The following is a 143,314-nucleotide window of genomic DNA, read 5'->3' as shown; positions in this document are numbered from 1 at the left end:
ATCTTCATTTGCATAAAATGGTAGTGATATGCAGGCAATACAGTCATGTAGTAAAAATGTTGAACTAAACTACTGTGGAAGGACTTTATGCATAATTGCAAAACTCCACATTTAAGATTTTTTTCCTGCTTTAATAATTTAATATCAAATTTTTTATGTCACCATTTAAACCTTAGCATAAATTATTTTCCAACAAATTTTTTTTTTTGGATAAAAAAAATTTCTTACTTGTAATTTTTAAATTGTTTTCTTATAGAATTTGTAGGTTGCAATGTGGTTTAATTCGAATCATCTATGTCAACAGATTAACTGCTTGATAGTTTTCTCAGCTTAGGGTTTGATGTATTAAGATTTATATTTTAATTTATACTTTTTAAGATTATAATTATGTATTTTTCATATAATCTTAAATAACTTTTTAAATATTTTATCTCTTTTAATTCATTTTTAATACTTTATATAGGAATATCTCTGTGTCAGATATTACTTCTTGCCACGGCTACAAAAAAGTAATGCCCTTATATTATACGCAAAGTAATTATTCTAATATTTAGCATTTTAAAAATAGGAAAGGATATTGTAACAATCAAGTTGTGTTATTACCATGTTACTATCAATTAATCTCATCATTATATCGATTATGTTGATCCAATCGTTATACTTATTTCAATCTTTGTATGATTATGATTTTCCAAATTTAAAGTGAAAGCATTAAATATGAGAAATCATAACCATACAAAGTATTAAATTTGAGAAATTATGACCATACAAAGATAGAAATAAATATAACCGTTGGATCAACATAATCGATCTAACGGTGAAATTGATTGGTAGTAACATGGTACTAACACAACTTGGTTGTTACAATATACTTCCCCTTTAATAATTAGATTAATTTACCAAAAAAAAAAAAAATTTAGATCAACTAAAATTTAAGCCGAACCGGTGAAGATAGGAAATGCCCTCAAGCCGGTTTACAAAAAAAAAAACCGGGTCTAAACATAGAGGAATTTTTCCCTTGTGATGTGTTTTGAGATGAATTTTGTGACTTTTTGACCCTTCTAGCTAGAAAGAGAGAGAGAAGGAAGAAGGAAGAAGAAGCATAAACGATGTTGTTTACGAGAGGAGATTTGCTTTCTCGAACCAGAAAGCTCGTTAAGGGTTTGGCAAAGTCCGAACCAGTGTGGCTCAAAGCCATGGAACAGTTTGTCTCCTAATCTTTCATCTTTGCACCCACTTTCAGATCCAATCACTGCCTTTTCCTTTTGATTTTAGTTTTTTTCTTGTGCCCTTTGGTAATTCCCATCTGGGTTTTTATTAGTGACGCCTCTTTTCCTCCAAAATGGTATCTTTTATACAATGTTTGTTTTATTTCATTTTTTAATCACCCTAATGATTATGGTGCTTGTGGTGTTTATTTTTCCAGTCTTGGTCTACACTGCACTTTCTGAGTTTGATGATTTTAGGAATTTTTGGGATGCCATGTGTTTGCCACTGAATTTTTATTCTGAACATTTATTTAAGCATAGTGTTTAATCTTTTTGTGGCCTTTGATTTTTTTCAGAAGGGTGAAAATGTTCCTAATATTTTCTTTTGACTGTGTTTACCAGAGCGCCTCCTGCAACATTTCCTCGAGCTGAGGCAAAAATTCAGACTATCACTCTTCCTGAGGATGTTTATGTGAAGAAGTTTTATAAAAAATACCCGGATTCCAAATACCATGATGCCATCAAGTATGAACCTTTTTCCTTTCTTTGTAGTTTTTCCATTTGCAGTGTTCAGGCATCTAATCCTTATTTTTGTATTGCTGTATGATGTGCTATCTTCTTATGAGTTTCGTTTCTATATGTTGATATGATGTGGTCACGAGGGAAATTTGTAGTTGATATTTTAATTTTTTATTCATGAATGGGGAAATGTTAGCTTTCAAGTTCCAATTTGATTCCTGGTACAATAGTGATAAATAACTTCTGTGCGTCTTTTCTAACTATAGTGCTTTTGGATGGGATTTTTTAGATTGAGTCCTGCTGTTTAGCTCGATTGTTTGTCTGAATTTCTAAGTAAGCACATAAACTGCTTAGTTAACGTCCAAAACATTTGTTTGAAAATTTGAGTTCTAATGTGATTGTACCCCTTGTTCTCAATACTGATCATTTCATGATCACGACCAATGTTTATTTTGTTGATTGAGAGGTTATGTTAGCCTTTTGAGTTACACAAATATGTTTATGCAACAGACCCATCACATTGTTTTTTAAGAGCATTTGGAATTTGGTTATGTTCTCTAGTAATAATGAAGATTTCTCATCTGGAGCTACTTTTTGAGTGGATTCAAGTGTATAGTCTGAGTTCTTTTCCGTCAAAACAGTGGAAAATAGCGTAGTTTTCTCTCATTCTCTTTCTTCAATTTGGTTGACTTGCCCTTTCAGGGGGTGGACTGAGTTCCTAAATATGGAACTACTCATGTCATGAGCTGTCAACCAATAACCATTTTTTCAACTTCTCACTTGGACTGTGAAAGAGCGTATGTCTGCATCCCTGTTTCTGTTATCTGATGATAATTCTTTGCTTTCTTATATGTTTTTTTAATTGTTGTGAGGCTCTAAAATGTTCTTTTCCAACAAAGGGTATGATTCACTTGGTTTCTTAAAATTCATTTTGAGTTTTATGTTTGTATTATATATGCTGCTCGATAAAAAAATATATTAATATATACTGGTTCTATCAATTTGCTAAGAGTTCTTCAATGGAATAGTTGTTTCTAATTGTAATTGATGTCAGATACATATTAGATGCAAAGAGTAAGGTAAGTTTTTCTAAGTTGCCTCCATTTGTGTAAGGAGAACTCTTAAATAAGCGCTAACTCCATTTGAAGCATCAAATGCATTAGTCACTTATTCATACCTTTGTTTAATGTTTTAACAGGATTTGTGCTTTTGATCCCCCTCCATCTCGTATATATGGCTTGAGAGTTCTTGAATTGAAAGAGCAGGGCGTCAGTGAGGAACAAGCAATGGCCGTTGCCGATGTAAGTAACCTGAATTGGTTTCATTTCTGATATTTGTTTTCTCTCTTGTCCTCTAATAATCACTTGGATTTTTTTGTTTCCTAGATGGAATATGTGGCAGAGAAGAAGGCAAAGAAGAAAGCATATGCCCGTTTGAAGCAAATTGCACGTCTTCAAGGAAAGAGACTTCCTCCAAACCCATATCCTAGTCCTATCAAGGAGATACAAGCTGAGGAGAGGAAATACGTTCGTGATCGTTTCTTCAATCCGAAGATACTTGAACTTGTGAAACAAAGAAAAGCCGAGTCAATGGAGAGATTCAGAGGGGGTGATTGGTGACATTTATAGGGGCAAAGTTACAATAAATGGAAACTTTGGCTCTTGAACAAATGGGATTTGACAATAATATGTGCCAGTCAGCCACTGAAAAGTGCGTACTTCTGCTCTGATATTAGATGAAGTTTTTATTTGTCGTATTAGATCAAATGCACTTGAAAGTTTTACCAAAATTTCATGGCAGTGTCGTTTGTTCCAGGCTACTATGTAGGTTTGTTTGTTAGTTGCTAGTGCTTGCGTTTAGCTGATATCTTGTGTTTAGCTCTCTATTTTGTTGTCAATTTGTTCATTAACCGGTCTTTTATGGAGTCTCTTTGCATATGCCATTATGAAAATGTTCCCTGATAACATACATACAGATAGGTATTACTTGCTGCAAAGGGTTTGATAGTATGTGTAGCCCCAATTTTGATAACAAATTTTGCCACCACTTTTGGAGTTTGAAAAACCTTAAACTATTAACAATGGATTTCTTATTGTAAATCTGCTATAATTTTGTTGTCGCCGTCTTTATATGTTATCCTACTTGCAACAAAGTGAGGATAGATCCTCCCAAATATTTAGAAGCACGGCTTCTTCCAGTGGACGAAATTTGCATTGTTTGATTAGTTAAGGTTTTTTGAAGAATTTTCTTTCTGTAGTTGCTTTAATTGTTTATTGATCTGTCGATACAATTCGTGGAGAATATCTTTAGCGCTATGGATGCACCGAGTTTTCGGTGTATCTTCTGCTCAGGATGTGATAAGTGTCTTACTTTTGTTAAATCATTAATAAATAATTTATTTTAAAATTAGGTGAGAAAGTAATTTAATAAAAAGTAAGACATGTGAATGATTTGATAAAACCGAAAATTCTATACATTCATAGTACCATATTAAACAGGTCAGAGTTTTAAATTAGCATGATTTTTGAAATAATGAATATTACTGTGTGCGTGAAAACTTATAAAGGATGATTTAAGTAGTAGCCAAACTTGAGGTCAGTGATTGAATAACTCATACAATATTAGAATTTCTAGCATGTACAAAAACACTTAAGACAGAGATATTCTTAATAATGGTAAAGTACAATCTGAGGAAAGATAGAACAGCAGAAGGGAATGAATGATACTAACTTAAGATTGGTTAGCTTTAATGTTCCAGATACATTCCTTTCTTCGAACGACAGCAATACAATTTTTTTTATCTTCTTCGAACCTGTGATGCTTACGCTGTTAAAAAGAAATATTATATTACGAAAAGATTATAAAAGAATTACTATAATATGTAAAGATTATTCTTTAGTGGTCACTTTCACTGTACTGGTTTCAAAAAGGTTTAGACTTTAGACTTGAGCAAAATCAAACGAAAAGAAGCTAACGGAAATTATTGGATTTATATATATATGTCAGTCTCTTTCTTCAAACTTATTAATTATTATCCTTTCTGATCCGATTAATATTAGGTGAATACTTAGATCCTTGTGTGTTTCGAAGTTTTCTTTTTTAATGAAAATATAACACGATTATATTCCAACAATGAAAACTTTCAAGGAAAAGATAAAATGGTTAAAAAATGATAAACATGTTATATTTTTATCAAAAAATAATACTACAATCATTTAATAAACTTCATTTAAGTTTTTAGACTTAATATATTTACTGATAGCATAAATTACGGCACGCAAATTTGTATCCTAAAATCAACAATAAAGCCATTTAAACATGATTTGAATTCGTGTGCAAAATTGGATCATCTTTGAGAGTGACATTTTCCTTGCAAGTTAGTTATAATCTCTTGCGTGGAAAGTGGAAGGAAACCCATCTTCTGATCCAACAGAAAAGAAATAAAAAAAATCCTTCTTTCATAGGGTAAATAGGCCACCACCATGCTTTGACAGCAGCACCGGCCACACCCAATTTTTTTTTCAGAGATTACAATCTGCAAAGGTTAAAAAAGACAAACAGAGACTCCTCTAATCACATTTCTTTTCCACCCTTTTAGTGAAATTTGCACCACAAAAACACCCACACACATCTCTTTGGTCTCATTCGAATTCCCATCTTCTAATTCATTTTTTTTTTCTGCTGTCACCGTTCATTCAATTGGTCCTCAAACACGTATGCATCATCAGCATTAAGCAGCCCCACATCGCCGAGTCACTACTCATTCCACAGCCATGGATGCAGCATCATCATCATCAATGGCACTTCCACCATTGAAACCCAACATTGCCCGTTCAAAAGTTTCCAATTTCCGACGTTTGACCACCCCAACAAACTTAATTCGACCGTGGGTATCTTCCCCCAAACCCAACACCCTCACTCTGGTGTCCACAAACTCTGCCCTCACCACAAAGTTCCCATCTTTCTTGCGTTGCTCCACAAAACCAGACACCAGCGCCAACAGTGAGACACACAGCACGCCAAACGATGAACCCGATTCCGTTTCCAAGTGCCACAAGGCATCGGAATCAGATGCGGCATGTGAAGGAGCGTTTTCTTCTCCACCACCTTCACAGCCATCTTCTTCTTCTTCTTCTTCTTTGAGAGGGTTGGTGTTTGATTTGGGTCCTTCAAACTCGTGGGACAGTGCGGATATTGGATCGCCAGTGGTGAAGAGGTTTCTCAGTGATGAAGAAGAGAGATGGTATATGTGGTATCATGGAAGGCCTAATGGGAAACCATCTTCTGATTTGATAGGGTTAGCTATTTCGAGCAATGGGGTTCATTGGGAGCGTGGGGGAGGGCCTGCTGGGTCGAGTTCTGATGTGGGTTTTGTGATGAATTGTGGTAAGGATTGGTGGGCTTTTGATACTGATGGCATTAGGCCTTCTGAGATGGTAATCATGTCTAGTTATAGGGTTAGAGCTTCCACTGCTGTTTACTGGCTTTACTACACTGGCTACAGCTCTGAGAAGGTAGAGTTTTCTGATCATTCTTTGGAGTTCAGTTTGGAGAATCCAGATAGGTGTTTCATCAAAGATGGTGTGAATCATGAGAATTGTGGTAATGGGAAAGTTTTCAAGTCCTTGCCTGGTTTGGCTATTAGTCAAGATGGGAGGCATTGGGCTAGGATTGAAGGAGAGCATCACAGTGGAGCATTGTTTGATGTTGGTTCTGAGAAGGAGTGGGATTCTTTGTTTATTTCTTCTCCACATGTTGTTTACCATGAGAATGGTGACCTCAGGATGTATTATCATTCATTTGATGTGGAAAAAGGGCACTTTGCTATTGGGATTGCTAGGTCGAGGGATGGAATCAAGTGGGTCAAGTTGGGAAAAATAATGGGGGGAGGAAAAGCTGGTTCTTTTGATGAGTTTGGAGCAGTAAACCCATGTGTGAGGAGGAACCGGAGTGATGGGAACTATATGATGGCATATGAAGGTGTTGCCGCAGATGGGAGGAGGAGCATTGGTATGGCTATTTCTCCTGATGGACTGAAGGAATGGGTGAGGCTTCAAGATGAGGGGATTTTGAAGCTATCAGACAAAGGTTGCTGGGATGATAAGGATGTTGGATCCCCATGTCTGGTTCATATGGATACAGAAGAAAATGAGTGGAGGTTGTATTATAGAGGTGTTGGAAATGGAGGAAGAGTTGGAATAGGTATGGCAGTTTCTGAAGGGAGGGATGTTGGAAGTTTTAGAAGATGGATAGGTTTTCATGTATGAGCTAGGTGTATGCCATGTTCTGTTATCAATTATTTAAAATTTTAAACAAAGACTAGATACAATGTCTACATTCTTTATGAATTGATTTTTTTTGCTGTTTGAGTTAAGTAGTTTTGTATTTATCCTAATGGCCAAGTAATACACTTTCTTGTACAGTGAGGTTTTGAACTTGTCCCGATTTTTATTTCCCATTTTAGCTGCTTTTGTGTGTATGTTGAGTGCTATGTACATATTTCTTTTACATTCAATGAATTTTTTTCTAAGGCTACTAAATAGAAATATAATACCAAGTATGGAGCTCGTTGAGTTCCATAAAGATTCATGTCATGCATGCTTAATGTTTGGTTGTTCCTTTTAATGGCCCTTCCAATCCCCCTGTAATATTGTTTCTGTTAATTCCCCTTTTAATGGCCCTCCTTTCGTTAATACTAATTTATGGCCTTCTTCACCTTTTCAATTATTGATTCCCACATTTCACACACTAAGTGGAGAGATGAAGCTTCCGTATTGGATTTTCTTAGAATATCATATAGATGGGGCTAGTGAAAGAAAGTATGAAATCAACCTTGTTCCACCAAAGACAGCGTGTTCAACACTCCGTCACCTCACCTCAGCAATAAGCAGAGTTCATGCTTCATTGATCTAAATCAGTTTTGACTAATGTCATTGTTGGAAATTTTGAATTTTGCATGATTTTACTGTTGTTCTCAACAGTGATCATTGATAATATTCTTTATTGTATTCTTGTTCTCAATAGAGAACTAAACTTTTTCCCATTAAGAAGATGAAAGAAGTTTCATTCTCTCTCTTTCTCTGTTTCCTTTTTCATGAACTCGAGCTTTTTGGGGGTGGATTGAGTTCTTCAACGTGGAGCTAATTCTGTTACAAGTTCTCATTTCCACTGTGAAAAAGTATATGTCTGTATCTTTTTTCTGCTCTCTGATGATTATGTACGTATATGTTTCTCTGATGGTTGTGATGTTCGCAAGTGGTCTTTTTCCAACAAATAGGTAATAAGTTACTTAATTGGTTTCTTAAAATTCCTTTCGAGTTATATGTTAATATTAAAACATGCTGCTGTTATCAATTTGCTATGAATTCCTCAAGGGATTAGTTGGCACTAATTTATGGGAGTTATTTATTGCTTGCAAAGAGGTGAAGTTAAATTTTTAGTTCCTTCCATTTGTGTAATGAGAACTTCTAACTAAAGCCCAGCCCTCTCTGCAAGTTCAGGGTAATTAAGAAACTAAAATATGAAATGCATTAGTCACATACATGCACTACAAAAAAGTATATCATTTGTGGAGGTTATTTATTGGAGGTCATTAGAACCTCCAAAAAAATAGACAAATTGTGGCATTTTTTGGGATCGCCACATTGTACTTTTATTTTAGTCAAATTATATAACTGTGACAAGTTTTGACCCCAAAACATTTATGAAATATTTTCATAATTTTGAATATTTTCTAAAAGTTATTTAACGACCGCTACAACTTTACCACTACAAAAAAAAAATGCGCGCCAAGATGTTTGCCAATGTTTAGGGAGATGATGCAGCAATGGTGAGTCTCTCATTTCATTTCCTTCTCCTTTGTTCAATTTCTCATTGTCGATGAACTTAACCTTCAATCTTTGTCTTCTTTCTTTCTTCCACCAAGAAGCTCGTCATCGACCCCAATGGTGAGTCTCTCATTTCCTTCTCCTCTCTCTCTGCTTTGTTCAATTTCTCATTGTCGATGAACTTAACCTGTAGTTTGTGGATTAGGGTTTTGCATTTTACAATTTTCAATTTTTATTTTATTTTTTTCCTTTGCTACAGCGGTTGAAGGATAGATTATTATGGTCACTGATGTGCATGAGGAAGTGCAAGAGGATGATAAACCTACATTTGAACCTCGATCGTCGCATTGGTTATGTCAAAGTAAGTGATAAACCCTTTTTCCATTCCTAATAATTGTATTATTACTATTATATTTATCCCAGTTATAAGAGGTTTATTGCATAATGCTTCTGGCTCTACACTTATAGGTAGCCATTGCTTACTACATTGTCACAAACTGATAATTTGATAATTAGTTGAAGTCAGGAATTAATCGCAATGCCTGTAATTGTAAAATGGCTTAAACTTTTCACTCTTCCTATTCAAAAAGCACCAGAGTCCCCCCCGCACCCTAATTTTATACCTTGACAAATAAATATATGATTGAACTACATGGTGCTCCTTCTCAAATTGGCTGATGAGAATGTCTGACTTACATGGTGCTACTTTTTTCTTTTTTTAAAAAAGAAAATCTGGAATTGTATTGTTGATGTCTTGTATTGCTGACTCACTTTGATGATTCCATTTTTTCTGTTGTGATTTCATTTCATGTTGGGCTTTATGTTGCTTGTCATGACTCACGGCATGAATTTTGTTTCACTGCATGGTTAATTATTGGCTCAAAACTGATACTTTCGGGGAACAAATGGTTGTTAATTTGTTTCTCATTGATGGAAAAGGATTTGGCTGCACTCTATCAATTTTTTTCCAAATTGATGGTGCTGTAATTATAAATCAATACTGTCTTGATTTTGAAAGGATGTAAAGGAAGAAAGATAGAATTCTTCCTAACCATGTGTAGGTTATTGTCGTTCCTTTTCTGTTTTTGTTTAGGATGGTATCTTTTACTCCTGTTTTCCCCTGTTATTTCTTTCATCTCATCTTATTTTATTAAAAATTGATAAGTCTCTTTTTTATAAACACAACTTTTTTATAAACACAACATCGATTGATGTTTTAATATCAGTTTCAGGAATGGCAAATTTGCTTTCAAAGATATTACATCACATTAGTCCTTCCTTTATCAGAGACATCAAATTGATTATATTCTAGACATCAAATTTTCTAAACCCAACGTAGGACTTTGAAGGATTATATTCTTTTTCTTGTTTCTTTCAGCATGTGAAACTCATAATTGGATTCTTGCTATGAACTTTATATTTGGTTATCTTTAACCTTAACTGTTCTTGGTTTGGTGTAAAGAGAAAGCACTTCTTATCCTCTCTCACCTTTACAATCCAAGCTCAGTTTGTTGTTCGCAGCCTGAGTTGCCTCGAATTTGTGATTATATTATGTTAATATTGAGAAAATTGAATACAATATTAATTTTATTTTAATTGGTTTATTGAGATTTATTGAAGGTCTTTATGTTTTGTTTTTTCACCACCCTTACTTGATAAGAAAATAATAGGATAAATTTGAAAGAGATGTTTTAAAAGGGATGGATATTGTCTATTAAAGTTTGATCACATGTCTAATTGAAGGATGAAGCTAGAGAAGCAATTTCTAACAAGACTGTGTGCTTTTGCTTCAGCATTTTGAACTATTCATATGTGTCTAACTTTATTGGGTTGAATATAGTGATTTGAATCTTGAGTTTAAGAGGACTTTAGCAAAACTGATGCGAGACAAAGTATTGTTTGGGTAAAGTGGTATGATAAGGGTGAGAAAGAATTATATTGCATTTTTTTTTTTTTTTCTGGTGAAAAAATTATATTGCTTTGGAACGACAATTGAAGTAGTTATTTGGATGTCTGGAAGATAAGAGAGCTTTGTCGAAATCTTATTTAAACCTTCAAATACAGTGAAGAATAAACAAGTCATATTTTAAGATTGGATTTTTATATCAAATTTCAAAAGAAAAAAAAAAAGATAAAAAAAATTCTTAAGGTAGCTTCAGCTTGATTTTAGATTGTCTATGCTCTTGTTAATGGGCTCAATTTTTTTTAACATAAAGACCAATGGAGCATTTGTCTTAGTATTTAAGCTATAATGTTCAAGTTGAAGGTATCTTTCTTGATGAAATGCAAAACCTAAATGCTCTATCAATGATTTGAAGCCACATTGCTTCAAAGTTTTCATTCATACTTATTTTTCCTTTTCAGTCTTTTTCTCCATTCAGAGGCGTCAGTTTGAGCAAGTAAAAGAAGCCGTTCCTATGATTCTTAATGTATTGAAGGCTGTGTCTTTGGAGTCAGATGAAGCAGACCTTGAGGGTGTATTTGACAGAGCTGTTCAGATTGCAAATTCTATATGTGAAGTTTGCAATAAGTTGGTTTTTCAATTTTAAAACAACTTATCTTTTTCTTTGCAAGGAAAACTTAAATTACTGATTTATTTTCAAGTTTTTGGCTGACATTTTTCTTTCACTTTTACAACAGGAGAGTGTTGCAAAGGAGAAGCTCCGAGATCTTCTTGGTCTATATGTCCTGCAGTGCTTGGTAGATTTCTCTGTATTGCATTAAAATTTTATAATTATTCTTATTTGTAATTCTTTCCCAAACTACTTTTTAGTAAATTCATTACTTATATAATATGATTTTATTTACTTTTTAGTAATTTTTTTTTATTTCTTTTGGTTTTAGGTCATTGAATTAATTATTGGATCAATGTGACTTGAATAAATGATGGGGCCCGCTCCTAAGCCTATATGTGTTAAACTTTCTATTCTCACTTATTGGGGGTCTAAAGCCTCCACAAAATGCAATTATATTGTGGAGGTTAATGAACTCCAAAAAGTGTAACATATTGTGGGGTCTGTAATCTCAAGAAAAATGCTTCAACAAATTGTGGCGTTGCACACAAAAATGACAAAAATTATGTTGCGGCGCATGCGATAGTGACGTTTTCTATGAATGCCACAAATATATATAGTCGGACCCTCACAATTTGCAAATATAACCTCCACAAAATACTTGAATTTTTGTAGTGATGTCTAATCAGTGGCGTAGCCACTTTAGTGCCTGTTGATACCTTGGCACTAGCTTACTTTTAATAAATTGTACTTACTATATATAATTAATTATAATTTAGTTATGGTTAAAATTACAATTTGGCACTACTTAAAAATTAAAATATTTTTTTGATATACAAATAGAAATTAAACACACAACTTAATACAAATTATCCAAATATTTCACCACTTCTTGTGACTTAATTAAAATATATTTACAAATTATCCAAGTCAGATCTCTGCTCTCTGTCTCTACTTTAGTCTAGCTACAAGTTACCCAAACAAACACGCAACTCGACAGGCACGTTGCTCGAAGGTCTTCTCGTTACAGCTAGAGGTGGCAAAGTGGGTGGCCCGCCCCACCCCGCCATCAACCCGCCAAAAAATGAGCCAGCCCGCCCCGCCCCGTCCCGTTTGGCGGGTTAGCCCGCCAGCCCGAACCTATTTTACACTGACCCGCCTCGGCCCGCCTATGCCCGCCATCAACCCGCCAAAAAATGAGCCCACCCCGCCCCGCTTTTGAGATGGGTTGAAAAACTCAACCCGCCCCGCCCCGTTTGACGGGCTTGGTCTGCCGAGCCGAGCCCGTTACAGCACGGAGGGAGATGCAAGAATGGGGGTTCATTTTGAAAGCTTTAAAAAAAAAAAGGTTGTCTGGTAGTGATGCTCAAAGGAAAAATATGAAGTTTGACTACTCGTGATGGTTTGATGGAGTTGCTTCCCCTCATCTCATCCTCTGGTAGTCTGGTAATTTTATTTTTATATTGTTTTTTTATTTTTTTTTATTTCGGTGAGCTACTGAGGATTATCAGATTATCTTTATTTTTTTGCATTTTCTTGATTTATTGTTATGTGGGTTCAAACGTTATGTACTTTTGTTGATGTCTTACTTGGTTTGTTTTATGAGTAAACCTATCATCATGTAACATAATCTAAAGCATTTTTCCTACTCAAACAAAAATCATGTGGGTCCCATACATATAATAAAAACAAAATAAAAAATGCTAGTGTGGAAACCAATGTGTGTGTAGATAAAAAAATTTATATCATGTTACATCATATTAGTTTTCCCCTTGTTTTATTTGTTTTATTGGTTCCAACGTTCCTACATGTTTTACTTGGTTTGTTTTACTTAGTTTACAAATTAGAGATAGTGGATTGTTAATATAAAAATCTGAAAGCTGAAAGCTCGCTTCAAATAACTGTAATTGTTTGTTAATATATATATATATATATATATATATATATATATATGACAAAATGATTTCTGCAGCTGCTGCACCTACAGCAAGCTAGGATACGGCACCGGATCCTGGGTTTTTTTTTTTTTTAAACGCTGTGGGGCCCACTTTTCTGTGTCAGCTGTAGATAACACTCTCTACGGCGACTGCAGAAATGATAAGCCCTATATATATATATATATATATATATATATATATATATATATATATATGTTTTTCCTAAAAAAACATATATATCTAAACATTTCTTAAGTTGATTGAGATAAGTTTATCTCCGGCCACCCCAAAACTACGTCGGTTTGTTTATTTATTTCCTTATATTAATTGATTCACCTTTGAATGGCTATGATTTCCTTTTTCTCTCTCTTCCTTTATCACCATTGATCCATCTTTGTACGGTTATGATTTAGTAGCAAGAGATAACATTGTCTCAAGCAGCTTGAGAAATGATAAGCCCTATATATATATATATATACACTCACCTTATATAGATGCTGCATTTTGTTTACCATGTTATCTTTTCTCTAAAAAGGTCGGCGGACGACAAGGTTGGGATGTATTCACAATCAAAGGTTTTAACAGTTGGCATAGAGTTCACACTGGAAAGTATTGTGCTTTTCTAAGTCACATGGGAGATGATCCTTGTTCACAACATACTAATGCACTCATCTCATGTGTAGACTTAATGAAATGAGTGCAAATTTAGATAAACATGCTAGAATTCATAGTAAATTTTTTTCTGATAAATTTAGATAATTATGATAAATATTTTAATATGTTAAAATTTTTGGCACCACCTAAAATTTATTCTTGGCTCCGCCACTGCGTCTAATGTTTCAACTGAATTTGTGCTTTTGATCCCCTTTCATCTACTGTGTTTGGCTTGAGGATTCTTGGTTTGAAAGACTTAGGGGGTTTATGAGGAACATCCAAACATTTAATAACTGTAGCCAATGTATCTAACCTGAGGTGGATCCTGAATATGTTATCTCTCTTCAATTTGTTTTTCCCTTTTGTACTCTAATAATCACTTGGATTTTTTTTGCTTCCTAGACCTAATATCTTGCAGAGAAAAAGGCAGAGAAGAAAGCGTTTTCCCGTTTGATGCAAATTGCACATTCACAAGGAAAGAGACCTCCCGCAAACTTGTATCCTTGTCTTATCAATGATATACAAACTAAGGAGAGGACACATGTTCTTGATCGTTTCTTCAATCATAAGATCCTCAAAATTCTAAAGCGAAACAAGATTGAAGAAATGAAGAGACTCAGAGGTGGTAAAAGTAAATATATTTTTTTTGTCAATTTTATCCAATAAATTACGGTCACATATTAAACCAAAATCAAATTTACTGTTAGCTAGATAAAATGAATCACTTTGTTTAGTTTATAAAATTTAGGAATCAATGATAACATACATTAAAAATTAGAGTTGAACTTGAGACTTTTTGGCTCTCTGCAAAGATCTCCGTCACAATTGTCCTTGAAGAAAAGGAACAAGTTTTTCAAAAAGATAGGAATATATATGTGGGGTGTGAGAAGCACCCCTTTAAGTGGGCTATACTGAAGTTTGAGGTCAGGAAGGATACATCTGAAGGGAAAGAATGGAACTAAAGATTGGTTCATGTTCCATATTTCCTTTCCTTGAGGGACAAGGATACCATTTCTTTATCTTCTTTCGGCTCTCTGCTATTTATGTGGTTAAAAATAAGGAAGGGAGGGGGTGGGGGATCTCATGTTGTTGCAGGAGGGTTGTTTTTTTCTACCAATATTTTTTTTAATAAATGTGGGCCTCACACAAAGTGTGTCTATAGCATGAAATACCTATCTTCAATGAGAAAATTGAAATCCTAAAAAGAATTATTATATTATGAAAAGATGATTCTTCAGTTAACACTGTCAGTCTCATAGTTTCTAAAAGGTTTGCATAAGAAAAACAGAAGCATATTGGGTTGAAAAAATTGTATATGGTTTTATGCACAGCGTCTTTGTACTAGGTTATAAATTACTTATGAGTGGATAAGTGGTAGAGTTTGAATTATTTAAAAATGGTTATAATTTTAAACTTATGTCTCGATAAATACAACCAAAAAATTAAAAAATAAATATGTAATTTAAAAATTATGTAATTAATAATAATATTATAATTAAGTAATAAAAAATACTGTATATGTCCACTTGAACAAAATCAAAGGGCAATAATAACAAACGAACATCAGATAAATAATGCAACGGTTTTGAAATTATTAGTGTCTTGGTACATAAATTTGTAAATGGTTTTAAGACAAGAAGTTTATTTTAGATTGTATAAAAGATTTACTTTTACGTTGGATTATAAATGGGTCAGACGGTCTAATATAAGTTATGGCTCAGCCTATATTAGGGAAATTTTTAATGTGTTTCAGGACCACCGTGATTCTTCCACTTAAAAATTGACATCTGTATTAAATTTTTTTTTATTCTCTCTCCTCTCTTCTCAACTTTTTCTTTCTTCCTCTCACCTCAGTCCCACCAAATATTTTTTGGTCCGGGACCATCGTAAGTTCGCTCCTATATTAGGTCAGACTCGACTTATCATATATAGTTAAATAGAAAAGGCTTAGACTTTTAAAAAAGCCTATTTAGAAAGCGAGTTACAGACTTATTTTATATGTTGGTCCTATAAGTCTACAAGTCGACTTATATCACATTATTTTAAATAAAATTATTATTTAAATAATTTTGAATAATAAAATAATAATATTTTAATTATTAAATGTCTAATAAGCTTAAACATGCTAATAGACATATGTCATGACTTTTTTTTTTTAAATATAGGTCAGACCAGACTTATAATTTGAACCTACACAAAACTAACAGATCAAGTCAAGCCTAAAGTATATTACATAGACATGACCTATTTAAGTTAAAGCCCAACCCAGTTAAGTCCATTTACACCTCTTCAGTTTTACGTATTCAATTATCAAAAGTATGAGCGAAAAAGTTATTTGATTGAGGGTGAAAGAGTATTTATCTCTCAAAGATATCAAAATGATGTAGTCAAAATGCTGAAATTTAGTTTTTAGAGGAAGCAATAAAAAAGTTATTTCAGATTGTATAAGAATAATCACAAATTACATTCATATCCAACCATGTTGCATTTGAATAAAAACAGTTTCTATATATATTATCCAAAATATTCGCCTCTTTGGATGGCTTTTTTTAGAAAGAAAAAAAAAGCACTTTTAAAAAAATATCTATTTGGATGTCTATTTTTTTAAAAAAATAAATGTTATAAAAAAAGTAAAAATCTGCTTTTTTAAAAAATTAAAAATTTAGCTTCAAAAAAAGAAAAGAAATAAAAAGTCAATTTTTTTTAAAAAAATATATTTTTAAAAATCTAAATAGCATTAACTTTTGTAAAAAAACACTTCTAAAATAAGCAAGGCATAAAAAATATTTTTTTGGAAGTCCCTCCAAACGGTAATCATCTTCAAACCCTCACTACTCTAAACATATTGGGAGAATGAAAATGGTATAAGATGCACCAACTCAACTAGAAACTGTTTCTAAAAGTGGCGGAGCCAACAAAAAATATTAGCTCATGACAAAAACCTGCCCTAAAAATTTTCGCCCATCTAATCATTTTATCTGTTTTGTATAGCTGTCAAATTTTAGTCTCTACCATGCCAAATTCTAGAAAGCTTGAAAACTACCTAATGTCAAGGCACTAGCTAATGTAAAACTATTTGTGTCTCATGTGTAACGTGTGTCAATTAGTTTAATTAATAATAAAAGAGGCTTTATGGTAATTGACGTTTCGCATTAATGGTAATTGACGTTTTGACGTTTCGCATTAATGGGAAGTTACAGGGAGTTATTTGAAACTCTGTAACTGGTGACATGGTTCAGTTATATAAAGAGAAAAATGGTGAGTCTCTGATTATGATTATCTCTCAGAATTCTCTCCTTCATGGTCTGCCCATAAAAGTTGTATCAGATCCCTGTCATAGACGATACAAGGAAAGCAGAGGGTAAAGACTCTGAGAAACAATCTTCCATCATTAAAGTTCTTCATCAGAGTTCTTCCGCACTAATGGAGAAAGGTACGCTCTTATGTGAAAATCATGAATTCTAAAGATCATGTATCATGTTCTTGAATGATCATTGTTGAACATGCATTAATGAATTACTGATGAATTGCTTACATGTGGTATCAGAGCCAGTGTTTAAGAATTTGTGTTTTTCCATAAATAATTATGAATGAATTTCTGATTCATGAAAAGTTAGGGTTTTTGAAAATAAAATTCACGATCATCATTTGAATTTTGCGTTCATATTACGGTTTGCATATTGATTTGAAATGCATATGTCAAATACTGCATTTTATGATGTCGCGAGTTCTGAAGAAAACAATTTCGAATTGATTTTGTATTTCACAAAAGGACGAAAACGAAAACATGAAGTCCCTTTACGTTAATATGAATTTGATGGTTTTCGTGTCATTTGCCATTCTCGGAAACGTATGCATTTGGGCGTTGAATGGAATTTCATTTGAGAATTGGTTGAATTAAAGCATTTGCCATTCTCGGTTTTCGAGTTTTGAAGCAAAATTTTGATTTGGTTTTGCAATACAATTACGTCGGTTTTCAATTCAATTCAATGTGAATATTTTTAATGCCATTCAATTCAATTCAATTCGATTCTGTGTCGTTTTCCGTTCCAATTCAATGCCATTCAATTTTTAATGCCATTCGATTTAATGGATAAAGGTACTGTATGTAAATATATATTCTGATATTGAATGTGAAAATTGAATGATTATGTAATATTCACAGTTTTAAATTGAATGATTTTGTGATGTGGTTGGATTAAAATTAAATGTGAAAATTTAATCCTATTATTGTTTATGAAATATCAAAGTTTTGAAATTAATTATGGTAGATTTGTTAGTCACCAAAGTGGCCAAATCTTGAAGAGTTATTTTAATTTCAAATATCATGAATTTTATTTCAATTACCATGACTGTGATGCTATGAAGAGTATGAAATAATTTTCTGGTTGTGGTATATTGAAGTTCATTATTGTAGGACAGTTAGGGATCAACCCAAAGGTTGATTATTTGTTTTATAAAATGAACATGGATGTTGGTATTGTTGGCATATTTTCTCACATTTGGACATCCAAAGATGGCAAATATTTATGATAGGGGTATGCATCATTGCCAAATTATGTGAAATTTATATAGCATCATTATAGTTAATGTTGTATGTTAATGGATCCCCAAAGGTGAACATTGATATGCATTGAAGTTAGTATATTTGAATCTGTGAATTATGTTAGTATGTGACATGTATGACTCAAAGCATTAATGTTTTTAAATGTTATTCCTCGCAGTACCAGTTGCTACACATTCCATGTTCTCAACTGTTGTAGTTTTTAATGGGCTGAACTTCTCTGAATGGAAAGAGCAAATCAATTTTTACCTTGGGGTAATGGATATGGATTTGGCTCTTAGAGAAGAGGAACCTGGTGCTATTACTCCTGAAAGCACTGAGGATGAAAGGGACCATTTTAAGAACTGGGAAAGATCCAACAGATTAAGTCTGATGTACATGAAAATGAGCATAGCAAGCAACATTAAGTCAGCTCTTCCACAAACTGAAAGTACCATCGAAATAATGAACTTGTGGAAGAGCGCTCCCAAACCGCTGATAAGTCTCTTGTTGGGACACTTATGAGTACACTGACCACCATGAAGTTTGATGGTTCGTGTACTATGCATGAGCATGTTATTGAAATGACAAGCATTGCGGCAAAATTAAAATATTGAGCATGTTATTAAAATCATTCTGTCAATTATGTAAAGCATCAAGAAGCTGAAAAGTATAAAGGTAAGATGCATGAGAAGAAAGGAGGAGGAGGAGGACCCCTTAAAGTGAATGAGGCCTCTTCTTCTAAGATCCACAAGGCCAAATGAAAAGTTTGTCTTTATGGGCAATAGAGTGAAAGTTCCGGTGGAAGCTGTTGGGACGTATCGTTTAATTCTCGACAGTGGATATCATTTGGACTTATGTGAAACTTTGTATGTCCCTAGTATATCTAGGAATTGAGTTTCAATTTCCAAACTTGATGTTGCTGGATACTCTTTTAAATTTGGTAGTGGTAGTTTCAGTTTGTACAAACACAATCATTTGATTGGTAATGGTACTTTATGTGATGGATTATATAAATTATGTTTTGATAATCTTTATGCTGAAACACTTATGACTCTGCATCATAATGTTGGTACTAAACGTACCTTAATTAATGAGTGTTCCGCTTACTTGTGGCACAAACGTTTGGGACATATTTCCAAAGAAAGGATGAAAAGATTGGTAAATAATGAAATCCTTCCGGATTTAGACTTTACTGATTTGAATGTTTGTGTGGATTGTATTAAAGGAAAACAAACAAAACACACAAAGAAAGGAGCCACAAGGAGCACTCAGCTTCTTGAAATTATACACACTGATGTATGTGGTCCGTTTGATGTTAATGCCTTCAATAAAGAAAAATATTTTATCACTTTCATTGATGATTATTCACGTTATGGTTATGTCTATTTGTTGCATGATAAGTCTCAAGCTGCAAATGCTTTGGAGATTTATATTAATGAAGTTGAAAGGCAATTAGACATAAAGGTGAAGATTGTCAGGTCTGATAGGGGTGGTGAATATTATGGAAGGTATGATGAAAGTGGACAACATCCGGGCCCAGTTGCTAAATTTCTGGAAAAGCGTGGTATTTGTGCTCAATACACAATGCCCGGTACACCGCAACAGAATGGTGTATCAGAAAGGCGTAATATGACCTTACTGGATATGGTTAGGAGTATGTTAAGTAATTCTTCTTTACCTGTTTCATTGTGGACTTATGCTCTAAAAACTGCCATGTACGTATTGAATAGGGTTCCTAGTAAGTCAGTTCCAAAGACTCCTTTTGAACTTTGGACTGGAAGGAAACCTAGTATAAGACACCTGCATGTTTGGGGTTGTCAGGCAGAGATTAGATATTACAATCCGCAAGAAAAGAAACTAGATGCAAGGACAATCAGTGGTTATTTCATTGGTTATCCAGAAAAATCGAAAGGGTATAGATTTTACTGTCCTTATCATACTACAAGGATTATTGAATCTGGAAATGCAAGGTTCATTGAGAATGGTGAAGTTAGTGGGAGTGAAACACCACGTAAAGTGGATATTCATGAAGTGAGAGTACAAGTTACATTACCTTGTAGCTCTAGTAAAGTTATTGTTCCTTATGCTATTGAACCAATCAATAATAATGAAGGACAAGTTAATGATCCCACTACTTATGAAGAGATCATTGTTGATGAACCGAATGAACCCATAGTAGAAGAACCACAACAAATAGCATTAAGAAGATCTCAAAGAGAAAGGAGACCTGCTATTTCTAATGATTATGTGGTATATCTACAAGAGTCTGAATTTGACATGGGTATTCAGGATGATCCAGTAACATTTTCACAAGCCATGAATGGTGAAAATGGTGATAAGTGGTTAGATGCTATGAAAGATGAGTTGAAATCTATGGAACAGAACAAGGTCTGGGATCTTGTTGAGTTACCAGAAGGGTGCAAGAGAGTTGGTTGTAAATGGGTCTTTAAGACCAAACGTGACTCTCATGGTAACTTGGAACGTCACAAGGCCAGACTTGTTGCAAAAGGATTCACTCAGAAAGATGGCATTGACTATAAAGAAACTTTTTCACCAGTTTCAAAGAAGGATTCTTTAAGAATTATTATGGCATTGGTGGCTCATTATGATCTAGAGTTACACCAAATGGATGTGAAAACCGCCTTTCTAAATGGAAATTTAGATGAAGATGTGTACATGGACCAACCAATGGGGTTCATAGAAAAGGGTAAAGAGCACATGGTGTGCAAACTTAAGAAGTCAATATACGGACTTAAACAAGCTTCACGGCAATGGTACCTTAAGTTCAATGATACCGTTGTTTCTTTGGATTTAAAGAAAACATCGTTGATCGATGTATATATCTGAAGATCAGTGGGAGCAAGTTTATCTTATTGATTCTGTATGTTGATGATATTTTGCTGGCAACTAACGATCTTGGTCTTTTGAATGAGACTAAGAAGTTTCTCTCTAGTAACTTCGAAATGAAAGATATGGGTGAGGCAGCTTATGTGATAGGAATAGAAATATTCCGTGATAGATCACAAGGACTGTTAGGTTTGTCTCAGAAAGCATATATTAATAAAGTTCTAGAGAGATTCAGAATGGAAAACTGCTCATCGTCTCCAGTTCCAATTCAGAAAGGAGATAAGTTTAGTCTCTTACAATGTCCTAAAAGTGAATTGGATCGAAAAGAAATGGAAGCAATTCTGTATGCATCATTAGTTGGGAGCTTAATGTATGCTCAGACTTGTACGAGACCAGATATTAGCTTTGCAGTTGGGATGTTGGGTAGATACCAAAGTAATCCCGGTATGGATCATTGGAAAGCTGCAAGGAAAGTTCTGAGATATTTGCAAGGAACTAAAGGTCACATGCTTACTTATAGAAGGTCTAGCAACCTTGAAGTTATTGGATACACAGATTCGGATTTTGCAGGATGCGTAGACACAAGAAAGTCTACATGTGGTTACCTGTATTTTTTAGCTGAAGGAGCTATATCATGGAAAAGTGCAAAGCAGACTGTAATAGCTGCGTCCACTATGAAAGCTGAATTTGTGGCATGCTTTGAAGCCACAATTCAGGCTAAATGGCTACGAAACTTTATTTCAGGGCTTGGATTGGTCGACAATATTAAAAAGCCGCTGAAAATTTATTGTGATAATTCCGCAGCAGTCTTCTTTTCTAAAAAAACGACAAGTATTCCAAAGGTGCTAAACATATGGAATTAAAGTACTTTGCCGTTAAAGAAGAGGTTCAGAAACATAGAGTGTCTATAGAGCATATTAGCACCAATCTTATGATAGCTGATCCCTTGACGAAGGGATTACCGCCCAAGACATTTACTGGTCATGTATGTAGAATGGGCATTATGTCAGCTAGTGAATGATGAAAATTATAGTTATGCATTAAGTGTTGACACTCTGAGCTCATTGATGAATATATGTTTCTGTTATTGTCTTATTTTCAATTTATGTATGCATGCAAGTATATCTAATGATATTGAAAATAATTATGGTCCATTATGAAGACATTATTGTTGGACATAATGTACACTTCCTATTAAAGTATCATGTTAGGAAGAAGAGTCAATATAGTAGTACATGGAAGGGACTATGCCGACTTGATAGCATACAACCGTCATGACTCATGTTGATTTTATTTCTAATAATGAATTATGATGACGTCAATGTATGGAACCTTTAGCCTAGTAAATGCGCATTATAGTGAATGTTAATTAAATCATGAAGGGACACCTTATGACATGAGCCAAGTGGGAGAATGTAAAACTATTTGTGTCTCATGTGTAACGTGTGTCAATTAGTTTAATTAATAATAAAAGAGGCTTTATGGTAATTGACGTTTCGCATTAATGGTAATTGACGTTTTGACGTTTTGCATTATGGTAACGTTTTGCATTAATGGTAATTGACGTTTTGACGTTTCGCATTAATGGGAAGTTACAGGGAGTTATTTGAAACTCCGTAACTGGTGACATGGTTCAGTTATATAAAGAGAAAAATGGTGAGTCTCTGATTATGATTATCTCTCAGAATTCTCTCCTTCATGGTCTGCCCATAAAAGTTGTATCAGATCCCTGTCATAGACGATACAAGGAAAGCAGAGGGTAAAGACTCTGAGAAACAATCTTCCATCATTAAAGTTCTTCATCAGAGTTCTTCCGCACTAATGGAGAAAGGTACGCTCTTATGTGAAAATCATGAATTCTAAAGATCATGTATCATGTTCTTGAATGATCATTGTTGAACATGCATTAATGAATTACTGATGAATTGCTTACAGCTAGCCCCAGTGTGGCTCCGCGAGTGAATCTAATTCATCTGAGTATGCTTATCAATCAATTAATATTAATTTATTTATTTATTAAGAGAATTCAATATTTTTTTTGATACATTAGTAAGAATTGAACATGTAATCTAATTAAGAGAAACTACCCAACCCCTTTATCACTAGACTAACCTTGATGACTTTTTAAGAAAATTTCTTTAAAGTATGTCATGCACTTTAAAAAATAAAATACGTTATTAATAATCATCAATAAAATAATTTTGATTTTTATTAGCTATAAGTACATTAATCATAAACTTATATAAAATACAAATAAATTATCAATAAAATAACTTCGAACTCATTTTTATTTTCTCGTCAACATTCACCTTTTTCAAAAAAAAAATGTGAAGTACATGTGAAAATATAAATATTGCCACAAGAACTCACACGATCTTAACGCACGTGCTGAAAATTTAGCAGTGTCCGTACTACTAATAATTAAACTATTAAAGAATAGTACATTGGTAGTAAAAGACTCTACCAATCATTTTTTTTTATTTTATGAAAATACACCTACCTACTGACACATAAGATTCTACGAAACTTCATTATTTTTATGAAAATACACCAACCTACTGACACACGTAGAATTATAGATCCTAATTCATGGCTGCTACATGAAAATCAAGAACAACAACATACTAGGCTTTGCATCTAAACATCTGTACGTACCTTAAAATGCTGGATTTGAATCCAACAGACCGAAAATTGGTCATTTATATAAAACTAAGTCCTACGAATGATACTAATTAGAACAATGAATCATTCACCAAGTTAACTATGCTATTCCAGTAATTCTTATTCTCCTCGAAGTTGATGTCACAGTTGCTTCCATCCCCATTAGCGGTTGGCAAGTTATGTTGTGCTAAATTATCGTTGGAATCAAAGACCATATTAATATCATCATTGTTGAAGTACCCTACCATGAAATCGCTAGAGAGAGATGTGAGTGTGACATCATTATTACTATTATTGTCGTAGCCAGCACCTCTAAATGCTTCAACAGCCACCATAATGTCATCGTGGTCTTGCAACAAGCATGACATTGTATCGTTGCACATTCTCTTTTCAGTTTCGCTCATGAGTTCTTCAGTGGCTATAGGGATAGTGGTTGTTGTTGGAATTAAATTCTCATTGATTGAGATAGGGAAGCTCAAAGTGGATGTTGGAGAATCAAGGTCATCATGAGTGGCAAGCATCATGGCATGCATGCTACTATGCATTTTGTTATTGTCGTTTATTGGTGGAAGTGACTTGGGGTTGGACCATGAACTTTGCCATGCTTTGAGAATGTCTATGCATGGTGGTAGTGATAATGGTTGAGGTGGATTAATTTTGTTGAGAACGAGGGTAGAAGGTGTAGAGGGTCGAAGGTGGTTGTGGAGGTGTTGCAACTTGGATTCTCTGACTAATCTGGCTTCAGCTTGGAGCCGAGCACTCTCCCACTGAGCCATGTGGCTGAGATTGGAGCCATTATTGTTGTAATGGCTTAGTGTATCCAATTTTGGCTTGTGGGTAATGGGATCTATGCCCATTCTTATTAGCCTTTTCTTGAGGTGGGTGTTCCAATAGTTCTTGATCTCGTTGTCTGTTCTTTTTGACAGGTGAGTTGCTATGGCTGACCATCTGTGCAATTTCAAGTGGCAATCATTAGCACTATATATATATTAAGATGAATATATAGAAATAGAATTATGTTATTCTTAAACCTCTTATATTGCAATGATGAGTAAATTATTGGTTAACAATATCATTTATTGGCCAACAAAGTAATAATAAATTCTTTTTCTAGAAAAACAAGTTACCAATGTATGAACTAATCGACACATATAATCAATTAATAATTAAACGATCTTGGTCACACGTGTGAAATTTCATGTATAAAAGAATCGATTATAGTAGCTAGAGAGAGATACTATAATTAATTATGTGATTAACCCATTATACCCCACTTTAGTGTATTAGGTAGATGAAATGACCCTTATTTATTAATTGGGAAGTGTTGGTTGTACATAATGTGCAAACACCAAAACAATACAGGAGTTATTATAACCATTGGATCGGGGAAATGTGGGAATAAAAAAAAAATATGCCAGCAACTTATTTTGTTGACATTTTTTATTAATAAGTGAAATTTTATGTAAATCCTAATAATAATATTAATAAAAAATAAATGATTATCATTACTCTTATTAATTTACTTTATACACTCCATGCGGGAGCTCATGCATGATGAGGGCATGAGGCTGACCTGTTTCCTAGAAGGGCATGAAGTTGAATAATTTTTTGCTCTTCCTGCAAGCTGAACTTTCCTCGTTTTATATCAGGTCGGAGGTAATTAGTCCACCTCAATCTGCAACTCTTTCCGCATCTTCTAAGACCTTGCCAAACAAACACTAATCCCTCATTATTTCTTGCTCAAAATGGAATATAAATTAGAAACACACTTGGCAATGGTGTATATATATGTATTAACATTGTCAATATATGCTATCTATGAAAGGGGCTTAACTAATAATGTGTAATAGTTACTAATAAGGAATACAATTACCAGCTTTGGCAGGCAATGCACGCCAGCTTCCATGGCCATGTTCTTCAATGAAAACCATGAGCTTTTGGTCTTCTTCCGGTGTCCATGGCCCTTTCTTCAACCCTGACTTCTCAGAGCATGGTGACTTTCCCATTTTTCAGCCTATATATAAATATTAACCAATCAATGGAATATATGTTGATGTTTGGGTTTTATAGCTTATATATATATATATATATGAGAAATTTGATGTAGAGAACAAGTGAGACAAAAGATCACGAAACAAACTACTCCAGACTTCAAAGGAGGAATGTTGGAGGATGACGCTATATATACAAGAGAAACTATTAAGTAGTAATAATGAAACAGTACGCATATACTTCTGAGTCAGGTTCTGTGCTTAATTTGGCACAACTGTGTATACACGTAGAGTTATTACGACAACGCGTAGAACATATGCTTTTTCCTATTTACTTGTAGTTTTTTTTTTTAATAAAGGAGAACAAATTAAAAAATATAAGATAAAGATGCGTAGCTTACCCTTTTATTTCGAAATTTCATAACAAAAAGAAGGATTTAATTTATATGTAACTTCAGTGTAGAGGAATTTTATATTAACATCCAATAAGATTTTAACTCATAATTATTAATTATTTTTATTTTAATTAATAAAAACATGATATGATAGCAAATTATGATATGCCCAAATATTAACAAATATCAAATCCTTTTATATAGACCATATATACCAATTAAACTATAAAAAATTATGGATCAAGTATAATTTTTTCTAAAAGTATTACCTAATTGTTACTTTTAGCTATTAGTTTTTAACTCTTTTAAGAAGATAAATATCTTATAAATTTTAAAATATTTTTTAAATATAAAATAAATTAATTGAAAGACTTTAGTTTATATACTAAATTTGGTATTATCATGTGATGGTTTACAAATATCAGTAGTCTGAAGTTTATCAAATAATGAAAAAAAAAAAGTATACAGTTATATATGAGAGAAACTAAAGTAATTTTATATTCTGTATTGTAACTCTTGTGGGAAATTATGGTAGCATAAATATGTGAAGAAATTGTGTAGTATTTAAGCTTTTTCATTAGAAACTTAAGATTCAGTTGTTAGAATGGCATCGAAAAAATAAATATGAGGAGTATGAGCAAAAACTAATTTCGTATATCATTAACTAGTTTATTGCTATGTAGCATTAGATTAAACACCTTTTTCAGATTCACCTGATAAATAATCTAAATACACTGAAATAGTGTATAACATAACATAGTAAAACACAAAATTTAATAATATTATTTCTGGGTGTGAACTCGATATGCTATGATGTGCAATTTAATAATAAAATACATTTCTTTTGTGTAAAAGAAAAAATTATATCTCTGTATTAATTGCTTTTTTGTTAATTTATTGTTTAAATTTTTATTGTCTCAATTTTCTTTAGAAAAAGTAAATTTTCAAATTAAATAAATAAATGGCTTCGTAATAAGATTAATTGTTGACCCTTACAAAAGAAAAGTGAGTCCCGGCCATAATAAAGTTTGTATCTTTCCCTCATAAAAATGGAAATAATTATTTGTACAAGAAATTTTCTAAATTTATTAAGTCATTCACTGCCTTGCATACGTTAATTTATAATCCAAAATATTACATACATTAATTTTTTTTCTTCAAATGAAATGATATCTGCTCTTTTTTTAACGTTTTATTATTAAATTAAAAAATAACATTCAAATATTATACATGAGAAAAATTAACCTACTTGTTTTTCTCATTCAGAATATTTCTATCAGTTAGGTAAATTTTAACTCTATTATGTATTAATATTTATTGTTTTAGTTTGGAATGTCGATATTCTATTCCAATTCATTTTACTTTATTTTGATGTCATTCTTCTGTGTACCAAACATAACATCTAGCATTTAATGTTTATAAAGCAAAATGAAAATCCCAATTGCCGTCTCTAAAAAGGGTATTATTTATACTTGGATGACTATCTAATGTATAGGATGATATAAATTGAAGCAGGTATAATATAAAATTATTTGGTGCGATCACATGGGAAAAGTAAATACATCTAGTAAAGATTAGTTTCACACATACAAAATGTAAGAAAGACAAATTAAAGTCGTCCAACCATCTTTTCTCATTTTTATTTATTTTTTTGATTTGTTTTAAGTAGTATAGCTCATTATTAATTAGCTTCATAATTGATGAAATAAATTCTTACAGGAAGCAAAGATATGTGGTTCCAGCATATATCTACTATCGTACTCCAAATTTAATTTATCTTTCAACTATACAGATCTTAATCAATGCACGAGTGAATGCAATGACGCGTCCCAGAAGGTTCATGCATGTGACTTATTACATATGTATCTAATAATACTTTATATAAGCTTCTTATTTTCACTATATTATGTTTTAAATATTTATAAATAAAAAATGTTATACTTACTATTTTTGTTTCATTACTTCTTACTATTAATTCTTTACTGTTAATTTTTATAAATCTAATGATTATAATTTATTAAAAATTAATAATTATATGCCAACCAAACCATCCATCAATTCCTCTGCTTCCCCGGCTCAGCATGATTTTCGATAACATGCCAGTCTCAAATATGCTTTTTATGTACTCTAATCTCGACCATTCATCAGGGACTATGCACACGTGTCTTCCACCTATATGGTGGCTCGCTGTTACGAGTGAAGTAGCTAGAAAGAAGAGTATCAGAATTAGGGGACACCCATCGTGGGCTGTTGATTATGTAAAATAGATACAAACTGTGTTTGATACATATAGCAGTAGTCACACACATATAGCAGTAGTCACACTAGTCACACACGTGTAATGAAAGGCACATGGGTCTTGGTAGTTATGCCAGGTGGCATAACCAACTCTGTCAATAAATACCTCCCAATGAGTATGTGTAATGCATGCAAATTATCAATAAGAATCTGGTGTTTCATTCTTAAGGGTACACGTCCCTTATCAACTGGTGCTTTCATTTGGTGGATTCAAGATACCAACAATGAGGGTTCAAGAAGTGGTTGATGAATTACAACAACACAAAGAGGACTGCAATCGTAGGTTCGAGCAAATGTTGGAGTTGATGGAAAAACGTTTTCAATTGATGGAAACCAATTTTCGTGAGATGTTGACCCATGCTCCGAAATCGGTTTCGGACGCAAATTCTGCAGAAACTTCTTCTCAGCCTCATCATGGTGCTCTTCTTTCTTCATTGCATGTGGACGATTCTCGTGCAGTACTGAAATTTGTGAAAACAGAGATTCCAAAGTTTGAGGGAAAAAAACCGAACACGTGGATTTTCAAAGCGGCCTTGTTTTTTCGGATTCATCATGTTCCTGAAAATTTGAAGATGGAACACGTTGGTCTGCGAATGGAAGGTGCAGCTGCGAATTGGTATAAATGGGTTTTCAATAGTGGTAGGGTTAATTTCTGGGAGGATTTTACAGTGGCGGTTAATCAGAGATTTGGTCTTTCACAGTATAAGGATGTGCGAGGTGTGCTATCCAAATTGGTGCAGACAGGATGTTTGTCCGAGTACATTGCTGATTTTCAGAAATTAATGAATCAGGTATCGAATATCAGTGATGATTTATTGATGACTTTCTTTATTTCTGGTTTATTTCCTGATCTACAAGGGGCAATTCAATTGCGTGAACCTTCTTCACTTCATCAAGCCATGCAATTGGCCATAGCTTGTGATAGTCACCATGGAGAGTTACGCTCTTCAGTCACTCATCACCAGAAAAAGCCATTTTTCCGTTCCAATACAGTAAGCACAATGGACAAGCCAGTACCTGGTCCATCACTTGCCTTACCAGCCCCAAGTTCTTTACCAGTGAGGAAACTATCCCCTGAAGAGATGCAAAAGAAAAGGGAATTGGGTATTTGTTATACATGTGATGCAAAGTGGACCACTAAACATCGTTGTCCAGCCAAAATGCTCATATTGATTGGAGAACCTGATGATTCAGAGGGTGAAGGTGAGGAGGAGATTGTGTGGGGAAAACCATAAACTGAGGGAGTGAGAGTTGATGCTGCTCTGCATTCACTCTCGGGTCATGATGCTAAATCCTTGGTCTTATTAGCAGTTGTCAAGGATAAGAAGGTGCAAGTATTAATCGATTCTGGTAGCTCCCATAATTTCATTAATAAAGTATTAGCAGAAGAATTGCATCTTCCAATGCTGAAAGGTACAAAGATGCGAGTGTTCATGGGCAATGGGGATTTTCTACTTTGTGACAAGAAATGCTCTCAAGTGCCACTGTTCATTCAAGGTCACTATTTTTCCACTGATCTTCATGTTGTTGAATTAACTGATTTGAGCATCATTTTAGGCATGCATTGGCTGGTATCCTTGGGACGTGTCACTCATAATTATAGTGACTTATCCATGGAGTTTTCGTGGAAAAATCAAAAGGTATTTTTGAAGGGTATTCCATCACAAAAAGAGTTAGCTACATCAAGCTCTGGAGCAGCAGTTTGCAATGCCTTATCTTTGCAGGAGACAGCACCAGTAAGCACAGAGGTATCTCCTGACCTTTTGTTGTTGAAAAATACCATATCTGTTGATTTGTGGAATATTTTGGTCCATTGCCAAAAGGTATTTGAGATTCCAAGGTCCCTACCCCCTTTTCGTGATATGGAACATGCTATTCATTTGGTAGATGTTTCCCAAACTGTCAAGGTTAAACCTTACCGATATCCTCACCATCAAAAGTCTGAAATAGAAAGGCAGGTTTCTGAGTTATTTGATTTGGGTTGGATCCAACAAAGCCATAGTGCTTTTTCCTCACCCGTATTATTGGTGAAGAAACATGACAATACATGGCGCATGTGCATCGATTATTGAGCCTTAAATGCACTCACAGTGAAGGATGTTTTCCCAATTCCCACCATTGATGAACTACTTGATGAATTATTTGAGGCTACAGTCTTTAGTAAGCTTGATTTACGTTCGGGCTACCATCAAATCAGGATGCGCACTGAAGACATTCCTAAAACAGCTTTTAGAACACATGAGGGCCATTATGAATTCAAGGTCATGCCCTTTGGGCTAACAAATGCACCGGCTACATTTCAAGCTGCCATGAACCGGATTTTTAGGCCATTTTTGAGAAAGTTTGTAGTTGTTTTCTTTGATGATGTGCTGATTTATAGCTCTTCATTGGAATCTCATCTCCATCATCTGACAACAGCTTTACAATGCTTGTTACAAAATGCTTTTTATGTCAAACTTAGCAAATGTGAGTTTGGGGTTCATGAAATAGCTTATTTAGGCCATGTGGTGACTATTAAAGGAGTCAAGGCTGATAAAAAAAAAAGATAGAGGCTATGGTAGAATGGCCTACACCTCAATCCATGAAACAGTTATGTGCTTTTCTTGGATTAACTGGTTACTATAGGCAATTTGTTAAGGGTTATGCTTCCTTGGCCCATCCCCTCACTAAGTTGCTCAAGCAAGCTAAGTGTTCCTGGAATAATGCAGCTGCTAATGCACTTTTAGCTTTGAAAGAGGCTATGTCTACAACTCATTTCTTACGATTACCTGACTTTCCTCCTCTTTTACGGTTGAATCAGATGCTTCTAAGTTAGGTGTTGGAGCTGTGTTGTTACAAGGTGGAAAACCAGTATCCTTCTTCAGCAAAAAGTTTGGTCCCAGAATGGCAGTCTCTTCTGCTTATGTCAGGGAGTTGTATGCTCTTACTGAGGCCATCAAACGATGGAGGCATTATTTGCTAGGTTCCCACTTTGTGATCAAGACTGATAATCAAAGCTTAAGGGAGCTTCTAAAGCAAACCATCCAAACTGCCGACCAGCAAAGGTACATTTACAAATTGATGGGATATAATTTTACCATTGAATACAAATCTGGTACCTCCAATATTGTAGCTAATGCCCTTTCGAGGCAATTTCCAGATGAAGACACAATGGTTTGTCATGCCTTGGTTTCAGAACCATTACTGGACATTTGGCTAAAAATCAAGGATGATAATCTGACTGATCCAGAACTTTTAGCAATTCACAAAAGTATGGATGAGGGGGCAGTCCTTCATGGTGATTTTTCAAGAAAGGATGGTATGATATTTCACAAAAATCGCTGTTATTTGGGATCGACTTCCAGTTTAAAGGAACTGTTGATGTCTGAGGCTCATGCCACACCATTACGTGGCCATGCTGGAGTTCACAGATCCTTCTCGCGTTTATCTGCATCATTTGTGTGGAGTCATATGCGACAAGATGTCAAGAAGTTTGTCAAAGAATGCATTGTGTGTCAACAGATCAAACATTCTACTCAGGTTCCATTGGGTCTTCTTCAACCCCTGCCTATACCACAAGCTATTTTTGATGATCTCACACTTGATTTTATTACTGCCTTGCCTCCATCTAATGGTTACACCATTATATTGGTAGTTGTGGATAGGTTGTCCAAATATGGCCATTTTGGTCCACTGCCCACATCTTATACAGCAGTCATGGTAGCCAGTCTGTTTTGCGAAATGGTGGTGATCTCTTGTATCAGATCGTGACCGTATTTTCATGAGCAAATTCTGGCGTCAATTGTTTCAATTGAGTGGTACGAAATTGAATGCATCATCTGCTTATCATCCTCAATCGGATGGTCAATCTGAAGTGACAAATAGGTACCTGGAACAATACTTGCGTGCTTTTTGTTCAGAGCAGCATAATCGCTGGTACAAATGTTTATGTTGGGTTGAACTTCATTATAACACAGTCATTCATTCGGCTATCAGCATGTCCCCATTCCAGGCAGTTTATGGGAAGGTTCCTACCTTGATTCCACAATACAGCAAGTCAGCAGTTCCAGTGGAGGCGGTTGACATGATGCTACAGCAACGTGATCAAGTGTTGGTTCAGCTGAAGACTCAATTGCACCGAGCTCAGCACCGTATGAAATTGCAGGCTGATAGACATCGGCAGGAGAGAGTTTTTCAGGTGGGGGATCGCGTTTTAATCAAGCTCCAACCTTATAGACAGGTATCGGTTGTGAGGCGTGCCAGTCACAAGTTATCCAAACGGTATTTTGGTCCTTATTGTATTGAAAGAGTGATTAGCCCAGTTGCTTATCGCGTGACTTTACCACCAAGCAGTTTGATCCATCCCACATTTCATGTCTCTTCCTTGAGGCATTCCATGGTTCAGCAGCAGTTAATCATGAGCCATTACCAATCTCTAGCAAGGATAATAAACCTCTTCAAGAGCCTGTAGTTATACTTTCTTCCAGACATGTGCAGCAACGTGACAAGGAAGTTCTTCAATTTCTAGTGCAGTGGTTAGCAGCTTTTCCAGAGGATGCATCATGGGAAAATGCAGAGGATCTTAAACAAGCATATCCTGCTCTACACCTTAAGGACAAGGTGACTCTTAAAGGTGGGGCAGATGTTACGGGTGAAGTAGCTAGAAAGAAGAGTATCAGAATTAGGGGACACCCATCGTGGGCTGTTGATTATGTAAAATAGATACAAACTGTGTTTGATACTTATAGCAGTAGTCACACTAGTCACACACGTGTAATGAAAGGCACATGGGTCTTGGTAGTTATGCCAGGTGGCATAACCAACTCTGTCAATAAATACCTCACAATGGGTATGTGTAATGCATGCAAATTATCAATAAGAATCTGGTGTTTCATTCTTAAGGGTACGCGTCCCTTATCACTCGCTATGGCTAAATCAACGCTAGTTGGGATTACTATATTTTATGAGTTGTGCGTTCCACCCTGCAGCCATGGAAGAAACCAGTTGACAAGTAAAAGGCTTATTAAGAACGTGTTTGCTCATTGTATAGACGCGCAGTGATGGAGTTGGGGGTGGATACATATGATCTTAGGTTATGATACATTAAAGGTTAAAAAAAAAGTTTTGCGTTTGTCATTTAACATGAGACAACAAACTTTTTACACTAATAATATTTTGTGGGGCCTATATTTTTTGAAGAAAAAAAAACTACGACACGCAAAACGAATCTCTATAACATTACACAATCATTTTTCCTACAATATAACTCTTATAAAACCCAAAAAAAAAAAACAATTTCGTAAAGGGGTCTGGTTGAAAAAGAAAAAGGAAAAAAGAAGAAAGAAAAACTAGTTTCAGTAATGGAAGGGGATGAAACTAGTTGAAAAAAAAAAGTTCTACTAAAGATAGGGACGGTACTCAAACCCGCTAGCCGCTGGATCCCAAGGCAGAACCAAATGTCCCCGGTAATAAAGAATTTCTACCCAATACCAAATAAGTGTATTGAGTGGTCAAAGAGCCCATAGACACCCAAACTACAACGATTTAAAGATACGTAGAATCTAAACTTCCAACCAAACAAAAAAAAAATTGTAATAAAACTTGAATGCTAATATATAACAAAGAAAAATATGCAACAACTATGTGAAAAGGTGAGTAAACATGAAATGATCGGACAAAGGAACAAGCATAACACATAATCTACAAGCTATAGGTGCATATCTTTAGCAGTTTATGCATTTTATCCCATACAACTTTACCTTTATAGTATATTAAGGCTTAACTAATTTGACCACTTATACAATAATTAATACACGTGGTACTTTTTAAAGTACATGAGATACTTTATAAAGTGTTTTTGTCTTTGGATAACGAAAATTTAAAAATATATTTAATTTATTGTTTTTGTCTTACTACTCATCTTAATTGTTGATTTTCGCTCACTACAACAAAACTGGGATACAAAGGCGGTTTCTTAATGGCTGTTTCAAAAATCGACCTTAAATACAGCAATTAATTGCGCCCCTAAGTTACTTATAGCACTACAAAAAATACTATCAATCGCTGAAATATTATTTCCCATTTTCTTTTTCACGCTATTTTTATGTCACCCCCTATTAGAACGAGTAACAATTTCTCCAAATCGCCCCACTGCTTCGTAGTTTTTCAAAATTACTCATATTGATATAAGTAAATGAATACTCTCTCTCTCACAACGAAGGAGATCTTGTAGCAAATCGTGATTCTCAAACCCTAATATTTTTTTTCTCTCCGTATCCAATTTTCTATTTTTATCTCGTTGATTTTCTCCCCGATTTTGAAGTTGATTTTATCTTTCTCACATGTACTCAATTTGAATTTTGAAATCGAATATACCCCTAGTTCCATTCATTAAACCTCTCTTTTCTTTTTCTTCTTTCTCTCCCCCACTTTTTTGGTCTTGTGGTTGTTGTGTTTGCTTCCCGTGAAAATTTCTTTATGGAATTTATTTGGTTTTGTGCTACTTTTGTGTTTATATGATGTTGTGGCTAAAACTTGTATTTTGTTCCCTTTTGTTTGTTTGTGTAGATGGATAGTTACCAGAAGGTGGTGAAGCTGAATCGGTAGAGATGAGATCCATATTACTAACAGGTAGGATGCATGAGCTTGTAGATTCTAGTTATTAATATTTTTAATTTTTGTTTCTACCCTTCTTGTATTGTTTCTACTTCTCTCTCTCTGCACGCATCGCATTGCTTGCGTTTTATTGTTTCTACTTCTTAATTTTTTTTTTAAATTCCTATGAATTTCATTTGTAAGAAAATTAAAAATTAAAATATTGTAATATTATTGATACTTTGAATCCATTTGTAGTATTATTGATACTTTGAATCCATTTATGTTAAATTTGCAAAGCACATTTACTTTGTTTTGTCATGTATTTGGATCTATTAAATTTAATGGCAATAGATTCAGAAATTTAAATGTTCGATCAATCAATAATATGCTTTTTGTAATGATATAAATAATTATAAGATAAAACAGCAGCAAATAATTATTAAAAAAAAAAGCAGCAAATAATTATTAAAAAAAAAGCAGCAATAGCAAAAAAAGCAGCAAATGTTCGCACAAAAAAAGCGGTGGTGCAGATCTGCGGTGGTTCAAAACCGCCGCTAAAATATTAAATTTTATTAAAATATTTTATTTTAACGTCGGTTAAGAATATATAACGTCGGTTTTGTTTTTAACGTCGGTTATTCCGTCGGTTGTGTAAAACCGACGTTGAAATATTTACCGGCGCCAATTTCTACGTCGGTTTTAAAAAGGCCACCAAAAAACTTAGCGGCGGTTCAAACCGCCGCTAAGATTAAAAAAAACCGCCGCTAAAATATGTTTTTGCTGTAGTGGTTCATCCAACTGTTATAGCTTAGGAAATCAAATTAATTAATTATTAATTACACTATAGATGACAACCGTTGATTTCCGTCCATCAACGGCTGAGATGAAGAATAAGACTTAAAAGTCTAGAACTCTCCTATATATATATATATATATATACCCCCAACTTTTACGCTTCTAGTGGTACGACAATATTTATGGAATGGTTGGAGACTATGACTATCTTACTAAAATTAGAAATTGATGAAACTTATAAGCATAGTTGTTAAAATTTTGATTTATCACTATAATTTTATATTTTTACGATTTTTTTCATTAAAATGATTTTATCAATATTCTAAATGTTTTTATATTTTTACGATTTTATGTTTTACGATTTTTTAGTTCTCTTCCAATTTTACTTAAAATCTCGATTGTAACAACATTAGTTATAAGTATTGATATTCAAAAAAAGTAAGTTAAGTCTGAAGGATATACTAAATCTTTAATATTACATGAGTAATTAAAATTTATTTGCAATGAGCAAGGTATTCAACGATAAACAGAGTATTCAGTGTTACACCCACTTAAGAATAATAATGCATAAATTATCTATTTATATCATCTACATAATGTGTTATAATTAATTGTATAACAATAATACAAGAAGAAGAAAAATATTTTCCGTACTCAACACCTTAAATAGGTGTTGAGTTGTCTTTATTCAATCCATAATGAATGCAGGTTGTTTAAGCTTAGCTGACATGTTCGGGGGACAGATGCTTTAAAATTGTCATTGTCTTACATCTTTCATGGATACTTCGGATAGTATATATATATATATATATATAAAAGTGGGTGTAACACTCAATACTCTGTTTATCGTTGAATACCTTGCTCATTGCGAATAAATTTTAATTACTCGTGTAATATTAAAGATTTAGTATATCCTTCAGAAAAATAATTAATTACGTTTACTTAACTTACTTTTTACGAATATCAATACTTATAAGTTTCATCAATATCTAATTTTCGTAAGATAGTCATAGACTCCAACCATTCCATAAATATTGTCGTACCACTAGAAGCGTGAAAGTTGGGGTATCCAGATTATTATTATTATTATTATTATTATTATTATATGATAGAAATATGAATTGAAATATGATAATAATTATAATAATAAATTATATAATGTTAATTTTTACAATCTTAATTTTTCAATTAAAAATCTATACTTTTTTTTTAATTTTTTATATCAAATCATATATAATTGTGTTATATATATTACATTATTTAATGTTAATTTTTAAAGTATTAATTTTTTAATCAAAAATCTATACTTTTGTTTTAATTTTTTTATATTATACCGTAATTGTGTCATCACTACTAGAAAAATCCTGTATAGCGAGGGAATTGCTATGAAAATTCCGTCGCTAATTTCATCCTCGCTACTACTTTCCCTCGCAAAGTAGCGAGGATGAAATTAGCGACAGAATTTTCATAGCAATTCCCTCGCTATACAGGATTTTTCTAGTAGTGCATGTCTTACAATTTTTATAAGGGAAAAGTTCACCAATGCCCTTGTGATTTACTCCAGAATCACCTATATCCCTGTAGTTTTTTTTATCACATATGCTCCCGTGATTTGTAAAAAGGTATGTTTTTATCACATATACCCCTGTGGTTATTTGCTTTTTACAAACCACATAAGCATATGTGATAAAAAAATCACAAGGGCATAGGTAAATTCTAAAGCAAACAACAGTAAGGACATTGGTGAACTTTTCTCTTTTTATAATTTGTCTTATTTTGTATTTCTATTTATTTTATCCGTGTTTAATCTTGAATTCGTGTTTCTAGACTAGCACAATTCCAGCTATACTAGATCAAAAAAGAGTTTTTTATAAAAAAAATATTCACACAAGAGTTTATTGGGTTTGAAGAATAAATAATATATGATCTTAATCCATACTAAGCAGAATGAAGGGTCTAGTCCAATAATAGCACAAGAGACTCAATAATAAAGACTGAAGAAGTAAAGAAGTGTATATATCCTGTATACAGGTAATTATGCATACACACAACATGGATTAATAACAGCACAGAGCTCATAAGCCTCTTATAGAGCCAATGATTGAAGGACATGCTCACATGCACAAGGCTCCAACTATGCTTATACATCATAGCTCACAAATAGACATTATGCAAAGGATAGTTTGACAAAACTAATTCAATCCACAAGAATGTCGCCATACTAAGATGGCACAAGCAGGTCATGCAGCTACTATATGAGAAAGACTCAAACCCAGATATGATCATCTTCTTCAATATTACTTATGTTCATTCATTCAAATATTGATTTGAGCATCAGAGTGTCTTGTAAGTACCTCACTTCATTTGTCCCAGAAAAGCAAAGCTCTACAACACCACTACAATCATCCCATGGAATCATCCCGCAACATAGTCCAATAGATCCCATTGCAACCTCTCTTTCAGCATTACTTGGACCAAATTTAACTGTGTGTGGCAAGCCTAATTACTCTTGGATTGATCAATGCACAAGCGGTTTTTTGACCATTATAGCCTTTTTTAATAATTAATTACCAAATTGACCCTATTTATAAACTATTTCAAAAATTTAACCTCTCCAGAAAACATAACACCAATCTGCCCCTGTTTGACCGTTGACCATGAAGCCTACCCGGGTACACCCCTACCTACCCGGGTATATTTTGAAATTTTTTACCTACCCGGGTATATTTCTTGAATCTGAAAAAATGTTTGAATTATTTACCCGGGTACAGAGGGGTGTACCCGGGTAAATAACAAAATCTCAGAACTTCGTTGCTCAATCCATATAAGTTCGCTATGAGAACACCTTTAGAATTGTTTTGACATGCAGACGGTTGCTTTTACTAAAGCTGTGCTTAATTTTCCTTTCTGTGCAGGTACTCTATCACAAAGGCATTTTGCATTGCATTTGTGATGACTTTCTTTAGTGGGTTTGATGTTCCAGTGTTCTGGCCAATACTTCTCTTCTACTGTGTAGTACTATTCACGCTTACTATGAGGAGACAGATATCACACATGATCAAATACAAATATGAATAATTAATTGCATAGAAGAGTCTTTTTTTTTGTGGTGATGATTGTGGTTTAAATTTAATGTATGGCAGTGGTATGGCCGAGAGGTTTGAGTGAAGAGAGAAAGCATGGGGAGGAGTAAGGTTAGGCAGGGGAGGAGATTGCAGAAGATAATGAAGTGCTTGTGTTCGGGGGAGCAGTTAAGAGCAGTAGATGAAATGGTTCCTTGTTCGGAATCTGTTGCATCGAAGGATTATTATTTGGCAAATTCTGGCTGTGATGGACAAGTTGTGAGGAGGAGTGGTTGTGCTTGAAGTGGCTTGTAAGATATGCTTTTTGGGATCGAGATTTACCCAGGTACACCCCTTCCTACCCGGGTAAATAATTCAAGCAATTTTCCAGATGTCAAGAAATATATCCGGGTACACCCTTCCCTACCCGGGTAGGCATGAATTTTCAAAAAATACCCGGGTAGGGAGGGGTGTACCCGGGTAGGCTTGGTGGTCAACGGTCAAACAGGGGCAGATTGGTTTTATGTTTTGTTGGGAGGTTAAATTTTTGAAATAGTTTATAATGAAGGTCAATTTGGTAATTAATTATTAATAAAGGGTTATAAGGGTCAAAAAGCCATGCACAAGCCCTTCCACATGTATTAGTTAATTTATTAGAATAATGGGAATGATGAGGATTAAACTTTTGATTACTTGATCTTAAGCTTTGATATCATATAATGCCACTAATTTCACAGCTTAAATTAATAAGTGATATTTACAAAAGTATTTACTCTTAAACCTCTTTTTCTATGTGATTTTTTTATAAGTTAACACAACTGTAATTATTTTTTTGATGCGAGTTGGCTCCTCTAGTATTTTCATAAATTTTAATTCTTTGAACCAATTATTGAACTATTTCATAGTACAAAATGAGTCAAGAATGAAGATATTTAAATTTAGGGATCGACTTACTGAACTATCTTGTTACCAAATAAGCTACTATCATTTCGTATTCTATGTGAACTTTGTTAGAGGCTTTTAATGTAATGTTTCGGGCTTTAATCGCATACTATATTCATATACGTTAAGCTCTGGGGAGTAGTCAGAATTGGTTTGCAGGTTTTCAGCCACCAATTCAGGAAACAAATCAGGCCGTTGCATTATACATTTATAATGCAAAATCATAATTGCGAAAATAAGTTTCACCCCATGACAGATTGCAAAGTAGGTGGAACCACAGTTATTAAATTTCTCATCCCTATATGTTTAATTTTTTACTCTGAACTACTGATAACAGGTTAAATGTATAATTGGGTGCTAAGACGCAATCCAATGCTCGTCTACACATACCTACAAGTAGAGCTGGCAAAACAGGCTCCGTTCGGCGGGCCAACCCGCTCCATCGGCTAAACGGAGCGAGGTAGGCTGAGTTTTTCAACCCATCTCAAAAGTAGGGTGGACTCATTTTTTGGCGGGCCGAGACGGGTCAGTGTAAAATAAGTTCGGGTTGACGGGCCAACCCGTCAAACGGAGCGGGACGAGTTGACTCATTTTTTGACGGGCTGATGGCGAGGTGGGGCCCCGGGCCCCCCACTTTGCCACCTCTACCTACAAGGAAAGAAAATCAATGTTTGCCACAAATTATATTTTTCAAAAAGAGGAAGGATGAATTTAATTTATAATGTTGTCTTTCTTTCTTTATTATTCGTTGATTCCATTTAAATTTAATGGGTTTTTTTGTGTAAAAGAATCTAATGTTTTTAATCTATCAGTCATTTGAGTTGTTAAATATTAATAATTGAGATTAAATATAAAATTTATCATTCTTATTCCAATACCTAAGGTAATCATCTCCTTTACAAATAATTATTTTACTTGAGAATGCGTTACAAATTTAGTTGATTGACCAGAGTAATTTAATTATTATTTTTTAAAAATAAAGTAGTACAGCTTAAAAAAATTATTTATTAAATAACATAATTTAATTATTTTTATTATTTTTTTATCACGTAGACCCCATAATATAACATGTGTCATGTTTATGAGATTGACGCGATCAAAAGTGGTTAACTTATATCACTTTGATAAAGACTTTTAAAACTATAATTTTAGTAGTTTTTTTAAACTAAATCACTTTCGTCAATTAGTCCTTGTAATACTCATATTGTTTTGCTTTCACGAATAAAAACTATATTATAACTGTTAAGCAGATCTTGCTTATATAAGGCTGAGAGCCAATAGAAATCTAATTTACGAGAAAATAAGAGTCACCGACATAATGATCTGTAGCACTAGTCCCAAAACTCAAGAGCTTGTTTGACACATCGTTTTTTAGCTAAAAGGTATTTAGTAATTATATAAAATTGTTCTTAGCGTTTTGAAGGGGAGTGATGAAATGATTTGTTATTAGGGATATTAGGATAAAGGAAAAAATTTGTAAATACAAATTTAAAATAAGGGTAAAAATAAAAAATAAATATAAATACTATAAAAAATTAACATACGTCTTAAAAAAAGGTCCTCTTGATAGTTTTCAATATTTTTTATTCATTATAAAAAAAATCTTAATATGATAAAAACTTTTGTAAAATTATATAAAATATAAAGCCCGTGTGCACTCGATACATTACTCCTTACAATTTCATGCACGATGATAATATCGCTAATGCGCGTAAATAATTCCATACAATATTAATTCAACATAGGTTCACAGAATTCGACCACACAATATTCACAATTAACTTTTACTTTTAAGTTGAAGATAAGCATATAAAAAAAATGCTAAAGAAGTACAATGGTTAAAAGGGACAGTAGAATATAAAAAGTCCTTAGTTTCATACTACTTAATTAATTTAATTTTTTTATTTTATTTGTATGACATACAGTCATGGGCACTGGGGTCCATGACCACGAGCCCACTACTTCTAAATTTCCATTTGAAGTATTTGACATAAGAATTATACATAGAAAACGTATGCATGTTTTAGAAATATGGCCTTATTAGTGCAACTCGTCACATGACCCACAACTTTATTGCATGTTCTATTTCATCCCATATGATTTCTGTTATATTAATCTAAAAATAAAATTGAATTTACATCAAATCAATAAAAAATAATTGAAGTTACACCAAGGGGTGTTTGGTATAGGAAAAAAAAAAATTTGTCCGGGAATCTCGATCTTTAAAAATATGATTTTTACATTCAGTTTACGATAATATCTGAAATTTAAAATTTTAAAAATTTTAATTTCCCAAGAATCTGGAAAAAATCCGTGTACCAAACGAACTCTAAAGGTATCATAATTTGTAAAGTTTTTTTTTGTTTTGTTTTTTTCCTTCTCAAAATGCATCTAAATTTGTACCGTGAAACTTAGTACGGCATAAGGGTATCCTTTACTTGGCACCCATAGATCGAGGTAATCAATGATAAAGACTGAAAACAACAGAGATACATCACATGGCTTTCATAAAAATCGATAAGGACTGATTAAGAATAGCAGTACTTTTTTTGCTTTTTCCCTTTACCTTAATTAAATAACTTATTAGCCATAAGGAGGAAGACCGTTATCCAAGTGTGCATGGTAAGCAGTGTTCCACTAATGGAAAGTTTTGGTATTCTTCAAAGGAATCATTAATTGGACCTTCTTCCATAGCAGTGGCACTGTTAACCAGTTCTGGAACACTCTCACGTCTTGTAGCTCTAAATGCTTCCACCGCCAGCATAATGTTATCGTCTTGCAAGTTTGACACATTATAAGTTTCTATGATGTTATTATTACCATCACACTCATTTGAGAGTGAGCTTTCTGTGAATTTCCCAATATTGGTTGAAACAGGAAGCTTCTTACCGGGGAAGCTCAAAGTGGATACTGGCGATTGTAGGTCATCTGTGGCAAGCATGATGGCATACATGTTATTCATTTTGTTGTTGTTGTTGTTATTTGTGGTTGATGGTGACTCTGATGACTGTGAACTTTGCCATGCTTTGATTACATCTAGACATGGTGATGGCGGTGGTGGTGGTAATATTTTGCTTAAGATTAACCGAGTTTGATGGGAGGAGCAGGTTCCAACTTGCAACATGGATTCTCTTGCTTCAGCTTCGAGTCTTACACTCTCCCACTGTGCCATGTGGCTCGTATTGGTGTTGGTTATTGGTTTGTGAGTAATGGGGTCTATGCCCATTCTCATAAGCTTTTTCTTGATATGTGTGTTCCAATAGTTCTTGATTTCATTGTCTGTTCTCTTGGGCAAGTGAGCTGCTATCAATGACCATCTGTGCAATATACATATAAAATATGGCAACTTAATTAGTTATACTAAGAATGAATAATCTCAAGAAATGGAAACAAGTGTTATAATTATAGTACAACCATAAACCAATGTTTTAATAGCAAATTTGTAGATAACAAATATGAAAAATGTTGTCTCGAAATCTATGGCAATGGTTAACCAGTACTTATAAATAAAAAAATATGAAGAATATAGCCAACAACAATTTGTTTAAGGCTCTCGATCGAGTTTGAACATTGAGAACGGAGAAAATAATATTAGAGACCCTCCCTAATATAAATTTGACAGTATTGATTAAACTAGATTGAATATAAAAAAAATGTGAAGAATAATAGCTCCAAGACAAGGAAAGCTCACTTGTTTCCAAGAAGAGCATGGAGTTGTATAATAGTGCGGTTTTCTTCCAAGCTGAAGCTTCCTCGTTTTATGTCAGGTTTGAGATAGTTAATCCATCTCAGTCGGCAACTCTTTGCACATCTTTGAAGATCTATATTAATATATACATAAATGTAAACGGGAAACTCAAGATTCCATGTTTAAAATATATATATAAACTCAAGATTCCATGTTTAATATATATATATATATATATATATATATCATAAGAAAGATGGTTTATGAATATAAAAGAGTCATGAGTATATATATATTACCAGCTTTGGTGGCCAACGAACGCCAGTTTCCATGGCCATGTTCTTGAACATAAGCCATGAGCTTCTTGTCTTCTTCCAGAGTCCATGGTCCTTTTTTCAACCCTACCTTCTCACAGCGTGGCGTCCTACACATTTCCCAAGACAAACTGATACCTGAATCAGACCTCGTGCTTGTTCTTAGGCAGCAACAGTCCAACAGTGACCATATATATAGAGAGAGGATGAATATGAACTCGTAAACTTTCCGTTTCAAATTACCTTATCTTAATGTCAGAAGGGAAAAAAAATCTGAAAAATAAATAAATATATATGCTGTTAAAATTTATCCACCTTATCCCCTAACGGTTAGAATTTTTTCTTTTGGTGGGCTTTATTAATTAATTATATTTTAATATTTGAAAATATTCATGTTAATAATATTTCAATTCAGTTAATTATTTAATTAAGTACATTGTGATCATATTATATTTTGACTGGCATATGATAAGATTGGGCCTCGTTGGAAAATAGTATAGATATTTTAGTGTAATCCTGATTTCCATGGGAGGGATAAATTAAAGTGGAAACAAACTCTTTTGATTAGGGTTTTCTAGTTAGGTTCCCTTTCTAATTCTATTCAGTATGAGATTTGAGTTTGTGTGTCGTTTGTGCTGCCATTGTAAAGGTTGCCACGAACAATAGACAATAGACTCTAGCATCAAGTTTTCTTATTTCCCCCGATTTTGTGATGGTCTACCAAGGTACGCACATTATTAGAGTTTGAGAGAGAGGAAAGAAAGAGAAGAGAGTGAAAGCCATTATAATATGATATTACTAATGTGTACAGTGAAGATATACAATGGAGCTCTGTATAAGAGCGAAAGGCCCACTTAGAGGCTTACACGGCTCTAACTAAACCACTTAACAGAATAACAAACAGCAAAACAAAAAAGGGAGATCAGATACTATACAACCAGAAATATAATATACTAAGTACATCAGACAAAGATAAAACAACCAAGCTGAAGCTTATATACTTTTATATACTCTAATACCCTCCCTCAAATTCAGCAGTGGTGAGAATCCAACACTCTGAGTTTGCTCCTTAACTTTGCAAAACGGACGGGAGACAGAGGCTTGGTAAGAGTGTATACAAGTTGAGTTATAGCTAGAATGTGATAAACAAGAAGTTCTTTGCGAATAACATGCTCACGAACAAAGAAAATGTCAAGCTCCATGTGTTTGGTGCGAGCACGGAGCATTGAATTGTGAGAAAGAGCATCAGTGCTCATGTTACCACAGAACACCCGAGGTGTAGCAAGGGAAATCTGAAGCTCCTGATCGAAGTAAGGATCTTATCCAAAGAATCTCAGCACAAGTAGTGGCCAGGCTCCTATACTCAGCCTCAATGCTTGAACAACCTACCAAAGTTTGTTTCTTTGACCACCAAGACACTAGATTTGGTCCTAGGAATAAGCAAGCTCCAGAAGTTAAACTTCTATCATCAGGATCACTAGCTTAGTCAGCATCACAAAAGAGAGTAAGAGTGAAAGAACTGGACGAGGCTATTGCTTGAAGAAAAAGATCATAGGAGATAGTTCCTTTAAGATACCTAGGGATTTTCTTTACAACCAGCCAGTGTTCCTCAAGCGGTTGGGCCATAAACTGACACACTATATTTACTGCATAGCTTATCTCTGGTCTAGTAATTGTAGCATATTGTAGAGCACCAACTATGGAGCGATAATAATGAGGATTAGCAAAATAAGTGGAACCATACTTGGAAAGTTTGCAACCTAAAGCCATTGGTGAAGATATGCTTTTAGCTTCATGCATTGATGCTCTAATGAGGAGATCTTGGATATACTTAGACTGACAGAAAGTCATACCACCAGACAAATGCTTCTTTCCTTCAACATCAAGAAAATATTCTAATTCTCCCAATTCTTTCAATGCAAATTGAGAATTAAGATGAGATATTAGGTGCTGAATATACCGAGAATCAGTTCCTGTAATGATGATGTCATCTACATACTCAAGTATGTAGATATTTCTAGAAGCAGTCTTCACAATAAACAACGACGGATCATAACTACTGGGATTGAAATGAAAAGAAAGCATTGCACTCTTTAATTTATCAAACCAAACTCTAGGGGCCTGTTTAAGGCCATAAAGAGCTTTATTTAATCTGCAAACAAGGCTTTTATTTGCGTCCTCAAAACCAGGAGGTTGAGCTATGAAAACTTCCTTCTCTAAATCTCCATTGAGAAATGCATTATTTATATCCAATTGTCGCAGTACCCAACCACTGGTTAAGGCCAATGTTAACATAATTCTAACTGTAACAGGCCTGACAACAGGGTTGAAGGCCTCGTTGTAGTCAAAACCAGTTTGTTAGTGAAAATCTTTGGCTACCAACCTTGATTTGTACTTCTTAACAGACCCATATGGATTTTCTTTGATCCGAAAGACCCATTTGTAGCCTATAGCTTTCCTGTTAGGAGGTAAATCAACAAGAGTTCAAGTATTATTAGTCAACAAGGCATTAAACTCTGATTACATAGCTTCAAGCCAAGGAGGGCTTGCTAAGGCTTGTTTGGCAGAAGATGGTTCAACATGAGTGAGAAGAGCTAATTGTAACATCCCTGTCTCGAGCCGGTTCAATTAACATACACATGATATAAACAGAAACAGCGGAAGACTTAATTTACGAAAATACGAGCTAACTTTTTCTTTTTCTTTTTAATTCTCATTCGACGTAAACGAAAATCGGGCAGGGTTTCCTTTATAAATCGGACAACTGGGGATTTTCCAATCCCACACAAAAGCATTTCTTGATAAACAGTTTATACAGCACATCAATCCAGAAGTACCAGTCATGCAGATATAATCAGATACCCATCCATGGGCACATGCATAACTTGGTTCAGTGCCGCTAATCTAACAGCATGCAATCCAATACATAAACATAACTGAATACTACATCATCATATAACGTGCCTGAATACTCAAATGTACATGCATCAAACTGACAGACATGTACAAAACATATACAGGCCATATACAAAATAAAAGATCAATGTCATGATCCATCAAAGGCGGAAATACAAAATGACATGAATATACTTCCAAAAAGTAGTAGCCTACAGCCACTCAAAATCCGATCTGTCAACTGCCTCAGCCACGTGTCGCGTCCCTGCCTAGTAAGGTTTCACCGGGAATCTGGGCACCTGAAAATATGTCCCCAACGAGGGGTGAGATTACAAATCTCAATAAGCTCCAGGTTTATAGAGAATTCTCCATACCCCTGGCTCACTCCTGCACAAAAGTCAGATACAGAGCATACAATGTACATATAACAGATATCATTACTGGACAGAGCATATAACATATATTACAGAGGCGTACGTAGTCATTCCCAAGGGAGGACCCCAAGCGGAAATCAACGCACGTGGGGGGTGGGGGGCACTAAAGTGCTATTGCTATAAATATATGGAAAAATTTTCTTTTGTAATTCTTTCATATTTTGTTGTACACCATCAGTCCCGAGGGAGGACCCCAAAGCGGACATCCGGGTACTATACAATCAATGGCCAGAGATTGTTACAGAAATCATATTATAGAAGTCATATCAGAGCAAAACATATCATGTTATCAAATAACTCTATATGAATGCATCTATACAAAGCATCTAAATAACAGTCATACAGTCCAACCATAGTTCACTAACCATGGTGGAGCACTCAAGTATGAAAAGACTCCTTAAACATAGAGCTTACCTATTGAAGCTTTACCAATACCCTTACTTGTTGCACAAATTATTTATATCACTTCAATAGAATTCCACTCCTTTTCAATCCCTAGGCACACCTAGAGAAGAATTTACAATAAAATCAATAAAATGATACTATGCCATGATCCTTTCACACAACATACATTTTATCGCTTATTTTCATTTCTTTGCATTTTTGCCAATCCTATGCCAATACACAAGTCTAGACCTCTTTATAACTGTTGGTGTTCTTTAATTTAATCAACCATTCCCTTAGGATTTTTCAACATAAATCATGCTATTTTTCTTCAAAACTCATCACTTTTATACAATTTATTATAACACATTTTATTTAAAATAAAATGTACAAAATATATCCCTAAATACCCTATAGGTTGAATCCTATAAGGGGAATTTCCAAAGGTCCTTCTCTTTTACAATACATTTTCTTCACTTACATTACAACTTGCACACACATATGCATGTATCCACAAGGTTCCAATTTAAGTTTAGACATCAAGTCCTTTTCAACCCATCAAGGCCGACATGTAGGGGGTATGACCCTTAGTGCTTTCTTTTTAATAGGCATTCTTACTAACTCATCTATTTTCACTCATTTCCAACACATTACACCTTCACAATACTCAATATAATTTTTTGCACAATAACCCCTACACCCTCCATGAAGGCCGAATGCTAAAGGGTCCACTCCATGGATTTTTTTCAATTTTTATACTTATACAAAAGCTTAGTTAACATGCCTATATCCTAGAACATCCATAATACTTCATAAAATTTCCAATTTTAGCTACTTTATTTCCACTCAATCATAGTCATAATTTTCAAAACATAAACCACAAGACTAAAATCATAAGGTTAGAGTTTTGTTACCTCTAATCAACTACCCAAAGCCTAGAGGACATCCACCAAGCAAAACTCCATTTCTCCCCTTTGATGAATAGTAGCTCGAATTTGGGGGAGAGAATAACTCTTCACACACTCAACAACAGCTCAAATTGATGGGTGGAATGGCTTCATTGGGTGGTTTACAAGCAATTTCATGTGGTGGGTCTTTGAATTTGGAGTGTAGATGATGGAGAATCAAGAAAACAAAATTCAAAACCCTACCCCCCCCCCCCTTCTCCAAAGTGCAGCTCGGTTTTGAGAGTGAGGAGAGGAGAGAGATGCTGATGTGAATAGTGATTACTTAGGTCACTTATGTTTTATAAGCACATGTGGCTTTTACCCGGGTATTTTTCTTTCGCGTATTTTAACTTAAACTAACCCGGAACCAACTTAAAGCTACAAACATATTTTTATTTTTCTAAAATCATTTACATTAATTTTTATTTTCTTAAGGAACAATATTCATAATTCACAGTATGGTTTCTGCACCGTTTTTGACGAAATGCACTGTGAACCACTAACTGTACTTTATTTATTTTTGAAACTTAACACTTATAAACTTATCATTTTCTTGGGCCTATATTGACTTGCTTGGCATATATTGGACTTTCTTATTCTTATTTCATCATTTATTTGCTTCTGGGCTCTACCAGTTGCTTAAACAGCAATACAAAATACCTGGTAGAAACATTATTCACAAGATTTTCACGGAAAGTGCCAGACTATACAATTTTTCGTTCTGAACTCATATTTGACATCAGAATTGTCAAATTATGTCTCTAAAATCATTTTTTAATCATTTAAGCTCTAACGGTTAATTCACAAAATTACAAATTCTTCGGTAGAACGCACTGTTCATAACATAGTCATGATTACAGTCAAAATACTCGAAATCACTCACTGAATCTAATTATGGCATTTAAATCCTTAAATTGAATCTTCAATTAAGATTTACCATTTAGGGTCATTATACTAATGATATAACCAAAATCTTGGAGCGAGTTTGAATAGAAAGAGGAGATTAATACAAGTTAGCATAAGAAGAATGAATATATTTAGAAGATAAGGTAGGAGGAGATGATGAGGATGAGTTCAAACTTGAATGGTTTGGGAAGCTTTGATCACACTGAACTTCAGGCTGAGATGGTGATGAATTGGATGAATTAGCATCTGAATTGACTGCAATGGGACTGAAGGTACTGCTACTGGACTGATCATGTGCAGTATGTGATGAAGGACTAGAAGAATTGCTGCTTGACTGACTATGAGAATTAGACACATAGATGTAGATGCAGTATTTGGTGTAGGACAGATGAGAGGAAGCTTATTGGTTATATGTTGTATGTGTACTGCAAGAGCAACAGAGAAAGGTTGAGATAAAACATTTGTGGCAGAATTGGTAACTAACTTCAAGAAGAAGCATAAGGGAACATATATTCATTGAATACAACATCTTTTGAAACATAAATTACGTCATCTTTATTTTGATAAAGGAAGCCTTTGTGGATGGAAGAAAAGCTAAGAAAGACACATTATTGAGATCTGTACTCAAGCGTGTGCTTGTTATAAGGTCTAAGAAAGGAAAAACAAGCACATCCAAACACTTTTAAAAATTTATAATCAGGGACAAGCTTCTAGAGCTTTGTATAGGGAACATCAAAATTTAAAGAGGCAGTTGGTAATCTATTTATGAGAAAAATGGCTGAAGTGAATGCAAAATCCTAGAACTGCATAGGTAGAGATGCATGAGAGAGAAGAGTGAGACTAGTTTCAACAATATGCCTATGTTTTCTTTCAACAACCTCATTTTGATGATGGGTATGAGGACAAGCTATCTTGTGAATTATGCCATGAAGATTCAGATATTGAGCGAATAATCTAAACTCCCATCCCCAATCAGTTTGAATTGCTTTGATTGAAACTTGAAATTGAGTATTAACCATGACATGAAACTGTTTGAATAAAGGGAAAACATCATATTTTTGTTTGAAAGGATACAACCAAGTGTATCTAGTGTAAGCATCAACAAAGGATATATAATAAGAATTTCCTGAAGTTGATTTTAATGGTGATGGACCCCACAAGTCACTAAAAATTAATTCAAAGGGAGAGTTATAAATTGTTGCAGAAGAATTAGAAGGAAGTCTATGTAATTTTGCAATGCAACATGAAGAACAAAAATCAAGCTTAGTGTTATTATTGAATTGTATCTTACAACTATTGAGTACATTTTTGAGAGCTACATGGTGTGGTTGTCCAAGGCGATAGTGCCACAAAGAATAGGCAGAATTAGAAATGACAATTGCTTGACTGTTTGTACTAGGACTATACATTATTACAATTTGACAAAGACAAAGTGGTTGAGGACTGAGCTACATTACAACTCGATACCAATGAAGAGGCATGAGACTGAACAGAAGCTGAAGGAAATATAATACTTGAAAAATAGAATAGTTCATCTTTGCTAAGAGTTCCTTCTATAAGAGTTTTATGACACACCTGCGATTTGACAAAACATTTAGTAGGGTGAAACTCAAAAAACACATTATTATCTCCAGCAAAGGCACTGACACTTAGTAAATTTTTCATAATTGAAAGAACATGAAGAAGATTTTTAAGAGATAATTTAGTTTTAGTGTATATAGGTGACAGAAAGTTTGAACAACCAATGGCACGAATAAGCAAACTTTTACCATTTCCAATGAGGACTTGGTCAACACTAGATAACTGTTGACTTTGCATTAGGTTCATTGGATTTGTTGTAACGTGATGACTAGCTCCAGAGTCTGGATACCATTCCAAAATTGGTTGCTGTGAAGAAGTGGGAAGAGGAGGTCATTGTGCAGCAACTGTCACTTAAGGAATATATGCCTTCACTGGTTGACGAATATATTGGTAAGACTCGAAATTGATTCTATTGTGGCTGATATTGACTTTGTTGTTGAACATATTGTCGTTGTTGTTGAAAAGTGTCAAAAAACTGAGAATATGTGTTTTCAATAGAAGGAGGCAGTGTGGCAACGAAGTTCTCATCAAACATGTACCAACAAGAATGAACATCATGTCCATATGTGTAGAACAATTGACAATATACATTCGTACGAGCTCCACGACCTCTGCCTCTATTTGAACTTCCTACATATCTTCCACGACCTTTGTTTAAACTAGTGGAGTGACTTAGAACGACAGAATTTGAGGCCTTGTTCATTTGGTTCATACTCTGCTTTTAATTCGAAGGAACAGAGGCGAACAGGGTATCTGGTTCAACACATTTATGAGTTTGAGCAAGATTTTTAGAGACAGGATCAGTCAATAGACTCTCACTTTACTTTAACAGTAGTTGTTTGAAGGCCATCAGATCCACAGCAAGGTCAGCAAGAAAGCAAGTCTTTTCGCGACTTTGCATGTTCAAAACGAACAAGTTATACTCTGAAGGCAAGCCTTCGAGGATATACTCAATATGATCCTCTTCATAAATAGGATTTTGAATCGCTTTTAACGAATTACACATCGATTTGATACGAGAGAGATATTTATAAACATATTTTGCACCTTTCTTTGTCAAACGAAGCTCATATCGGTCTTGCCTTTGATTTCATCTTTCAATGAAACATTTTGTGTATTTGATTCCAAGCCTCATGTGAGTGTTTAATGCGTAGGATTTCATTCACTACAGACTCTGAAATAGTAGAGAGCAACCACATCAATAACATTTGGTCTTGTATAAGCCACTCCTGAAACGCAGGGTTCACAGATTCACTTTCGTGATCCTCATCAGACAAGAACTCTACCGGAACTTTTGGATTTACAAAAAATTTGTGAAGCTGATGCGACATGATGATAGGTTCAACGATTTGATTCCAAAATAAGTAGTTGTCTTCAGTGAGTTTGACTGAGATTTGATAGTTGAAGAGGAGCTGTTATGATATCAATATAAGAGGAGAATTAAAGGCACATCTTGGGTAGCAGTAAAGGTAACAGTTTAATATTTCGTGTTACAATTGCATGTCAATAATTATATAGTTGTATTTCAATATAGCAGTCACATTAGGAGCATTAGGAGTAGCTTATATTTTGATAATTGAAGTGGCAATTGTTAGCCTCTAACGTGTCATTGTATTAGGCAAGAAACCATTTGGTAGTTTGGGGTCAAGGTATTAAAAGCATAGCTGTAACCGATGGGAATTCATTCAAGAAATTAATCAGAAATCGTTCTTTTTTTGTCTTCTTTCGTTCTTCTCTGTTTTTTGCTTCTCTGTTAGGGCTAGTCTCTTAACAGGAGCTTTGTTTTCCATGATTCCACTTCGAACACTTCGATTTTCACAACTCTAATTGTTGTTGTTGTGATTTGCATATGAGGAATTGGTTTGAGGAAGCCATTGATGGAAGAAAATTGCATCAAGCCCTCAGAAAGAAAGCGCTGATACCATATCAGAGTTTGAGAGAGAAAGTCATTCTAATTTGATATTATTAATATGTAGAGTGAAAAGGTAGAAGGGAGCTCTATATAAGAGCGAAAGGCCCACATAGAGGCCTACACAGCTCTAACTAAACCATTTAACAGAATAACAAATAGCAAAACATAAAAGGCATATAAGATACTATACTACCAAAAATATATAATAGACTAAGTACATCGGACAAAGATAAAACAACCAAGCTGAAGTTTATATACTTATATATACTCTAATACACATCTACACTTTTAATTCAATTTTTTTTTAGGTATTTTGCAATCATAAATGTAATTCAGAAATTTTAAATTTATATTCTAAAAAAAAAAGAAATTTTAAATTTATCACTACCATCAATTCGGAAGAAAAACTCCCAAGCGGTTTATTTGATAAACATCTTTTGGCTTGAAATATAATATACGTGTTAATAAGCATGTGATTTTCAGTTAAGCATTTTATTAGGTTTGCTTTTGTACTATTCTATTAGAATTAGAAATAATACTTTGATTTTAAAAAAAAAATTATTACCTACTACATTTTACACATTTGTTTTTCTTTCAGTATTTGTTCTTAAATTTCACTTATTTGGGTTTGATCCTTATAACTAAAGTATCAGTAATTATATTTATTTATTTTACTTATTTGAATTGTAGTTCATATAGTGTCACTATATAAAATGAAAATGGAATTTATCGTATCTCATTTAACGTAGTTATATCATGTGAAATAATGCCAATCACAACATCAATAGTAAACTCTTCTTTGTCCCTCATTTTCGGACCCACACCACTACCCCAAGTGAAATAATCTAGGAACATGACCCCAAAGGGCAAGGGTCATATTGTTCTTCACCAATACAGGTTCCAAGTACTCCAGTATAATGTGTATGTGTATGTGTATGTGGCTTGAGTTTTCATTGCTTCTTAAATTTTCATTGCTTATGTAATGTGTATGTGGGTTGGTGCCGTTGGACCAATATATACAAAATTAAGGAGACATGTATTGTACCTGTATGCATGCTTTAGCAAGTTATACTTGATGCTCCCCCTAAGGAAATATTCCAAAAAATGCATTGCTCCTATATCATTCATTATTCTGAACAGGACTCTGATCGTCTACTGCATTAACTGATGAAATTTAATTGCCAACGTGACAGTTATAATAATTTATTTCATTAATAAATTCAATACAAAAAATTTGAGCCGTGGGATTGGACATCGTACGATTAACTTTGGGATTGCAGAATATCTCTTTCTTTGTGAAAATATGTTTCACGTGACAGACGATGGATTGGATAAGTTTTCACGTACGAAAATTTTAATTCAATATAAAAATTTATTTTAGTCTTAAAAAAAGATATATTTATAATTAGTTTTGAATTATTTTAAAAAAATTATTTTTAAAAATTTTGTAAGCTTACGAAATGAGAGAGCATGAGAATAAAATCATTTAAAAATCGGTGTTCATAATACCGCTTATTAAAAATAATGTCGATTCCTAATAGTTGTAATTATGAGATAATTAGAAAAGGTTTAAACTCAAAATCCGATTAGCCTTATTATGACTTCGGATACCAATTGATATCTATTAAAAAAAATAAGACCAATTCGGGGAGAATAAATCAAACGATATAATTGCTAGTTTAATTTGGCTGGGTTTGATTCTTTATAATGAACCAAGCCATACCTATCGTAATTATCACCATTCATTAAAAAGCTAGGAGAGTAGATTTTAACAATTTTATAGTTTGTTATACATGTGTATATATTTTATTACAATCTCTACCAATAATTTTCTAATTAACGATCATAACTCCACGCATTTTCCACTAAATTGTTTTCTTTTTTTAAAATTAGTTAATTAAATAAAAATTTATAAAAATTTAAACCTAACATTTTTTTCATGTTAAACGAACAGATCAAAGCATGAGCTCCGGACAAGCCATAACGTATCCTAACTCATGCGTACACCTAACACTCTTTTTTCCTTCAAGATTCTGGTTTTTCATCCACCTTAAAGTACCATAGGAATTATTATAAAAACAAAAAAAGTACCATAGGAATCCAACTCATACGTACACCACCTAACACTCTTTTTTCCTTCAAGATTCTGGTTTTTCATCCACCTTACAGTACCATAGGAATCGGGACACCATAGTGTAAAATCATAATTGTGAGAATAACTTCAAACGCGTCAAAGTAGGTTTTTGTGATAAGTGCATAAACTAGAGGAGAATATTCTTACTACCGGAAAAATTTATTATCAACCCACTATCTATCTAATCACCATTGAATCAGAAAAAAAAATGCTAAAAAATTTCCGAAAAGAGAGAAAATGTTGATCCAATGATGATTAAATAGATAGTAGGTTGGTAGTGAAATTTTTTGGTAATAAGAATATCCCCTCCCAAAAAACTAATCCAACAAAGTATTTTATTACAAAATACATCGAGAAGTACATCTCCGTGAACGAAAATGAATACTACTAAATTACTAATTGCAAAAAAAATTATTTTTATTATGGTAACATACTAATTGTAAATTTAATTGGAGACTACTAAGAACAATCAAGTGTATAAACCTAGACGTTCTTGCACTGTATAAGTTTTGTTGTTCCTATTTTTATTATATAAAAGCACATCCATCTCAGAAAAAAGAGCAACCATCTCCCTGGGAGTATTTATTGAGTTAACTACGTGAACAAAAATTAATTAAATTGCTTCGGATTGATTTAGATAATTAAGTCATTTTTTACAATTTTTTAATCTAATAGTTAAAACCCCAACCGAATCACTTAATCGACTTTTTTAAACATTTAAAGTTATGCATTATTTTATTCCTCACCTATTTTATTCAGACCCAACCTCAGCTCAGCTCTCTTCTCTCTATTTTTTCCGAAGTGATATAAATATAGGAAGAAATATGAACATTCGTATATTTGGACAAACAAACAAAAAGTTGAAAACTCATTTAAGCCATCAACTAAAAACACGATCAGGTAACTTGGTCTACATACATATTAGAAAAGCATGACTTTCTCATTGCACACACTGCATAGGAAAAAATGTTCCAGCGTAATTTGGTTCTTTATCAATATCGTAAATAAAAACCAAGAAAAGTTCTCCCCACCCTTACTACAACAAACGAAAGACCACCTGCCCTTTCAACAATCAAACAAAACAAAACTAACAAAAGAGAAACAACACCTGTCCGATTCAAATTAAAAAAGCAACTTCATTCAGCTAGACATGGAACTCAAGTGTTTCATACACCACAAAAATAGAAACTAGGAAGCATCATATTTCGTTCATTCGCACCAGCTTATTATAAAGTATTCGATCGTCCCTCCCGGTGTTGCTCTCCAACAATGCACTTTGTACAAGTTCCTGCTTTTTATAGAGAATATTAGAATGCGGTTCATAGATAAAACCAAGATAGAATCCGGTAGGCGATTAATATGCTAAAAAACAAAAATAAATGTGCAGGCAATAACATAAACAAACTTCAGAGCTTTTCTCACCTTGACATCTCTGTGAGAAAGGAACATCCCCAAACTGTGGATAATTAATCTCATATCTTCAACCTGGAAAGAAACAAATATTTTTCACCATTCCTGAGGATATCATATAAAAAAAGTTAGGTGAAAGACCAAGGTGCTTACCCTGATATACCCAACACGATTCCGGTCAAAAAATCGGAAAGCCTGTCAAAGATAAGAAATCATAGCATTATTTCATTGAGAAAGAAATGTAGACAGATGATGTTGATGATCAAATAGCAGCAATATAAACATGCGTTACAAAGTATACAAGTACCTGCAATAATTCTCTGTCCACGGTAACCTCCTTGACAGCATGGGTTTCTTTCTTACTTCTATCAACTTTTCCTTCCTTTACTTCATCGATAAGAGCATCAGCCTTGGATTCTTTGACCTCCTCTTTAACCTTCATCTCCCCTTTAGAAGTTCCATCCTCTGCTTTTTCATTGCTAGTAATATTTTCAGATTCATTATTTGCATTGGCCTCTTGCTCAGCATTTTTACCATTGGATGAGTCATGTTGGGGACTATCATTTCCCATTTCCTCATATTCTTCAGGATCCTCCTCTGGATCTTCTTCCTCATCTGTTCCATCTTCCATCTTCACATCATCCTCCTTATCACAAGAGTTATCTTTCTCAGCAACAGTTTTTTCATCATCTGCTTGGGTTGGATTTGATGTGTCCATATCTGTGGACTCCCTCTTCACAGAAGAATCATCTCCCTTTGGACGCTTTATAGGCAATTTGTTTACATTATCCTTCTCATGCCCGTCTTCCCGCTGCCTCTTTCGCTGAGTTCTTTTGACCACAAATTTTATGCGCAGATTCTGGGCAAAAAATAAAAACAACTTGTAGTTAGGCTGCCTTTGAAGAATCAAATCAGACACAAACTGACAAACAGATCCTTAACAAACCTGAAGAAAGGTCAAAATTCTACAACCCATTTGAAACTGAAGCATTTCATAGAAAGATTCAGCAAACAGTGAAAGCTGCAAAACCAACAAACCAGAAACAACAAACGTCCATTTGGAATCAGAAACAGTCCCTTGTGTAATTGACACAAAAAACTGTTGCAATGAAAGGTAAATAAAATCATATAAACAGACCTCAAGTGTCGATTCTTCAACATCTTTGTCAGTATAATCCAACAATGAATCCAACGACAGTGACAACGAACGTAGCTGTACCAAAAATGACAAATTAGAATGAATGTAATTAAGGTAGTAAATGTAGCAAATTGAGTATACTTTAGTTACCATACTTTAGAATCCCTAGTCCATTTCGTTTGAAGAATAAAACCCGGGTGTCGAGGAGGTTCATCAGACTTTCTCTTCTCTTTCACTTCTTTACTAGATTTTCTTTTAGGCTCATCTTTTCCATCTCTCTCTTTTCTTACTTTCTCATCTTTTGACTTATCCCCATCTTTGAGCTTCCCCTTGACATTGCGGATGTCTTTGTCAGAGGCTTTCTGCTTGTCTGTCTTGGATCCACTTTTTTCACCAGTTCCTTTTTCATCCTTGTCAGACTTTGTTTCTGTTTTAAGAGAATCAGCTTCATTGCCTTGCTTCTCAGAGGTAGGTGCCTTTGATTTCTTTTTAGGAACTACCTTCCCAGTTTTCTTCACCTCTGACATCACTATGGTATCCACATTAGCAGTCTGCAAATCAGTGCTGTGTGTATCATCTTGTGCATGAACTGCCACAACATTCCCTTCAACCATTTTGTCAGATTTTGTTTCAGTTTTATTGGAATCAGCCGCATCATGTTGCTTCCCAGATGTAGGTGTTTTTAACTTTCTCTTTGGCACTACCTTCCCAGGTTTCTTCACCTCGGTCACTACCGTATCTACATCAGCAGCCTGCTTGCCAGTGCTCTGGGTGCAATCTTGTGCTTCAACTGCAATGACATTCCTTTCACCAATTTTAGGGTCAGAAATTACAGATTTAGATGCCTCACCAACCACCTTCTTCTTAGGTACCCGCTTGATAACTTTCCTCTTTTTAATTGTTTTCACAGTAGCATCACTCGCAACTGCATTCACCATTGCATCTGGCTTGTCTTGAGGTTTATTTTCAGAACTATTTATTTCTTTATCTTTCCCATTTTCCCCATCAGTTTTCCCAATAGAAACATCCTCTACAACCAAGTTTTTTACAGAAGTTTGAACCTCACTAGGATCCACAGAAGATTTGTCTTCCTGATCAGGAACATTTGATGTTGCCATTTTCTCTGCAACATCCTTCTCGCCTGATTTTTCCGTTTGTTTGTTGGCAGTATCATTTGCCCTAATAGCAACTTTCGGTTTCACAACCTTCTTTATAATCTTCTTTTTGACAGACTTCACAGGGGCAGTTTCCCCTTGCTTTTGCTCCGCATTCTTTCCATCTTCACCAATGCCAAAGCCATCATTTTTAGCAATTTTATTGTTGATCGCTCCAGTTTTTTCTTCAGTTTCTTCCTTAACAGTATTACTATCTTTCTCCTTTTTCTTAACATCTGATTGTCCAGAAGCAACAGAATCCTTCTTCTTATCTGATTTATCTAAATTATAATTGAAAAAGAAAATTAATCAAAACCATATATGCATATAATTGGGGTGAGAAGCAAAAATACGATGCTACATGCAGGACAGTGAAGGGAGCAGTCCATTCACCTTTGGGTACTTCCTTGTTATCTTTAGATTTCTGAAACATTACCAAAAAAAATAAAAAATAATTAATAAAGAAAATATGGCAAACAATATGCCTTATTTAAATTCAATCCAACTAAAAAAATCATAAACATAGCAACCTCAACCAATAAAAACAGACCTCTTTTTTCAAAGAAAATTGATGTTCTCTTTCAGCAACAGCTTTCTTGTGGGCAAGCCATTGATCACGCCATTCATCCAATGAAGGGAGGCAGTCAGACAAATTGGGAACGTAAAGAACAGTGATTTCCTTGTGGCTAAAGAAACCATCTTTGCCAACTCTATCATAATGTATCTGAAAAACTTACGCAGCTTTTAATAACTAGAATATTCTAAAAGCAAATACATTAGAAAGCATAAAGAACAGTGATTTCCTTGTGGCTAAATGAGATATTCTAAAAGCAACAAAAAGATATAACCATAATCTTAGATAAAGGATATATTATTAAAAAGAAAGAAGCATTAAAGCTGAGAATTAGAAAGCACATTAAACCAAAAGAATGTCAATAGCACATTACTCTTCAGACATAAAGATATGATAAAAACAAACTATAAAAGTAAATGTGACTTATCTTCATGTAATTATAAAGAAGCATGCATATGCGTAAAATGAACACTTCAGATGACAGTTCAAAAATAATTCCCAGCGTTGTTTAAACAAAAAGAAACCGGTAAAACAATTAAGTTAGCTGAAATATTAAGTAGTAAAAAAAGGTAAACTGGTACCTCGAGAAAACGATTCCAGTGTTGACAATTCTGCAAATCAACTTGAATAACATCCTTGGAATGTCTGTAACAAAGGGAACATGTCAGTAGTCAATCAGTGGAAAACATAACATGTAACACTAATAATCATAACATATACATAAACCTGAGGGCACTTTTGATCAAAGAGTTGTCATCAATAGATGGATCACCCCCATCAGCAGGTTCCCATGGACCACCAACTGCCATGAAAGAATGGTCCTTCTTAAGGACCGCAAACCTCAGGAAATTGCAAATATGAGGAATGCGATCATCAAAACTTTTATCCGATGACAGCTCCTCCAATGCAGTCCTACTAAGTCCACTCATCAAAATTATCTAAACAGAGAAAAAATAAATTATCAAACAGTGCAAACACCAATTAATATTGATTCGGAAAGATTAATCTCCAATATAAAAATTAAAAGACAAACACAACTTACAGACTACCTATAAATTATGCAATCCAACTTGGTTATAATGTACGCAAGTTATATAGCTAAGTGAACATCAATAGGGATGTTTCAATTTCAAAACATAAGCTCACAAGTGTGTCAACAGCATGGGTTAATAAAAAATAAAAACTTTGGGGCAAGATTATTAAATCCATTTAAGTGCAATTAGAACATATATATGTTTAAACAAAATATCCTATAGACATCATCTCATTATCCTAACTTCTCTCTAAATTATAGTATTCATTGCCCAACTTTACATGCATTAAATGGTCAGGACACAAGAAGGTTACAGAGACTGGGCACTACAAGAAGGCAACCCCAACTTATAATCCAACATCTTTAAAGAAATTGTGCAGAGCTGAAATTGATCACCTTTCCCAAATTCTAAGCAGAACTTTAGATCTTCTTAGTTGGCAACAAAAAACAATATTCAGGATGCAAAAACCTATTATTGATATTAAACAACTGCTCTAAAATGAAGTACACAAATAATGAAAAGTAATTATATGGCCGGAAAATACCAAAGCGACAATAAATAGATGACAAACTTTGATATTGAACTTACTTTAGCATTCCAAACTGTACTTCCTTTTTCTGAACTTAGAGGTTGTCCCATCGAAAGCTTGCTGGATGAATCTCTAGGCTCAATGGCACTTTCTTCTTCAACAAAATCATGCTCAAAACTGCTCAAAATCATGTTTAATTTACTTCTTATTTCTCAAATGCTACAAGTCATGACAACCATAAGGCAGGGAAAGCAGAATCGGCTACTGACAAACTTTAAAAGGGAAAAAAAAGTTTAACAAAAATCAATTTAAATCTAGAGCATTTTGCAACTGTCAGGAAAACAAATTCCTTTTTTAAGACCTAATATCACGCAAATTATGTAGGCATTCAAATTATTCTTGAAAGACATCCTACCAAAATATTTGTTCTCTCCAAATCATCAACACCAATTAAATATTACCAAGAAAATTTCAAGATAGTTAAACTACATAAAAAGAGAAACAAATAAAAGTATCAAACGCATAATTTCTCAAACTTACGTGAATAAGGTAGAAAAACAGAGAAAATAAAAAGTCTCAGAAATAATACACCTTTAGAAGCATCAGATACTATTTTGGAATCATATGATTTATCAGACACAGATGAAAAGAGAGGAACCTGATAGGAGTATGGATAGATAGTTTAAGGTTTTCCTTTGGCCACTTCACAACAGCCTAAAGAATTTATGTAAAATAATGTCAAATCAATATCAAGCTCTCAGTATCAAAGAAGCAAATTATATAGTATGAATATACCTTGGAGAATTCAGGAGAAACAAAAAGTCTGGGGTATCGTTTATCTATTAAGAGGTAATCCCTCTCGATATCCACCAAACAGGATGGGTAAACCTGTTCATGCAGTTTTACAAATATTAAATTCAATTGATTTGATTTGGGAAATCATGAAATAATACATCATACACAAACAGCATGAAACCATAAATCAGGTCTCATTTACAAGAAATCGATTCACATTCATTCCTAGAGCTTTAGACTGAGTGTAGCATCAATAGGAATAGGGATATTCTTGAGAACCTATATACTTTTTTCTTCTAGGTTTGAGTTGTCTACTAAGACATCCCAAAATCAAAACCAAAGCTGACAATATAAGGAACAAAAAGGAAGCAAGGAACAGACAGAAAGAAGAACTGAGAAGAAAGCTTGGAAATCTGGAGGAAAGAAACAAGAAAAGATAATAATTATGACCCAAAAGAAAATCAGTACTCTGAGGGTGAACAACAAGTACTACAAAGACAAAAGGAAAAGAAGACAACTGAAATGTCTCATCATCATTGAATCTAATCATGTGACCAAGTTGAGACCAGAGTGAATTGCACAGTAAACTTACAGTCCAAGATAAAAGGAAAGCAAGAAAAGTATAAAGTGTAAAGGACAACGAAAGAGACCAAAGAAATGTGGAGGAAAGGAACAGAAAAAATAGTAATTATGACCCAAAAGAAAATCAGTTCTCTGAGGATGCACAGCAAGGACTACAAAGAAAAAAAGTTACAGAAGACAACTGAAATGTCCCATCATCATTGAACCAAATCATGTGACCAAGTTGAGACCAGAGTGAATTACACAGTAAACTGACAGTCCAAGATAAAGAAAACTGAAAAAAGTATAAAGAGTAAAAACTGTTAGCTTTTACAGGAAATACAAAGTCTATCAAGCCATCATCCACAGATCTCCAAAGGAAAAACAGCAGCACAACTAGCTCCTGGTGAGGAATATTCTCATAATGTGGAGCAACTAAGTCTTATTTCCTTTTACCTTGCAGATATAATCTCTCCGTTTTTCTTTAACAGGTGAATGTTTCCTTCAGCATAACAGAACATTTAGTTAGTGACAAAAGGCTGCAAGATATACAAGCAGCTAGATATTTAGAACCAGAGCAGGACGGAGAAATAGAAAAATCATTAAGATCCACCTATGTAAAGCACCATGATGTGGGGAGTCCCGTCGTGAAGATCTCCCCTCCTTTGTCAAAGAAGACCCACGGGGATCCTTTGAAGTACCACGGGGATCCTTGGACGATCTCACTGGAGTTCGTTCATGCCGAGTTTCAAGTGCACGTTTGCGCTCTCGTTCCCGCTCCTTCTCCCGCCGCTCCAAAATGCGCTCCCTTTCGCGTTCCTTCTCTCGTTCGCGTTCCCGTTCACGCAATCGTTCCCGTTCTTTCTCCCTTTCTCTGTCCCTCTCTCTCTCTCGCAAGCGCTCCCGGCGACGCTCTTCTTCTCTTAGCTCAAATTCTCGCAGATAGCTAGCCCGGTCATCCTTGTGATCATTATGCCCACTATGTGGCAGCACATTTCCTGGGTAATCCAACTCCGTAGCATTTCCATGAAGCCCTTTTCCAGTAGCATAGTCCCTGCCCGGAGGCAGGCTCACTCCATAACCAGGATTTGAAGCATTCTGGGAATACAGTAGATCATCCACATTTCTCCTTGGAGCTGCTCCTAATATTGATGGTGCATGTTGTCCACTATATGAAGGAGCACTTAACATTGATGAAGCATGGGGATCAGAATCCATCCTTCCTCCGTAAGACATAAGATCTTGGGTGGGGTGACGACTAGCAGCAGCTCTTGCTGCAAGATAATCAGCTTGTCTGCCACAAACGTTTTGCTACTTAGTGTAGGGAGAAATATTATTACCATTTAACATAGAGAGGCAATGCCATCAGCTTCTGCCCAGTTTCATCAGGAATTCAAAAGACAACCTAACTGCTTTTGTGTGTATAACCAACAGAATGGACAGATGTACTATATTCATTAATAGCAAAAAATATTATTTTTAAGTGACCAAAAGTAGATTTGGATTGATATTAGCAGCATTGAACAAACATATAATGCACATTATTCCAAAATAAAATAAAATAAAATACCTAGCACCCCCATCAAGTGAGGCAGCTTGTAGAGACTGAGATTTCAGCAATTGCTCTTGTCGAAGCAAAGCTGCCTGATCAATGCGATCATATATTTCTGCTTGCTGAACAAAAACAAATGCAATATGATTACAATCTACCAAAAAAATAAAAAAATAAAGCAGGAAGGAGTGGTAACTTCTTTCTAATGTTTTGTAAATATATACTCGGAGAAACAAAGGAATCAACTACAAACTTTTCTAGGAGTAAGCATGCACCTGATGCTGATGACCATATCCAACAGGATCAGTAGCATATCGTCCAGTTGGATCGCTTGGCAAGTCCCTACCAAGGTAACCACTCTGCCGTTGCCGCCTATCTATTCCAGAATAATCCAAGCCACCCTTGTCACCATATAACTGATCAGATTTGTGACCATATCCATGGCTTGAGGATGAGACATAGTCTCCAGAAGCAAATTTAGGTGAATCCGAAACACCTAAAGAATAACCTCCACGACCATCTAAAGTTGATGATGCAGCTCCCTTAGTACTCAAGGAAGGAACCTATATAAAGGAAAAAATTCATTGATTCTCCACATAAAGCACTATAAAGAGAAAATAAATATATAAAATGAGAAGGCTTTCATATGGAGCATCAAGGACAAGAAGACAGCTTAAAAGAAAAATTTGAAAATGAAGTTAAAACATAAACAGAGTTAGTGTTAACTGTTAAGTAAAGCAGTGCTTACACTTTTCAACATAATTGTAGTTACCTCTCCCTGGATTCAATACCTTGAAAGGGAAATTAATAGTGCATTAATCATATTCCCTAACAATGGAACAAGTTTTCCTTGTGTTGACATTAGTTTTATAATCCTTCCACAATAATTGAAAACCTAAATCCCTATACGTACGACAGATGCTTCACATAACCGATGGTTCAGTTGTAAGTTCTCCACCATTTCTCACGATACACGATAAACACGAGGCTAATCCATGAACACAAGAACTTAAACCCAATCAATTTGACTGTAAAATACTAGCAAATTTCTTGTTTATCAATAAGACCTTTTAATATTTTGGATAAAACGTTCACCAAGAACACATAACACACTGACCTGCTGTGCACTGCTCAAAGCAGCTGACCCATAAACAGAACTATACTGCCCCCCATACTGTGGAGCAGTGGAAGTATGAGCCCTATACCCACCAACATCAACTTCCTGTGAACCACCTAATATTGTCGAATGCCTAGAAGCAACGGAATGCTGGCCCACATCATGTCCTCCAACGGAACCCCCAGAATAATTAGCACCCAACTGCAACAACAAAAATCCAAATGAACACCTCAATATACCAATCTATGAAATCCCATGCTCAAAAATCACACGTGTATTTGTGAAACACATAAAAAAAATCTCATTTTCTTGGGAGAAAATGCAAATAGTGGAATATAAGAGATTGAAAAGCCATCGAAAAAGCCTTGGAAATCCTTCGAGAAAGGAAACACTTACGTTCTGGCCATACGCTGATTGACCCGCATATGATTGGCCGTAAGCGCCGCTCCCCCTCGAAGAATACATGTTCCTCCTTCACATGTAAAGAAAGCGACCAATCCTGAAACCAAGAACAATCGAACGATTCATTTACCATAAGAAGAACAACAACAACAAAATTAGGGGAAAAAATTTCATTTTCCACACACCGATTGAAGAGAAGGGAACTGAAATTCGCAGACTCGTTCGAAAGTGTGAAACCCTAGAAAGAGTCAAGAAGAGTGATGAAAGGAAACAGTGTGTGTTATCTCAATTCCCAAGGCGAGTATCAACACTTACGTATAGCGAGAAGGTTAACGGGTTTTCCTTCATGCTTTCGAGAGGTTAATGGGTTACTGGGCCCTATCGTGGATGCACCTTGGCCCAAACATAGACACAGGGCTTATGAAATATGAACCGGCCCAAATATGATTTTGACTTTTTTCTTTTCTTAAGCTGAAAAAAAAAGAATCACTTAATACCCAAATCACTATGTTACAAAGTGCTTGGAAAATCCAGTGGGTTATCTGCTCAAATTCTAAATTTATTTGAAGTTTTTCGATAACAGTATATATCATTTATCGGAGAATGGAGAAAATATTCTCCCTCCTACTGATTTAAAAAAAAAACTGTTTAATTTTTTTTAAAAAATATGGTGGGTCCCATCATATTTTTCTGAATTACGTGAGAGTAGAGGTGGCAAAGTGGGTGGCCTGCTCCGCCCGATCCCGTCATCAACTTGTCAAAAAATAAGAGAGTCTGTCCCGCTCCGCCATCATCAACCCTCCAAAAGACGAGCCTGCACGCCTCGTCCCGCTTTTGAAAGTGGGCTGAAAAACTCGACACGCTCTGCCCTGCCCCGTTGGCGGGTTGGGCAAGTTGACCTGACAGACCGAGCCTATTTTACATTGACCAGCCTGTGTCTGTCAAAAAATGAGCCCGTCCTGCTCCGTTTTTGAGATGAGTTAAAAAAATTAGCCCACCTCACCCCGTTTAGCAGATGAGTTGGTCTGCCGAGCCGGTCTGTTTTGCCAGACTCAAAACCCAACATTTATATACTCTTTTTTTATGGTAATCCACATTTATATACTTTTATTATCACTTATCTTAATTTTGTTTAGCATTTCATGAATAATTATTAAATGGAAAAAGCTGCAATTATTTTTTAACTTAAGTATTAAGAATAATACATAATTATAATATTTAAATTAAAGAGAAAAAAATAACTTTAATATTTTAACTATTTACTACCTTTAGTATAAAAAAATAATTACATAAATTCTTGCAACATGACAAAAAAAAAGAGCGGTATTAAATATTATTTGATCTAATGTAAAAGTTAAAACTCGTATACTTTTCTTATTTATTATTATCTGTTCCATGTTGTCTCTTGAGTGGAATCAAGTATAAAGGTATACAAAACTTTTCAATAAGGCATAAATATGTTAAAAATATCTTTACGAAAGAAGCAAAACAAGTAATTGTGGATAAGAATTATATTTGGGATACGTAAGCAAAATAGTATACAACATTAATAAAAAGAAAATAATATACAACATAAAATCATACATACGACACATTTTTAACAAGATTAAATAACATCACTTTGCAATTTGCTTTGTGATGGCCAATGTACATTAAGAGTTTGTTTGTTTGGCCTTTTTAAAAAATAATTTTTATGTCTGGCTTATTTTAGAAGCATTTTTATAAAAGTTTTATTTAGATTTTTTTTTAAATATTTAATTTTTTTAGAAGTTAAAATTTTTAGCTTTTAAAAAAGTAGGTTATTATTTTTTTTTTGTAACTTATATTTTTTTTAAAGCAATGTTCAAATAAACTTTTATAAGCACTTTTTTTTCTTTAAAAAAATAGCTTTTGAAAAGAAAAGAAAATCATTCAAGCAGGCCCTAAATATACCAAATAATAGCATGTCAAAGATACAATTTATGTGAATGGCATCACATAATATTAATGCTTACACTAACTCATTTGACAAAAATTTATCTCAGGTGCACCACGACTAGCCTCGATGCACCTCGGTTGACTACTGGTGTACCACGTCTAGCCCCGATGCACCTTCAGGGCCTGGTGCACCTCGGCTAGCGCGGGTAGCCCCGGGTGCACCACGACTAGTCCCGGGTGCACCTTGAGGGCTTGGGTGCACCTTGACAGGCCCCGAATGTGCCACGGTTAATCCAAGATGCACCACGACTAGTCCCGATGCAACTTGATGGCCTGGGTGCATCTCAACAGGCCCTGGGTGCACCACGGCTAGCCTCGATGCACCTTGAGGACTTGGATGCACCACGGCAAGCTCCGAATGTTGTGAGCTCTTTTGTTTTACATAATATATAGTTGGGGAATATAAATATCATTGTCTCAATCTAATCCTGTATATATATTATCAGAATCCTTTTAATAAAACTATTCAACTTTATTTTTTTGTGATTTTAAAATTCAAGTTATGAATTCAACTTTAAATGTCCTAATTTTTCGGGCATATCTATCTTATTTATTTCTTATTAAATTCAAATTTTTAATTTTGTCATAATGACCTTTGTTTAAGTTCTTATTTTCAAAATTATAACTCAAGTTTACGAGGAAGGAAAGCAAAAAATGTAAATAGGGATATAAAAATATTCAGAATAAAATAGCACTGCTACAAATCAATTGTGAATATGAACTACTTTTTTTTTATAAACAAAACTTGTTGCCTCGGATGAAAAATATAAAGGGATTTAAGAGAGATTTTACCCTTTCTTTTTCTTTATACGAGTTTTCTAATTTTAATTGAACTCGTGAATATGAGTATTTTATTTTCAATTAAATTCTTTGATATTGTGAACTCTTATATTTTTGTTAATTTATAATTTAAGCTCATGAGTATGTCAATTTCAGTTAAATTCAAACACAACTACTTATATACATTTCTTGTTAATAAAATAAAGTTTTTAATTTTATTATCATTAATTATGTTTAATTTATTATTTTTTTCACGAAGGTAGCTCAAGCATATGACAACCTCAAATTTTTTAATTGAGCTACTACTTTTACATATTATTTGAGTATATTGTAAGCTTTAGCTTAGCTTTCGTGTATTTTAGTCATTGATGTATCTTGACAATTATATTTCTGGTTGTATAGAATGCATTCTCCTTTATGTTTGTAATTAGTTAGTTTCCCTTTTCTGTTTGTAGTTGGTTAGTCTGTTAGAATATTTGTCTTAGATCTGAGTCGGTCTTAAGCTCTATAAATAGAGTCTTCTTGTATCACTTTTGTTAGAATATTTTCACACATCAAGAGAATGGGTTTTTCATCTTATCTCTCTCCTTAAACTCTGATATGGTATCAGAGCTCTCATCTTGAGGGCCTATCCATTTCCTCATCCATCAATGGCTTTCGCTACATCTTCTTTAATCGAAAATCATAGTAACAACAATCAGAGAGGTGTTGATTGAAGTTTTCAAAGTGGAACAATGGAGAACAAAACACCAACGCTCTTCAACTATCAGATCTCAGTTAAACTTACTGAAGATAACTACTTCTTTGGAATCAAATTGTTGAACCTATCACCATGTCACATCAGCTTCACAAGTTTTTAATAATCATAAAATTCTGCTGAAGTTCTTGATAGAAGAAGATTATAATAGTGATTATGTAAATCCTGCATTTTTGTAATAGCTTATGCAAGATCAAATGTTGTTAACTTGGTTGCTTTTAACTCTCTATGAATCGGTGGTGAATGAGATCTCAGGAGTTAAACACTTGCATGAGGCTTGGGACCAAATTCACAAGATGTTTCATGGAAAAATGAAATCTCAAGTGATACAACTCAGGTTTGAGTTTCGTTTAATCAAGAAAGGTACAAAATCAATCTCTAAATACCTTTCTCGAATAAAAACCTATGTAATTCATTGAAAGTAATTCAAAGTCCTATCTCCGAAGAAGATCACATTGAGTATATTCTTGAAGGTTTGCCTTCAGAGTATTATTCCTTTGTTCTAAATATACATAGTCATGAAAAGGCATGTAGTCTAGCTGATCTCGCTATAGATCTTATGGCTTACGAGTTATGAATAACTGTTATTGAAGCAGAGTGAAAGTTTGATAATTGATAGTCTTTGTAAACGTTGCTCAGACATAAAAACATACTGAACAAAATACTCTGTTTGCCTTTGTTTCTTCAAACGACGAACAAAGCATGAACCAGACTTTTGATTCTCATATTCCAGGTCTTTCCAATAATGCAAACAGAGGTCATGATAGATCTGGAGCATGTCTTAATAACGGAAGAAGTTGTGGAACACATGCATATATGTATATCCAATTGTGCTATAAGTTTGGACACGATGTTCATTCTTGTTGGTATAGATTTGATGAGAATTTTGTTCCAACACTACCACATCCCATAGAAAATGCACATAATGCAATGACTCGATTTTTTAAAGCTCATCAACAACAACAACAACCTCAATAGAATAAGCGGGCAAATCAGTTTGTACGCCAACCAGTGGAGGAACCTATTCCACAAGCAATGGTTGCAGCACAACAACCTGGACTTTTTCCCACATCTGCTACTCCACCTGTTTTAGAATGGTACCTTGATTCTGGAGTAAGTCACCATGTCATACGAAATCCAATGAACCTGTTACAAAGTTCACAATTGTCTGGAATATATCAAGTTCTTATCGGAAATGGTCAAGGTTTGCCCATTCGTGCTATTAGTTGTTCAAAAAATTTTGTCAACTGTAGATACCAAAATTGAATTGTCACTCAAAAATATTCTTCATGTTCCTTCAATTATGAAGAATTTATCACGTATCAGTGCATTTGCTCGTGATAATGATATATTTTTTGAATTACACCCACTAAATGTTTTTGTCAAATCATAGAGGTCTTATAAAGTTCTTCTAGAATGAACACTCGGCAAAGATGGACTTTATTGTTTCTTAAGAATTGTTTTTCCTCAAGCATCCACTCAACATCTTCCTTCCTCTTTGGTGTCAATTTGTAATATAGTTCAGTCAACTAGTTCTTATATAGGCTCTACAAGTCTGACAAAAAAAGAGAGGCAACAAGACATAAATAATGAATTTAGATCTCACAGACATTAGGTTCCCAAGTATAAACTTATACTCAATTAATTAATTAAAACTGCAGCAACTCATAATGAACTTTGGATCCAAATTTGACCATCTTCTTGTCCGAGATAAGAATGGGGTTAATCGGACACTTGTAGCAAGAGTTATGCTCAAAATACCTCAGCAGTGTAAATCTGGATTTAATACGAAATTTAAAATAAACCCAATTAAAAACCCAAAATCTAATTTAACAAATACCATTATTTACACATTAAATAATCCAAAAAATACTAATCAAGAGTAACCAATAAGTGTAATAAATATCAATTATCAACAAGCTTGAATATGGGTCTCAATAGTGTGTTTTTATTAGTTATTCTTCAAGTCATAAGAGATACATTTGTCAAAATAATGATGGCAGGACCTTTGTCTTAAAAAATATGGTATTTAATGAGTCTTTGTTCTCTTATGCATCATCTCGGAATTCAGGTCCTAGTTCTTTCACAAATTCACTTTCACGACCTTCTTCTGTCCCTCTTGTAACATCAAGCATGACACATCAATCCACCAATTATACAAACATATTTTTTGCCATAAATTCTACACAAAATACTACAGTCTTACCTACACTTAATTCGATTAATATTGATCATTTATCCTATAGTAGTAATCAATATAGTCCTTTGTCTTCTGCTTAGCCAGCAAACTCTCACCTGTCTAGCCCTATAAGTTCTTATCTTGAACAATAGGACCGAAGCTCCCCAAACTAATTGGGTTGGAGTTCTTCTTCCTTTTCTCCTTATTCCTCTTCTTTTGGGTTTGTACCTTCTTCTTATGTTAATTTACAGTCACCCACTCATTCAATTCAAACTCGGTCAAAAACCTTGGCTAGATCATTAGCTCTTCTTGCTCATGTTGAACCTTCTTCTATAAAACAAGCCTTAGCCAGCCCTCCATGGCTTAAAAAATGCAATCAGAATTCAATGCTTTGTTGACTAATAATACTTGGACTTTTGTTGATTTGCTTCCTAACAGGAAAGCCATAGGTTGCAAATGGGTATTCAGAATTAAAGAAAATCCAGATGGAAGAATTAACAAGTACAAAGCAAGGTTGGTTGTCAAAGGATTTCACCAACAAGCTGGCTTTGACTATAATGAGATATTTAGTCCTGTTATTTGGCCAATTACAGTCAGAATAACGCTTATGTTGGATAAGTGGCTTCAATACTCAAGAGGGGGGATGAATTGAGTTTTACAAAATCTTTTCGCAAAGTGTCTCCTTTGATATTTTAAAGATTATTTCTCCAATAAAGTGATTTAATAATGAAAAGTCTAAGTGTGAGAGCAAGTGTAGTGATCAATAAAGCAAGCAAGCAAATAGATAAACACAAACTAAAATGCAATTTTAATATTAAAGTAAAGAGTTTAAGGTTAGAGAAATTGCAAACTAGATGTATCCTGGTTCGGTCACCACCACCATGACCTAAGTCCAGACTGAAGCCGCTCGATCAAATCTTTTCACTAACTATCAAGCTTGAGGGTGCTTGACAACCCACTACAACCTTTCAAGACTTAGGGCTCTTGATGCCTTACAATTTTTCAGTCCAATTTCTTTTAGAAATTTGGTGACCTCTCTAGTGTATAGGGTTTACTCCCTTAACTATTCAAGAAATCAAATGGAGGTGTTTAACAATGACTAAGTACTCTCAAAGTATAAATAATACAAGTTGAAGAACTATGGGTGTCGACACTCTCACAAGAATAAAGCTCAAAGATGATTTATGATCAAGATGATTGAAAATAAGCAAATGATGTGACTTAAAGCAAGAATTATGATCAAGAAGAGTTGTCCAATCAATGGAATAGTGGTCACTACTTATAGAGGGCCCCCATGACCCTTTGCACACTCATTTTCGCAAAACTAGCCCTTTATAGCCGTTATTTTCGTCCTCTGGTGCAATAGGAATCGATTCCCAATGAGTGGGAATCGATTCCCAACCTTTCAAATGAGTGGGAATCGATTCCTTGCAGGAATCGATTCCCAACCTTTTAGAAAGGTTGGAAATACATTTAAAATTATTTTAAAACCTTTTCAAACATGTTTTTATAAATGCGTAATGCTATAAGTCCTTTGTGTAATCAAATGATAATTTAATGCATGTATTTTAACAAAAATGCGTTTGAGCTTATTCATGCAAGAAGTCAGTTACCCTCATAATTAATTCTAAGTCCTAAAGTATATTACTTGAGAATTCTTGGACTTAGATTCTTCTCTTGAAGCTTGAATCTTAAAGGACTTCATGAGCGTTAGTTGTTTGTTTCTTTTTTATTGTTGCTACTTGAAGCCTTCCTTCCATGCTTTGTTTGTTATCATTAAAATCCTAGAGTCTTTATGTTCTGCATTGGTTCCACAGTTACACTGACCTTAACTAATGGCTAGGTTCTAAGGCAGTTGGATGTAAACAATGCATTTCTTAATGGATATTTGGAGGGAGATGTTTTCATGGTTCAACCTCATGGTTTTGAGCATGCCAATAAAAGTCTTGTTTGTAAGTTAAATAAAGTTATTTATAACCTTAAGCTGGCTCCTAGAGCTTGGTTTGACAAACTGAAACATTCATTGATTTATTTTGGATTCAAGCCTAGCTATTGTGATGCATCACTATTCATCCTTAAGACTGCCTCCAGAAGTATATACATACATGTGTATGTTGATGATATAATAGTTACAGGGACTAATCATTCATTTATTAATTAGATAATTTTTCAGTTTGCCTTGAAAGATTTGGGAGAATTAGATTACTTTCTTGGTGTTGAAGTCAAGAAACATGTTTCTAGTGGTTTGACCTTATGTCAATCCAAACATATCAGGGATTGTGGCAAATAAGGTGTTGAATTACTATATATATATATATGTGTGTGTGTGTGGGAGCATGATATTCTTACACCGGTGTAAGAGTTAGAAGTCTTACACTCAATCTTGATCATTGATCCATTTGTATCAAATAGCTCACATTACTAAAAAATTTCAGCCCTTAGATATAAGTGCGAGATTAACAGACAAGATTAAGAGTGTAATTTATACTGGTGTAAAATGATATTGTCCCATGTATGTGTATAGTCAAAGATTTAAATGTATATTTTTCACACACAAGAAAAAAGAAGATTTAAATGTAACTTTAAAAAAGAAAACATGAATATCAACTAATATAGACTTCATTCTCATATTTTTCTCAGATTTTAAGATAGCCTCAATAATGCATAAATAAAATTTGGTAAGGAGTTGCCCATGCAAATATCATTTTCATTCTTAAAAGGGAAAATAAAGAATATTCTATGAAAATTCAATGAACATGAGAGGGTTAAGACAAAATCCGCGCATGCTAAGCAGGAGCAGCTGAACCTTCAAACTTGAAAAGATCCGATCAACGTGAAGATTCATTGGATATTCTTTCAAGACGAATGCCATTGGCCAGTTCCTGATTAGTATGAATTTAAAAGACATATTCTCAAGTATCTACTACTTAATTATATCTTCTGTACGTATTTTATTTAATATAAAAAATTATATATTTATATAACTCTTATTTTTATAATTATTTTCTTTCAATTTTTTTTTGCCCTTTTGAAAAAGAGAGTACGGACTCCGCACCTAAAATATGCTGCTTAGCCTAAGAGTTTCATTATTCTTAAATTTGTGTCAAATCCGAATAAAAAGACATTATCGAGTACGACAAATTATGTAAATATTGTTTCATAGCAGAAACAAAAACTTGTTTTCATAAATAACAATTGGAAAAAGTGTATGTCAGATGTAAAATTATGTCATTTTAAGATAGAGAAAAAGGTAGATAAAGAAGTAGAGATAGTTGACAAAAAAATTAAGGTATGGATCCTACTTCTTTGTGAGAGTAAAAGGATATAAGTTGTGTCATTTAAAAGGATAAACATTTTTTTCATAATAATTATATTTTATATTTCATTGAAATAAATTTTGACTCAGGAATTAAAAACATTCATTGAAAAATAAGAAGTGGAAAAGCATGAAATTACTTTTAACAATAATTTCTCGAGAAATATTTGTTTCTAATGTTGGATTAACGTGAAAATATTAGAAGTATTTTTTTAAAAACATAAAATAGATTTCTCCATTAGATTCCAAATAAGACAAAAGCTCATTAACATTTCCACGTGTTAGGCTTTTACTTGTTTTCAAACACATTGGTTCATAATAATCTAGGTAACTAATAGAAGCCTAGAGAAGAAAAAAGAGAATATACTATGACTATCATATAGTATTTTCCCTTATAAAAAGTGGAGATAATATATCAAAATACGATATGCTCTATGGTTAGGTGCAGATAATGACTTGTCCAGTTAATAACCACAATACAAGTACCAACGTTTTTGTTTCTGGCTATTTGATTCCTTTTTTTAAAGATTGTGCTTATCCTTTTAGTTCCAAGTCCTAACCAACCCTTTTGGGAAAGGCCACGCGTCACTTTGGTAAGTGGCACTGAAAGCTACCTTTGTTGACTGCTTCATCAGGAATTTTTGACTAATGTTACCGTGATTATATACACAGAAAATCTGTTATTTTTTTAAAAAAAGTTTAAACTAACAATTATTCTGTATATTTGTTTAGTTTAACTAAAATATAAAATTTTAAATTATTACATATATATATGTAATTCAAGTAAAATATAAAAAGTAGATATTAAAAATATACTTGAAAGCAGTATAAATTAAGAAATTTAACCATTCTCTAAACATTTTCATATAAACAAATATTTTTTCTATATCATTATTTTTCAAAGAAAGAATAATACTAATTTTATTGAAAAAGTATTTATCATTTTAAATAACATAATTTTGTATCATTTTAAATAAAATAATGTTGTTTTTGATGCGAATTTGATAATTTTTTACATTTAAAATTAAGAAGAAAGAAAAAGTAGAGGAGAGAGAAAGTAAAAATTACCAATTATGCACTAAAATGATGTTATTTCATCTAAAATGATATAAAGTTAGGGAAATATAAGAATCATGTTGCAGGAATGACACTGTTCATTCTTGCAACAAGGATCCAACAACGTATCTTGAGAATACGGCGCCGTATCCTGATTTTGGTTTGACTTTTTTTTAAGCGTGAGACCCACACTTGATTTGTGTGTGCAGGAAAATGGTCTTGTCATGTGACATGACAAAAAGCGAACCCATAAAGTTATATCATTTAAAATGACAAATATACTTTCTTAATTTTACGGGGAAGGATATTCTAACAACCAAGTTGTGTTACTACCATGTTACTACCATGTTACTACCAATCAATTTCACCGTTAGATCGCTTATGTTGATCCAACGGTGTAACATCCCGGGCGCTGACGAGGGCAGTGAGTGATCGCCGGTACGAAAGGGCATGGACAAGGAGCGGCTCCTGGCAGGTTTCCAGCGACGGGAGAACATGAATGAATCGAATCAACACCCGAAAGAGAGAGATTCCAGAGACTGTACTGGTATGAGACGGTACAGTTGGGAATAACTTATAAGAATTAATTGGTACTACCTATACTAACAAGATGCATCTACTTTTCTGTAGCCCAGAACGGAAGAACTCCATAGTTAAGCTTGTTTGACTTGGGGCAATTCTGGGATGGGTGACCTCCTGGGAAGTTTTTCCGGAAATTGTGCGAGTGATGACAAAGTTCGCTGAAAAGTCTCGTTTTAGTGTGTGGGGACAGTCGGTGATCCTTGCAAGTTGCCAAGCGTTACAAACGGTTATATTTATTTCCATCTTTATATGATCATGATTTCTCAAATTTAATACTTTATATTTATTTTCACCTTTGTATGGTTATGATTTTTCATATTTAATGTTTTCACTTTAAATATGGAGAATCATAACCATACAAAGATAAAAATAAATATAACCTTTAGATCAACATAAGCGATCTAACAGTGAGATTGATTGGTAGAAACATGGTAGTAACACAACTTGGTTGTTACAATATCCTTCCCCTAATTTTATTACTTTATCTTTACATTATTTCTTTCGAAAATATTGAAATAAGAGAAACATATATTTTACTAAATATTTTTTTTAAACAACTAAAATGTCAGAAATAGTATAAAGAAAGTGGTACGTAAGAAGTATAATTAAAAATCAAAAGTATGTTTACCAAAATAAAAATTAAAAGTATAATATGTACCCAAAAATAATAATTAAAAGTATAAAATTTTGACTTTTTACTTCAAACCTTGTATGGTCCAACCTCTAAAAGCAAAATTTCAAACAGCTAGGTGAGAATTAAGAACATCAATGAAACACGCAACGTGTATGAGTTTTGATGAAACTCAAAACGAGATTTACGAAATGTTGCAAATGTCTTTGTTTTTTTTTCTTAAATTTACATTGTTGATATTTTTTTGTTGTTGTTGTTGTTGATATTTTCATATTTTGGTTTCAAAACACTCAACATTAGAAGACACGTTACTTTCTCCACCACTTTTACTGCCAAACCAACGTAAATAACTCATGTTGTTGAGTTGTTAAAAAAATTATTCTTTCGCTTTGGGGTAAGGTGGTGAACACGTACAAGCCACATGTCCCATCTCCCAAGCATCTTTTGCAAAGGAATTACGTCATGGCTGATTTGATGAATTTCATTTATACATAGATAGAAATTTTGATCATTTGCTTTCACACAAGAGATTGGGTCTTTTACACTAACCAATTCTTAATGCAAACAAAAAATAAATAAACAAATCACTTATAGTCACATGTTTCAAAATTCGACCCAGAAAATCATAAGCAAAAGGAATAATTTAAAAGGAAAAAAAAAAAAGGGTTCATGGTACTTCCACTCCTCTTAATTTGATTCTTTGAAGATTATTCCATATGGGCCAAATAATAATATATTTATATAAATGATCCAAGAATTCAGAAAACTAGATGCTGACTTCACAATTATGTGAAACTCTCTCTACATATTTGCAATATGCCAATAATATTCCTATGGAGCATTGAATGCAACACAATGTGGATAAAGACGTGCCAGTGTTAGCTCAAATAATATAAGGGGAAAAAGTCTGGTAACAGATAGGTGAAGGTGTTATGGCCTCTCATTGGAGCATAGTAGGCTTTGGTGACGCATATACTAAGGTGTAGAAAAGTCATCTTAGGAACCAATCAAAGCCTTGCAACTCCAATAAACGACAAGAAACCTCAACCATAAAAGGGGCATCCATCTCATTGCAAACATTTCAAACACTTGGATTTCTCTTGAAGCCTCTCTTCCAATTTCCTTTACAATCCTTTCCCTTCTTCTGTTATAGCAAAAAGAATCCAAAAGTAGTTTCCATTCAAACTTTTTTATTCTCTTTTTTCTTTGTACTCAATGGAGGGCAGCACAAGCTCTGAACTCCCACCTGGCTTCAGGTTTCACCCAACTGATGAGGAACTAATCGTTTACTACCTTTGTAACCAAGCCACATCAAAGCCATGCCCTGCATCCATCATCCCAGAAGTGGATATCTATAAATTTGATCCATGGGAATTGCCTGGTATATATATATATATATATAGTAACATCACTTTCTAAACCTTTGTTATTATTATGTCTAAATTTGAATGTGTTATAGTCCATAATGTCCCCTGTGCATGCACCACTTATTCATAAAGATTAACTTCTCATGAAATGCAGATAAAACAGACTTTGGAGAAAATGAATGGTATTTCTTTAGCCCAAGAGAGAGGAAGTATCCAAATGGGGTGAGGCCTAATAGAGCAACAGTTTCTGGGTATTGGAAGGCTACTGGCACAGACAAAGCAATCTATAGTGGGTCTGAACATATTGGGGTGAAGAAAGCTTTGGTTTTTTACAAGGGTAGGCCACCAAAGGGTCTAAAGACAGATTGGATCATGCATGAGTATAGATTAATTGGATCAAAAAGACAACCTAGCAGGCAAATTGGGTCCATGAGAGTAAGCCCTTTTAAGTAGTCATTTGCCTAATCTGAATTTTAACTGTTTAAAATTTCTCTTTAGTTTGCTATTTAATGTTTTGCTCTAATTGGCCTTACCCTTGTGCTTGGATGTGTCACCAGCTGGATGACTGGGTCTTGTGTAGGATCTATAAGAAGAAGAACAATGGAAAATCATTGGAGGTGAAAGAGGAGTACACAACAGCACAAATCAATCTGACACCAGCAAATGATGATAGTGAACAGGAAATAATGAAATTTCCAAGGACATGTTCCCTTACTCAACTTTTGGATATGGATTACTTGGGTCCAATATCACAGATATTATCTGATGGATCATATAATTCAACCTTTGATTTTCAAATTAATGCTGCCAATGTTGGAATGGACCCATTTGCAAGACCACCACAGCTGCTTGAAATGACTAACCCTTATGCAGCAGATTCAGGAAAGTACCAAGTGAAACAGAATAGCAACATCAACCAGACGATATTTATGAACCAAGTGTATGATTAGAAAGGGTAACACCAATAAAAAATGAAAATGGATTATTTAGGCATGACGATAAGCGTCACATAAAATAATCCTGAAGATTCTTTGTAGAAATATATATATTACATCACTTAAATGAATTTTCAGTGATCCAATCTAATATAGCTCACGTAGACATTGTTTATACACTTTTTTTTTTTTTTTTTTTTTGTAAAAAAGGACAAGCTGATTGGTTTTTAATTTAAGTTCACAAATCTGGAATTACATTCCTTATTCCGATACAGTTCAAACCAGATGATTATGTCATGCTTTGGTAGCATTTGAAGTCTAATTTGGTTAAGCTTTCCATTGCCTTCGTGCACATTATTACAATGATTGTTTATTTTGACCAAGGATACAATTGGCAAATTCTGAACTGTAAGTCAATAATTGAAGCACACAGGGGTTTCCAAATCAATTGTTATTTTAATTGTGATTGGTTTGTACCTTGTGTTACTTATCCAAAATGGTGACGGCAGTATTGATAAAGATGGTCACTAAACCGTGTGAAAAGCAAGCAAATGACGTGTTGAGAAGGTTGGCATGTGCATGCGCGCCTTATAGTAGATGTGGCTGAGGATCACACATTTCAGACTATAATATAATTAAGGACAAATCCTTATATTTGCTTCGTCAGGAAAGTGTTACTTAATATAAATAAGTTCAAGTTAAACAAATTAATCATTTGACCGAGTCGTATATGTTCATATTAATGTTATATTTTAATTTGGTTGAATGCTAGCATTCTAGGGATGTTTGGTCTATGACACAAAGCAGATGAGATGAAGCATTTCTGTGGACTTACAAATCCACAAGCACTTCAAGATTTTGACTTATTATTACTAATAAATAAATGAACTATACCATTACCCGTTATTGGCATTTCAACAGCCTAATCTCACATGATTAATATAAAAAACGGATTATTCAAGCATTCATTCTCTGACAATGGATTACAAGTATCTTTGAAGTTTCAAGGATCTTGGTAAACCAAAGGAACAAGAAAGAGCCCAAAACAATCTCTTTCTTAGCAGCAATTGAAATACAAGTATTGGCTTGTCTATTGTTAAATGTTGTGGTATTAGTGCCACTATCAATCTATACATGCATTACATTGCTAATTTTGCTAATGGGGAACACACACTTCAGATTAACATTAACAATTATATTAAGGTAACCTACGTCATTATTCTCTTCAAGGTCCCCTACTAATTTCAGACTGCATTTTTTCTTTTTGGGAATCCTGCCTGACACATACGTGAATTACAAGTCATTTGCACTTAACCATGTGGATCATATTTTCAAAGAGAGTAAAGTCCAGACCAACTTTTTTGTTTCATTTTCACACTGTTCGGGTTTTTTATGGAATAGATTGTATTGACTCTAATTGAAGTGCCAGTTGTATTATTCATGTACAAAACTCAAAGGTTCTAGTACTCAAGTATTCAAGGAATTTTTAAGCCGCGGCGAGATAGTGTAAGTCGGCACCAAGACAATTGCAGGCGTCTTCAAACTTCAATAGTACTTTTATGGTTGCAAGTAGAGTTCATGACTGGAGAGACCAACATTAACGTGCTTAGCCAACAACAACATTAGGTGGATTTAATTACCATAATTCAACCTAAAATCTTAAGGAATTAGGTGTATAAATCCTTCCACTTATATCGTGTTTACTCAATTCATTTATAATTAACGTGAGATTTCACTCACTTATATTTAAATTGGGAAAAAGAAGTCTCATATTGTAGAAAATTTAAAATTTCATGTTATAGATATAATAAGTATGAGCCACACCTATTTAAAACAAATAAAAACAAAAAAAGCGTGGCACACCCTTTTATGATATTTGTAGGAAAGATTTGTTTTCTCCCATGAAAAACAAACCCCATTTAGATTTCCTTGTATTCATTTCATCTTTTAAATTAACTGGCGCAAGCTTTTCTTTGCTTAATGAAAGCACAACTTTAAACTTATCCTTTGACGTTGCAAACATCATCGAACTCTGTTTCATAGATCCACCATGCATGGAAAACGAAAAAAGTTCGAAATGTTTTTTAAAATCGCCATTTCACATAAGTATCATAACTAGTGTTTTAAAACCCGACCCAGTTATTGACTCGGTCGAGGTACTGAGATATTGAATCGTTGATTCAACCGGTAGATCACTGATTCAATCAATTTAATTAAATTTATATTAAATTATATAATAAAGATATTAAATTATATAATAAATTATAACTATGTACCACCCGTAATACAGAATTAAATTTCTCAAGAGAGAGAAAAAACATAACTTTAATATTATAATATGTATTACCTATAGGTCATAGTTATACTTTTTTTACCGCACCAAACCTTAGATCCAGTCATATGACAAATCATTTTGCATATATATATATATATATATATATATTGGGGCAGGATCCTTTGACACCGGTGTTAAACTTTGAAATTTGACACCAAATCTTAACAGTTAATTTTTGCTAATTAACGGTTATTATCTATTGGGAATTAATAGTTAATTAATAAGTTTGATTCCCAATAAATATAACCGTTGATTGCAATCAACGGAAATCAACGGTTAAGATTTAATGTCAAATTTCAAAGTTTGACACCAGTGTCAAAGGATCTTATCCCATATATATATGTGTGTGTGCAAAAAAAATTAAATATTTCTTTTTTAATAATTAATGGAAAAAGTGTGTATCATTTTAAAGGATGTAAAGTTATGTCATTTTAAGTAAGAGAAAGAGATAAATAAAGGAAGAGAGAGAGTGGACAAAAAAATATAAAGATGTGGGTTGCACCTCTTTGTGAGAGTGAAAGAATATAAGTTGTGTCATTGAAAAGGACAAATACTTTTCCCATAATTAATTACGAATACACGACTGTTTTACAACTAAATACAAATATATTGCACTCAATCACGCCCAACGTGGGGCGTATTCCATGAGAGAGAGACACTTAGCATGGGGGGTGACCTGCTAAGAAGAGAGACACACCTGGGTTAGGGCGTGACCTAAGAGCTCTATAATTGAATCATTGGTTTGTAATAATTGAATGCCTCACAATACTGTCTGAAAATCCCGAAAATGTGATGAAATACACATTTTCCAAGTACCAGTCGGTTCGCCTCAAAATAATCATTTATTTGGATATTATAAAAAGAACCTAGTGAAAAGTGAAACATATATTCACAAAACATGGGCAAAAATGCATAAGATTCCTCCCAATCACCATACATCATTACAATTGCTTTCTGCTTCGCATACCATACCTTTCTATATGAAACTTTGAATCCATACGAATGAGTGATCCTCTCCTGAATCAGTGCAATTGAGACTGATGATTTCTTCTTTATAATCTCTATCAATGAAATTGTAACGTACACATTAAGACAAACAAAAATATCATTAATTTTTATAATCATCAAATTCTGTAATAACGTACCTACTACGAGTGAAACAATAACATCAGAATCAAATTGTCTGTGATCCTGAGAAATATGGTCATTTAAGCAATTGTGATTTCTACCTCATTTCGTAACCTTTCAATTTTCACCGTACATTGGTTTTATAACCCTAACCCTCCACGGGCAACTCCGCTCATAGACTCAGCATTTCATGCTTAACTTTGTAGGCGTGCTCTTAATCACAATCGCTTCTTGATGCTCCTTCATTAGGTTCCGCTTGATTGTCATCTGGGCCTCTTTTTTGGATGGAAATTCCTGTTTAACAAACAATTTTCCCCTATTTTCCATGTACCCTAGACTGAACCTGAACCCTCGATATAATATTCTTATTCGCTCGGATGATCCCAATCAAGGTATGTGTAATGTGGAATTCCATTCGAAAAAGGATTAACAACATAATCACCTGCATGTACGAATAAATAATAGTAACAAAAATAAATATTACATAAACAAAACCATATATGTATATTTGAGTTGTTTACTAACATACTTTCAGGATATTGTGGTAATTGAGTCGAGCCCATGTCATAATGTTCTAAGACTCGAGACTTCCCCCGATCATCATACCTTGGATTTGAGTCGCAGATCGATCACGATCCTCATCGTTGTTCGAAGAACTATCATCCTCGGCAAGAAGACGTTCTTTCATTTCGATATTTTCATTATCGTCATCATTATAGTCGTCATCCATCACTCAGGTAGGGTCATTTTCATCTTCCTCAGACATGTTAACAACTGGAGTAGCTGATAAATATGCATTATATGGAGAATCGAAAGCAACTGACCTCATGAGTAAAACAACATCCTATGCGCCATCAATATCCACGTATAACTCTAAGAAATCTTTTCTTGATTAGTTGAAGAATTCTTCCATTACCATTTCTACATTCTCATCATCCACAACTTGCAAACTAATGTATTTTGTTCACATTGCCATAATCTTGCACTACAAAAAATGAGGTGATTTGTGGAGGTTATTTACTGGAGGTCAATAAAACCCCCAGAAAATATATGAATTGTGGCATTTTTTTTTGAACGCCAGTTTGCAAATTTTTTTTTTGTTAATTTATATTAAGCGGCAGGTTTTGACCCCCAGATTTCATATAAATTTTTGAATAATTTTTATGACCGCTACAATTGTTTTTTCATCAAACCCCAACACTAACGCCTTTGTCTTCTTCTTATTCTATCTCTGAACTATTTCTTACAGGAAACTAACAACACTAAGGTATTTTCATTGCAAGGCAAAGATAATCCACACTAACGTATTTTCTTCTTCACGCTTTCATTTTCTTCTTCGTCACTTCACATCTTTATCTCTTACAAGGAACTAACCTATTTCTTTGAAATTTGTATTTTAGGAATTTTTCTTTGTTCCAACCACAATGTGACTTTAAAATTGGACGTGGTTTGACGGATCCACCTCTCCAACCAAAGCTCTCATCCCCAAGTCTTTTGCTCTTCTTCTCTACAACTTATACCAGCAGGTTCGTTAACCATTCTTCATTTTTCGATGTGGATTCCTGATTTGCCTTTTTGGTTCGCTTAAATCTTTGAACGTGGAGTTGATATTTTTTTTCCCCTTTGTTTCATCATCTTGTCGGTGATGGCATCATAAACAATTTTGTATTTGCTACTACTTTGTGTGGGTGTGATGTTTCGGTAGATCTGGTTTTTATACGTTTGATTCGTTGATGGGGGAAGGTGGATGTGGAAAGAAAAGTGCACGAGGAGTAGTAATGTTGGTTATTGATATTTTATTGAACTTCTGAACTTGTATTTTTGGTTCCGTGGACTGGGACACTGAAAATTATTTGCATCTCAATTTTTTCCTTTGACTGGATAATAGTGCCAAATAGTGGAATTGTTGCTTGGAAGCTGCAATTATGATTCCGATTTTAAGAGCTGGAAGAAAGGTGGTGATTTAATTCATCTATCAAGTGGCTGCTTATTACATGGGGTATAATAAAAAAATATAAAAAAAGATAAAGTTGGCAGCACAGTATGTGGGAAGACACGCACATACCCACTATAATTTCTGACTTCTTCAAATACCCAAATATATATATATATATATATATATATATATATATATATATATATATATATATATATAAAAAAAAGTATGTTTGGAATTCATTTTTTATGTCAGTACTTAACTACTTGTTTACTGATTCGTTTCTTTCATTTGTGTCTTTCTTTACACAGGGCTGGCCAATCTCTGTGTCTCAGGTTAGAGTTTCTTCAGATGACTTTTCTCAAATGTATATTTTGATATAAGCTTCTTATTAGTATTCTTTATTTATTTCTTATATAATGTGAACTCTGCCCATCTTAGTTTTCATGATAATGATGGCAATTCTACCTGGCAATCTGCCACATCTAGTAGTTACTTATCATCTTATTGACATAAGCTTTTTTTCTGTAGACTCTCAAATCAGACACTGTTCTTTATATAAGCTAATTGTGTGCAATCTTTTCAGAGATACTATGGTTTGACCATATTGGATCAATCTAGGAGTTTTCTCTATTGTTTTAGGTTCACTTGTATTATAATTTGAAGTTATGAAAATTACTTCCTTGAAAGAGAGAAAGAAAGAAAAAATTCAGAAGCAATTTTGCAATTCAACCTTTTCCTTTAATTTTTTTTGTTTTGAGTAGCAGAAATTCAGAAGTCAGAAGTGCAATAAGCTCTCGTCAATAAACTTGCCACTACAGGTCTAGGAAGCATATATGATCCATAGAAGTTCTGAATATTGTAAAAGAAATGTTTCTCCAAGGAACTAGAATAAGCTGTGAATAGTAATAGCTAGGGGAGTGATAGTCTCAGCAAAGGGAGAAAAAAAATAAGAAAAAAAAATTATTGATACTCACCATGCTTGTTTGAGTCCTCTGCTCTTGATTTCTTTTCTGCTGTACCCAAAAAGAAAAAATTGTCCAGGAAATGTGGCCATGAGATGAAATAGAATAGCCTAGCTAGGCAGAGTTGTGTGAATTATTAGTTTGGATCAATTAATACTGTGATGGTGCTTGAAATAAACTATCCTAATTTTAAAGTAGTGATTGTGCACGGAGATAAGTAAATAACACTTAGGGAAGGAAATATTAAAGTACAAATTCTAGAGAAGACAATTGTGGTGGCAGTGACATATAGTTGCGACAGTGCTCAGGTAATGCCCGTTAACTTATTATGATGCTATTATTAAGAGATTGTTAGATGGTTTTCTAAAATTTGATAGATGGAAAATTTATAAATCAAAATTTCATGTAATATTTTTTTTTTAATATGTAAATTTATATATGGTTTTCCCATTTGAAGATTTTTCTCTTAGATTCACTGATTCAGTGAGTAGCTGAATGGAATCTCAAGTTTCTGCAATTCAGAGTGAGGAATATAAGAAACCATAGTTTTCTTAAATTTTCTCGGTACCCAAACAAGAAAAAGCAAGAGTATGCAATTGGGTAATCAAGTTGAAGAATAAAAGTTTGGTCTTGGAATGTGTCATTTACTTATTAAGAGATTGTTTGATGGTTTTCTAAAATTTGATAGATGAAAAATTTATAAATCAAAATTTCATGTAATATTTTTTTTATATGTAAATCTATCCATATGGTTAGATTACCAAGCTCTTGGACTTTCGGAACATGGCTTCAATACTGCTTGCATTACCAAGCTCTTCCCAACACGTTCAGACACTGTTGCAGCTCAAGTATGAGATCTTATAAGAGCTTTCTGCAATAAACCCCCACAAACTATGTTGTGGCGAAGGCAGAACTGGGGGTTTGGGTGAATGCCACAAATGTCTTTTGTGGGGGTCAAAGACCTCCACAATATGAAAATATGACCTCCACAAATCACCTCATTTTTTGTAGTGTTGTCGTACTCAGAGTGATAGATTGGTTACCTTCGAGAGCTAATTTTTGGCGAATTTTATGATGCAGATCGCCAACTGTTGAGTTTCGCTTAATACATGTTGGCCTTTTCTCACCTTCAAAATCTACATCACGTCGACCTTCCACTTTCCTACCATTATAATATAGAATAACACGAACATAATCAAAATTTGAACTCATTCTGAAATAAATTAACGAAAAACACAAAACAAAGTATGAATATTTAGTGATAATGTATGTAAGAGTAGAGTCTATGATGGAGAAAAGTTGTGATGAGAGTGGAGAGGAGAGGGATTTAAATAGGGGAGAACTGGGTTACTCAAACGCAGATGAGGCAAGTTAGGGCCTTGGGTCACGCCTTAGCCCAGGCATGTCTCTCTCCTCTGCAGGTCACGCCCCATGTTGGGCATGCCTCTCTCATGGAACACGCTCTATGCTGGGTGTGAGTGGTCATGCCCAATTTTGGGTGTGACTTAGTACAATACATTCGTATTTAGTTATAAAACAACTGTGTATTCGTAATTCATTATTAAAAAACAATATTTAATTTTTTTTTGCCTATATATATATATATGGGTTATATGAGTGTCAAGTAACTGGATATAAGTTTTTGTCCAGTCACTAAATCATAATCGTACAAAGGTGGATCAATGGTAATAAAGAAAGAGAGAAAAAAAGGGAATCATAATTATACAAAGGTGAATCAATTAATATAAGAAAATAAATAAACAAAACGACGTAGTTTAATCATAACTTGATCATTCACTGACATGACAAACAATAATCCCTATATATATATATATTCAAACCACTAGAATTGGTCTAGTAACGAAGGATTTTGATAATTTATATTAGGTTATGTGTTCAATTCCCATATCTAAAAAAGATCATTCATTCATTTATTGTCACATCAATAAAAGATAGCATTCAAATCTGAGCTGATAGCAGTCTCTGGTTGAAATCCCATTTCAAGCTCATAGCATTCTCTGGTTAAAATCCCATTTCAAACTCATTGCATTTCAAATAATTCATCAATTTCTAGTATTTTCTTTATTTTCAGGTTAGGCTTCCATAGATCAAAATATTGGAGCTGTGATCATAAGGTTTAGTGGTATACTACACCAGCATATGTATTGATCAAATGACAATTTTCTAGAAGTATGTGAGTCTAATTAAGTGAAGTGCTCTCAAAACGTTATTTTGTCCATTGGATATGCAATAGGACCAATGTGCCTCGTTTAAGGTATGCACAGATGAGGATAGCACCAACTACTTTGTTTAGACTATAAAAATTTCATTTAGTGCGTGGCTTACCATACACAGTCTTGATATATCTTCAAAATGTTGCAAGGTTAATCCTACCGGTAAGCTATTGATTTTAACATAATTAGTGTTTATATTTATACACAGGATAAGATCAACTTAGGTGTAAATGTTAATCCAGCTATTGATTTTAACATAATCAGTGTTTATATTTATACACAGGATAAGATCAACTTAGGTGTAAATGTTAATCCTGTTTACATCCAATGTTTATATATATATATATATATATGGGGCAGGATATTCTTACACCAGTGTAAGAGTTAGAAATCTTACACTCAATCTTAATCATTGATCCACTTGTATCCAATGGCTCATATTACTAAAAAATTAGAGCCCTTAGATATAAATAGGATCAACGGATGAGATTAAGAGTGTAACTTACACTGGTGTAAAATGATCCTGACCCTATATATATATATATATATATATATATATATATATATATATATATATATATATATATATATAAAGGAAAATATTTTTCTTATGTTGTTGGAGATGAGTTATCTTATGTTAGTGAAATAAAATTATAAGAGGGATTCACACATAATTGGAGAGAAAAAAAATAAAGGTGGGACCCACCTTTGTTATGTGTATGCAGAAATTTGGTTTATCTCATGTTGAATGAGATAAATATAACCCATATATAAAAGTGTGTGTATTTCACTTGCTTTTAACGGTTCCCATGACTAATAAATTAGAGCCGTTAGATAAAAATAAGATCAATGAATATATATATATATATATATATATATATATATATATATATATATATATATATATATATATATATATTACACCAACGTAAATTACACTCTCAATCTTGGCCATTGATCTTATTTATATCTAACTGCTTTGATTTTTTAAATTAGTGAGCCATTAGATTCAAACAAACCAATGACCAAGATTTGGTTTAAAATTTTTTATTCTTACATCGGTATAAAAATAACCTACCCTATGTATATATATTTCCTATTGATATATATGCTTCATAGTCATAGCCAAGATTGAAAAATTAGGGAAGCCAAAACAGGGAAAAGTAAATTTAAAAGAATTCATGGATTAAAAAGCATCCAAACCATATCAACAAAGAGCAAGTAATAAACAATGTTGATGCTTCTATAAGAAAACATAAATTAGCACAACCATGTATGGTTGTCTTTTTTAGAAAGATGTAAGGCTATTACTAAAGATAATTGTATGAAAACAAATTGTGAAATATCCACTCACATATATGATCATTTATAGTTTTTTATTCTTCATCTGTTCATGGGAGATCAATTAATATCTAGCTTTTAAACATACACGAACCCAAGCAGGAGCTAGGAAATTAGTTTCTGCTTACTTTCTTGCCATTCTTTGATGTCAGCATCAATTTTTGCTTGCACTCTTGAATGAAATCCTGGATACGACTCATAACCAAATAAAGTCTGCAGAGCCTATATAAAACAAATAGCCAGACATAAATGAATAAATTCAAGCAATACACTAATATTAAGAAAGGATAGAAAAACACACAGGAGAACAAACAATATTAGGTGAAATATGAAATTTACAAGTACAATACCTCCAGCAATACAAAGAAAGGAGCCATTACCAAGGCTTGGACGAGGTCATCCAAAAGAGAAGGTGCTCGTTTCTGCAAACAGTGAATCTTAGGCGCATGTAAAAAAGGATAAGTCAGGGATTGAGTTATTATAGCAGCAAGCAACTTACCTCAAATACTCCATGACCAACGAACTGCCCTGTCCAACATACTAGCTGAACCACCAGAACAACCTACGTATGAGATTGTTTGAGAATTGAGATCAAAGAGCAAAAAGCGACAAATGTTATGTTGATGTTTATCCATGCATGAAGCAAATATTATTCCTATATGCATTTGACAATATACATCTTTAGTATGATTTCATCTAGCTAACAAAAAAAAAACAAAAATGCAGCATGGTTATTGAGTGTCAGAGGATGCTGTCCCCAAGCCATGATTCCAAAATATTAGGAAGATCAGGTTTTATTTGGCGGGGTTGAAAGGAGCGAGGATTAGAATTGCAATAATAGCAAAAAGATGGAAAACTTCAAGCCTAATAACAAATAAGATATTATCCCAAAAAAATAAAAAAGTATTACTAAGAATAAAATAACTCTAAAAGTATCAGTAATCATAGTATTCAATGCATTTGTAAGGGTCGCTTTAACTAGCAATGCCAGACACCATTCTCAAACTTAACATGTCAAATTCTTGAAAAACCTCTATACAAGTCTAGGACACAACGATACTCAGCCATTGTAGGATGAGTAAGTTATGTATCAGACATCTGGTATTCTCGCGCTTTCCCTTTAAATACAGAACTTCCAGATAAAATTGCAATTTTGAGGCAGCCTATATGAAAATAGGCTAAATCCATAATGAAGCAAATGATACAACTATGCTGGGCTTTATTTTACCAACAAAGCCCAGCATAGTTGGTAGATAACTGGGTTCCTTAAGCATGCTGACAGGGGTTCGATCTCTGGCCGTGTGCATGGAAAAGGCTTTGTTGGGAGAGGTTTACCCACTTAATGTGATAAGGCATGTTGTTGTTATTGCATCTAGATTAGGCTTTTGCATATGTTCCTTTTTCATCTCTATCTCACACATTAACCTATACACAAACATTATATAGGCTAATGTAGTTTCCATTTCCACAATTTAATTGTTCTGTGGTCAAGTTAGAGAATTAAATAGATACAAAAAAGACAAATAAAGGAAAACAGGTTTCCATCTCCAATATGTGTGAATCATAGATGACAAATAAGCGTGGTTGTCACTAGCAGGCAAAATGGAAATCACAAAAAATAGAAGATACTTAGAATCTCATATCAATAAAACCCAACAACCTGATTTACCTTCCAAGCTAGAGACAACCCAAGTAGGCTTGCAACAAAACTGCTACTCACCCAACAAATAGCACAAAGCAAAGCAGCCAAGGAACCAGCTTTGAAGTCCAAAGTAACATAGAAAATTGCATAGATCAAAGCAACTAAGAACCCAACATTCCAAACCAAGAACACATGGTTCCCCCACAGGGAAAACTCCAAATTTGGAAGGTTGAAGAAAGGAGGGATGAAGTAGAGAATAAGAAGGGTTGAGAAAAAAATTGGCCAAATGAATAACACATGGATTGCTATGTTAACTGGGTTGCTGTGGTAAGCTCCGTAGAAAGCGAAATGGTTTTCAAGATCAAACAGTCCAAACTTTCCCATCGCCAATAAAAGAAAACAGTCCAACCCTTGTTTGTTTGTTTTGGAAAAATGAATGGTTTTCCTGGTCTCGAGAAAATAAATGGGGTTACGTTAAACTAACACGATTTGAGAAAGTGATTGGATTGAAATACGGAAACTCTATCATTCATATGTTGTTGTTGTTGTTGAGGTGTCATGGTTCAGCAGACTGGGAAACAAGGAAGGAATCTATACACACAAAGACTTGGTGAACTGGTTTGTCGTGCTGTCCCGTTGAATACAAAGACCAATAATTTTACAAAGCCCGCCAAATATTTATCTAAGTTTTGGGCCGTGCACGTGGGAACATGTTAAAAAAAAAAAAAACAAACATGAACTCATATATTTTTATGTTTGTATAGAAAATAATTTTATGATCTCATACAATGAGATAAGATATTCTTATTATCTATTTTTATACTATCAACTTATTATTACTCTAATCACAATTGGATCTCATTTTTTAGCCGATAAACTCTGGAAAAAAAAAACTTTTAATGTACTTTCAAGAATACATAATTATATTAGAGTGGTAGTAAATTATTAATAGAAAAATTTAGTAGTAAGAATATATTTACTCCTCATACAATATATGAAAAACACTAAACCCATTATTTATATAAATTTTGGATCAAAGATTTAGTACATATTCACTAATTTGTAGTTTCTTGCTAAATTTATGCAAAGCAACTTTCATATAATTTTTTTAACAATATCTAGTAAATCATAAACATTAATTACTAAAAGTTGTTACATTTATATTTTATCCAGGGGAAAATTACTCTTTAAGACTTGTAATTTGTAAAGATGCAAAAACCCATAAAACTCATACTTTGTGAACAAAAAAAAGTATAAGTAAGATTTTAATTAGGTCAATTGTTTACTAAAATATAATTTCTTCAATGTGTTGTGCTCTTAAAATTATTTGGAAGGGGCTTAGTTTTACGCGAATGCTAGTTGAAAATCTAATCCACATGTAATTAAAGATAAAATAAAAATGTAAGATATAATTTATAATACAAAAAATACAGGATAAATTATAGTTCATGATTAAAATTTAATTTGCCTCTATGATTTTAAAAGTCATTACTCAAGAATATCGCTATTTTTTTTTTTGCAAGAATAATGATATTGAAGGTTCATGCATTCATTACGTGTTAATCATATTTAACGAATTATTAAATATTTATGATAAAATTAGTAATTAACAAATGAATAAATATCCTTTTGGGTCCCTAACAAAAAACACAGTCCCCACTTTAGTCCCTTACAAAAATAAATTACTCACTTAGTCTCTAACAAATTCAAAGTGGATCCATTTTAGTCCTTTTGAGAGACTTATATGGGTCTTTTTTGAATTTGTGAAGGACCACGATTTCAACTAAATGGATCCACTTTAAATTTGTTAGGGACTAACTCACTAATTTATTTTTGTAAGAAACTAAAATGAGGACCGTATTTTTTGTCAGGGACCAAGAAATAATATTTATTCTTAACAAATCGTTAACATCTCTTCTCGAGGAGGATATTCAACGACTTTTAAAAAGTGACACTTTACTAAGTGGTTTTCCTTTATTATTATTATATGGGAAAAATGTGGAATATAAATTTATATTTTTTTAATAGAGAAATAAATACAAAAAAGTATGAGTTCTACTGAAAAAATAAAGATAAAAAAATTAAATGTGTGAATTTTATCCTTTTATGTTTATCTCTCTTTTAAAAGGATATAAGTTTGTGTCCTTTAAAAAGACACATATTTTTCCCTCATCATATAATCATAATGTGGCTTTTTTTTCCTCATATTTTTAGAAATATTCTTATATGGGTTTGAGAGTAAATATTTACGCACAATCTTAACTTTGAATATAAAAAAATGTTAAGCTATAAAAATAACATCTTAAATTAGAAACTTTTATAAAGAACATCAAATATTTAATTGCAAAAAACAAGGAAAAAAATCCAACACAAAAAATGTGATTAACAATTAAGAAAAGGGAAAAATTCATACACTCCATGTGATTTACTTTTTTTATCGTTTATATCTTTATTTTTTTTATCAATTACGCCCCCGTGATTTTTTTCATTCAAGCTCACCTTTAATACTTTAGTAATTAAACCAATTTATCTATTTTACTCTTATTTTATGTTTGGAGTTTTGCTTATCAAAAATAAAAGTTGACCCTAAAAATAAAAATGATAGCAAAATCTACTTGATTATTACTAAAAAACCAACACGTTGGAAGAACACTAGTTGTTGGAAGGGACTGAAAAAATTTCACAGAAGATAATTTATAGTTAGATATGACAAAATAAAAGAAATCTCGTTAACTACAAAAAGAAAAAGCAATCAGAGAACATTAATCACAACATCAATATGCAAATTAAGGTATCTTATCTTTTTATCTTTCTCCTTTTTATTTATACAATTCAATATTAATATTATATTTGAGAAAGGATTCCTATACACCATATTTTTTATATGATTTATCATACTTTTTATATTCAATAATAAAAAAATGTTGATATATATATATATATATATATATATATTATTAATTAAAGAATTAATATAAAATTATAAGAAAATAATATAAATAATACATAAATAATATCGTTATGATAACATTAAAAAGATAAAATAACAATTTATTGTCAAACAATAGAGGATTGGTTCAAGAATAATAAAAGAAAGACCCATTTGTTTAAAAGTGATTATATTCAAATTTTTGAATGTTAACCTTGTTTGTGAAATTATTTTAAGGATGTTCTGTCCATTCTATGAAACCTTTGAAAGGGACAAGACAGATAATTGTTCTTCATGTTTTTATCATGAACCTTAATTTCGCTTATTTACTCTTGGTGGTCAAAATTTTTATATCAAATTAATTTACAAGTAAAATAGGGGTAAATGGGCAAGTTAGTTTAATTATTAACAATGTTAAAGGTAGATTTGGATAAAATAAAATTATAGAAAATAATTATTAAAAAAATACTAGGATTAAGTGATAAAAAAATAAATCACATTGAAGTTTATGAACTTTTCCCTTAAGAAAATTATAAATAAATTTTGAGTTAAACTACGATCCTGTTACAGCAAAATCACAAATTTGTCCGGTTGATAAATAGATCTTTATGCTTTCTTTTTCATATTTTTTTTGAAAAAAAACATGTGGACCCATCGGTTGTTTTGTGTCAACATGAAATGTTTATGTTTTCCAGTAACATGACCCTCGTTTTACCCATAAATTTTCTAAATTATAAAACAACAATACTTCACTTTATTACATTATAATTTGGCTAATGAAAAAAATCGCAACGTAAATAATTATAACTTTACCAAAAATGTAATGCAGATCAAATGACTAACCGGTTCCCCCTCCCCAAAGAAGATAACGATTCCACGTGGCAAAATGTTGAGGTCCAAGTATGTATATACCGGGCAACACGGTCAGCAGAACAGGACCTGCCCGAAAATTCAGAGTCCAAAATCCAAATTATCTTGAACGCTCACCACCTACAGTTTTACATACACACCAATTATCTAGAACCATGTCAAGCTTCACTCATGCCACAACATTGCTTCATGCTCACATCAAAACCAAGCATAGAAACACTTCCACGAACAACCCTTTACCCCTTAACCAAGCACCATTTTCTGGTGAACAAAATGTGACAAACAGAAGGAAGTTAATTTCAACATTTCTTGCCACCACTTCAGTGCTTGGAATGCATGTCACAATGACCACCCCACTAGCACTAGCCCAGAATTGGGGCACACGTTCCTTCCTCTGGGAGCATTTCTTCGAGCCAGGTCTTTCTCCTGAAGATGCAGTGGCAAGGATAAAACAAACTGCTGAGGGACTACATAGTATTAGGGACATGTTGGAAACCATGTCTTGGAGGTATGTCATGTTTTACATACGCTTAAAACAGGCCTATCTTGACCAGGATTTGAAAAATGCTCTCTCTACTTTGCCTGAAAATCGCCGCAAGGAGTATGTCAAAGTTGCTAATGAGTTGGTTGACAACATGGCTGAGGTATGCTTAATTGTGCTTGTTTCATTTTTCTTGTTTGTTTTTAACATTTTCATGGTTGATTATTATTATTATTGTTTATTTATTTATCTGATTACCTATTGTAATTAATATGAACTTAGGGGGCGTTTGGTTGAGGAGAAACTTTTTGAATACTAGGGAAATAGAATTGATAGGGAAAAGATAAGAAAGTTAGATAAAGTGAGATAGATAGAAAAATGTTAAAAAAAGTTGTTTGGTGGGGAAAAACTTTACTAAGGTAGTGTTTGGTTCGGGAGAAATTTTTTTTTACTAGGAAAATGTAATTGATAGGAAAATGGTTGGAAAGTGAGTTTGATAGGAAAATGTAAAAAAAGTTGTTTGGTTGACCCAAATATTACCAGGAAAATTTATTTAAATATGCAAAATCTATGTTCGGGAGAAACTTTGCACCTGTTTTTTCACTTCCCCAGTCATCTCAAAATACCACATCTCAAGTGGTATTCTGTAACAGTGAATTTCATCCAAAAATCAACACAAAAGTCGTTTTCCCATCTATCCTATTTGCCTGGTATTTCTTGAAAAAACCTGAACCAAACGTGGTATTTTCCAATATCCACCTACACTTTCCCATCAATCCTAAAATAAACTTTCAACCAAACACTACCTAAGTGTTTTGCTTCATTTTCCTAGCTATCTTTGAAAAACCACATACAAATTGGCTTTCCTAACAGTAGAATTTCCTAGCTATCTACCACAAAATGCTGAAATCTATGCAAATCACTTAGATGAGGAAATTGAAGGAAACCGTGAACCAAACATGGTTGTTTTGCTTTCCCACTTTCACTTGCATAGACATCCTCAAGAATACCCCCAACCAAACACCACCTTAGGGGGCGTTTGGTTGAGGAGAAACTTTTTGAATACTAGGGAAATAGAATTGATAGGGAAAAGATAAGAAAGTTAGATAAAGTGAGATAGATAGAAAAATGTTAAAAAAAGTTGTTTGGTGGTGAAAAACTTTACTAAGGTAGTGTTTGGTTCGGGAGAAATTTTTTTTTACTAGGAAAATGTAATTGATAGGAAAATGGTTGGAAAGTGAGTTTGATAGGAAAATGTAAAAAAAGTTGTTTGGTTGACCCAAATATTACCAGGAAAATTTATTTAAATATGCAAAATCTATGTTCGGGAGAAACTTTGCACCTGTTTTTTCACTTCCCCAGTCATCTCAAAATACCACATCTCAAGTGGTATTCTGTAACAGTGAATTTCATCCAAAAATCAACACAAAAGTCGTTTTCCCATCTATCCTATTTGCCTGGTATTTCTTGAAAAAACCTGAACCAAACGTGGTATTTTCCAATATCCACCTACACTTTCCCATCAATCCTAAAATAAACTTTCAACCAAACACTACCTAAGTGTTTTGCTTCATTTTTCTAGCTATCTTTGAAAAACCACATACAAATTGGCTTTCCTAACAGTAGAATTTCCTAGCTATCTACCACAAAATGCTGAAATCTATGCAAATCACTTAGATGATGAAATTGAAGGAAATCGTGAACCAAACATGGTTGTTTTGCTTTCCCACTTTAACTTGCATAGACATCCTCAAGAATACCCCCAACCAAACACCACCTTAGTGTGTTGCATATCCTTATATATGTTTCAATTAGATAAATAAGATGGCTTAGGCTGTAATTAGTACTAGTTAACTTTTTCCCTGAATAAATTATGTGTATTACAGAGTGATGTCTGCTTTGTTTTTAATTTCAGTTTGATCGGTATGTTCGGTCTCCAAAGGTATATGAATCGTACCTATACTACGAGAAGACATTGAAATCAATAGATGAACTTGTGGCTATGTTAGCATAGCTCAAGGGAAGCTGCAGGGTATGGTATTTGGAATTCTAAATTTTGTTGTATAAAACGTCTTGACATTTTATATATTTTTTTTGAATTTCAAATATCAAATTGAACATAGAAGTTATCAGAACGTGAAACTTAAAGTATATTATTGTACATGTTTGTCATTAGAATGTGAAACTTTAAGTATTTCAAATTGATCGAGCACTTAAGGTATTAGAATGAGAAACTTCAATGTGAATCATGCTTGTCATAATATCATGAGAAGTTCGAAGCTGCTATAAGACATAGATTACACCCAGAAACTACAAGTTTAACATTTCAAATTGTATATATCGAAGCCTCCAACACAAGCCTATAATAGATAAACAAGCTAGAGAAACACACACTGATACCAAATCCACACTAGGAAATTTTTCATGGGAATAATCTTTTTTTTCTTTTCAAACCCACTGGCATAAACACTTGGAGCATACATCAGTTTCGAGAGATTGCCACTGCTGATAGGAGGATTAGTATTATGAACAGAACAACAGCAACAAAAGAGCCAATCAGAGAACCTGAAATACGTTCACAGAAATTGTTGTATTGTTGGCAGATAGGAAACCAATTTGCATTGGAGTTTCCATAGTGTGCTATGTATACAATGGCTGCTGCTGCAGAGGCTGCTGCTGTGAGGAGACCCAGCATTACCTTCACAAGATTAACTCAAACCTCATAAGAAAAGCTTAAGCCGTATCAAAATAAGGAGTTAACAGAACCATTAAGCAAAAGTGCTTGGAGGTCAATTCCTACTTGTTGTGTTTATAGCAATATATATAGTAAATTACTACTTGTGGATTGGAAAATGATAATGTTGAGTGTGTTTGGTTAAACATAAACTAAGCATTTCTTAATTATAATGAAAAGATATCAATTCAAAATAACAACATGAAATCAAACTAAACAACCTCTATGATTTTTTTTTTTTTTTTTTTCTAGCAATAGAGAAAGATTTGCCTTGGTTATAAGGACTAAGGAGAATATGTATGTTTACCGTGTCAAGAATAAGCAGTAGAATTCGACTTTTTACCGCAGTGCTCCTGACTATGTGGAAGAAAGATAGGACAAGTGAAAGCACTAGATAGCCACAAACAATAGAGTTGGCCGTCACAAAAAACCTGGATTTGCATGGTCACATACATCCAATATATTAATCACTCTTTTGCTAAAAAATTCTCACGCCAAACATGTGGTTTTAGAAGGAAATAGATCCTATCACACGTGATATAAAGTCATGTGAGAGCATTTTAACCTTCCAAATACAAATTAGTGATATATATATATGGATTATATAACTATCATGTTACGTGATGAAAGAGTAACTTTCCTGTTGATACAATGAAGAGGTCGGATCCATAAGTTTTTTTTTTCTCATTCCTCGTCTCACTTATTGTTTCGTCCTATAACATAAAAATTATATAATCCTATATATTATATAAAAAAACTATTTTCTCATGTTGCATTATAATTCAATTCTCGTATTGTGATATTTTGATTTGCGTGTAAAATTTTTCTTTTCTTTTCTTTTCTTTTTTTAATAAGTATGAGATCACCACTAGTTGAGTCAACATGAGAATTCAATTCTCATGCAACATGAGAAAATCAAATCCCTATACATACACACGAAAAACATTTTAGAAGTAAAGAGCACTTACGCAAATGTAGGAAGATCATCAAATTCAGCACTGAATTTTACAAACGCTGTAGCAAATGGAAGGCTCTCATTAGTTGTTCCCATGGCAACTGCGCTACCTAGTGTTGCAATAGCTGCAATAATTCTCAAGAAAAAGTCCATTATAGACAACCCTCTTGTCATCACTCTTCTTGGGGATGCAGCCTTGGAGACTTTAACCGCTTCAACTACAGTTTCCTTCATCATTCTGTTCCTACTTAAATTTTTCTGTCTCACACACACTCTGACTTCTAAGGTTTAATTTAGGATATTTAGATGGCTCTTCTTAATTATGGGTATCTAAAACATGCAGTTATATAGTTGTAGAAAAGCAAGTCATACTAGGTTTTTCCGATAAGAATCCAAGAGAGAGAAATAAGCCAATTTGAATTAGGTTAGCCAATAACAAAGTGGCTTTAATTTGTTTTTGTTTTCTAAAGCATGCCACATGCAAGTTTGTGATAGGCATGGAATGATTTTGCTTATATATAAACCTTCCACCTGCTCTTACTTGTTCAACCATGTGCTTATTTAAAACTAAAAGTGACTCTGTTCCTGCTCCAATAGAAGCATTCCTTGACTACAACAACGGCATTTGATTGGTTAATGTTTGGTGACATGTGCAGTGTGAGAATATGCAAACCCCAGATACCAAGCACTAACATGTTTTAAGTAGTTTGGTTGAAACGTTATTTATTTTGAGATAAAGTATTAAAAAAATGGTATAGTTTTATAAAATTAATCAAATAAGAATTGGGGCATATATGAATATCTCTAGCCAAATCTCTTAAGTTATTCTTGGAGTTGGGGTCTTAATAAGTAGCATATGAATTTTTCATATAGTTGACAAGGAAATATATTATTAGCCTTAAGGAATAATCACAAATCTCCAAAGTTACTCATCAGATCTTCAAAGAAATTGTGAAACTATATAATATTGAAAGCAAAATTTTGGTGGTTTCAGTACAGGCTTTATTTATATACAGGAGTTGCGGATGTCTTGTTACATAGATTTGTTCGGCAAATGTGTTATAAGTTATAACTATGTATTCCAAGAAATACATAATTATAATAACATTCATAGTTATTATAAAATCTCTCATCCTACAATATGATTCTTATATTTCCATTATATATATAGGTCTTGTAAAATGATGGTTGCACAACATTTTTTCATCCTTTTCTTTATACCATTCCTGTTTAGAAAAAAAAAGAAGGGGACTAAAAACATATTTAATGAAAAGTACACTATTTAATATATTAATTTTTAAAAAAATTACTTTTTCATTTAATACTTTCTATTTTTGAATCCTATTTCTAACTACTCGTTATAAATAATTAACATCCTCGCTAATCTTTCATCCTACTAATTATTTACAATGAAATTTGATCGTTTGTGACAAAAGATAAATAATTTTTCTTGTAGTATTTGCAATATCATATATACCACAATATTTGGCTTGCATTTATTTATGACATAAATAACTTAGGGTTAATGTTGTAGGAAAATAGTTGTCTCATGTTATAGAAATAGAATTATAAGTGGGACCCATATGTAAGAGGAGAGAAAAAAAATAAATGTGGGATCCACCTCCACTTTGTGTGTGTAAAAAACTTGTTTATCTTATGCAACATAAGATAAATATAACCCAATAACCTATTTATGTATCTTTTTGAGATGAACAGATAGCAGTCAAGAATTTCATAATTAAGGTGCTGTAAAAAGATGCAGATGATATTAATTAGGTAGTGAAGTTTTCAGCTGAAGCCAATACATTGGTTATTATTATATAAAAGAAAAACTACTGTATACAAAAAAAAAAAAAAAAAAAACTACATGGCTCAATTTCTACCCAGTAATAACAACCTCATTCAAATAATTAAATGAACTGGCCGTGTGAAGACATCTATATTATTCTAAAGTAAAACCGTTTATTGGAAACTTTGATGATGTGTCGCATTCTCCTTGAATCTGAGGTTTGTGTTCACACTTAAAGGAATTTGAAATGTTTCCTGTTATAGTAACTTTTTAAATTGTTTTTTAGGCTTATAATTTTAAAAAAATAAATTGAAAACCGATTAAGAAAATAATTTTTGACACACATAATTAGATTTCCACTATCTCTTTATTGGAAGCTGCGAAAGTTGGAAGCTGCAACAATTTATTGAATCTCATTGGGAGCTGAAAAGTTTTTTAAATTATTGAATCTTATTGGGAGTTGAGAAGTTTTTCAGAGTTATGCCTTAGTGGAAACTGATAGGTTTTTTTGCAATAATTTTTTTTTCAAATCTTTAATACGCAAAATTAAGTTTAATTTACGAAATTATTTTGTGTATAAATAAAATATGTTTCTGGATATTTTCCTGTGCTAATCGTGCACATATTTTTTCCATTCTCTGTCTTTTTATCTTCTTCGTCTTCTAATATTGTTCTAACTAACGCTCTGGCAAACAGCTCTTCTCCACCTTGCAATCATAGGGCTTCGAACAACATCTTGGAATCGTAAGCGCCGGATCGATCGCTCTCACTCTGAAATCCTCAAGGATCTCGAAGCTTCTCATTCGCGTCTCCACAAGCATTTCAAGGTTTCTTCTTCTCACGCTTTCTTGCTCTCCTTGGTTGCATCAGTTCAATAGGGTTTGTGAAATTCTTTGTGTGTGGTTACTGATGACAAATTTTTGATGGAATCTTTTTTGTAGGGTTGAACCCCTAATAGAAGATATATTGCATGAGAGTTGAACCCCCAAGTCCGACGACATCGTTGAACTCCCTCTCTTCCCTCTCCCTCTGGTCCTTTTCCCCGTCGCCATTCTTCCTCTCCAGATCTTCGAGTTATGGTACCGGATAATGATGCACATAGATCTCATCTTCAATGCTCTCTATAGCAATGTTGTTTCGGGAATAAATGATATTGTAATTTGATGATTCATGTTTTGGGTATTGGGGTATTTCTTTTTTCTTTTTCTTGTGTGTTTGTAAGTTGTGAGTTATTGGTTTTATACTTGCTGTAAACTTTGATTACGCCAGAGTTTTGTCTTCCTTCACTTTCATGTTTACACAAAAGCAACCGATTTGCTACAAAAATTATCATTAGATACTCAGCCCAAGGCCTGGGAAATTCCCGAGCCTGCCAAGAAGGTAAATTTTTTGGTTTTTATGTCTGTCAGTGATTCATGATTGAACTTCATCCCTCTTGATGTTAGTGTAGCATTTGAAACATTATAATATTAGCAGCTGAGAATAAAATGAGATCTTTTTACCTGTCAATATGGTTCAGTTGAATGGCCAGATCCCTCCATATGAACGGTCTGTAACCCAAGTGTTACAAGATTTCATTGATCCCAACATGTGTTATCTTCCGAATGGTTACCCGTCCACTGCCTATTATTACGGTGGTAAGTAATCTGATCTTTTTTTCCCCAAATGCAACTTAGAGGAAAATCTACATGGTAATGTTTCAGTGGTTTTTTGCTTTCCCTTTTCACCCATCGTTTGAATTGCTGGAAGATGGAAATGATGCTAATATGAATTTTGAAATGAATGTAGGAAAGAACAAGGATGGATCTATCTTAACATGGGAAATGAGATTTAATATAGCTGTTGGGATCGCAGAAGCCCTTGATTACCTACACAGGGAAGCTTTGAAGCCTGTTATACATAGAGATGTCAAGTCTTCAAACATTCTTCTTTCCTAAGGGAGCATGTCGTCAATTTTTGATTAGTTTCTTTGAATTATAACGCCTCTATAGTCTATATCATTAGTTTGTGCGATTATAGTTACATTAAGGGGCAAAAAAAGAAAAAAAAGAGCTGCGCCCTTTAATGAGGTGGTTTGTTGATTTAGAAAGGCAAAGTTTTTTTTTAATTTATCCTACCAATAATGTACTAATTATGGAATTGTGTTTATTATAATGCATGCATCGATGGCAATGGTTGAATATGTGAATAATTTTTGCTTAGCCATTATGTATCGTTGACTGAAACCGACCACTAGACATAATTGCATGATTAATTGTTAACCCTATTAATGTCCCACTATTGAGCTTAATTAGTAAAAAAATAAAATTATTTTGTTTATAAATAGTGGCTGGTGACTCAAAACCCAGAATTCAAGTCAAAAGCCTCATAAAACAAATTAGCTAATTACAAAGTCAAACTAAAGGAATTATAGATTAAACAAAAAAATATTTAAAATTATATATAATGTATAGTTGATTAAAAATAATTTAAATTCAAAATTTAAATAAAAAATATGAAATGACATATCTTCTATATCTATACTAAATAAAAATCATTCTTTGGCAAGTTGCTGTCTGTTTGTTGCTCTCTCCTCCAATATCCACATTCATATATAGACCACTTTAATTTTTTCAACTTTTAGAAACGTTGCAAATTTGAATTTTTATTTGATAAGTGAGAAAATATTTAAGCATTCATTACAAAATATTTCACTTTTCATATTTGAATTTTGAAATTTGAACTTGATGTGTGGAAAAATAGGTCATCATTTATTACAAATATAAAATTACACTACTTTCTACCTTTGAAATTGAGTCTATTAATTTCGCTACATTCAAGAAAAACTATAATAACAATGAAATCACTCTAAAATGTTTCCTATTTAATAAGTTTCAAATTTCATTTAATTTTGATTGAGCCATGCGTTGCAAATTTAATAAAAATATAATTATAGTATTATACCATTGTAAGAAATAGTGTACTTAGAGCTTAAATATCTTACCTCGAAAGCGTAGTCTAACTTTGTACTTTGTCTATACTTTCAAATAAAGTATATTATTTTACAAAGCAAAAAATAAAATATTTTCATATAAGGGTGGCCATTCATATTAAATTTGGAACATGTGTATATTTAAGCTAACATGTTATGTGTATATTTAACCCGAATAAAGTATATTATTTTACTGTGAATTCTAACATATGTATAATTAACCCGAATATACTTATATCAGATCTTAAATGTAGCACATTTTATTTATTTTTTGAGTTTAGATGAAACGATACAAATAATATAACTCCTTTCAAGTTATGTGTAAATAATAATATATTATTATAATAAATTAATCTCAATTTTCATTAAAAACTTTAAGTGGATTCAAGACGAGAATTCACCAGAAATTAGGAGTACAAGGCATTTTACTTAAATGTACACGAATTAAATAGGGTTAATTCTTATACATGTTATGATTAATAATTCATAAAAAAAAAACCCAATAGTTATACATGAAGTTCAATCGACGGAAGGCAAAGAAAACATTTGGTTCGTTTTGCTGAAAAAGAAAACAGTCATGTCTACAATTGATGCCTCTCATGTTCGATATAATCAACGGAGTTAAAATTTAACAAAAGTCTGTATTAAATTTCAAAATAATCATGTTCGATATAATCATGTTCGATATAAATCCCACTTCTTTTTTAAATTTCGAAATTTGAAGTTGAAATAGGTGAAAAAAGAATTTAACATCTTTTAGTAGGAGACAACTATATTAAATTTTCACTATTTTTTACATAGGAATTGTTAACCCTCATTTTAAAAAATATTGAATACTTTTTTACCATATTTATCTAAAAAGAAAAAGACCCAAAGAAAATAGTTCAACATTAATTAGTGGCACACATGTGCATTAGTATCCCACTTCTTTTTTAAATTTTGAAAAATTTTACTATTTTCTAAACGGGAAGTGTTAACTCTCATTTTAAAAAATATTTAATGCTTTTTCCATATTTATCGAAAAATCAAAAGACCCAGAGAAAATAGTTAAGCATTAATTAGTGGCTGACATATGCATTAATATCCCACTTCTTTTATCAATTTAAAATTTGAAGTTGATATAGGTGGGAAAAGAATTTAACATCTTTTAGTGGGAGACAACTGTATTAAATTTCTACTATTTTCTACATTGAAATTGTTAATCCTCATTTTAAAAATCATTTAATGTTTTTTTTCATATTTATCGAAAAGCCAAAAGACCGAAAGAAAAGAGTTCAGCATTAATTACGCTTTTATACGAGATATAGAATTTAAAATCACAGATGAATGAAAAACATTTTATTTTAATTCAAAATTTAAAATATTTAAACTAAATAGTTAGTGCGAGAAGAGTTTAGCATTAATTAGTGGCAAGCAAGTGTATTAATATCCTATTTTTTTTTAATTCAAAATTTGAAGTTGATATAGATGGAAAAAAGGGTTTAACATCTTTTAGCATGAGACAACTGTATTAAATTTCCATCTATTATATACTTAAAAGGAGAACAAAAAAAACTGATATGTCAAGCTCTCATGTAGTTTCGACTTTGTCTTCACACTGTGTGTTCGCACTTGCATGTCAATTTTAAAAAAAATTACATAATAAATTTTTAATTCAATTAAAAATTGAAATTAAGAAATTAGTAGGAGCCGTCCAATTAATGACCCACTGTCATTTTTACATTGAAACTGTAAGGTTTTTAATTGTTATATTAGAAGATGGAAGGTTCTTTAATAATGTTACTTGCAAATAGAAAACTCATCATTTGATATTTTCTTATAAACTTCAAACCATTCATACGCTTAATCTTCTACCTCATGTGTGTTCCTTGCAAAAAAATAATTATTTATTATTATTTTGTAAATCTAATTGTAATAAATGAAAGTTCATCTCTGAGATAAAATATAAAAACATAGACGCAACTATAAGAGTCTTTTTTGTGGATAAATATAAAAATCTATTACATACTAATAGTGAGAGGTGGCAAACTGGTCTCGGCCCGGAGGGCCGGCCCACCAACATATTTTTATAATTAAATTAAAATTTCTTCCTTCTTCATTTATAATTAAATTCCTAAATCTGATTTTGATTTTTGTAAATACAAATTTGTAAAATTTCAAATACAAACGAGACAAATATTTGCAAAAAATAATTATTTATTATCATTTTTAAAATCTAATTGTAATAAACGAAAGTCCATCTCTGAGATAAAATATAAAAACATAAATGTGACTATAAGAACATTTTTGTGTGGATAAATATAAAAATCTACTGCATGCTGATAGTTAGAGGTAGAAACTGGGCTCGGCCCAAAGAGCCGATCCAATTACTTTCTACATGGGTAATTGTTAACCATATCAATGCTGCATAAAAAAAAACTATTTTGTTAAAAAGTAATCATTAAAAAACAAAAGTATTTTGTAAAAAAATGCAAATATTTTAAATTAAATAAATATAAAATAAAATAAAAATTTGTAAATAAATAAAATGGACAATTATGTGAATAATTTTTCGTGGCACACAACTCATTTAATATCTCACTCCTTTCTAGATTGAAATTTCCAAATTAATAATAAAAACTTGCTTTCTGAAATATTTATTATAAATTTCGAATTTCGTTTAAATTAAATTTTCATTTTGAATTTTAAACTTTGTAGTGGTGGAAAAATATTTGGACAATTATTGGTGGCAGACAACTCATTTATTATCTCATTACTTTCAACATGGATAATTGTTAACCATATCAATGCTGCATAAAAAAATTTATTTTGTTAAAAAATAATTATTAGAAAAACGAAAATGTTTTGTAATAAAACGCAAATAATTTAAAATAAATAAATATAAAATAAAATCAAAATTTGTAAATAAATACAATAGAAAATTATGTGAACAATTTTTCGTGGCAAACAACTAATTTAATATCCCACTGCTTTCTACATTGAAATTTTCAAATTAATAATAAATCATTGCTTTCTGAAATATTTGTTTTAAATTTTGAATTTCATTTGATTTTGAATTTTGAATTTTAAACTTTGTAGTGGTGGGAAAACATTTGGACAAGTATTGGTGGCAGACAACTCATTTATTATCTCATTACTTTCTATATCGGTAATAGTTAACCATATCAATGCTCCATAAAAAAACTATTTTGTTAAAAAATAATCATTTAAAAAACAAAATATTTTGTAAAAAAACGCAAATATTTTAAATTAAATAAATATAAAATGAAATCGAAATTTGTAAATAAATAATAATAACTCATTTAATATCTTACTGCTTTCTACATTGGAATTTTCATATTAATAATAACTCATTGCTTTCTGAATTATTTATTTTAAATTTCGAATTTCATTTGAATTTGAATTTTGAATTTTAAAATTTGTAGTGGTGGGAAAATATTTGGAGAATTATTGGTGGCAGACAACGCATTTATTATCTCATTACTTTCTTTATGGGTAATTGTTAACCATATCAATGCTGCATAAAAAACAAACTATTTTGTTAAAAAATAATCATTAAAAAAACCAAAATATTTTGTAAAAAAACACAAATATTTTAAATTAAATAAATATAAAACAAAATCAAAATTTGTAAATAAATAAAATAAAAAATTATGTGAACAATTTTTTGTGGCAGACAATTCATTTAATATCCCACTGCTTTCTACATTAGAATTTTCAAATTAATAATAACTCATTGTTTTTTGAAATATTTATTTTCAATTTCGAATTTCATTTAAATTTAAATTTAAATTTTGAATTTGAATTTTGAATTTTGAATTTTAAACTTTGTATTAGTGGGAAGACATTTGGACAATAATTTTGGTGGCACAGAGCTCACTTAATGTCCCACTACTTTTCTTTTGTTGTATATTATGAGTAAAAAAGACCTTTACTTTTCTTTTGTTGTATATTCCACTATTTTTTGCATGGATAATTGTTAGCCCTATCAATGCTGCATAAAAAAACAAAAAATTTAAAAAAATATTGCAAAATAAAAAAATTATTTAAGATGAACATTTTAAATATACATGTATAACCAATTTTAAAAAACGTATAAAAATCATAAATTAAAAGAGAAAAAGTCATATAAATATGTATAATTAATACAAAAGAATTTAAATTTTAAATTTAAATAAAATTAAAATGACCTCTATCATTCTGTAAAAAATAGATTATAAAAATTTAATCACTATAAAAATAAATTTTTTAATTTAGTATGTGAGAAAGAAATTAAACTTTCAATTTTTTATTGAAAGAGTATAATTAACACGGAAAAAATATGTCATGAATGAATAACTAAAAGCTATTATTTGGAGAAAGTACACAACCTTTTATGGATATTTTTCACTACTTTTTATATGAAAAATTATTATGTCTATTAATAATACTTACTATTGGGTGAGAAAATATGTACTATTTAAAATTTAAACTTTTCAATTTGAATTTTGAACTTGATAGATGGGAAAAGAGTTCAGCATTTAATATTTCTGTCGTGGGAAAAAGATATATATAATAAATTCGAATTTAATATAAAATTATAGATTAAACAAAAAATGTATTAGAAATTATAAAAATATATTTATAGTTGATAAAAAACAATCTAAATTTTAAATTTAAACTTCATAGGTGGGGGAAAAAATTTAAAATTGAAAGTCAAACAGCTATATTAATATATCACTGCTTTTTGCATAGGTGATTGTTAAGCCTATTAATAATACCACAACTTTCGGCATCGTAAATTGTTAAGCCTATTAATAATTGGTGTTTTTTAATTGCAGAGTTTTGTTTGTGGTAGATACTTACAAAATTCTATAGCTTTCTCACCTCCCTAAATAGCACAAAATATTAACACGATTCTTTCTTTTAGCAATTAAGCGACGACAGATGCCGACAAATTTTTTGATCTTTTTCCTCCGTGCATCGCACGGGTACTGCTCTAGTAATGTATAATTTAGATGTGCTCTTGCTCGATTAGGTACTATCCATTACCTTAAAGAATTAATTGGATTACGTTTATACATGAATGGGACAACATACTTTCATAGTAACATGCTATTGGATGGAGCTACATATCAACTTGCCCCAACACCTATTTAGTCTTGAACTAGAAATTAAGAATGATATGTGTTGTACAAACGATGCTCTTAAATATTGGTCGATTAATTACATGCGTACATAGTAACTTATTTTTGGATGGAATTATCATATTAAATGATCAACTTGCCCAACTACTTTCTTAATCTTGTAGTACTGCATAATAGAAATTAAGAATGATATTTTCTTCCAACTCTAATACAGCCCACATTCATTAAACAAAGCTCTTAAATGGTTAATTCCACGCTTACATAGTAACATGCTATTGGATGGAATTTTTATATTAAACAATCAACCTATATCCCAAGTCATGCTTAATCTTGCCTTCCTTAAACAGTGCTCTAAATGGTTAATTGTATGTTTACAAAGTAACATACTAGTAAATGGAATTATCTTTATTAAACAATTAATCAACCTGCCCCAGTACTTTAATTTGCTTAATATCTTGCACTGCATATTAGAAACCCGTGATTAGTCAGTCCTATACACTTGCATTCTTAGAAATTTGAGTCCTATCTTATTGTTTAAAATATTTAATTTGATATTAGATCCTAATTCAATAAGTAAATAAAACAATTTCATATTTCTCAACAAACTAAATTGTAAGATTTTCACATATTAAAGGGCAAGTAAAAAAAGTAGTTGATAGCTCTTAATGGATATGAAACTAATGATTAGTACTTTTAATACAAATTTATTCACAATTTCCCGTTAGTATTTACCATAGGGATAAGATAAAAATCTTTGATTGCATAATATCCAAACATAAGAAAGGTCACCTTATAGCATATGACTATTCAAGAAATGGTACTATCTGATATCACCTTTGTCTGGGGACAACATCTGCAAATTACATATACTCGTGTTCTCAAATTAAGAGGGACATCAAAAGGAAACAAATCACTCGGTGAGTGTAATTCAGTTAACAATACAGACTAAGTAGGCGGGGAGAGATGGATTTTCACCAAATACATTTTTGGATAGGAGCGAGAAGTTACTCTAGGGACAGACTTACCTTGAAAAAATAATTAGGGTTGGTATACCAAACAAAAAAAGAAGGAAACAAATCGTCAGATTTTGAATTATTTTTCATTCTGGGTCTTGTTTTGAAGTTGCAGGGCATTTGTTTGATTTGCAGTAAGAGCGACATTGTTATGCCAATTGAATCACTTTGAGAGAGTACTTGCAAACATCAAGGCTAAACTAAAGTAGGGTCTAGGAATTTGGACTAGTTTCCTCTTGGTAGTACTAGCTAGGTTCCCTCATGGACCTCATTGACTGACATTTCATCCTTGTTCATGGAAACAGAGAAACCATGCACCTTTATCAATTAATTACCTGCAACAACACGTTAAATGCTGTATAGAATAATAACTTACCGTTTAGAATAAGATTTGCATAGAACATTCACACATGCTCCCTCCATCATTGTCAAAGCTATTATCATCTGAATCTTACATGTGAACAGGAGATAGACATGTAGCCAAAGACGACTTGCCGATTTTACCACACTTCACAATAGTCTACTCTAGTGACTAGTACATTACATTAGCACTCTATAATGGCACTATCAATTGACAACACTGAAAGATAAATTAGAGAAAGAGCTTCTCGGCAAGTCATCCTTGGCTGCAGTACCATATCTCACGTTCACGTGCAAGACCTCAGATGAATAAGACCCGGAATCCATTCCAATCAGTGGTAGATCATTGTTTTCCTGTAATGGAAAAGGTAAACTTGGCACAGTAAGTAGTGGCTATGTAAGAAAAAAATGAATCTGTTTTCATGATTACGACACTATTGAATACTGCATGCATTAGCCATTATACAAGAAGCATTTTGATGAAAATACTAGTTCTTTGAGATGTTGGAGAAATGTATGATTTAGCAGATAATTCTTTATCTGATGTTAAAATCATACAGCACTTCATAAGATAATGTCCAGGCTCCTTTTAGTAACTGATACAGAAAATAATGCAAATCTCAATCATTTTTTTTTACTTCATGGTCCATTGAAGAATTACGTTGTTATTCAAGGTTCTAATCCAAACCAGGTTGGGTTTAATGTAATATTTTGCTCCGTGGAAGGCAAGCTTCGGTGTGCAGTATGCTAAAGATGGAAACTGATTGGTTTGCTTTTAAAAAGTTCAACGATTCTATGATATGGTAGAAAACAACAGCAAAATTATGAAAAGAGCAGTGATGTTATCCATGCTTTTATTGCCAAACTTTTGCTGATTGCATACTTTTTCCTAGATCATAAGAGAAAGAAACTAGACTAAGAGGCACTGTTCTTTCTTGTTAGAACTTTTGGCCACTTGTCTTACCACATTCAATCAAAGAAAAAAAATAAAATAATGAACAGTTGTTAAGCATTCATTCTATGGTCAAAGTAACCATCCAAGCTAATTATATAGAAGAAAATAAAAAATAGAAAAGGGTTGAGAAGAAAACAACATGAATCTAAGGAAGTGAACATTGTTCGAGAAGTACTCAATGTATAACATATTTCGAGCTTGGCCAGTCTAATGTAAAAATGTGATTGTCGTTATTCTCCGCTGTCATTATCTCCATGACCATGAATCCAATATGTAAAAAATGGACTACTTACTAATCATCTCTAAGAAGTGGAATATTAAACTAAATATTAAAGAACTAATTAATAAATAACAGCTAAAAGTGGAGAACCCAGAGACACCCCTCCAAAAGAGTAAGAGAAGTTGTTGTTAAGTGGACTTACTTCCTGTTAAGTAATCTTCTATTCACAAGCAGGACCTTGCATATTAGAAAATTATTGGCATTTTGAAAGTGTATTTAAGTAGTTATTTGTAAAGGTTTGGAGGAGGAGGAGGAGGAGGAAAAGGAAAAGAAGCACATTGGCCTGAGAACTTTAGTTTGCAGCATATGAATGCTGCATTCGCTAGTGACTTGTGAAGGTATTTTATTGTGTTCCACTAGTAGCATATAAGAGAGAGTAAGGTATAAGAGGATAGGAAAGTGTGCATTACTCTGGCTTTGTATTGTGCTTGCCGTTGGATGAGAAGGATATACAAGGAGAATCCAAAATTGGTTTCCTCAGCAGACTATAATGTACAAATAATGCATGAATCAAATTAGTAATTAATTGATATTCTCGGAAAATGACAAGCTTCTTGGTTTCATTTTGGTAATAAAATCTTATCACTTACAGGGAAAAAGGATTGAGGTGAGATCATCACTTGTCAGTTAGAAAGCAACACACATGATCACATGCACAGCATGCAAGTTGTGTAAGGAATTTTTCAGGAATAAATTATTTACGAAAAGATCCAAATTGCAAAGGAGTGGAAGGTGATGGTGAATTTTGCAGATGCATGTAACTATACAGAAATTGTTAAAGAAAAGATGAACATGAAATGAAAAGAAAAGAAAAAACAAATCAGATGAGTACTATACAGATATCATTTTGGAGTTTGGGCCATTACACACACACATACAGAGAGAGACTCCATGTGACATGATGGAATGGGGACAGGGTGGCCTCTTTGTGGATTTGATTACGGTATGGGATGTCATTAGCTGAGAATGCTCGTGCACCAAATTTGATACTACCAGAAAGAGCAGCTCTTGTTCTTTGAAACTCGGACCTCAATCACTTCATGTTTCCTGCATCTCAACACATCACATGGCTCAAATATTAACTTTTATTAATCGGGAAAAAATTTGGTATCCTGAAAAAATAATATCTATTGGTTATAGTATAAGTCTTAAAAGTCTCCCACTTATTATTATTCATTAATTTTATTTGCGTCTAAAAAATATTTTAGAGATTAATAATTCATTTAACTTCCTTTATAATAGTTAAATACAAGTTGAGTCAACTAATAATAAAAAATGGAAGACTTTTCAAAATTACATCGGTGTAAATTAATGGCCGCAAAAAGTTATACTTACTATCATTTTAATCTTATTATTCTTATTGTCTGATTGATTATCGTTGGATCAATTTAAAATCAACAGTTAAAAGTAGTAAGACTAAAATGATAGTAAGTATAATTGCCCTCTAGTCTTAACCATAATAATGTCAAAAGGGAAACATTTTTTTGGTTGATTCAAAATATAAATAATTTGTCAAAATAGTAAGGTGAGACACATATAAAAGGTGTGTGTGTGTTCAAATCATGCATCACCTCACATGGAACTTGTGCAAAAGTCTATACGCATCTCTCACATGTTGCGCTATGCAAGATGTGTATCGAAGGTGTGCGCGACTTTAACACACATGGGTGATGCGCATCTTGCAAAGTGCTATATGTAACAAGCGTGTACTAACATTTACAAAAATCGTATATAGTGTTATACGTGACTTGAATGCGCAAACTCCATGCTCATCTCACCATATTAATTTGACAAATTATTTGACTCAACATGAAAAAATATTTCACTTTTGCCATTATTGTCATAAAAAAACCTAAATTAATTCCACTAAGATATTTTTTGTGCATGCTTAATTAGTAACTTTGTATTTACCTGCACGTCATATATGTTATTTTGGTAGGGTAAAAATCTGTGTAATGGGATATAGTGGAAACACAATAACACATAAAACAAAATGCAATCACAGGAAACTAGAAAGGAAAAATTGTAGAAAATTAAACTCGAGCCCAGTATTAGATATTGTATCCTTAAAGCAATTTTGCCCCCTCTACAGTGCCTAAGGTTAGTGGATAAATACAGAACGAGTTACCTCTGTTTCGACGGTGGCACTACCAGAAGAAACAACACCGACGACAGACACAACAAATGTTGATCACCAAGGCAGTATGGAAGGATTAATTTTGATAGAATTTTGGTAAGGAGTCAGAGAAAAATTCTAATTTGGATGGACATAGGTATATATAGGAGATAAAAGGTTAGAAGCCAATGAGTCATGACTATTCGGAATCGAAGAGGCACGACTATTCACAAGCGAAAAGGCGCAACTGTTCATAAGCGAAGAGACACGACTGTTCAAAACAAAAAGACACGACTCTTCCAACTTCTTGTTCATAACCCATTTATCCAACAATATATTCATCCAGTACCAAATTAATCCCTTCGAGTTAATGTTGCCAATAAATGAAAGACTAACTTCATGTTAAGTATACCTTTATAAAACCAAAATTAACATCTACTTTTTTTTTTTTGGAAACAATTAATGAATAGGCCACATATTTCCATTTTTACATAATGAATAATTTATTATATTAGTTTTATGTCAATTTCAATATCAGTACAAATATAATATCAAAAATTATTTTTATTACAGTTTCTAATATTAATTAAATACAAATTAACTATCTTTGCTTAATTGAATATAGTATAGGTTATTTTATCTACTATTTTTTCTGTCTATCACCCTTCAACACCGTTAGATCAAAATCCCAACTATATTTTTTATTTCTCTCTTCTGTGAGATTCTGATCTAACGGTATAAAGGGTGGTAAACAAAGGTAGGCAGAAAAAATGGTAGGTAGAATAACATATCCCATTGAATACAATATTAATATTTGGGGTAGGATATTGTAACAACTAATTAGTGTTACTAGCAATGTTACTACCAATCAATTTCACTGTTAGATCGATTATGTTGATCCAACGGTTGTATTTATTTCCATTGTTGTATGGTTATGATTCCCCATATTTAATGTGAAAGTATTAAATATGAGAAATCATAATCATACAAATGTGAAAATATATATAAAATATTAAATATGGGGAATCATAACCATACAAAAGTGAAAATAAATATAAAATATTAAATATGAGGAATCATAACCGTTCGATTATATTGATCCAACGGTTATATTTATTTCCATCTTTGTATGGTTATGATTTCTCATATTTAATATTTTATATTTATTTCTATCTTTGTATGGTTATGATTCCCCATATTTAATATGAAAACATTAAACATGGGAAATCATATATTAAATATTAAATATGGAGAATCATAACTATACAAAGATGAAAATAAATATAACCGTAAGATCAATATAATCGATCTAACGATAAAATTGATTGATAGTAATATTGATACTAAAAATAATTGATTTTACAATATCCTTTCCCTTAATATTTAATCAAAATTATTGTAGTTATGTATATACACACAAAACCCGTTTCAGCAACGCAATTGGAGATGCTTTTGTACAGAGTCGTAGTTTGGCAGTTGGGCTTCATTTCATTTCTTGAAATTCTCTGAATCCAACGCAACAATACAAAGTAAGATCGCCAAATCCAAAGCTCTCTTGTGATACGGTACGATGCGATATCCTGTTCCTTCGTTAGCGCTTAGCAATAATCTCATGGTTTTAATACAAATTATTAGTTTAATTTGATACTGGATTGAGATTGGGATTGGGATTGATCCATATTATCAAGATTGAAATCAACAAGATTATCAGGGTTATCTATGATTTTTTTTGTTCTTTCTTTTTTTGCATCTGTTTGTGAAGATGAAAATTGTTGCTTTCCATTAGTGACTGTGATGCAACCATTTGTTCAACCTTGCAATTGGTTGATGTTAAGAGCAGGGAAATGGAGCAAGCAAATGTTGAGGATGTGAAGAAACAGGAGATTCTTGATGATTCTCCCAAGAATGAAGTTGACTGTGACAATTCCGTGGATGATATCAAAGAGTCTGATAATGATAAGAATGATGAAAGCCCCATGCCCTCATCCCACCAGGAGGTAATTATTATCTTTATCATTATTATTTTATTATTACTAATGTTCTTGAGTAGAATGTATTTTGTTAGAATTACTTTTGAAAAAAAAAAAAAAGTGACTTTTGGAAGAATGAGTTTTTGGTTTGGGGACGTTCCCCCAAAGTAATTTTGTGTAATTGGTGTGGAGATACTAAAATAACTAAATTACTTTGGGGCAGAAATAACGGAACAGAATAAATTTTGGGTTTGGCAGCCAAACATGACATCATGGCCTAAAATATATTCTGGTAATTTGGAGTGCCATCCGAACAAGGTTTTTTATCTTCTTGGGTTCAAATAAGATGAACTTTAAAGTTTTTAAGTATAACAATAGTTGAAGAATAAAATCTCAGTACTTTGTAGTTGTATGTATCTGCTGCGTGATCTGATGCACATAATGGTTCATTGATATTAAAAGTGTTTAGGTTGTATTCTTTAATCTTATCCCCACATCAACTTCTCTTTATGTTACTTGTACAGGAAATTTCTCTTTATGTTACTTGTACAGGAAATTAATTAGATTGTAAGTTTGTGGCTTCAGTTCATGTTAGAGAATAATATAAACCATTAAAAAAGCACTCACCCAACAACTTAAGGTTTTGAATTGAAGTGGTTGTTAACATGGTATCAGAGACTCAGTGATCACAAGGTCACAAGTTCACTCACTGCCGCCCACTTTCTAGTGGAATTAAAAATAAAAAGCACATAAGGTAAACTAAAAATTGGGCCTATATAATGTCCACGTTTCAAGTCCAAAGGGCTCTTACGTGAGGGGGTGTGTGAGAGAATAATATAAACCATTAAAAAGGCTCTCGCCCAAAACCTCCTAAAGTTTTGGGTTGAAAGTACAGTTCAAGATGTTAATATTTCGTTTTTACGTGAAAATTTTAGTTTTTGAATGGGTTTAGATATTACTGATATAATTTCTTAATCATTTGGAAGACATTGCCTTCATCGTAGAGGGTTTCTTAAAATTTGTTACAAATTTTATGGTTATTCTTAGCATGTTTTTTTTGGAGTTAACCCAACCCTAATTATTTCTTTGAGGCGAGTTGGCTCTCTCTGGTATTCCCACAAGCTTTGACTCTTTGAGCCAGCTATGAGACTAATCCGGAATGTGGGGCGGGTTAAGGATGAAGATATTTAAACCCCTTCTAAAGGTGGCATGCAGGGATCGAACCGAGACCCTTTCCTTTCCACTTACTCAGTTCCCTTGCTACCAACTGAGCTACCACCGTTTGATGGTTATTCTTAGCATTAAATCTCATGAAAATTGTTTGTTATTATGCTGTGGCATCATTTCCTATATATCTGTTTCTGCAGGAAGAAGCTATCAAGAAAAAGTACGGAGGGATGTTGCCAAAGAAGCCTCCCCTAATATCCAAGGTTACTTCCTTCTCTTATCTGATCTTGATTCTTCAATGCTACTCTTCATCCATCGTCTCATCGTTGTGTGTTTGTGTGAAATTTACTTTCGAAATTGGTTTATTTTCATTAATAATTTTAATATTTTTGCAGGATCATGAACGTGCTTTTTTTGATTCTGCTGATTGGGCTTTGGGGAAGGTATTTTCCCGCCTCAGAAGCATCTGTGTATCTTTATATTATGAAAACTTTCAAATTGACCTTCAGTACATTTTATTTGGATTCCTGATATCTTTGGCTTTTCTCTATGATTTTCCAATAGCAAGGAGAACAAAAGCCTAAAGGACCACTTGAAGCACTCCGCCCAAAGTTGCAGGTAAAATTATGTACTGTGGATGTTTTCTTTTTCTATGTTTATATGAACATATTTAGTGACTTTTTGTTATCTATTGGTGTGGTTTACCCAACAGAGGTAAACCCCTCCCTGCGTCTTTTAAGAGTGTTTGCAATGGTTTCAAAACCCCCAACTAGACCAGATTAAATTGCAGAACCATTATGAAGAATGGATTTTGTTGTTTGGAATATGTCTCATGTGCGCTTGACGTAATTAACTTTGATGGAAGTTAGTGCAACCATTGTCCAAGTCCCTTTGCTTATATTTGCAAACTTTTGGGCCGAACAGGAAACTAAAATTCATTATAGTGACATGTTTGTAAAAGTAATCTTTGGTCCATTAGATGACTAATAAATAATCTATTTCAATAAATGTGTTCCGATGCGTGTCATTGAAATTTGAATAAATTTTGTTGACATTGCATTTTTGTATTTTCTGTTCCTCATAATGGGGTCCTAACTACACCATGTGGTAATCAGCCAACACAGCAGCAAGCCCGTTCAAGGCGCTCAGCTTATGCTCCAGCAGATGATTGTGAAGGTATGTGCACATGATAGGGTCATTTCTTGTGTTCCAAAAAATTTTGGTCCGTGTTAAAATTCAACATGGTTTTGAGGTACCTTCTTTTTTTGACAGTTGATGGCTGCAATGCGTCATCAGAGGATCAGAGTACCGCTGAAGATGTTGGCAGTGATAAAAGTGATACTGCTCAGGACCAAAGCTGCCGTTAGTAGCTACGGGTTTGGGCTATAAATTGCATTTTGACATAGTAGTGCTTTTCTTCTCTGAATTTAGAAGCAAATGATCAGACATGTTTAGAGTTGCTTGTTCTAATAACTGGGAGTGGAAGTTTTGAAGCAGTTGTGACCATGAATTAGATATATACTCTTCGTATGAGATTTCATGACGTGCCGGCATTGCACTGTGAGAGATTTTGAACTCTACATTCATTTGTGAAGGCACGATTGTGCCAGTTGTAACATTTGACATCTTACAAAATATAATCTCTATAATAAGATTGGATATGAAACTTAACAGTAATCTGTATATGGGAAATGTAATTTTTATGTTCCTGCAAATAAAAAAAATTGCTGCAACTTATTATAATTATGTATTCTCAATAATACATGGTTATAATCGCAAAAAAAAATTTCTTTCCATGTCAGTAGATAATTTGTGAAGAAAGAAAAAGAAAATAACTTTAAGATTATAACTATATATTTTCAGGAAAAGGAAGGATCTTTTTATAAGTTTTTTTACAATTTTTTGCAAATTACACTATGTATTTCCAGAAAAACATAGTGTAACTAGTGTTCTCCCAGGAGTTCATAGCGTAATTTGTAAGAGTTTGTAAACAAAAAGTTTGTAAATATAACCTTCCCCTTTCGGGAATACATAATTATAACTGGTGCAAAAAAAAAATTTGCAACAATTTTTTTGTGCAACAACGTAAGAAAAAAGGACCCTCAGTATATATATCATTGGAAATATTAGCCTCATGTGGTAGGAGACATCTTTTCTACACACTCAAAAAGACGTAGGATCCATTTCAAATTCTTTTTTCTCTTTTTCTGTGCAACGGGACCTACATAAATTTGTGAGTATAACATGAGATATCTTATCTCATGTCTCATAAGAAAATATAATCCCATATATTATTATAGTCTAGGCACTTTGTGATTTTATTTGAGTAACGACTAAACAAGCCAGCGAAGTCATATTAAAATCAAGAATAAATTACAAATTATTTCCTTGGATTTCATGTCACATGGATTACTCAAAGACAAGTGTCATTTTATATGCCCCCTCCACACTTGTGTTATGATTCGTACTCATGCATTGTTTCCTTTTTAAAATTTAGCATCCACTACATTTTATCAATTTATTTCATTAAGCATATATTTCTATTTACAAATAAATGCACGCATCTAATGAGGTCTTGCTTAGGATTAATAAACTAACATACCCGGTTTACACGATGAAACGTTATTTATTTACATCATTTTATTTCCAATCTGAATTAAGTAGTTACATGTATATTATAAAATAAAATAAAAAACAAGGAGTGTAAACATACCGAATTATGATTACTGTCTATTCATAAGATAAATATGCTCTGAAAATATGTCAATACGTTTTATTCAGCCATTTTCAAATAATATACGTATAATGTAGCTATTGTTTAGCATTCGAAATTACATAACATCAAACCGACATAGGCTATCGTACTTTCCTCAATTGACATTTTAAAAACTCTCTTGTAACTCTAGTCTATTTAAATCAGTCGATATAAATATAATAAATATAAGATCATATGGGCTCTGAGCAACAGTAACCCTTCCCTTATTAAAAAGCCAAAATTATGCTTTCTTCATACAAAAGGTGCGATATTAACCCTTAAATTTTTTATTTTTATTTTTTTTAATTTCTCCATTGATGCACTGATTACCCAATTAATTCGAAATTTTACAATATATTATGAGGTTACTGAGTGCCCAATTGGTTGCTGCCAAAGTGCGAAAATGAATCTTAATTCTTTTGTTGCAACAACATCTTTCACTCCCAAAGCTTCGCTTTGTTCCATCAATGAAACCACCCACAAGTCTCGTAAGCTCCCGAAACGAGTCAACTCGGACGCGTCAAACAAACTCACCACCGAGTTTCTCTCCCTTGACTCGCCGGAACCCACCAAACGATGCTTCTGTGGAAGAAGGCACTTCATTGAAGCTGCGTCGCTGGGAACTACACTGTTCCCAATTCAACCCTCCTCAGCTACCAATTCCAATTCTGATTACACAGTAATGCCTTCTCTGCCACTGACCCATATAACAGAAACGGGAAAAGCTTGCACTTTGAGTTCAAATTCTGGCCAAAAATGATGTTTTTTTATGACATAACAGGGAAAAGTTCCTCTCTTTTTTTTTTGTAGACTTTGCTTAACAAGTTTCACCCACCCAGACCTGAATGGTACGAGGAGTTCTATGCTTCGGTTATGAATTCAGCTACTAAGTCTTATGAAGCTGAGGTACTTTGTTCATTCTTCACTAATATGGTGATTATTTTAAGTTCTTCCTTTTTTTGGATAATGTTGTGTTTTTTTGTTGTTATTGCATTGAATTGATGTTTCCTTTTAAGGTTGCACGGTACAAGTCACAAATCTTCAGTAATTTGAAAGGGAAGGCTCTTAAAATATTGGAGATTGGTATTGGAACAGGTCCTAACCTCAGTTATTATGCTAGTGATTCTGATGTAAAGGTTGTTGGCATTGATCCAAACCCGAAGATGGAAAAGTTTGCTCGGTACTCTGCTGCATCAGCTGGATTGCCACTTTCCAATTTTGATTTTATACAAGCTGTATGTATGATGTTCTTCTTACTAGTTTTAACTCTTATAAAGAACCAATTCAACTCAAAAATTTAAACTGTTAGGTGAAGGGTTGAAGGCCAATTAATGATTTTGTATTTCTCTGACATGCCTCCTCACATAAGAGCCCATTGGACTTGAAGGTGGATAATGCACAAGCCCCTCCTATCTATGCGAATAAACTCTATAATATTTAATTATTTACTAATAGAACAGGGGGCGGTGAGGATTGAACTCATGACCACTTAGTCACATCTGATACCAACCATGCTATAGATAAGTCATGGTCTATATGATCATTAGATGTTATTCCAATCAAGACCTTTAGTTAGTAGTACACAGTACAAAGCAACATGTTTATAGATGGTCTCAATGCTTGTGGTGATTGGGAGCTATAGAGTTACAATGCTAAATGTGGATGATATATTGTCAATATTTGGTATCAAAATATTGAAATTTCCTTAGCCTAGTATAATAATCAATAGAATATTTACGTTACCAATTGATCTTGAAATCATTCTCATTTTCGGAAGCAGGAGTTTGTCTTATAGATCCTTCTTTTAGAAGTATCATGTTCCTCTATATTATTGTTTTATTCAATTTGATTTTTGTTTTTTTGAGCTTGTGCTTGTGTTAATTGATCTTCAAATTTTAAAGTTGGCTGTATTTAGGTTGGGGAGGCTATACCATTAAGTGATGCTTCTGTTGACGCAGTTGTTGGAACGCTTGTATTGTGTTCTGTTAAAGATGTTGATATGACGCTGAAAGGTAATGAAACTTCTAGAGCTTTCTGTTTTTGTTCAAATATTTTGGCTTCTCTTGGGATTTGGTGCAAAGAGGACCTTACGACCATTGAGGAGCATTTACTGAATCTGTTATTGTGGATATTAGTTTACAATCTTGTACTTGTCTGTGTGCATCTCAACTAGCTTGTGTAATTATTATACTTCTTTGGCTGCAATTTAGTTTGTTCCATCCTGAAGCAGTTGACTGTTTTAAAATTTGGTCAGAAATTTGGACAAAAGCTTAATCTATTAGGTGAATATGCATGAATGATTTTATATTGAAATCTCTAACATCTAACATGCCCCTCCTTCAAGAGTTCTTTGGGATTGAAGTATAAACAATGCGCAGACCCTACCTATTTTGTGTTGAAATTCAACTTTTTATTAAAAGAATGGAGATGGAAAGGATTAAACTCTAGACCACTTGGTTGTAGAGACTCAGATACTATCTCATGAGTCAACTATCCTAAAAGTTTAAGCTGTTAGGTGAAAAATCAGTAATGGTTTTATATTTGGAAACCTTAATTACATAATATAACAGTCATGATATAATATCTCCACAAAATACAAAACAGAAAAATCAGACTTTAGAATGAGCAACCATGGGTTTGGAACATCGCTCTCATCTACTCTTACAATTTTCTAATCTATTAATATGTACATTACACCTGTGTATCATGCTGCTTTGAGTTTGAATTTAAACAATAAAAAATGTAGTAACCAATATAAGAGGACATACATATAAATAGACTTCATATGTGCCTCTCTTTTTAGGATGGTAGTTTCTTATATATATATATATATATATATATATATATATATATATATATATATATATATATATATATATTACATTGTGTGGCACTTTGAAATTCAAGTTTGTCGTCTAAATCATTTGCACTTTGTATGCAGAAGTGAGGAGGGTACTTCGACCTGGTGGACTATATGTGTTTGTCGAACATGTAGCTGCAAAAGGTGTAAAAAAAGAAACTTTTCAATTCACTATTGAAATGGAAACCAAGAATCATACAAATAGCTTGATTTTTTTATTTTGTTTTTTATGGAGATGCAGATGGAACATTTCTCAAATTTGTACAGAGAGTTCTTGATCCTCTGCAACAGACAATTGCAGATGGGTGTCACCTTTCTAGGGAAACGGGAAACAATATATCTAGAGCTGGATTTTCTAGCGTTGAGCTTAACATGGCATTCTTGTCTAATGCTGCATTTATAAACCCCCATGCATATGGAATAGCTCACAAGTAGAATCATGTCTTTGATTGCTTCTTGCTAGGTTGCATGAAAAGGATTGTAGCCATTTTCAGGTACTTTCAATAGAGGGCAGGTTTGAACCCAAAAGACTTGTTCTGACTTTGAGGCTCTGCTGTGTTCAAATATCTGTTCACGTATATGTCCTCACCAAATCATCATCAAGTTCAACATGCATTGATCACTTGTATTGCCAAATGGTTGAGTTGGACAGGCTATCCATTCTTTGAAGTTTATGATGGTGTATCATCATATAAACATGTATAGGACCCTCTTTATATACTTGGAAGCTTCTACTACTATTGGTAACTTCTTACGGGGGCATGCTTGTAAATGATCAAGCATATAATTGAAGTTAAAAAACAAATAAACAGGAGAACTTTATTGTATAATCTCCTTGAACTTGATGTGAATGTGACTAAACGAGACCTTGTGTAATATTCAATTACATACTATTTTGCATGTAAGATTTTGTTGTTGCACCCTTTGTTTTTATTCGAGTTCTATATATTCTGGAGGGTTGGTTTGCTTTGCTGTATCACGTGTAGGCTTTCCCTTTGTTATGATCCGTGTCTCTTGTTGCACTCCGTTTTCATCTATACAAGTGTTGTAAACGTTAAAAGGGCAAGGGGAAATTCCGGTGCACAAAGTTTTCCTATTTAGGAAGATGGGGTAAGGGTTTATTATATACAGTCATACCCTTCCATGTAAGGAGGTTATTTTCAACGTTATCTGTTCCGAGACTTGCATTGTTGTAAAAGTTATTTTCAAATAATCACTTGCAGGAGCTTTGACTAGGCCTGTATTATTGTTGTTTCCAACAATTTTCACTTAAGATTCTTGGTTACGAAACACCAACATTCCAATATTCATTGCAAAGACTAAAAAAAAATTTAAAGGTTATATTGCGTTGTATTTTGAGTTTTAATTATTAGATTTGTTAGATTACGGTTATGATTTTATTAAATTTAATATAAATATTTGAAATATCTTATTTTTTTTGCAAAAGTGATGAGTACTATAAGTTTAACTTTATTTTTTTATTAAATTATTGAATACTAAATATAATATACACTATATAAATTAAAAATATTATATATTATCAAAATATGTCATAATGCGTTAAAATTAAATATTTTTTAAAATTAATATATCAAAATATCATGTCATATTCCGTGTTCCGTGTGCGGTGAAATATAAATTCTTGATATCCAAATGAGAGACGGTCATAAGTCAACATCCACCTCCACTAATCATGTAATGATGAAATGGGCACTAGTGTATTGAGATAGATTTTTATTTAATCATTTTTAATTCTACACCTATAAATCTATAGATATATTTAATGTGAGGTTCTTCGATTAACCAGCTAACGGGGTTATGTAGTGGTTTGAGTCGTTTGACCCATGCATTGGACTCTGTGGTGTGGTGTGGTGGGTGAAGGTTCTTTTTCATTTTGTGCTAATTATAATAAATATGTCGGTTGGTATTCAATTTGCCAGGCATTGTATTACTTTATTTTTAGTTTAGCGAACATATGAAATGGCCATTTACCTTTTGCTTGGAGAATCCATTCTCTAAACTGGGAGAAATGCCTTCAACAAAATCGGCATTAACCTGCATACATATTGCTTTTACGGGCATCTTTTGGGCAACTAACATGTTATGATATTTGCAAATTTCATTACCATATATTTTGAAGTTTATAAAATGCTTGTGCAAGTAACAATTATTTAAATGAAATCATCACTAGTTCACAAAATGTAGTTGATTGAGAGCAATACATGATTGTAACTGAGAAATGTAGGCTTTCATTGCTCTGGTTAAGGTCTAAGACCCATTATAAGAGGGACATTTTTACATAAACGTAGAATGCTCAACTTGGATATATATATATATATATATATATATATATATATATATATATATATATATATATATATATATATATATAGTATGCTAATAAAATATTCGTACACATCATTATTACATTAGTAAATATAACATTTATTACATAAGAATTAGTTATATGTTAAAAATTTATTAAATATTCAAGTTAAATAAGTGCTATATGCAAAAATTTCTCAAAGGAAAAAGGGGAAAGATAAATTAAAGTTGAGGCAAAAACTGTACAGATTAGGTAATATGTAAAGAAGCTTAATAGCTTAATACTACTTAAAAGTCTTAAAATGCTATTGAACTTCTAGGCTTTCGTTTTACTCAAATGATTATAACTTGAAATAAGTAGGGGGAAAAATCAGTGGCTTGTAAAAGAGTATGGCAATATGTAAAAATATAAATCGAAATGACCTTTTAATATAAAATTTATTACATTATCAATAAAAAAAGAAAGTACCATATTATTATAATAATTAAATTTGGCAATTGAAGCTCATGTTAAAAAAAAACAAGAAATTAAAAAGCTTAAGGTGTGTTTGGTAAAGTTTAAAGTTTTAGCAAAGAGTCAAGAGGGCTTTTAGCCTATATTGACACCAAACATCATTTTTTAAAATAATACGTGTCAGTTTCATCTAAATGAACAAAATAAACTTACTAATAACAGAAGTACACATATAACCAAATGATGGTAGCTCAGTTAACGCATGGAAATTAAGCAGGTGGAAGTGAGAGCATGTGTTCGAATCTCCCCAGTACCTCCTTTGGGAGGGGTTTAAAGCTTTAATCTTAGACCCGTCTCAAATCGGATTAGTTGCGAAGCAATGAACCGATTGAAATATTTCTAAAAAAAAAAAGTACACGTATATACTTTCTCAACGACCCTGTAGATTTTCATATTTTTTCTTATTAAAAGTAGGGTAATATAAATATCATGTAACAGGAACCCAAAACTATTTTCCTGAACAAACAATGCAAACGTGGGGTCCACCATTTTTCTTTTCTCTTTTTTTCTATCATTTTCTCTCTCTTCACTTTTGTTTATGTAGGAAAATTAGCTAGGGTCACGTGACATAATACTTCTATAACCCTTAAAAGCATCGTATGACGTATTGATCAACATTATTGGCCTTTCATAAAATAGGTGACATTAGATAATTATTTTATGCATTAGGTATAAATTAGATGTGGGATCCGCTTTAAATTTTATCTTCCTCCCCTTATTTTCTCTCCTTTATCTTTCATATATGTGTAGGAGATTATTTTTTTAGGATGTCAAATTAGAAAAAAAAATTCCCTTATATTAATTATGTGTTTATGTTAATTTTTTTAATTTTATTTTAACGTTTTGTGAAAATCAAAGCAATAATTATTTCACACAATTCAAAACAAAACTTTTCCAACGCATGCTAAAACAACAAAACCATGCCGTTGCCAATTTTTTTAAAAAAAACATAATTTATAAATAATTTTAGAGATAAAATATTGTAACTACCTTTTTTTATGTCTATTGTATTTACTTATTTCTAACATAATTAGATCATAATATCAACTAATCTTCATCATTTTTCTCGCCTCTTAGTGTCTGATCTAGCGCTGTTTAAAATAAATAAACAGAATAGACATAAAAAAATATAGACATAATATCATATCTCATCATTTTAATATACAGTTGACAAAAATTATTGCAAAGAAAACAAAAATAGAAATAAAAAAGCACCAGTGCAAACGGCGCGTTTAAACTTCAAACCGTTTATAGAAGAAAATTAGAACAACACAACAGAAGATGCGGTTGCCAGCTGTGCAACCACTTTGCTTTCCCGTACTGCTCCTTCTCATACTTCGATTTGGTTCATGTTGTTACTTAGGGTTTTCAGAGCTCCAGTTCCTTCGCTCACCACTCCCCACTCGCGAAATCGAAACATGCCGACACTGTCCTGCGACGTGTGTGGTACGATGTTTTGTTTCCTATGCTTTGTTTTTTTTTCCCCCCTCTAGTTTTTACTATTTTTTTGTTTGAATGAATCAATAAAATTGCTTTCATTATTTTGTTCTGTCAGTAGCTGAATTGTTTTTATTTACTGTATATTTGGTAAAATAATAATAGTAATAATATTTCATTTATTTTTTATAAATTGCGGTTTCTGTGCTGTTATAACAGTTAGTCTTGTTCTTGTTGTGTGAATGTGAAGTGTTCACTACTATGTTTGGTTTTGGCTTTAGTCATCATATTTAACTTTCACTTTTTTAATATTGGTCGAAATAGGAATGTTTCAATGTAATAGATGTCACTTTTTAAATTTATTACATTTTGTAACTAATTTTGATGTTTTCGGCTTAAGGTGAGCACTGAAAATAGCTTTACTTGTGTACTGTATTGTACTTTTGTTTGTTAGGGTGTGTGTGTGTGTGGTTGGAATAGCGATGCTCCCTCTATTTTATTTAGATGTTGAATGCCATTCATTTCTCTTCTTCTGATTGTAGGATTTTCATGATGGAGCTCGTGTTGCAGGTGGAATATAGTCTTCCATTAGACATGTGGGTTTGAAAGTCGAATTTATTGAATGTTGGATTATTAGATGTAAACCAGTGGATTTCAGCGTTAGGAATTGTGGCATGTTTTGGAAGTATTCATCTTGAGCTTGAGATTACTGACTTAATTAGTAACTAAAATAGGTTGGATTGGAAGCATTTGGAGTTTGGTTTATTGTGTCATTCTGAAAAAATAGCTAAAACGGGGTCGCTTTGTTGTGTGGCTTCAAGGCCACATGGATCAAATGCAGGCAGTAGGGACTGGTCCATGGGTCCAAATGAGCCTTACTGGCGAACGAATTCAAGTTATTCACCACCTCCACCGAGATGGGATTTCAGATTCCAGACTGAAGGGCTGCCGTATAGTTTAAATGATGGCATTCAACTCTATGGGTCTTCTACGTCATCAAATGGTAAGGATAGTAGGGGCTGGGTCAGAGGCAACAACCTATATGATATTCACTATTCTGCTTCAGATGGTACTGGGCTTTTCCTTAGCAGTCCATCTGACCTTTCTCAGGGTCCTCAGTGGACTCCTCCAGCAATACAGGAAATAAGTATTGATGATTATGAAACTGCAATTAGGAAAGGTAAATCGTCAAATCTGAATTTTTAAAATAGTATGTTTGTTGAAATTTATATACCACTTTTAGGCTTTTATGGCTGAGATATAACTTTATGTATTCTTTAAAGTCTATATGGTGGACTTATTCTATCTTCTTTTTTTCCCTTGAAACATTTTGCACGTTTTGCTTTCATGCTTATTTTATTATATAGAAAAACTGGAGTTTCAAACAGGGGGTAGGAAGCAAGCGAGCAATTTATTATTGAGGGTGATGCAAGTAATTGTTCCTGCTTATGGATACCCTTCTGCCTATAGTGCTTGAGCAATAAGATTGGCTTTTCATCATTTGAATGGTAAAAATGTAAAACAATCTGTTGGAAACAGGGTAATACTATGCTCAAAAACTGTAGTACTGTGTTCCAACAGTGTGAAGTACTATGTACCAATAGTTAAAAGTGTAATGTATTAATAGGAAGTAAGTAGGAAAGTGCAAAAGTAGTGTCTAGGTTCATTGAACCCCTTTCATTTTATAATCACCACTCCATAGTGTGACAAAATATACAAAATTCATTCGTTCTCCTCTTGTTTCCTCTCCATTTGACATGGTATCTAGAGCTTGACGAGGCACTGCCCATCGATGACAATTATTCCGGAAATTGTGTTTTGATTCCAGTTTCTGTTCTCCCTGGCTGTGTCATCCTTCTGGCCATCTCTCCACCGCCATCTGCCAGTGGAGAAGACCCTTGGATCTGGACTGTCTCTTCAAGACTGGCCTACCTACGATGGTTTTGTGGCCAATGGCCTCTGTATGAACCCACAATTTCCCTCTGCATGCTTGCTGTCCAGCTGCAGCTCCAATGCGTGTGGAGGCGCGTGGACTTTTATTTTAGGATGTGCTGCCATCCTCCGTGCTTGTTGTCCCATTTTATCCTCTGATCTATGCTGCATGATAGTTTGGACAAACGTGGTACCAATCTCTAGACCTTGGCAAGACTAGGATGACCGAACTGAGCATGGACACTAATGAGACCTTGGGATGCACCACCCCAAAAGTTAGCTCAAAGGGTGGGAGTGCCCAAGGCCTTATAAACCCCACATTAGTTGCCCATACAACCAATGTGGGACTCCAAGTCCCATACCTTGCAAATGGAACCCAACATTCCACCACGCTTCCCTAGTGTGTGCCCCCACGCACAACTCCACATGATGGATGCTCTGATACCATTTGATGAGACCTTGGGACGCACCATCCCAAAAGCTAGCTCAAAGGGTGGGAGTGCCCAAGGTCTTATAAACCCCACATTAGTTGCAATGTGGGACTCCAAGTCCCATACCTTGCAAATGAAACCCAACAGACACTAATGGGAGAATCTATGATAGAGCGAATAGCTGAAAAGTTGGCAAAGGCCATTGGACTCATATTCGGCACCAATCATCCTCCCTGATCTCTAGTCCAACAAAATGATAGAAATCTTAAGTAAAGGATATGAGATAGTTAAGTGAACTTGTTAAACAATTAATGGAAAGGAAATTAAATGGTGAACCAGGAACATAAAACACATTATCAACTAAGTGGGGGAAAGGGATGAACATTACTAAACCCTAAGAACTGTGTTTTAGAACCATTAGTCAAGGTTATGGAAGGAAAATAACTAGATATCGAGAGACTAGAAAAGTGATTTATTACCGAAAATATGATCAGTGGCACTCAAATCAAGAACCCAAGAATCAAGGGGTGGCGACTAAGAGAGACTAACAAAAGAATTATTTGTATGTGCAATAGAGGCAATGGAGGTGGAGGCTTGATGTTGCTCTAACCACTTGAGGAAGTTGGCATAGTCTGTTGATGTTGCAACATGACCTTGGATGGTTGAACAGTTTTCGATGTGTTAGATTGAGCAGTTTGGGCAACACTAGTTGTGCGAAGAGGACGACTATGGTGAATCTAACACTTATTAATAGTGTGCCCAAATTGGAAGCAATGATCACATTGAGGCCAAGAATTACCAGATGTGTGGGAACAACCACAATCACCATTGCGACTCTGGGATACAAGGGCATAGGAATCATTCAATGCTATGGGACACATCCAAATCATCTCTCTTTGTCTGGAAAACATAGCAAGGTGGATCATGTCTTGTGCTGAGGTTGGATAGTTGGTGATGCATTATCCCGTCCTGGTTGGGGACATGCTATGATGGACAAGATGACTACACTTTAGAGCAATGACAGTTGGGAATTACTACCTCTTCCTCCGGACAAGTTTTTTGTTAGTTGCCGGTGGATTTTTACTATTAAGGTTGGTCCTAATGGTAAAATTTATCCCCTTATGGTCCGACTAGAGACTAACATGCTGTTTTTTGGCTTGGATTATAAAGACGTATTTTCATCAGTGATGTAAATGACTTTTGCTCGCCTCTTTCTCTTGGTGGCTAGTATTCGCCATTTGCAATTTCATTAGCTTAATATCAAGAATGTCTTCCTTCATGGTGACCTAACTAAAAAAGTTTATATAGAGCAACCTCATGGATTTGTTGCTTAAGGGAGTTTATTGGCATGGTTTGTCATCTTCACAAATCTTTGTATGGTCTTAAACAATCTCCTAGGGCTTGGTTTGGTAATTGTTCAACAATTTGGTATGACAAGAAGTGAAGTTGACTACTTTGTTTTTTACCAACATTCAGCTGAAGGAAATATTTATTTAATTGTATATGTTGATGTCATTGTTACACCGGTAGCAATTAGCAAGGCATCAATAAAATAAATTAGTATCTTGGTCTACTTTTAGGCATCAATAAAATAAATTAGTATCTTGTCTACTTTTAGACCAAAAATCTTGTTAAACCATAGTTGTCAAACGTGGATGGTGATTGGTTGCGACCGACCCTGGAAACTCTATAGCGGTATAGCTGAATAGAATCTGGATATACCATACATGTAAATACCTCTCCACCAACGGTTAAAAGTGATAAGAGAGAGTAGGTTGAGGGTTTCAGAATAAAAACCTGGTTAAAAGACCATGAAGCCCATAATAAATGGCGGATTGAAATTTAAAATAAGGGTAAGAATGGAAACACATGTCATTTCCTTGTTGCAGTGCAATAGCGCCGCGAAATGCCTCAATTTGGTTGTAATTCCAGATGCAACAGCTACTTGTTGCGTTGTGGCTTGGCTAGTAGTGGCCACCGTCCTCCACCCACTATTGTTGGAGGATTGTGCGCAACTGCAGCGCAATTGATAATCGTGCATTAGACTTCTATACTTCTTAAAAATAGAGGTACCACAATTCAAGGATGTTATTGTCATTTTATTGAGGAAATATCCTAGGAAGGAACAGTGACCATTGTGCCACTGTTTCAAGACAAATTTACCTAAATGCCACGCCAAAAAACAATTTTACCAAACTGCCACGAGGGAAAGTTCGCCCAGAGCAATAGCGAACTTGGTATGCTGATGTGTCAGCTTCCTGATGGTGTCAGAGTTCGCTTCTGACACAGGCGACCTCTGCTGCATGCAAGCCACGTGGCCTGGAAGGTGAAGCATTAATTTCAACCGAGATCGCCTGTGTCAGAAGCGAACTCTGACACCACCAGGAAGCTGACACATCAGCATACCAAGTTCGCTACTGCTCTGGGCGAACTTGCCCTCGTGGCAGTTTGGTAAAATTGTTTTTTGGCATGGCATTTAAGTAAATTTGTCTTCTAACAGTGGCACAATGGTCAGTGTTCCTCCTATGAACATCCTTGAAGAAATTACTCCTATGGATCCAAATGCAAAACACCTATCAAATCAAGGGGAGCCATTTTCGGATCCAAGAACTAAACTATGTTATAGTCACTCATCCTAATATGTCATTTGCATTTAGTGTGGTGAGTTAATTCTTCAATTCACCTTGTATTGAACATCAAGATGCTGGGCTTCACATCTCAGAACATATCAAAGGTGCTCCAGGAAAAAGAGACAAAGTTCACACTCAAATTGTTTGATATTCAAATGTTGATTGAATTGGTTTATATTTATTATTGATAGAGGGTCCACCTATAGTTACTATTTATTCACAGGGAATTATTTGATATCTTGGAAAAGGAAAAAAATGTGGTCGCAAGATCAAGTGCCAAAAAAATATCGAGCCATGGCCTTAACCATTTGCCAACTCATTTGGCTAAATCAGTTGCTTAGAGAACTCCAGTTTGGAGAGGAGTTGCACAAATGACCTAGTTTGTGCTAACCATACTGCACTCCATATTCATCTAATCCAGTATTTCATGAAAGAAACAAACACATTGAGGTAGATTGTCATTTCTTCGGAGAGAAGATGTTATCAGGAGATATCGTCACTCATTTTGTCAATTCAAAAGATCAACTTGCGGATGTCTTGCGCGGTGTTCAAATAAGTTATATATGTAACAAGCTTGGTGCATATAATTTATATGCTCCACCTTGAGGGAGAGCACTTGAAACAGTGTAATACCGTGCTCAAACAGCGTAGTACTGTGTACCAATAGTGTAAGTGTAAATTGCTGTATGAATAAGAAGTAAGTAGGAAAGTGTAAAAGGATTGTCTAGGTTCACTGAACCTCTTTCATTATATAATCACCATTGCAAAGTGTAAGAAAGCATGGAATTTATTCATTCTCCTATGGTTTCCTCTCCATTCAACACAACCATTGGACTATAATCTATTAAAACAACATGAATTTGAAAATAAAATCAAAAAGAAAAACGAGCGCTTGAGTTTGTGGATTCTGGACAGATGATTTAGGGTTTAGGTCAATAAATGCTATAAGGAAGAGGAAGGTATGTTTTCTAAAGATTAATTGGGGTTGATTGCTTGTAGTTGCTAAGGCATTGTAACACGGGGTTGATTGCTTGATATAATTAAAAATAAAAGGGACTTCAGATACTAACTGCTGTTTAGGTAAAAGACCATTACATATAGGGTATTTGTTTTGGCTGGCCTAAATAGGCCCTGCATTATGGGCCAAATGTCAAAAGGCCCTTCTATATGATGCCCCATAGGTGAGCATTACAGCCTCACCACAAGGGGTTTCCCCTTTTCTTGCACAGCTCACAATCGTACACTCACGATGGTGAGGCATGGCCTCATTGCAATAGTGGAGGCAATGGGTAACAGATTTGGCTCACTTTCTCTCTCTCTCTCATCATTAGGGAATATTCACTTCCCTATATAAACCCTTTCTCTCCAATAGAGGAGGCACCTAATTTCTATCATTTTTATGAGTTGTTACTTTATTAGATTTTAGAGCTACCGTAACCTACACACCAACCCTTCTTCGCAGCCCTCTTTGGACAGCACGTGCGGTGACTCTCCTTGAGCTTTGGTGTATATCACTGGTTCTTTGAGCACCTTCATATTGACATACTATACCCCTCAGAGATACATACCTTGAGGTATTGAAGCCTTAATGCTTATACGACATTGAATCTCTAGAGATGTTACAGCCTACCTAAGTCTTTTCAGTACTATATTAAATGCCCTGATAGAATAATTAAAACCCAAACAAGGTCAAAAGTTTCTATTGGAGTGCCCATTTACATGTGACCTTATTCTGTCTACAGTCTATTCAAAGGAAGTATTTGTTGTTATTTTATTTTCTGTAGGAGTGATATGAATAATTGCTTACCGATTCATGTTTATCAATGTCTTTGCTATATTTAAGTTGCTTCTATATTCTGTCCCGTTGGATAAACCGTTCAGAAAAAAGAGAAAATAAAATATGTGCTAAACTTTCCAGGTGGTTTTGATTAAAACAATTTTGCTGTACACATTACATTTTTGCTATAATTATGCTTTCAACGTTTAGGTGAAAGCAATGGAAGAATAAAGATGTTTTTGTTCATTTTGTTCATAGAGCTTGGGCTTACTTCAAACTGGTAGAATGCAAAACTAGTATTTCTTGAACCTAATGGTTTTCTGTAGGATGCTAACACAAGGAAGCCTTACATTGATAAATCTGGCATCATAGTACATAATTGAGTTATCCAATTTTGCCTCCAAATGTCATAACATTAACCTTTTCTTCTTTTTTATCAATATTTAGTAACTTTCCTCCCCCCATTATATCATTGGATTCCATGACTTTGGATCTTAATCCTTCTGTTAATGTATGCCTGTATATATGTTGAGGGCTAGTGGGTGATGGTTACGTTAAATCATTGCAATATTAATAACAATAAAGTAGTTGTGCTTAATTTTGTTTGGGGGTTTATTCTTTCAGTATAAACATTTTGATTGTTACTTCTGCTTACTGAGCTACTTCCTTATCATTTGTACTTTGATAGATCCTCATGCTTCTCTGGGTCGGCTATCTATTACACCTACTATGGAGGTAATGTTTTTGGTTAAGGACTATTAAATAAAAATTTGTGTTTGTTTGGAAATTAGTTGACTGTGTGTTTCACTCATGAAATAGGCTAATAGGTATGAAATATGTGCAGGGAACTTCTGAAAATCCCAATAGTTGGCGCTCAATGTCATCCCAGTCAGAAAGTAGTGAATCTGAGTCTACTACAAAATCAGATTTATCCTCTCCCAGGAATTTCTCTAATCGCTGTTCTTTCATCTCTAAACCGGTTCATCCTGTATCCTTTTCTGACCTGACTCCTACCAGGGAAGCCTTTGATTCTGCAGTTACAGCTTTTACAGAGTTTGATACTTCCATTCCACTCAGAGATGCACAGCGTTGGAGTAGTGCCAGCAGTGGTCAGGATTTTGCAGATGTTACCGAGTCATTTGAATTAGAAACATCTGGTCGCTCACATATTCCTTCAGATGGATTCAAATGCGGTTTGTGTAGAAGATTTCTATCACAGAGATCACCTTGGAGTTCCCGCCGTATTGTGAGAAGTGGGGACATGCCTACAAGTGGGGTTCTTCCTTGTTGTCATGTTTTTCATGCTGAATGTTTGGAGCAGACAACATCAAAGACTCGGAAAAACGATCCTCCTTGCCCTGTATGTGTGAGATTGGATGAGGAAATTTCCCCTGATCAACCAGGTCTTTTGAGATTGAGGAATGGTTTTCCTAGGCATAAACCATTTTATGAGGATGGACCCTCAAGACCTTGGGGCTGTGCACAGGTAGGTGATTGTGTAGAAGGGGCTCTGCATGCACCTTCACGCAATGCCATGTTACTACTCAATCGAAATCGCATTAAAAAGAACCTTTCTTTGAAGGGTAATTTAAGCAAGGAATTTCCAGGTAAGGTGAAGAAAAGTGGGACATATTCTTCGCAGATGTTCAATGGAAGCTCAGCTGATCAGGAAGCAGTTGGTTGCTCAAATGCAACTGCAGGCCCAAGTATGTAAAGGTAATGGGAAATGTCTAGATATGGAAGCGTGGAAAGTTGTTACATAGGAGAACATTCTTTCCTAGAAAGTTCAGAAGCTGTTTGTCCCACTTTAATCAACCGAAATTTTTATGACATGGACTCCTAATCTGGTCATGATTCTGTATAGATTGATTTATTGTATGTGTATTGGAAGTCACGCTTGGAACTTGATCTTATTTTTTCTTGTTTATGCATTTGTTTTTTTTTATCTTTAGTTAGCCTTTTAAGCATATCTACTTTTGTTAATGGAGTTTAGTTTGAAAACAAATACGCATTGAGGGAGGATTTAATTTTTCCGTATAATGAAACTATCTTGAGTCTTGTTTAGGATAATGGTAAGCCTAATTAAATAGTGGGTTTATTTTCTTAGCATATGTTGCAGTTCACTTTAAGTTGGTGAGTTTGCTAGTTCAACCTACACTTCTGGTTGCAGGCTTGCAGCCCTTGCATGAGATTTTGTAGATTCATACAACTGTCTCTTTTTCAACGATCGTTACCCTCTGTACCTAAATGTCCTAAAATGGATGAGGTCCATAAGATTGGTGGCCCAAATTTATCAGTGTGTATATAATTGAACGGGTTGTGGCCCATACTCAACTCTGGCAACTCAATCTTGTTGGTCTTGGGATCTAAAAACAAACCCCAAAGGAGAAAGAAAAGAAAAGAAAAAACCTCTTGGGGAGAAATTCATTAACATGAAACGAACAAAGGCTACGCAGGCATAGCTTATTGGCTAAAAATTTACATACAGAATATCATATTCGAAGAATATAACTTCTTTAAGTTTCCAAAACCAAAAAAGATTAAAATCCTTGCGGTTCTTTAAAAAAAATAAAAATTAAAGAGTAATTTCGCTCTATGGTTTTTACATTTTTAACCATGCACAACTACTTTGTCCGAGTTCATTACCTCAAATTTCATTCTGTTAAGCTTAGACTGAGCCACAGTATAATTGTGCATGACTCTATATAGTGTAAACTGTAATATTCATTCACTACTATTTGTTATTTTAAAAAATTTTATGAGGCAAATAAATTTTTCTACCACCAAGACAAAGTGGATCTTATTTGATACATATTTATTATCGAAGAATGCTATCACGAATTGAATTACAATTTACTACCAGAGAGAGAGAGAGAGAGAGAGAGAGAGAGAATTAAATTATAATTTTTAAAATCGATATATCGCGATATTGTTAACTGAATCAAACCTAAAAGAATGTCTGGCATTACCCTAGCATAATAGAAAAATAAGGTAATGATTGCATTTCACCATAGAGGAAGGACAAAAACCACAAAAAATCTACTTGCTTGTTGAAACAATAATTCACCCTTGATACCTTAGCAAAAGATGAAGGTGGTACATCTCAACAGACAAATGATCTCACTCAGTCACTCCACAGAACGTGGGGCCTAAGTAGTACGTATAAGGTTAAAATTTGTTTGTGACTACCAAATGAGAGAGAAATTCAAACACAAAACCGAGTAAGCAAACGGTGGTTACCATTTCTCTGCTTTTATAAGTGGGTCCTGTGCTTTAGGTTACTCATATAATATGTTACACCAAAAGGGTTAACATCAAAGCACGGGTAGCAGCTATATCATCCCCGTAGTACATAGTACATACATGATACATGGACCAACTACTGCGTAACTTGGTATTTATCACAACCTAATACCAATAGGACCCCATGGCATAATTTCTCAACTCATTCAAATTTCTACGGGGAGTTATTGGTTTTCAATTTTCAATGACTACTTGAAGGGACCATGCTTCTGGCATTTCATGTGCTCTGCCCTCTTTGCTCCAGACAAGTGCACATTATATAGACAAACGTGATGCACAGGTAGGGTTCTTAATGAATGGTGCAGTGTTTATGTTATGTCCAATCAAGACCATACATTGCTATTAATTCTGCTTGTGAGTAGGGTTCCCGTTCCCATCAGCTATATACTATACGTTCTAGCCAATGTCATTTTTCCATCAATTTACCAAGCTTGAAATTAAAACCGTTCATAAAAGATGATAAATTGATAATACTGAGACAGAAACACCCCACTTAAAGCGTTTCATTAAGGCAAGAATTTCAATTCTTCTCTATTGACTTTGTGTATCTCTTTAATTTGTAGCCATTCATTTCTAAGAAATTTTTTGATATTATGTAACATAACATTGGAGGATTGTAAATGACTCGACTACATACATGGAAAGAACGTGTCCTGTGCATCTACCTTTATCTCCAAACGTGGGTGATTTGATTGATCAGTGAAGTATCCAATTTATTAGTTCAAGCTTCACCATCTTGAGCGTATGATGTTTTGTTAATTTGGTTGTTTTACTAATTCCATTAACGCTGCCAGATTTAATTAGTGTTAATCCTGCACCAAATTAAATGGTGTTAAAACCTTAAAAAACAACACACACACACACCAAAAAAAAAAGGTATAAAAATTGAAAACTCACTAATAGCTTATCTTATCCTCGGTCTACTAATGTAGTACGGTTATATTAAATGTAGAGCATGTGAGCTCCATGTGATTGGGGAAGGGTACTCATCCTAACTTGCTTTTTAGTTGTAAAGAGAGTGTCTATATCGAAATCCACACCGCCATCGTGCCTTAAAACATGTTTGCGTCTATTTATGGTACTTGTTCATAGACAATTACCAGGCTGTTTCCCTGCCAACCTAACGTCCTTGAATAACCATAGCTCAAACTTTAGACTATAAAACCCGTAGGAACATAAACTTAATCATTTTAAAAAAGAGATAGATATAAAAATGGGATGCTCATTTTTATTTTTATTTTTTTAGTGAAACATATATCTCTTTATATCTAGGAACAGTGACTATTTTATCACTGTTGACAAAAAAATTATCAAACTGCTACGTCAATCGTAAATTTTGTCAAAATGTCACGTGACATATTTCGCTACACTGTGTAGCGAAATATGTGTGTAAATAATTCGCTACACTGTATAGCGATATATGCCACGTCAGAACCAAAAATGTCAAGTGTCAAACACGGCGAATTTTGCTACACACACGTGGCATTTTTTGTTCAGTGCATTCTGACGTGACATATTCTGCTACACTGTGTAGCGAATTATTTGTACACATATTTCACTACACAGTATACCGAAATATGCCACGTGGTATTTTGGCAAAATTTATTGTTGACGTGTCAGTTTGATATTTTTTTTGTCAACGGTGACACGTTGATCAGTGTTCCTTATATCTATCTCTCTTAAATAAATATAAATTTATGTCATTTAAAGGAATACGTACTTTTCTTAAACCCATATATTTAATTTCTTTTCTATTAATTAGGTTGTGAAAGGAAGTGTGTTCTGTCGTTATTAGTGCTTAGCTCTCATACTCTCTCAATTTTTTCTGCGATCGTTATTGACACTGATCTTATTGTGGTTCAAAGCTGTATCCAATTAACCATGAAAATGTAGTTTTCCTATATCTCTCTCTTTAGAAGCCCTTATTCAAGGAATTCTTTAATATGTTTCAGGATTACCAAATTTTTAATACGCTCCTTATTCACTCTCTCTACGTGATGTGTGAATGGCGTCGCGCTTGCGTCTGTTGACGTGTACATCGATTAGGGATCTAAAAGGTTGAGTAGCAATTTGTCAATTTTAATAAGTACTAGTGTTAGAATTTTTATGTGGTACGTAACAATCATTTGAAGCAGTTAAGCAGATAAACAAAAGCATTTATTAATAGAAAATATACAGTTATAATATGGCTCTTTGACTCATTTGGGTTACCCTTTTAATTTTTTTATTTAATATTCGATTCACAATATTTATCGATGAGAATTATTGAGTGACGCGAAAGGGATTCAGTGACACTGAGTGCCACGAATTACTTCCGCGTCACTCACACATTTTTTTTTCTTCAATTGAGTGATGTCTCCTCCCTTGGGGAACTCACAGGATTGTGCTATGTGGCATAATCTCGTTAGTCCCGTTACACAGTAAAATTTCGAAAGGCAATGACTTTTGACTTGGATATCCAAATCAAATAATTTTTTTTTGATTTCACATAACTTTTCGTTTCGAGATCTACGTAATGACATTTCATTTGACATATTGTTAAGATATATAGTCCCACATTGGTTGTATGTGCAACTAATGTGGAGTTTATAAGACCTTGGGCACTCCCACCCTTTGAGCTAGCTTTTGGGGTGATGTATCCCAAGGTTCTTTACATGGTATCAGAGCCTCGCCGCCCCCCACTTTCTCTTGTGGCGTTTCTTAGCACAGGTAGGCTGGGCCTGTTGCATTGTCCACTCTTCAAGCCCAATGGGCTCTTGTGTGAGGGGGAGTGTTGAGATATATAGTCCCACATTGGTTGTAGGTGCAACTAATGTGGAGTTTATAAGACCTTGGGCACTCCCACCCTTTGAGCTAGCTTTTGGGGTGGTGTATCCCAAGATTCTTTACACATATTTTATCTCTCACAAACATAGTTCGAATTTGTAAAAATGTGAAACTATTGTTGCAAATTTAAACTATATTAATGGAAGATAAAATATGTCAAATGAAGTGTCATTGCGTAGATCTCAAAAAGTTATGTCAAATAAAAAAAAATATTTGATTTAGATACCCGAGTCAAAAGTCATTGCCTTTCGAAATTTTAGGGTAACAAGACTAACGAGATTGTGTCACGTGGCACAATCTTATAAGTTCCCCAGGGGAGGGGGCATCACTCAATTGAAGAAAAAAAAAACAATTGTGAGTGACGCGGAGGGTGATTCGCGGCACTCAGTGCCGCTGGGTCCTCTCACGCCACTCAACTAGGGGTGTTCATCAACCGATTCAAACTGCGGTGACCGAACTGAAAAATCGATAACTGAATAAACCGAGAACCGAAAAAATCGCAAATTTTAATTGGATTTGATGGATTGATGAAAATCGATCTAATCCAAACTGATCCAATATATTAATTCTCCTCTACCTACTTGGGTCTTTCCTCAATCATAGACCAAATTTTTTTGAACCCAAGACACATTAACCCATCAACTAAACCCAACGAAAAACCTAGTCATATCTCATCAACAAAATTTTATTTGTAGTATAACTTCATATCTCCTTACCCAAAAAAAAAAACTATATTATTGTTTACTTATGCTCTTGTATTTAAAATAAAAATTACAAAGCCTATTATACAAAAGATGTTATTTGCATAATAACAATGAAACAAATTTTAAGATTTTCAAAAAACCAAAAACCGATCCAATCTAAACCGAAAAAAATTGGATCGGATCGGATTTAAAAAAAAATCTAAACCGAATGGATGATTACATGATCAAACCGAAGGGATTGGATCGGATAATTTTTGCTTCCAAAACCGATCCAATCCAGACCGCGAACATCCCTACACTCAATGACCTCGATTGGTAAATATCATGAATCAAATACCAAATTGGTACATTAAAACCTCAAAAAACCCCAATGGATCAAAGAGTCGTTATAATATCCGTATTCCCTTCTCACCTTAATTTCATAAAATCTCCTTATACGTTTTATATTTTTAGTAGATAATTTTATTTCCTATACATACATAAAAATATATAAAAAAAAATTTCTTCTTTTCAAATGATCTCATATGGGATCTATATATATATTTTTATATGTCTCCTATAACACGAAAAATAGTATTCCCTTTATATAATATATATATAAAAGAGGGAATTTTTTTTTATTCTGGTATAAAAGTAATAATTCTCGTTTCAGTTATTGGTCTTCATATATATGACAGCTATAATTATTAATGATTAAATAATTAATTAATAGATATAATTTAATAAATTATAACTGTAAATGGACGGAAATAAACTATTGAAATTGAAAGTAAAACTCAAAAGCGTAAAATAACTACATATGTAGGTAAAACTGTCTTTCTTTCTACTCGAGATAAATTACCTGTTACGCTGCTAGAAAATACTAATTGGGAGGTTACTCTACCCAACTAGCATACTAATTCTATCCAGCAGCTAAGTTAATATTTGTCTAGTCCCTGTGTTGATCACTATAAGATTGCTAATGCTTCACGAGGGAGTGGATCATTCTTTCCTTCGAAATTAGATTTCAAGCTAAAAACCTTTATTATAGACTCTAATTGGCGGGGAGTATCAACTATGAGAAATTATAAAACAAGTTTTTGCATTACTTTTTGACACTCTTTCACCTCTTGGAGATCCAAATTAAATGGCAAAGAACAGTACCCCAGATCTTACTGCAAAGCAAAACATAAGGTCATAGCTTCCACCACATTTGAAGTAATCAAATGGCTTAATTTCTCTATGATAGGATAATGTTGTTTCACATCCTAATGTTATGTACTATCACAGCCAATTGGCTATTGCATTCAATCCCATATTTCATGAGAGAACAAAATATATTGAGATTGACTACCAACTCTTAGAGAGACAAGCTAGGCTAATCGAACTTTTACATTTCTCCTATACCAACCAAAATTGCAAACATTTTCGCTAATCCTCTCAAAGACGCATATTTAGTCCAAGCTTGAAATGATAGATATCAAATACAGCATGGAGATATCACAAATTATAACCTTGTGAGCTATATTGTTTATATTCTCTAAATCAACTCGTGTGACCATTTTGTTATGTATCCTACTATTAGTTAGTTTGCTCAGTTACTAGTTGGTTAGTTAGTTTTGTTTTACTTGTTCATTGACTCTTGTATATGAGCTTGATTTAGTCATATATAAAACAAAATCACAGTTTCTCCCAAAACTTATTAGAAATTGCAACTAGCGCCTGAAGATAGATTGTAATGAATGTCGACAGTGGAATTAATTAAATTGATAAAAGCTTAAAAATTGGATCATTTGGTAGGCTTTGTCGAGAAATATATGCATCCTCATCACTTGTTAGAAAAATGACAGTACTATTATTGCTATATACAGAGTAGAACAGTATCGGAGACTTTTTTTTTTTTTTGAGTTACTCAACCCTAATTATCTCTTTGAGACGAGTTGGCTCCCTCCGGTATCCCCACGAGCTTCAACTCTTTGAGCCGGCTATGGGACTAATCCGGAGTGCGGGGAACAGTGATGGCTAAAGGTTCAGCCCCCTCCCCAAGAATGCATTTGGCGGGAATCGAACACATATCCAACCCCACTAACTCAGCGCCAAATTACCAACTGAGCTGCACCCATTGGGTTATCGGAGACTCTACCACTCGTAAGTCCGTATTAAAGATCACTTTTATTTTATTTTTTTAAATAAAAACAAGTATCATTTCTCAAGTTGGCATCTCTAGTACTGTCATATTATAGCGGCACCTTAGACACATGATCAAATTCTTAGTGTGCGAGGGTTAGAAGTTAGACAATGACGTACATAACAATAATAGCAAAGTGAATTATTAGAGGAAGTAGTAAACTCGACCAGATGTTACCTATTTCTTCTCTAAAAGGAATATTAAAAGAAGCGTTAATTAATCCCATTGTGGCTGCACCATGTCTAAGACCTTTTTTATGACTAAAAGTAAAAAATAAATGAAAGATAAGTAATCAAAACATATATAAATTGATTTAAGTATTATTTAATTGGAAATACAAATATTTAAAATAAAGCTCAAAATAACATAAACACTCGCCAAACTAATTAAGTTATGGTGTTTCTTGTTATTCAAGACGCAAGATATAGCATTCAACAAATTTATGTTGAAAAAAATAATAATGGGCTGTCGTGGGCATGCTTGATTTCTAACAAGTTTTCTTCTTTTCTGATTTCAAAATTAGTTTTCTAGTATATAAAAGGTCTTGTCTTAGGCTTTCTTTTCCGTCTTGGCTATTTTTATAATATAAGTATGGTGGAACAAAGACATGACAAAACAAAAGAAAAAAATGGTAGCTTTATTGAGGAAGTCTAACCTCTTGCATAAAGTATCAAACTAATAATTTCAACCGTAATGTTTTATTCATCAAAGCTCTAATTAAATAGACAATTACATATAAAAGCCAAGTAACATAAAAATAGGAACCACCTAAAACTATCTCTACCCACTTTTTTGGCTCGTGGAAACTGCCAAGATTTGTTCAAACAGAATTCAAATACTAGTCTAGTAACTCATTAACAAAATTAGCAAAACAATAAAATAAAATACAAAAACTAACAACAGTAACATTCACTTCCCCTAAAAATTACTCTTGTCCTTAGAGTAATTTTTTTTACTTATATCCTATTTTTTGTCTGGCGACTCTTCTTACTCCACCTCGGTTTCTCCATCGCTACCCTCCATGATAGCTCGAATTGCGAATAACTTCTTACAATGGTGACCCAGTGCATCAATTTCATTACAGCGAAAGCATAAGCCTTTTCGTCGTTGTTCCGAGATTTCATCAAAGGATAACCGTTTGACTGGTGGATTTTCGCTTCGGGTTTATTCATGGCAGAAAGGGTTGGACTTTTGGTATTTGGAGAAATCTGGTTATTTCGAGCCTCGTACAATTTGACAAGCCCAATAACATTAGATAGGAAAATGGATCAGTTTGCCTACACATCCGCCCGAAAAGTCTCAGAAAAGCTCACTTATAAAGCAACTTACCGACATCTCCAATCGTCCAACCTTGGTATTCTTGCACAGTACCATATTGCTCCAACTTGGTTAATTCCTCAAAGAAATCAACAAATTGATTAGCGTTGTAGCGCTATAATTGGTACCTCCATGATAGTTAAAATATTGATTTATCACTACGATATTACGTTTTTATGATTTTTTATCAAAATGATTTTACCAATATTCCAAATCATTTTACGATT

The 143,314-nt window shown here is 33.4% G+C and overlaps 13 protein-coding genes across 25 annotated transcripts; 8 read left to right on the top strand and 5 right to left on the bottom strand.

Annotated features, from left to right (window-relative positions):
• Window positions 1-1,045: 1,045 nt before the first annotated feature.
• Window positions 1,046-3,742, top strand: LOC133309573 (uncharacterized). The gene is made up of 4 exons (XM_061510357.1): window positions 1,046-1,204; window positions 1,611-1,733; window positions 2,926-3,028; window positions 3,113-3,742. Exons 1-4 carry the CDS (start codon window positions 1,110-1,112, stop codon window positions 3,344-3,346), a joined length of 555 nt encoding a protein of 184 aa, XP_061366341.1. The 5' UTR covers window positions 1,046-1,109; the 3' UTR covers window positions 3,347-3,742.
• Window positions 3,743-5,246: 1,504 nt separating this feature from the next.
• LOC133309576 (uncharacterized) lies at window positions 5,247-7,185 on the top strand. Its single transcript, XM_061510361.1, has one exon. It carries the CDS (start codon window positions 5,501-5,503, stop codon window positions 6,992-6,994), a length of 1,494 nt encoding a protein of 497 aa, XP_061366345.1. The 5' UTR covers window positions 5,247-5,500; the 3' UTR covers window positions 6,995-7,185.
• Window positions 7,186-8,449: 1,264 nt separating this feature from the next.
• Window positions 8,450-11,317, top strand: LOC133309558 (aberrant root formation protein 4-like). Of its 2 annotated transcripts, XM_061510339.1 has the most exons (5): window positions 8,450-8,556; window positions 8,656-8,674; window positions 8,814-8,915; window positions 10,919-11,084; window positions 11,195-11,317. In XM_061510339.1, exons 3-5 carry the CDS (start codon window positions 8,834-8,836, stop codon window positions 11,256-11,258), a joined length of 312 nt encoding a protein of 103 aa, XP_061366323.1. In that variant the 5' UTR covers window positions 8,450-8,556; window positions 8,656-8,674; window positions 8,814-8,833; the 3' UTR covers window positions 11,259-11,317. The 2 variants fall into 2 exon arrangements, with proteins under 2 accessions (XP_061366323.1, XP_061366322.1); XM_061510338.1 differs by lacking the exons at window positions 8,450-8,556; window positions 8,656-8,674 and having other exon boundaries at window positions 8,687-8,915.
• Window positions 11,318-23,783: 12,466 nt separating this feature from the next.
• LOC133309556 (transcription factor MYB106-like) lies at window positions 23,784-25,718 on the bottom strand. Its single transcript, XM_061510336.1, has 4 exons — window positions 25,586-25,718; window positions 25,286-25,415; window positions 24,419-24,660; window positions 23,784-24,268 (listed from the first exon to the last, which is right to left on the bottom strand). The coding sequence occupies exons 1-4, from the start codon at window positions 25,716-25,718 to the stop codon at window positions 23,784-23,786; spliced, it is 990 nt and encodes a 329-aa protein (XP_061366320.1).
• Window positions 25,719-42,376: 16,658 nt separating this feature from the next.
• Window positions 42,377-43,891, bottom strand: LOC133309555 (transcription factor MYB106-like). Its single transcript, XM_061510335.1, has 3 exons — window positions 43,759-43,891; window positions 43,463-43,592; window positions 42,377-43,088 (listed from the first exon to the last, which is right to left on the bottom strand). Exons 1-3 carry the CDS (start codon window positions 43,889-43,891, stop codon window positions 42,377-42,379), a joined length of 975 nt encoding a protein of 324 aa, XP_061366319.1.
• A 12,009-nt stretch (window positions 43,892-55,900) lies between these two features.
• On the bottom strand, window positions 55,901-65,527 carry LOC133309559 (protein SHORT ROOT IN SALT MEDIUM 1). 2 transcript variants are annotated; one of them, XM_061510340.1, is made up of 21 exons: window positions 65,418-65,527; window positions 65,227-65,329; window positions 64,831-65,031; window positions 63,989-64,276; window positions 63,732-63,835; window positions 62,775-63,455; window positions 62,618-62,663; window positions 61,601-61,693; window positions 61,464-61,519; window positions 60,865-60,982; window positions 59,969-60,180; window positions 59,824-59,887; window positions 59,219-59,392; window positions 59,062-59,092; window positions 57,670-58,949; window positions 57,515-57,589; window positions 57,323-57,397; window positions 56,684-57,235; window positions 56,530-56,571; window positions 56,389-56,451; window positions 55,901-56,254 (listed from the first exon to the last, which is right to left on the bottom strand). In XM_061510340.1, the coding sequence occupies exons 2-21, from the start codon at window positions 65,293-65,295 to the stop codon at window positions 56,165-56,167; spliced, it is 4,314 nt and encodes a 1,437-aa protein (XP_061366324.1). In that variant the 5' UTR covers window positions 65,296-65,329; window positions 65,418-65,527; the 3' UTR covers window positions 55,901-56,164. The 2 variants fall into 2 exon arrangements, with proteins under 2 accessions (XP_061366324.1, XP_061366325.1); XM_061510341.1 differs by having other exon boundaries at window positions 63,989-64,269; window positions 64,833-65,031.
• An 11,895-nt stretch (window positions 65,528-77,422) lies between these two features.
• On the top strand, window positions 77,423-79,024 carry LOC133309571 (NAC domain-containing protein 2-like). Its single transcript, XM_061510355.1, has 3 exons — window positions 77,423-77,891; window positions 78,032-78,312; window positions 78,435-79,024. The coding sequence occupies exons 1-3, from the start codon at window positions 77,726-77,728 to the stop codon at window positions 78,825-78,827; spliced, it is 840 nt and encodes a 279-aa protein (XP_061366339.1). The 5' UTR covers window positions 77,423-77,725; the 3' UTR covers window positions 78,828-79,024.
• Window positions 79,025-81,705: 2,681 nt separating this feature from the next.
• LOC133309572 (2-hydroxy-palmitic acid dioxygenase mpo1-like) lies at window positions 81,706-90,858 on the bottom strand. 8 transcript variants are annotated; one of them, XR_009751346.1, is made up of 9 exons: window positions 90,421-90,858; window positions 89,251-89,313; window positions 89,102-89,173; window positions 88,880-88,973; window positions 85,189-86,338; window positions 82,805-83,058; window positions 82,293-82,717; window positions 82,120-82,208; window positions 81,706-81,826 (listed from the first exon to the last, which is right to left on the bottom strand). XR_009751346.1 is itself a non-coding variant. In XM_061510356.1 (5 exons), exons 1-5 carry the CDS (start codon window positions 90,775-90,777, stop codon window positions 86,313-86,315), a joined length of 612 nt encoding a protein of 203 aa, XP_061366340.1. In that variant the 5' UTR covers window positions 90,778-90,858; the 3' UTR covers window positions 84,452-86,312. The 8 variants fall into 8 exon arrangements, 1 of the variants encoding a protein (XP_061366340.1); XR_009751345.1 differs by having other exon boundaries at window positions 81,706-81,823; XR_009751342.1 differs by having other exon boundaries at window positions 81,712-82,208.
• Window positions 90,859-94,272: 3,414 nt separating this feature from the next.
• On the top strand, window positions 94,273-96,873 carry LOC133309567 (photosynthetic NDH subunit of lumenal location 2, chloroplastic). Its single transcript, XM_061510350.1, has 2 exons — window positions 94,273-94,836; window positions 96,589-96,873. Exons 1-2 carry the CDS (start codon window positions 94,348-94,350, stop codon window positions 96,685-96,687), a joined length of 588 nt encoding a protein of 195 aa, XP_061366334.1. The 5' UTR covers window positions 94,273-94,347; the 3' UTR covers window positions 96,688-96,873.
• A 282-nt stretch (window positions 96,874-97,155) lies between these two features.
• Window positions 97,156-98,596, bottom strand: LOC133309582 (CASP-like protein 7). Its single transcript, XM_061510369.1, has 3 exons — window positions 98,376-98,596; window positions 97,715-97,838; window positions 97,156-97,371 (listed from the first exon to the last, which is right to left on the bottom strand). Exons 1-3 carry the CDS (start codon window positions 98,594-98,596, stop codon window positions 97,156-97,158), a joined length of 561 nt encoding a protein of 186 aa, XP_061366353.1.
• Window positions 98,597-114,401: 15,805 nt separating this feature from the next.
• LOC133309574 (uncharacterized) lies at window positions 114,402-117,825 on the top strand. Of its 3 annotated transcripts, XM_061510360.1 has the most exons (7): window positions 114,402-114,537; window positions 114,813-114,969; window positions 116,310-116,372; window positions 116,505-116,552; window positions 116,674-116,727; window positions 117,225-117,285; window positions 117,382-117,818. In XM_061510360.1, the coding sequence occupies exons 2-7, from the start codon at window positions 114,817-114,819 to the stop codon at window positions 117,474-117,476; spliced, it is 474 nt and encodes a 157-aa protein (XP_061366344.1). In that variant the 5' UTR covers window positions 114,402-114,537; window positions 114,813-114,816; the 3' UTR covers window positions 117,477-117,818. The 3 variants fall into 3 exon arrangements, with proteins under 3 accessions (XP_061366344.1, XP_061366342.1, XP_061366343.1); XM_061510358.1 differs by having other exon boundaries at window positions 116,310-116,552; window positions 117,382-117,825; XM_061510359.1 differs by having other exon boundaries at window positions 114,404-114,537; window positions 114,808-114,969; window positions 116,310-116,552; window positions 117,382-117,825.
• A 1,584-nt stretch (window positions 117,826-119,409) lies between these two features.
• LOC133309569 (uncharacterized) lies at window positions 119,410-122,669 on the top strand. The gene is made up of 6 exons (XM_061510352.1): window positions 119,410-119,543; window positions 119,675-119,797; window positions 119,881-120,099; window positions 120,780-120,876; window positions 121,806-121,868; window positions 121,966-122,669. The coding sequence occupies exons 2-6, from the start codon at window positions 119,738-119,740 to the stop codon at window positions 122,157-122,159; spliced, it is 633 nt and encodes a 210-aa protein (XP_061366336.1). The 5' UTR covers window positions 119,410-119,543; window positions 119,675-119,737; the 3' UTR covers window positions 122,160-122,669.
• Window positions 122,670-125,861: 3,192 nt separating this feature from the next.
• Window positions 125,862-139,049, top strand: LOC133309566 (uncharacterized). 2 transcript variants are annotated; one of them, XM_061510349.1, is made up of 6 exons: window positions 125,862-126,009; window positions 126,543-126,596; window positions 126,822-127,180; window positions 133,459-133,505; window positions 133,615-134,408; window positions 139,046-139,049. In XM_061510349.1, the coding sequence occupies exons 2-6, from the start codon at window positions 126,550-126,552 to the stop codon at window positions 139,047-139,049; spliced, it is 1,251 nt and encodes a 416-aa protein (XP_061366333.1). In that variant the 5' UTR covers window positions 125,862-126,009; window positions 126,543-126,549. The 2 variants fall into 2 exon arrangements, with proteins under 2 accessions (XP_061366333.1, XP_061366332.1); XM_061510348.1 differs by lacking the exon at window positions 139,046-139,049 and having other exon boundaries at window positions 133,615-134,782.
• Window positions 139,050-143,314: the final 4,265 nt, after the last annotated feature.

The sequence above is a fragment of the Gastrolobium bilobum genome, unplaced genomic scaffold (genome assembly GCF_033153095.1).
Source record: "Gastrolobium bilobum isolate Gb01-03AN ecotype WA unplaced genomic scaffold, APGP_CSIRO_Gbil_v1 utg5190, whole genome shotgun sequence".
Taxonomy (NCBI): Eukaryota; Viridiplantae; Streptophyta; class Magnoliopsida; order Fabales; family Fabaceae; genus Gastrolobium; species Gastrolobium bilobum.
The sequence above is the reverse complement of the archived record's forward strand: the minus strand, read 5'-3'. Positions and strand labels throughout refer to the sequence as shown.

Bases quoted from the DNA above. Each gene is read 5' to 3' on its own strand.
- LOC133309555 (XM_061510335.1), bottom strand. From the start codon at position 43,891: ATGTGTAGGACGCCACGCTGTGAGAAGGTAGGGTTGAAAAAAGGACCA. The intron at 43,593-43,758 runs GTAATATATATA...ATATTAATATAG, and splicing joins TTCGTTGGCCACCAAAGCTG to ATCTTCAAAGATGTGCAAAG. The intron at 43,089-43,462 runs GTGAGCTTTCCT...TATATTGCACAG, and splicing joins CATGCTCTTCTTGGAAACAA to ATGGTCATTGATAGCAGCTC.
- LOC133309571 (XM_061510355.1), top strand. From the start codon at position 77,726: ATGGAGGGCAGCACAAGCTCTGAACTCCCACCTGGCTTCAGGTTTCAC. The intron at 77,892-78,031 runs GTATATATATAT...CATGAAATGCAG, and splicing joins TGATCCATGGGAATTGCCTG to ATAAAACAGACTTTGGAGAA. The intron at 78,313-78,434 runs GTAAGCCCTTTT...ATGTGTCACCAG, and splicing joins GGCAAATTGGGTCCATGAGA to CTGGATGACTGGGTCTTGTG.
- LOC133309576 (XM_061510361.1), top strand. From the start codon at position 5,501: ATGGATGCAGCATCATCATCATCAATGGCACTTCCACCATTGAAACCC.
- LOC133309567 (XM_061510350.1), top strand. From the start codon at position 94,348: ATGTCAAGCTTCACTCATGCCACAACATTGCTTCATGCTCACATCAAA. The intron at 94,837-96,588 runs GTATGCTTAATT...TTTTAATTTCAG, and splicing joins TGGTTGACAACATGGCTGAG to TTTGATCGGTATGTTCGGTC.
- LOC133309572 (XM_061510356.1), bottom strand. From the start codon at position 90,777: ATGGGAAAGTTTGGACTGTTTGATCTTGAAAACCATTTCGCTTTCTAC. The intron at 89,314-90,420 runs GTAAATCAGGTT...TCTCATACGTAG, and splicing joins GGTTGTCTCTAGCTTGGAAG to GTTGTTCTGGTGGTTCAGCT. The intron at 88,974-89,101 runs GTATTGTACTTG...TGTTTTATATAG, and splicing joins CTTTCTTTGTATTGCTGGAG to GCTCTGCAGACTTTATTTGG.
- LOC133309559 (XM_061510340.1), bottom strand. From the start codon at position 65,295: ATGTATTCTTCGAGGGGGAGCGGCGCTTACGGCCAATCATATGCGGGT. The intron at 59,093-59,218 runs GTCTGTTTTTAT...GTAATGTTTCAG, and splicing joins AATTTTCTTTGAAAAAAGAG to AAATCTAAAGATAACAAGGA. The intron at 57,590-57,669 runs GTATGGTAACTA...TTTTTGGTACAG, and splicing joins AATGGACTAGGGATTCTAAA to CTACGTTCGTTGTCACTGTC.
- LOC133309566 (XM_061510348.1), top strand. From the start codon at position 126,550: ATGATGGAGCTCGTGTTGCAGGTGGAATATAGTCTTCCATTAGACAT. The intron at 126,597-126,821 runs GTGGGTTTGAAA...TGTGGCTTCAAG, and splicing joins TATAGTCTTCCATTAGACAT to GCCACATGGATCAAATGCAG. The intron at 127,181-133,458 runs GTAAATCGTCAA...GTACTTTGATAG, and splicing joins TGAAACTGCAATTAGGAAAG to ATCCTCATGCTTCTCTGGGT.
- LOC133309569 (XM_061510352.1), top strand. From the start codon at position 119,738: ATGAATTCAGCTACTAAGTCTTATGAAGCTGAGGTACTTTGTTCATTC. The intron at 119,798-119,880 runs GTGATTATTTTA...TTTCCTTTTAAG, and splicing joins GTTCATTCTTCACTAATATG to GTTGCACGGTACAAGTCACA. The intron at 120,877-121,805 runs GTAATGAAACTT...CTTTGTATGCAG, and splicing joins TGTTGATATGACGCTGAAAG to AAGTGAGGAGGGTACTTCGA.
- LOC133309582 (XM_061510369.1), bottom strand. From the start codon at position 98,596: ATGAAGGAAACTGTAGTTGAAGCGGTTAAAGTCTCCAAGGCTGCATCC. The intron at 97,839-98,375 runs GTAAGTGCTCTT...ATGCAAATCCAG, and splicing joins GATGATCTTCCTACATTTGC to GTTTTTTGTGACGGCCAACT. The intron at 97,372-97,714 runs GTAAACATACAT...AATCTTGTGAAG, and splicing joins TACTGCTTATTCTTGACACG to GTAATGCTGGGTCTCCTCAC.
- LOC133309574 (XM_061510358.1), top strand. From the start codon at position 114,817: ATGGAGCAAGCAAATGTTGAGGATGTGAAGAAACAGGAGATTCTTGAT. The intron at 114,970-116,309 runs GTAATTATTATC...CTGTTTCTGCAG, and splicing joins TGCCCTCATCCCACCAGGAG to GAAGAAGCTATCAAGAAAAA. The intron at 116,553-116,673 runs GTATTTTCCCGC...ATTTTCCAATAG, and splicing joins CTGATTGGGCTTTGGGGAAG to CAAGGAGAACAAAAGCCTAA.
- LOC133309573 (XM_061510357.1), top strand. From the start codon at position 1,110: ATGTTGTTTACGAGAGGAGATTTGCTTTCTCGAACCAGAAAGCTCGTT. The intron at 1,205-1,610 runs GTTTGTCTCCTA...TGTGTTTACCAG, and splicing joins TGGCTCAAAGCCATGGAACA to AGCGCCTCCTGCAACATTTC. The intron at 1,734-2,925 runs GTATGAACCTTT...ATGTTTTAACAG, and splicing joins AAATACCATGATGCCATCAA to GATTTGTGCTTTTGATCCCC.
- LOC133309556 (XM_061510336.1), bottom strand. From the start codon at position 25,718: ATGGGAAAGTCACCATGCTCTGAGAAGTCAGGGTTGAAGAAAGGGCCA. The intron at 25,416-25,585 runs GTAATTGTATTC...TTGTTTGGCAAG, and splicing joins TGCATTGCCTGCCAAAGCTG to GTCTTAGAAGATGCGGAAAG. The intron at 24,661-25,285 runs GTCAGCCTCATG...GAAATTGCACAG, and splicing joins CATGCCCTTCTAGGAAACAG to ATGGTCAGCCATAGCAACTC.
- LOC133309558 (XM_061510339.1), top strand. From the start codon at position 8,834: ATGGTCACTGATGTGCATGAGGAAGTGCAAGAGGATGATAAACCTACA. The intron at 8,916-10,918 runs GTAAGTGATAAA...TTTCCTTTTCAG, and splicing joins GTCGCATTGGTTATGTCAAA to TCTTTTTCTCCATTCAGAGG. The intron at 11,085-11,194 runs GTTGGTTTTTCA...CTTTTACAACAG, and splicing joins ATATGTGAAGTTTGCAATAA to GAGAGTGTTGCAAAGGAGAA.